The following is a 115,492-nucleotide window of genomic DNA, read 5'->3' as shown; positions in this document are numbered from 1 at the left end:
GCCGAGTTACCCTGGTTGAAACACATGCACGAGTCATATCCAGAGATAAGGTATATTCCATTAGCGGATTGCTAAATGTTAGTCTCTCAATTGTATAACCCTAGGATATCACAAAAAAAAAAAAAAAAAAAAAACATGGATGCGTGTAAATGAATGCCGAATGAGAAAGTTTGAAAATGAAAAAAATCAGGATGAGATTTCATACAAGACTTAGTTTAGACAAGAAGACATTGAAAATCAAATAGCACAAAATACAACACTAAAACTAAAGCAGTAGCAACAGGAACCCTTTCTAAATAAAACGTGGACATCACACGTCTGACTCAGTTTCATTGACGATAAGACTATGTATTTAAATGATATAAAGTTTCTATTTATGGATATAGTCATGTGAAAATTTCTTGGTACTTTTTTAAAAAAACTAAGGCTATTAAAATATTAATATCTGTGTTTCTGCTACATGTAACATGCTGAAAAATATGAGGTTAGGTAAGTAGGCCGACAAAATATTCAGTAAAAAAAGTGTTTGACTAGCTTGCATTGGAAATGAGAAAAAGTTTGGCTTTAATAATTATAGCGTATACAATTTGTATGGTAGGCACTAAACATTAGAGTAGGAGTTTTAGTGAAATCACAAGTTTTCAAGTTTTTTTTGTATTTTTTTGTTTTTACATTTTAGAAATTTTGAATTCAAAAGTCTCTCTGATATTGGAGTACCCTCTACAATGCAGTAGCATATGCTGTGCATTTTCAATTTCACCACTTTTGCAGATTTCACAAATTCCTTTTGACCCCTGAGCACTTTTAAATATCTTCCTCTTTCAATGGCAAGGTTATGAGCACTTACTCTTAAGTCACATAATGACGATCGGTCTGATTTCTTTAATGAAGTTTATATGTAACTTTTCATAGGTATTAGTGTCTTTAAATGTCGAGATAGTTCCCCAAATTTCGCTACAATAAAGGAGAATAGGGCTTCTAAAGAAACCAAAAAGTTTTTTCCAGAGGTTTACAAGGGTTATCTAATCCTATTGTTTTCTTTATTTTAAAATGTGCTTTCCATAAGCGAAGTGATGGCGACATTATCTTCAATAAAATTGAGAATGGAAATGGGAAATATGTCAAAGAGACAACAACCCGACCAAAGAGCACAAAACAGCCGAAGGCCACCTGCCATTATATCTAATATTAATACCCAAGTAACAATAGTTACTGACTGTCTCTAAGGTTTTGTCATTATAATAAAATTCGTTACTGACTGTCCATTTGAATTAAAAACCATTACTTTTGATTTCTCTGAATTTACTTGTAATTTCCAAGAGGAACAATAATTACTTAATGCATTGAGACAATTTTGCAAACACTCTTTGCTATCTGATAATAATACAATAGCATCGGCATACAACAGAGCATTTAATGGAACATCACCAACTACAACTGGATCTGCATTGATATTTCCCAAGTCTTTAAGTATATCATTTATAAAAAAAATTGAAGAGAAGAGGAATCAATACATCTCCTTGTTTAACGCCACAGTTTGATTCAAATGATGGGCTAAGACCATTCGAAAATTTAATTCTACATTTTGTATTCGAGTACATTGAAAATATTATATCAAAAATATATTTCGGTACATTACTTCGAAGTAGTTTATGAAATAAACCTATTCTCCAGATTGTATCGAAAGCTTTTCTAAGATCAACATGATCAATGAAAGCAGCAAAAATCTTTTTTTTTTTATTTTTTTGTATTTATAATTGCTGACATTATAGATTTCAAGGAAAAGATGTAATCTGCAGTTCGACCTTTTTCTTTGAAGCCAATCTGGTTATTGCTTATCAATTTGTTAACAGTAATATGAGCGAATAAGCGAGAGAGGATTGTTTTATTAAACAATTTTCCTAGGTTCGAAGTAATGGATATACCACGATAATTACCAGGGTCGCTTTTACTTCCCTTTTTATGTAAAAGTACTAAAAACTACTCATTCCAAGCTTTTGTTAAACTTCCATTATTCAAAATAAAGTTAAATAGCTTTTGTAATGGTCTTGTTAAGACCAAGGAATTGTATATCATATAATTTTCTTTGAAGTCGGCCGTGTTTCCTTTCATTTTAAACATACAATTCCTTGTTAAGACTGGTATACCATTTTTCAACATTTCATTTGAAATGAGTTCAGTAGCAGTTCTATTCCCATTTTTAAGGGACTTGCTTGCCTTTACAATCTCATTTGTTTTAATGTGTTCATGCAAGTCATCTGTCCTATTGTTTTTTTTTGAAGATCATTAAATAATGTTTCAAAAATTTTTAAGAATGTTTTCTTGAAATCGGTGTCGGTTAAAACTCTGGTCAGATTTGTTTAGTTTCTTTAAATAACTGATAAATTCATCTTGTGCCAAATGTTCAGAATTTTCTTTATTACAAGATTGAGGTATATAATACACAAGGTTTACTTATTTTTGTAAAAGATTCCAAAATGTTTTCGGGTCTTTATTAACATTTGCACTTATTTCGGAACATATTTTATTTTTGTATGATCTTTCTGCCTTTTTACAAGCTCTTCTGTACTTCGAGCGGCAGGAGTAGAAAGAAAGTTTCCTGTAAGTGTTATTGTATGGAAATTTATTAACCAGTTTTTCGTAACTTTTAACCGTGTTGCGCAAATCATTACAAGAGTCCGAGAACCGTGGCTTTCTTTAAGATTTTATTTTTTTAAGATGGGGCATTTTGTTGACTAATTTTGCTGATTTTTCTGCGCTTTCATATAAAATCGATGTAAATGATTGTACAGCTGAATCACTGCTAGTAGAGTTATTTGTAAACCAAGCTAATTTAGTTTGAGTTTCTTTACTGATGATATCCTTCACATATAAATCTATGGCTTCAGGTGATCAAATAAATTGTCCTGGAAGGGGATCCAGTTGTGTTTGGTTAAAAATATTTGTGACACTGAAAAAAGTTAACAATGTACAACTGATTGGACAACGGTTTGATGGTGATGTTAAGTCATGGATTTCAAAATAACCAACTAAGCTAAGTAAATCAAGACACAAGTGTATAATTAAAAAGGCTACATCCATTATATGTTATGCATGATTGTTTACCATGTAAATCACCAATCGTTCTTCCATTCAATATTGTAAGGCTTGTTTCTTTACAAAGATCAAGCAAACATCTACCACTAGTATTGATACGTTTGGGGTCAAGATTAATTCTTGGCATTATACTGTCTTCTACATAATAATCAACTATATATGGTTGTTTGGATTCATCAAATTTTAATGACAATTAAAATCACCTTGCACCATTATATCCCCTAATTTACAATATTTTTCAATATCCTGAGACAGAATTAATATCCGGTACATTACAACTGGAGTTTTCAGTCGATACATAAACAGCAGCCAAATGTATGTCTTTTTGTAAATTGAAGAATGTATGGTCAAGTTTAACCCAAGCTATATCAGAATGCTCATGAATTGATTTTACTCCATTATTTATAGATTTTTTTTACAAATATGTTGATACCACCAGAATGAAGTCTGGCTTTTTTGTGTTTTTTTTCTACAACTTGAAGATATAAGATTAAATTCTGGTAAACATATTTTTTTATCAGCATTAGTCCAAGTTTCTACAAAACTGACTATATGAAACTTTGAAATTGTTTCCTGAAAGTAAGGATCTTGTGATTTATCTGTGGTCAATTAGGACTTCAATATTCCACATAGCAGTCTTAAATACTATTGTTTCAGAAAAGGGAGAAGGTTTGGTACCATTAAAACGTTTAATCCCGCTGCAAATGTTTGCACCTGTCCTAAGTCAGGAATCTGATTACAGTAGCTATCGTCTGTTTATGTAGTTCATACGTGTTTCTCGTTTTTATATAAATTAGACCGTTGGTTTTTCCGTTTGAATGGTTTTACACTAGTAATTTTATGGGGCCCTTTATAGCTTGCTGTTCGGTGTGAGCCAATGCTCCGTGTTGAAGGCCGTACCTTGACCTATAATGGTTTACTTTTATTAATTGTAACTTGGATGGAGAGTTGTCTCATTGGCACTCATACCCGACATCTTCCTATATCTATTAAGTGAACGATGGAGTGATAAATGTTTTGACATGAGGAATTGACAAAGTTATTCATTTAAGGATGTTGGGTGTATAAAATGATAGAGAAATTTATTATTTTGCCTACTGGACAATACTGAGGGGCCTGATGGGGGGGGGGGGGGGGGGGTCTCATCACGATTCACGAGTTGATTTTTTTGTCAATCACGATTCACAGAAAATAAATTTCCATGATCACGTATCACGAAAATATAAAAAAAAAAATCTGTAGAAAAACGGATCACGATAGCGAAAATGCGCCGATCACGAAGAACGAAAATAACCCATCAGGCCCCTCAATACTTTTAACAAAATATTATTAGGAAAAAAGAAAAAAAATAATCCGTTTTTTTTTAAATGTAAATGTACAGGATAACTAAAGTATCTTTTTTTCTTTTAAGTAAAGATCAAATATTAAATAATGGTCATACTTATTGATAATACTTTATCAATATACTTAATATTGTTCACATAACACTTTTTTTTCAAACGGGACTAGTATGTACATATACTATATATATATAATACAATAATAAATGTGTACAAAAAGGTTAACAAAGTTAAGTACACTTGATTACAACCTAATCAACGCTAATGATATGCACAATGTAAAGTGTACATAAAAGTGTATATAAAAAAATAATACATAGTACAATATTGTCAGAAATATTCATTTGAGGCATCATCGGCAAAAATGACGTAAATATGATTTTGAGATTTTTTTATATATGAGGAAAAATATGAAAATAGTCTATTTGTTCATTAGTTCATGTTTAGTGTATTTTCATGTTCATAGTTCCATCTTGTCATAAATAGGATTTGTCTATGTTTTGCCTGAAAGGCAGTATTTTTCATATTGATAAACAATATTTTTTGTTCTTCCGACAATCTGTATCAATTCCTCTTTTCGGTAAACGGTCGAACCGGTGTATTATACTGGTTTGCATTACTTTTCCTTTCCTTTGCTCAAAATTAAAATCTGAATTTGACGGTTACAGTAAGTCTGCCTCCACAACCAGCTTATCTATTTTTTATGAGATAGAACAATAGAACGTATGTAGAACAAATTCTTCTGTTCCCATTTTGCATATAGTAGTAGTTGTCATAAATGGCCCTTTCTACTTCTTGCTAAATCTGCAAATTAGATATTTTTTGCACAAATACTCAAAGCCACACAAGTTCCCGCAAAAAAGTTAAAACATAATTTGGCCCGATAACTTTAACTATGTCCAGTACAAATTTTTAGTAGGTTAAAGAGCTCACCAGAGCTCATGTTTTCTCTGTTATGTACATATATGCCGACTTTAAATAAAATATCCTTACTTACTATATTGTAGTGCATTTGTATAGACCAATGGCAATGCCAATGAATGGAAATTTAAAAACTTACTCAGTCATATTTTAACAGCAAAGTATACTATCGTCTATTGGGACAAACAGAATGATAGTAAACTTCATCAGCTCTATGTCAGAATATGGACAATTTTTTGTTAAATGTGTATTAGCTGTCAAATTCATGTTCAAGGATTTGACTCAAATTCATGTTCAAGGATATGACTCAAGTTCATGTTCAAGGATTTGACTCAAATTCTCATATTTGATTTGAATGTAGGACAGAAAGTCACAGGACAAAAAGTCACAGGACAAAAAGTCACAATTCAGTTTTGAGATTATTTTTCTTTAAACAAGAAAACACTAATTTAAAAAAATAATTTTTTTGTTTTTTCTTGAACTATTATATACGAAGCAACTGTGTAATTAACATTTATTTAATAAATATCAATAATGATCAAATAATTGTTATGAAAACAAAATGTCAAAGTGGCTTGGTATTTAAATGGCTTCATTGTTCCAAGAAATATATCCTTTGCATGATTAAAATTTAATAAATTTTCATTTATCAAGGCTTATGAACAATTTCCTAAACTTAAAAATGAATATATGTAATAAAAAGAAAATATTTCAAGATCTTTCTCTTATATATTCAAACAATTGTCAACAAATTATTTGTGACTTTTTGTCCTGTGACTTTCTGTCCATTTACCTTTGATTTATAGCATACTAAAACTTTATATCCAAATTACAAAAAGTATAAAATAAACAGTTAACAATGCATTTACTCGATCATATGTATCAACATTTTGTATGTATTTTTGTCTAACCATCAAGATGATCTCCGAAGACTGCCGATGGTCATATAACCCGATATAAATATAAACAAATAGCGACCACGTGCAATTTGATTTTTTGTAAGTCTGTTGATTTCATATTGTACAGTGTTGTAGGTTGAAAGGTTAGATGTTTATCATCGTTTTTACCTGTATAAGAATGATTTTTTGTGGATCAAATCAGTCAACCAAATGGTTCATCCTTGTTTCACTTTCAATATTTACAATCTTTTCCTATTAATAACAGAATACGTATTACCCATCTCCAGCTAAGGGGTTAGATCAAGTGAATAATTCATCAGTAATATTTCTTAGCCTAATTTTTCAAAATTGAACCAAATTGGCTACTAAAAGCGAATTATTATTTCACTATGTGACGTTCATTAATGATTGAACCAAAAAAAATAATCATATTTTAATTTTTTTATATCTCGTAGCTAATGCCCCTTTAAGGGGCTCACTAATACATAATTTTCCAATTCGTGCTTTTCCAAGGAAAGATTGGACATCACAAAGCAAACACCATTTCAAATAAATTTTATGCTAAGGCCAGTGTTTCAGTTACCCTGTTAATCGGACTGTATTGTTTCAACATATAATTTTCTGGCTTGAGACTATTGGTATTTACCACTTCATGCAGGGATAGTTGCAGAAAGAATTTTAGGTATGGTATTAATTGAAATTTTGAACCATTGCATTGATTACAACTGAGGAGGGAAAATGTTCTAAAACCAGTATTGTTAAACTTGTCATTTTTTTCTGGTGGCAATTATTTCAATAATAAGTCTTAAAAGGTCATGAAGGTGGTAGTTACTAATATTTCAATTGACTAAAATAGCGTTCTTAATTGATAAACCCACATTAAAAAAAATGTATTCCTTTAAAAACAGGGTTCTATCAGATGAATCTTGGAATATTTTAGCCTTTTTTTAAAATGTCTTTAATAACAATAAGATACTTCTTTTGGAAAGTGTTTTTTTTCTTTGATATGAAATAATTTACCCATTGTAGATGATTGTACATGTTGATTGAAATTTGAAAGATGTGTGATATCCATTTAAAATAAAAAAAGAAAAAAACATCAAAATTTTGTTATTAAAATCTACCTTTATATAATGATATATGTGTCGGATAAATTATGAAGTTGTAAATGAAATATGTAAATGTAAGTGAAACAACTAAAAGTGAATAAATGATAAACCTACTGTGAAAAATACTTACTCTTTGAAAAAAGGGGGGGATGGGGGTGGTTATCAAATAAATGTAACTTATTTTCATTTCTGTAAATGCATGTATGTATAAAAAAACAGGTTTTAATGTCTATATACTACTATATAACCAGCATGACTGTACAAATGTTTCATCACGCCCCAAACGCTTAAGGGGAATCAATCCAATATCATGTGCTTACCACAGCGCTATCAAAAAATTCTGGGGAGAACACTGGAAATGTAAAAAAGTTTCCTCCTGAAGATCCCGTTTAAAAGTCTGTATCTGGAAAAAAATGCTACTATTGTCTGCTCACAATTTCCATGTTCATGTCCAGTGGCTTCCCTAGAAAATTTTTCATGGTAGGTCCATGGTGAATTTGCAACGCGGCGCACAACACCTCTTTTTCAGAATTAGTTACACTACATAATTTATATGTTTAAAGCCATATACCAATCTTATTGTTTAATTATAGGTACAGCAATTCATATAAGTCATGGAACTTTAAAGTATTTATCACAGATAAGAGGAATTAATGAAAGACCTTATAAACAATAATAAAAATAATCCAGTCTGCAATAGTTATTTATAAATTAATGTCATGTACACATTATTTTGTTGATATCTTCCTCTGTTTTAACTGTCCAAAGGTCACCACATATTTTTCAAAATCAAAATCTTCCTCCTTTGGTCCTTCAATTGATATATGCATTAAGCAATTCAGCATTTTTTGGCATAGTCTGTTTCTCAAAGGTGTTTAAATCTGTTTAAACATGAAAAACACCTTTCACAAGCAGCTGTTGAAACTGGAAAAACAAGACCAATTGCTGCATACTTAGACAGACAAGGATACAATGTTCCAATACTGGCAACTTTGTTCATTGTCTGCCTAAATGTAATGTCTTTACATTCTTTCACTCAGTGTTTCCCATTCTTCCAGAACTTCTATTGCACTTCCAACTGACTTGAAATGTTTGGCTAGATTCTAAGAAAAATTTTGCAGTGCAGGAATTATATGTCAAAAACTACAGTTATTAACGTATCTTACTCTATGTGTATGGTCCAGCTTTCAGTGCATTCTGGTGAAGGTTTAATTTCAACTTTAGGGCTTTGCTCATGGTGATGATTTTCATCTGTCTGACTACAATTTGATGAAGGAGTAGACTTCTCTAACCAATTTTCATAAAAAAGTTGGGCCAGTAAGGTGACGTTTCTTTGATGGTTGCTTGGACATGGTTGTTAAAATGATGATTGTTCTTCGAATTTTGCTGATAGAATGGTTTCAGCATCAACAGCAAGTTGTAATGTCATCACTGCTTCACAGAGAGTTTACAGGAAACAATAAAAAAAAAGTTTATTTGCGTTAATTACAGAAGTCCTCAATGAAGAATACCTGACATACAGACATACGGATGACACATTTGGCAATTACCTGTTTGGAAGCTAACCTGACATTTTATTTCATGACAATTAACTATTTTTTTTCAAATACATCCCTGTCCGATTTATTTATAGCGCAAAATCCTATCTTGCTGAAGTGAAAGAAATATAGCCCCACTTGTGTAAAACTTGCTTGTGATCCATTGAAATAAAAATAGAACAACACAAGTTTATTAAAAACAATATTTCCTTAAATAACTACGTATGTTTTGAAAGTTTTTCTATCAGATCTTTTAAATATTCCATAAGACACATCTTTTTCTGGGTCTGTTGGCTGTGATGTGTATTCTTTGATATAATCAATCAACCACGACTAATCTAAAAATAACTGATTGTTGTGACCAATCAAAAAATAATTCATCGATGTAAATATAGCTGATGGAATAACTGTGAAACTTTATTAAAAAAAAATGTTTTGTCCATTCTCGGTGAAATTATGTTACTTTTATTTTATAATACCAGAAACTGGACAAAATTTTAAATTTCTACTTTTTAAAGATCACAGTAAAATAACGAAGTCAAACACCCATTTTAAAGGTGAAATTTATACTGGAAAAAGTTAAACTTTTTATTTAGCACAGAAAGATATGCATTGGAGATTAATCTGACTATTTATTTATCAGCTAACTGGGAACTTCTATTATGTAGCCGAAGCCTCAATGTATAACCAACTAATCAAGAAGGTTGTATAAATCCTGGCACACGCGACGTGATGCATCCAATTCAGTCGGATGAATTTGAAACACCTGTGGAGTGTTGTCATTTGTCACTTCACTTTCAAAAATTCCAGAAAAAATACATGTATTTTACACAGTTATAATTTTCACACATAGTAGGATGCATGGCGGTCGAAATTTATGCTTGAATAGCCCAGGGAAAACACTGCATGTCCACTTGACAGGATTAGCTTCATCTTGAACATTTACAATGTGTATTTTTCTAGTGGAGCAATGCTTTATATTACATTAACACTCAGATTTTACAATAAGTCAATTTGAGTTATCTCCCATTGCCCACAATGAATGAAATTTAAACTAAATAGCTAGAGGTTCTCAAAAATTTAACTTGACCTTGCCACATAATAGCACATTTTCATATGCCTTTCAGAAGTCAGGTCACTCAGGTGTATTATCATACATGTATGTTATTTATTTTTACACATTGTCCTTCTATTTTTAAATGCCATGTTGTGAAGTTGTTTTGAAATTGAGCATTTTAATTTTCAGGGTTAAGTGATGAAGGCCTCAAAGAAGACAAAGAAAAGATCTATTCATTGGAATATTTGATGAAACTTGGTAATCACCAAAGAAGTGAGTGTCGGCAGAAATGATGTGGTAAAATACTGAATTATGGCATCATGAATCCATTTTTGTCTCACATGCAACGCAGAATGCATGACCTAGGAATAACAATCCAGTGGTGGTGGTAACGGTATGAAATATTTGTATAAAGCTTTAGTTTATAATTCAGATGGAATAATACCTAGATCATGTAGATGCTTCATACCTTGTATACAGATACCTTATGTTATGAAGTTTCTGTGTCATATGTCCACTGTCCTTGACCTCATTTTCATGGTTTAGTGACTGCTTAAAATAAATAAAGTTTTTCTCAGTGAAATACTCACTTCTGAATAAAAGGATAACTATATTTGGTACATTGGTTCCTTGTAACGTCTACATGTCCGTCAGGTAGGGTTTACAGCCCTTGGATGGTGTAAACTTTCCAAAAAAATGTGTATGGTGTAATGGTGTATGGCATGTGGTGCAATGGTAGAAGGTGTATAGTGCTATGGTGTAAGGGGAATAGTGTAATGGTGTAACGTGCGATCGGGAATGGTGTGAATGAATGGTGTATGACATTTAAAACTATGCAAAATATTGATAAGAACTTATTTTTAATTTTATACATTAATTTACAATATTGTGATCAAAATTCGTTTTTTAAAATAAATAAATAATTTTGTAGTTGCACGCTTTCTTGGAAATTAAATTGCATTATGGTGTAATGCGTAAGGTGTACATGTATGGTGCAAAGGTGTAACGTGTATGGTGTAATGGCACAGGGTGTATGGTGTAATGGTGTAATGGTGTATGGTGTTAGTGGGAAGTTTACACCATCGATCCAAGGACTGTATCAGACCTCAACCTTATTTCATGGATCAGTGATCAAGGTTAAAGTTAGTTGATCAAGTCTGTATCTCAGATACTAGAAGCATTAGGTCAACTATATTTGTTTGTATGGAATGATTTTAAGGTGTACATTTCGGACTGGCAGGTTTCATCTGACCTTGACCCCAATTTCTTGGTTCATTGGACAATGTTTAGTTTATGTGGTTTTGGTCTAGTTCTTAGATACTAAAAGCCAGAGGGCTGCTATATTTGGTGTATGGAATGATTGTAAACTTAAGGTGTCCATGTCTGTCTTGCAGGTTTCAAATGACCTTGACCTCATTTTCATGGTTCATTGGACAATGTTAAGTGTTTGTGGTTTTGTCTATTTCTTAGATATTATAAGCAATAACTTGAAAAAGTCAATTATATTTGGTGTTTGGAACGATTGTAAGGTGTACATATATGTCTGGCAGGGTTCATATGACCTTGACCTCAATTTCATTGTTCATTGAATAATGTTTATTTTTTGTGGTTTGGTCTATTTCTTAGATATTATAAGCAATAACTTGAAAAAGTTATATTAAATGTTTTTGGTGTACGGAATGATTGTAAGGTGAACATGTCTGTCTGGCAGGGTTCATATGACCTTTGCCTCATTTTCATGCTTCATTAGTCAATGTTAAGAGTTTGTGGTTGATCTGTTTCTCAGGTACATGTACTTTTAGGGATAAGACCACTGTATTTGGTGTATAGAATTATTGTAAGGTGTACATGTCTGTCTGGAATGGTTGATCTGATCTTGACCTCATTTTCATAGAACATTGATAATGTTTAGTTTATATGATACTTGTAGTAAAACCTTCAAATTTCAGACTTTCAACATGAATTCAATAATAAGTAAAACAGGTGAGACATTTCAGCGTGTGCACTCTTGTTCTTCAAAGGTCACATAATTCCAAACAAAGAAGGAGACTAGCAGTACTAAAGATTTAAAGAGCAAATTGGCAAGCTTTTAGAAAATATGTCTCCATATAATGTGGTGCCTGTATTGAAACTTTCCTGAAATATCACAATATGAATCATAAATTTTTCTAGCATATTATTAGGGCCCCGCCGAATGGCGGCCGCCCTATAGTGATCAGTCTGTCTGTCTGTCCGTCCGTCCATCCGTTCGTAACAAGTCGTGTCCGCTCTATATCTAGAGAACTGTTATGATTTCAAAGTTTATACTTGACATGTATATTAACCAACACCAGAGGGTGTGTCATAATGTATGTTCAACTTCCTAGGTCAAAGGTCAAAGTAAAAAACTTTGGTTTTAGTTGACAACCCCATGTCCTATGATAAAGATCGTGTCCGCTCTATATCTTGAGAACCGTTATGATTTCAAAATTTATACTTGATATGTATATTAACCAACACCAGAGGGTGTGTCATAATGTATGTTCAACTTCCTAGGTCAAAGGTCAAGGTCAAAAACTTTGGTTTTAGTTGACAACCCCATGTCCTATGATAAAGATCGTGACCCCTCTATATCTTGAGAACCGTTATGATTTCAAAGTTTCATTTGACAACCCCATGTCCAATGATAAAGATACAAATTTGTTACCACACATTATTCACAGCGGGGCCCACAGAGATGGCTCCCATCTCAATGATATCTAGTTACATCTCTTTTCATTTTCTACCATTATTTATGCAGATTATATACTTGCATTATTGGTTACTATATCCCCTATAAAGGAAGTTTGACAAATATACAGTATGGTACAGAATGCATAATGTCTTTGAACGCTGGTTATATTTTACATGAGATTGAAAAAAATAAACCGGTAAAAATGGAAACAAAAGTATTTTTATACGACCGCAAAAAATTTTTGCGGTCGTATATTGGTATGACGTTGGCGTCGTCGTCGTCGTCCGAAGACACATTGGTTTTCGCACTCTAACTTAAGTTTAAGTGAATGAATCTCTTTGAAATTTTACCATAAGGTTCAATACCACACAAGGAAGGTGGGGATTGATTTTGTGGGTTATGGTACCAACAGTTAAGGAATTAGGGGCCAAAAAGGGGCCAAAAATAAGCATTTTCTAGTTTCCAGACAATAACTATGGAACGGTGTATGGATCTCTCTGAAATTATACTACAAGTTTCCATACCACAAAGGGATGGTTAGGATTTGCTTTGGGGGGTTATGGCTCAAACCATTTAGGAATTAGGGGCAAAAAAGGGGGAAAAACAAGGTTGTCCTGGTTAATGGACAAATACTTTAGTACAAAACATAATTTAAAGCAGTGTAAGGGAGATAAATCAAATACATCATTGAAATTATCTCCCTTACACTGCTTTTAAATTATATATAAAGTAATGGTTAATGAACAATTAAGATAATTTAAAACAGTGTAAGGGAGGTAATCCAAATACAACGTTTTGGTTACTTCCCTTACACTGCTTTTAAATTATGTTTAAAGAAATGCATATTTATAAAGGAAGACCAGTAAAAATATCTGCAAATGTTGCATCTTTTTTTTTTACAAAAAAATCCATATGAAAGATTTGACACTATATTTTAAATTCTATTATAAAATAGATTAAGTTACAAAAGCAGATAAGCATTTGTAATCAATATTTTTACAAAAAAGAGATTATAGCTAGAGTGGGCACGGGTGGACTGCCCACGGTGGGCCGGTGGAAAAAGCAAAATCCACACGGGCTGTTGTGTAGCACTATGGTAAATTTAAATTGGTAATTATGGTTGCAAACTCCATTGGAAATTTGAATTGAGATTATGACCATATCTTGAGGGAAAGAATTTTTTTGGGGAAAAATGGGGGGGGGGGGGGGGGGGGGTAAAAAGAAATTGTGGGGGGGGTCAATTTTTTCTCATTTCAGATTTCAGAAATTAAAAAGAATTATTCCTCAAATATTATTTTTTTTTCAAATTTCAAATATTGAAAAATTTCAAGAAGTAATCTTTAATTGCACAGTATGGCGCATTAGATTTGTAAAATCTTTGACAGCATTTATTTATTTGTTATGCCGAATCTAACCGTGTATTTAGATTTTTAATTTTGGGTCCAGTTTTCAAATGGGTCTACATTAAGGTCCAAAGGGTCCAAAATTAAACTTAGTTTGATTTTAACAAAAATTGAATTCTTGGGGTTCTTTGATATGCTGAATCTAAACATGTATTTAGATTTTAGATTTTTGGCCCAGTTTTCAAGTTGGTCCAAATTGGGGTCCAAAATTAAACTTTGTTTGATTTCAACAAAAATTGAATATATGGGGTTCTTTGATATGCTGAATCTAACCATGTATTTAGATTTTTGATTTTTGGGCCCCGTTATCAACTTTGTCCACATTGAGGTGAAAAGGGTCCAAAATTAAACTTTGTTTGATTTCATCAAAAATTGAATTCTTGGGGTTCTTTGATATGCTGAATCTAACCATGTATTTAGATTTTGGATATTGGACCATAATAGGTGAATGTCCAATTTAAAATTTTTAAGTTCTTAGACCACATTCATTCTGTGTCAGAAACCTATGCTGTGTCAAATATTTAATCACAATCCAAATTCAAAGCTGTATCAAGCTTGAATGTTGTGTCCATACTTGCCCCAACTGTTCAGGGTTCGACCTCTGCGGTCGTATCAAGCTGCGCCCTGCGAAGCATTTTATTTAAATTGGTCTACATTAAGGTCCAAAGGGTCCAAAATTAAACTTAGTTTGATTTTAACAAAAATTGAATTCTTGGGGTTCTTTGATATGCTGAATCTAAACATGTGTTTAGATTTTTGATTATGGGCCCAGTTTTCAAGTTTGTCCAAGTTGGGGTCCAAAATTAAACTTTGTTTGATTTCAACAAAAATTGAATATATGGGGTTCTTTGATATGCTGAATCTAACCATGTATTTTGATTTTGGACATTGGACCATAATAGGTAAATTAAAAAAAATCAAGTTCTTAGACCACATTCTTTCTGTGTCAGAAACCTATGCTGTGTCAAATATTTAATCACAATCCAAATTCAGAGCTGTATCAAGCTTGAATGTTGTGTCCATACTTGCCCCAACTGTTCCGGGTTCGACCTCTGCGGTCGTATCAAGCTGCGCCCAGCGAAGCATTTTATTTATTATATCAGCAGTAGTTTCATACACTAACATATTGTACCTTTTATTTATTATAATGCTATCCTGTTGTAATGATCACCTGCAAAGTGGATTGGCTGATTTTATGTTCTTTGTATGTAACATGTATGTTTGTTCCTCTCCTGATTAACATTTTGGAATTACATGTATGTTGATGTGAAGGAAAAAAGATGTCATTTAAACAAGGAATTTCATTAAACCATGGAAGTACTATATATTTACAGGAACGACAATGAAAAAGAAGTACATTCATATCCCCACAAATTTTTAAAGGAAGTAAAGATACCAACTCAGTTTGTCTAGTAGGTGATAACACACTTGTGGGGTATCTAAAATGCTGCCTTCACTTGTTCAGTAATTGAAGCAAATTTTATCACATGACTGCCTATGTAAAGAAATTACTGTGGTTACATGTAGTTGTTGGTCATCTTAAACCATTTGTTGTCTGTTTTTGGCTTCATAAATGAAGTCTGACGTTAAAAAGATCTCAAAGATCAGACAATATTTGACAAAATAAGGCCTCAAAATTATCTCCATCTAGTTCAGTTTTTATCTGTGATTACTTACCTTTAGAAATGAGAACTTTTATATCTGTTAAGTCATGTAAGTCCAGAAAAGAAAAAAAATCTTTAAAATTAAAAGTTTACAGATAGCTGTGTAGTGCAGTACGGTGCTTAATACCATAAATTTCAAGGTACATGTACCGTAAACATGGTCAATATTTAATATGTTATAGTTATATCCCCTTTTCTCAGTTCTGGATGGATAGAAACACCTCTATATACAAATTTGATGTAACCCCCATCCTCAATGTTGTTTATTGTGTATAAAAATAAAGTGTAGTGGTATCAAAAGACTACTTATATATGAAACTTAAGAAAACAAAATTATCGTGTGTGCGTACAAATTAGATCTTCAACAGTAAACAAATGGAATACAAACGTAACAGTGACCAACAAATTTACTTTCCTTAAATAACTTCTGGTATACTGAATTCTGTTTTAAAACAGATACTGTGGAATATTTATCAACATGTTTTTGACTTGTGGCAATCTAAAAATATCAACATACATGTATAAAAAAATTGATTTATAACTTAACTTTAAATGGAAATTTTAAATATATAAATTAACATTAACAATTCTATAAATTACTAATTATAAATGATTGAAATGATTATAAGGGTTTCAATAACTTTTGATATTACTGTAATACATATTTAGTCTATACTTTCAGCTCTAGTCTGTCTTTACTGACAATTATTTGCTTGAGCTTGACTTCGTTAGTCATTTAAATCATGTTCATTGTCTGAAGCAGCTTCTCATGTGACTATTTGTTTAGCTGGTGTATTTGGCATAATCCTTTCAAGAGTTATGCCATTTAATTATTATAAGAATAATTTGGTTTTTTTTTACAGAGGAAAGGGTCCAGATGACAGCTAATGTACCACATGACAGCTAAAGGACCAAATGACAGCTAAAGTACCACATGACAGAATCTTTTTCAAATTAGACTTAGGTTGTAGACCATAAACTACAAGTGGAATGTGATTTTGAAGATTTGACATTTATTGATCAAGAGTTACCCAGTAGATCATTCCTCGATAGTTTATCGTTGTGGCAAAAGTGCAAAATGATGTCAATACACCGTTATTTTGTGGACTCCCAAGGCACATCCTGACAACCATCCACAGAACGTTGTTGCAAGGTAAAAATTCAGGATGTACTTTTTAGGTATTTTCTAGACAGCAGGTGATAATATAGCACTACAAAACAAAATGTCTCTGCTTAATTCACTGGAATACCTATACTTATTAATAAAATAGGGGTTATATCCTTAGTTTTCATACAAATAAGGTGTGTTGGGTATTTCTGGATGACGGTAGCTGGGTGTTGGGTATTTCTGGATGACGGTGTGTTGGGTATTTCTGGATGACGGTGTGTTGGGTATTTCTGGATGACGGTTGTGTTGGGTGTTTCTGGATGACGGTTGTGTTGGGTGTTTCTGGATGACGGTTGTGTTGGGTATTTCTGGATGACGGTGTGTTGGGTATTTCTGGATGACGGTGTGTTGGGTATTTCTGGATGATGGTAGCTGTTTTTCTTGACAGTTGTTTTGAAAATTTAAACAAAATGGACCAAAATGTTCAGGTCAAGTTTGATCTTGACAGTAGAAATTTGCTGTTACAAGAGTTATGCTGCAAGGTGGGGATTGGATGCATTAGTTAACCTGGAATTTGTTAGATATTTGATCACCTAATTCAAGTTATTTTTACGTTCTGTTAATACTCTGAATAAGACATTAGGGAGAGTGTAGAGTACTAAGTTTCTACCATACCATGTGAGTCATTTCCTGTAAATGCCATTCTCCAAAGTATATAAGATAAAGAATAATTTTTCATACCAAAAAAATAATTCCAACAATTCAAAATTTTTTTACAAAATATGCATGTAAATCTATTTTTTTAACTGATCAGTTCAGAGCTTGAAATTGGGTAGATAGGTGCATTTTGTAACTTTCTCTTTCACTAATTAGAAATTTTTTAAATATCTTTTAAATGGACACTTTAAAGTCTTTACAATTTTTTTTGGAACAAAACTGCAGGATGGCACATTTTATATTGTTTGACATGTTAGAGGCACTTAATATATATACTCTGTGCACATCTTTATATCAAAAGTGAGATGTTTCAAACTTGTGTCAATATGGGTGAATGATTCAATGTCTTCAATTGTCCCTAATCCAGCATTGAAATGGTTGTTAAAACTTGTACAACAATAAAACAAAATGTTTACACAGCCAAATCTTAAATACTCGTTTTATTTGATAAACTATAATTGGTAGTGAGTTTCCACACAATAGGCTTCTAACAAAATAAATTAAAGATTTGTTCAGCTTTTCTGATGATAATTAAATCTCATTAATCATTGTATGTTTAATTTTAAATTAGGAGAGGTATATCAGTAATCCTGTCCCCCTGGAGCAAAGATCAAGGAATATTTCACCAGGTAAGGGAAAACACATGAATAGATTATGATTATCTAATTAGGATCTGGTATTGTTCAGTTGTTTATATACTTTACAAGGAAGACAATTTTGAATTCGTTTCATATACATGTATTAAGTTTTTGAGTCAGGTAAGTTGTGTTGCTTATTTAGTGTTTGCAAACTTGATAAAAATGCTTTTAATATTAAATTTCATTTTACTACATGCATAAGTATTACAATGCTTGCATTTGATTAATATTATTTATTTGTTTGCAGTAAGATTGTCAATTAAATACTTGTGTTAACTTATAGTAAAAATTGTAGAAGTCCATGTATCTTAATATTTTAATTAAAAAAAATTATTAAATGGCAAATTAAAACTTTAAAGGAACCACAGTGGATTTTCATTTATTATTTGAATAGAATCTACCAGATAGTATTTTTTATTCATCTTGATAGAATTGATGATTTTAACACCCAGATACCTTTAGATCTTGATATGGAAGCACATGGTTTGAAGTTGTTTAGTCTCACACATTTAACTGATATGTAAGAATTACCAATTTCCAATTTCCCTTAATGTTTGTTAGATCCTTTTAAGAGATATTTAATGCAGGTGTTTAGATATAGATTGGATATTATAATCTGATGTATGTAAATATTCTTTACATAGCATTAAAAGTATTTGATAATATGAATTGAAATCCAAGTTCTTTTTTCTAACATCTGATTTAAAGTAGAAATCTGATGCTAGACCACCTCCAGAAAGAGGGTTGAATGCAAAAACAAACTTGATGTGGATTTAAAGTGGATTATGTGTGAATGTAATCTTAATTGGTATTAGTTTAGAATTAAAAGCCAATCATTTGTTGCTGCATGAACTGAGTATACTTTAAAGCCTAAAGTGACTTTTTATTTGTGTACATATCAAACATTTTGGCAGGCAGATGGAATGTCTCTGTTTTTTCTAAGGTTTTTAGCAACTGAAATGTGATGTAGGAAGCATGTTCTAGTTGATATTCCTGAAGCACTGGCTCCTTATTGTTATCTGAGCCTCTTTTTTCTAATTTAGTCAGTATAATGATGTGACCTTTACAGGACAGTTCATTTTGCCTTTCAAATGACTTGGTCTAAGTAGTTCAACTACTGTATCACTACTAACCTGTCAACACTGAGGCTGTGAGTTCGAATCTCGCATGTGGCAGGTGTGCTGATTGCAATCTTAACTAGGATTGTCAGTTTTCCTACCAAAGGTCGATGGTGCTCTCCTGCACTCCAGCTTTCTCCGCTAGAAAAAAAATGGCTGTCCCGAAATAGCCAATAGTGCTGAAAGTGTTGTTAAAACACCAATCAATCAAAGGACTTATCCATGCCTTTAAAACATCAAGAATTTTACTGATTTTTATGTTTTTTGCAGAAACTATAAAAGATAAGAGGAAACTGTAACACAATAAGATCTACAAATAAGTTAACATGACAGAAATTGTTTATCAACTCCTATAAGGAGTTATTCCACATGAATCTTAATATTTGTCTTGTTTCATTTTGGATAAATTCTATAGAAAGTAGAGAGAAAAATGCAAAATAAGATCTCTAAGTCAGTCAAAATGACCAAAATTGTCAGACTCCTTATAGGACTTTTTGCTATTTTTAAAATGTTGATTAAAACTAAGTTTTATCATTTTACCAACTATCTGGAAAACTTTAAAAAAAATAGGTAGAAACTGTAAACAATAAAAACTAACATAATTACAAGGTTCAAATGCCACTTAAAAATATTTGCAATACACTTAAGTTATTTATTACAATAAAGGTAAAAATTAATATCAAGATGACATATTTCAGTGTGTGATTCAGGCTCTTAGGAGCCTCTTGTTTAATTCCTTTAACACATTTAATGCTATAAAAGTGATTTGGAATACCATATATACTGAATCCTGCAGCTAGAGGAATACTCTCTTCAAGTCAGTGCTATCCATGTAAAGGCATTTACTACTGCACATATATATTACAGTTTGATTAAAGAGTGTTTGTAGACGGAGAAACAAATTATAAGTCTACTAATTTGGGGTCTTTCCAATAGACTATTTTCTAAAATGAAAAACAATTTAAGTTACCTCCCTTTGATTGAAAAGACATATGTATTTACAGTTCTGTAATTTAGCTTATAATTTTAATGATTGTTAAAGTTAAATGATGCACGAAAGAAAGATTTCAGCGGTAAATAAATAATATTTATAGATGAGAATAATTTCAAATAAATTAATCATCTTCAAATCATATGATTGATTGATTGATTGTGGGTGTTAAATGTCACTTTTAGCTATCTTTTCATACTTTATTTCAAAATTTTGTTGTTGCTTTTCCCCTGTATGATCCTAACAAAAATTGTCAATATTTCACAACCTGTAGCTTCAGAGCAAGTGTGTTCACCTATATTTCTTATTATATTTTTGGCATTAGCACCACATAAACTACATATTGGCAAGGTATGAAAATTGCTGTCATATTTTCTTTATGCCCTCTTCTATTTTAAGTGAGACATTCTAGCACATGCACTCCTATTTCTTTATACCCCCTTTTATCTTTAGTGAGACATTCTAGTAAATGCCCTCTTGTTTCTTTATACCCCCTTTTACCTTAAGTGAGACATTCGAGCACATGCACTCATGTTTTTTTTATACCCCTCTACTATCTTTAGTGATACTATCTAGCACATGCACTCTTGTTTCTTTATACCCCCTACTATCTTAAGTGAGACATTCTAACTCATGCACTCTTGTTTGCTATTTTATGAAAAGTTAGCATAACTAACTGTTGATTGATGCAAAAGTTTTATTTTTCTGTATTTTCTGATACAGATAATGGCTGTCAGTTGCTGAAGTTTCTTGTCAAAGATTTTGTCTTTCAAACATTGACAGCATCAGCATCACAGTTAGTTCAAAGGTTGCAGAACCATTTATTTAAATTCAATGATTTTTATGCAGATTAATTACTACAAGTACCTTTCATTTCAATGAAATTTTGTTTTAACTTGGTACTAAGTCATGGCCCCTTGATTTAAAAAAAAATCTTATCATGCTAACGTGTGTGTCTACTCATTTGATCTGTTTAACAAGAACTACTTATGTAATGATAAGCCAATTGTATTTGTAGTTTCATAAACAACACTGCATCTCTTTCAAACCTTCAGTCATAGAGTCTTTGCATTTTTGTTGAGCCTGCGACTTTTGTCGCAAAAGTGAGACATAGCAATCCTACATTCCGTCGGCATCATCGTCGTCGGCGGTGGCGACGTCCACAAATATTCACTCTGTGGTTAAAGTTCTCAAATTTTAATAACTTTCTTAAACTATCCTGCATTTCAACCAAACTTGGACAGAAGCTTGTTTATGATCATAAGATAGTATCCAGAAGTAAATTTTGTAAAAAAAAAATCTGGTTTATCCGTATTTTACTCATATATGGACTTAGTTTTTCTGCCAGTTAACATTACATTCACTCTGTGGTTAAAGTTTTTCAAATTTTAATAACTTTCTTAAACTATCCTGGATTAGTAACCACACTTGGACATAAGCTTGTTTGTGATCATAAGATAGTATTCAAAAGTAAATTTTGTTAAAAAAAAACCCTGTTTATCCGCATTTTACTTATAAATGGACTTAGTTTTTCTGCCAGTTAACATTATATTCACTCTGTGGTTAAAGCTTTCAAAATTTTAATAACTTTCTTAAACTATCCTGGATTTGTACCAAACTTGGACAGAAGCTTGTTTATGATCAAAGGCTTGTATCTAGAAGGAAATTTTGTAAAAATTTATTTCCTGTTTTTCCGTATATTACTTATAAATGGACTTATCAAAAGTGGTGATTTTCTAAATATTGTTTAACATTTCACAGTGGTATCATACTTTAACTTTGTTTAAACCTGTTTATTTACTTTTGACCTTAATTATTTATCCCTTATGAGTTTTATTAACTAATAATTGAAAATATGTATTTGCATTCAGGTGTCACAGATCAAATTTATTCATTCATTGTGTGTTAATTTACGTTTTTTGATTGAGTTAAGCCTTCCAATTGATATTTTATAGTGTGTCTTTCTATGTTGTGATGTTATACTATTGTTTCAGAAAAGGGAGAAAGTTTGGTACCATTAAAAGTTTAATCCCGCTGCAAATGTTTGCACCTGTCCTAAGTCAGGAATCTGATGTACAGTAGTTGTCGTCTGTTTATGTAGTTCATTTGGTTTCTCGTTTCTCGTTTTTATATAGATTAGACCGTTGGTTTTCCCATTTGAATGGTTTTACACTAGTAATTTTTTGGGGCCCTTTATAGCTTGCTGTTCAGTGTGAGCCAATGCTCCGTATTGAAGGCCGTACCTTGACCTATAATGGTTTACTTTTATAAATTGTTTCTTGGATGGAGAGTTGTCTCATTGGCACTCATACCACATCTTCCTATATCTAATTAGTTTTATTCCAGTTAACATTACGTACAGTCTGCAGTTAAAGTTTTTAAAACATTTATTAGATTCATAAACCTTCTTGGATTTTTACCAAACTTGAACAGAACTACTTACAATCAAAAGATAGTATCTAGAGGAAAATTTTTAATAATTTTTTCCCCATTTTTGTTGAGCCTGCGACTAACAGCAAAAGTGCGAGACACTGGGTTCCGCAGAACCCTTACAAATTTTTAATAGTTTAAAAGTTAAGTTTTCTGACTAATTTTAATGACAAAAAGAACTTGTGAAGATTTGAAATTGCTTGAATGTTTTTGACACAAACTTAGAAATTGTTTATTTAATATCTGTTTTAAAGGGTTGTAGCCTTTTGCATTCAAATGCATGTACTGTAAATTGAGAAATTCTTGTGATGTTTTTAGTATTGTGAAAATTATGGCAGAATAGGTTTCTCAAAAATAAGATGAAATTGCATTTTAATTTTGATAGTATTACTTTGTTTATAGCATTTTCGAATGTAATACTTTTATGCCCTCGCCGTAGCGAAGGGGGCATTAAGTTTTAACCTTGTCCGTCTGTACGTAAAATTGGTTTCCATTCTCTAACTTAAGTTTGCCTCAACCAAATGTTATGAAACTAATACGCAATGCTAATTACCACAAAACACAGATCAAGTTTGAATTTTGGTGGCGTCACTTTTACCATTCTAGAGTTATGCCCCTTTACAAATGGAAAAATTGCTGAATTTTTCGTTTCCGTTCTCTAACTTTAGTTTGCCTCTACCAAATGTTATGAAACTTATACACAATGCTTATAACCACAAAACACAGATGAAGTTTGAATTTTGTTGGCATCACTTTTACCGTTCTAGAGTTGTGCCCTTTACAAATCGAAAAATTCCTGAAATATTTGTTTCTGTTCTCTAACTTTAGTTTGCTTCAACCAAATGTTATGAAACTTATGCACAATGCTTATTACCACAAAACTTAGATCAAGTACAAATTTGGGTAGCTTCACTTATACAGTTCTTGAGTTATATCCCTTTATAACGTTATATGCAAGCATTGGCATCATCTTTGTCCCATGGACACATTCCCCATTTATTTGTCTATTGTTCATCAATCCAAATACGGTAATTTCTGAATTTACAGTACTTGATTATCATTGAAAGATCACAACTACAAATATTCCAATATTAAAGACTCTTTCCTCCTTCCCTATCTAAGTTGATAGTTTTTATTGGATTCAATTGTCATGTAATGTAATGTCTTCTCTGTGACCTTATTGACCCAGAAATCACAATACAGAGGAGTCGTAATCAAATAAAGTAGCTTGTGGCAGGGCTTTCTGTTTTTTGTTAAATGATTTATGGCTATACAAAGAGATTTAAGATTTATATTTATAAATATTAATAATATTTACTATAGCCATTTTTCGGCATCGCCATGAGATTCACGTATCTGGATAGCATCATTGGTCGTGATTATATAAGCAGTCGGAGACCATGTTTTCAAACATTATAAGATGGTTACTGGAATACACATCCCAGATGCCCCCTTGAGCTACCACACTTAATCTAATCAAGCCACCTGTTCATCATCAAAGGGAGGCAATTAATTCACATTGGAAACATATGCTGGAAAAAAATTAGATTAACTATTCATTTTTTGATAAATTTTATTAATTTTGACAAGGATAAAGATGAAGTGCATTTGCAAATAGAATAGAAATTCTGAAAATTTGGCAGTTTTCAAAAAATTTCTCTGCTAAGATGTTTTCCAGATATGCATGGATTCTATCATAGAAGCTAAACAAATACCTCTTTAATAAATAATTCCAAGTTCTGGATCAATATTTATGTTGAATGTGTAATGAATTGGAAGGTATATATCAAGTAACTGAAGGATAAATATTTTCGTAATCATGAAATAAAGAAAAGGCAAAAAAGCAAATTTGCATAAAAAAAAGATCAGATGAAAGGCTGAAAAAAATAAAATTGTCTTTATTAGTTTAGGAACACAAACCTTTAAAACACTGCAAGTTAATATCTTTTTTCTAAAAAAAAAATTGCTTCCTAAATGAAAAATGAATTAAATTGATCCATTTTTCATATCTCTTTTTTTTTGTTTTGTTTATACATGGGTGTGTAAAAGAGAATTTTTATTTTGTCCTATGAAGGAGAGTGGATTTAGAAATAGCCTGAATATACACATCTACTAGTGAAAGCAGACCATACAGTGTTACTTATTGTCTGTGATGTCTGATTCTTAGCAATTATAAGTTCACATGACTCAGGTTTGACAGGTTTTATATTAGTTATATATTTTATATAAGACCTTTTATTTCTTTACACTTTCTAATTTTTTATAGAGGACCTTATACATGTATATTTTTTTACACTTTCTAATTAACAATCATGTACTTTTGTGAGATGATTGATCCCTTTTGATTCAAAAAAGTTCACACTGTCACATTGTGATTAAGAGACATAAGGGTTTGCATCAACAAGACAGCGACCTTACAATACAACCAAGAGAAAATATATCTGGAGGTCAGCATTAGTCCTTCAACAACTAAGACAAGTGTTTTGTGTCAAATGTGTGATGCTATAATTTTCCATGAGCCTAGACAAGTCTTAAATAAAGTGCATCAGGGTCAACTGTTTTGTCTTGTGAATTGTTTTACCATTTTCTTCTTGGGGTTTCTTATATTTAACTTAGTATACTGTTTTGCTCGATGTTGAAGCCGTACGGTAACCTGCAATTATTAACGTGAGACATATATATGGTTTCTAATCTTTAGGAGGCAGTTTTAGCTTTGCATTTAAAGCTTTAAATTATATCATTCAGAAATAGAATACCTGGATACTTCATGTCTTGTATACAAATGGCTTTTATTCGAAAGTTTCTGACTGGAATATGTCTGATTTTTGTCCTGGACCCCTTTTTAATGGTTTAGCAACAAATGTTAAAACTGTTTAAAATTTTCATTAATTTTAAGTAATAGGACAACTTTATTTGGTGTATAGAATAGTTGCAAGGTATACATGTCGGTCAGAAAAGGTTCACCTGACCTTAGCCTCATATCATTGATCAGTGATCTATGTTAAACTTATGTCATCAAATCTGTTTCTAAGATACTATTATAGGTCAAATAAATTTGGTGTATGTAATGATTGTATGGTGTGCATGTCAGTCTGGCAAGGATAATCAGACCCTGACCTCATTTTCATGGTTCATTGATCAACCTTAAGTTTGGTGATTTGATCCATTTCTCAGATACAAATGCAGTAAGTCAACTTTATCTGGTGTATGTAATGATTGTAAGCTAAAGGTGCAATGTCTGTTCGTAGGATTCATCTGACTTTGACATCATTTTCATGGTTCATTGGTCAATCAGAGGTTTTTGTAATTAGGTAACTTTTTCACATAATGACAACTCTATTTTGTGTATGGAATGATTGTAAGGAAAAAACATGTCCATCTGGAAGGGTTCATCTGACCTTGACCTCAATTTCATGGATCATTGATAATGTTAATTTTCTGTTATACTTGTAGTAAAACATTGATATTAAAGACTTTAATCATTCAGTCATAATCAGTAAAACTAGCGAGACATTTCAGCGTGTTCAATCCTGTTCATATTAATGTCATAATTATTTTTTACTGAAAAAAACAATAAGGAAATAATTGTCAGTTCAAATAAAATCCCTTTTTTGAGTAAACTGAAATGAACTTAAGGACTTTTGAAGCAGTTTGTGTAATAACAATAATGAAATATTCGATTGCAAAAACAGAGTATGGCATATTGATTCTAAAGCTACAAAGAAATATAAGTAAAATATCACTCCAGATTAGTCAATATTATAAAACATATGCTGTTTAAACGATCTGAAAAATATATTTGCTACATCTGTGTTTAAAGTCCAATATAGTTTTATCACAAGCACGATAATGATTGTTTTTGGGGACAGCTGACGGCTAAGTTACTTATGCCATCTGTCGAACACGATCGGCAGATGGAGCACAGATTACATTAGTTGATCTAGTATAATACTGCTTGAAATTTATATTTGTATTGATTTAAGTAAGTAAAAATTTAATTTATTGATACCGGCATAAAATCTGTTTCCCCACTGCATTGTTTACGCCACGTACAATATGTAACATATTGTCTGTTTGATTTTTTTTTTTATTTCAGCATCAAAATAAATTATTAGTAAGACCATAAAACTAAATCATTTTATTTGTAATTAGTAGGAAAATTGGTGTGAGTCTGCATAGACCCTATAATACCACTATTTCTTGTAACATTGATTTTCTTTTGTTACAAAGCAATGTAAGAAATTGTAATTTTATAAGGACTACCTTTAATATACTCGGAGACTCTTATATTACTCAATTAAAGGTTATGGCATCTGTCACATTTCTATTTAGATTTTATTTGACGTCTTTGTATTTGTTATGGAGTTAAGAATATGTCAGTAAAGTAGAGGTTTATTTTTAATAATATGTCTGTAGTTTGAAAAAAATAACAGGAATGGTAAAAAAAATTGGACGGACCACACCATCAACCAACACCTGACTCATTAAAAAATAAATAAGTGATTTAAAAATTAGTCAGGTTAAGATTAAGGTAGTGAAGAGCATTAGTGTTTTCCACAAGTATTTCAGAGATTTACAATAGCACTGTTACTCCTAAATTATAGCACCATATTTATAATACATTCTATTATTCTGTTCAGATAGCACCTTGGGGAGAACACTGACTATAATATTCAGATGAAGATTAAGGCAGTAAAGGTCTTTCTAGATAACACCTTGGGGAGAACACTGACTATAATATTCAGATGAAGATTAAGGCAGTAAAGGTCTTTCTAGATAGCACCTTGGGGAGAAATCTGACTATAATATTCAGATAATGATTAAGGCAGTAAAAGTCTTTCTAGATAGCACCTTGGGGAGAACACTGTCTATAATATTCAGATAAAGATTAAGGCAGTAAAGGTCTTTATAGATAGCACCTTGGGGGAGAACACTGACTATAATATTCAGAAGAAGATTAAGGCAGTAAAGGGCTTTCTAGATAGCATCTTTAGGAGAAAACTGACTATAATATTCAGAAGAAGATTAAGGCAGTAAAGGTCTTTCTAGATAGCTACTTGGGGAGAACACTGTCTATAATATTCAGATAAAGATTAAGGCAGTAAAGGTCTTTATAGATAGCACCTTGGGGAGAAAACTGACTATAATATTCAGAAGAAGATTAAGGCAGTAAAGGGCTTTCTAGATAGCACCTTTAGGAGAAAACTGACTATAATATTCAGAAGAAGATTAAGGCAGTAAAGGTCTTTCTAGATAGCACCTTGGGGAGAAAACTGACTATAATATTCAGATAAAGATTAAGGCAGTAAAGGTCTTTCTAGATAACACCTTGGGGGAGAACACTGACTATAATATTCAGATAAAGATTAAGGCAGTAAAGGTCTTTCTAGATAGAACCTTTGGGGAGAACACTGACTATAATATTCAGATAAAGATTAAGGCAGTAAAAGTCTTTCTAGATAGCACCTTGGGGAGAAAACTGACTATAATATTCAGATAAAGATTAAGGCAGTAAAGGTCTTTCTAGATGTCACCTTGTGGAGAATACTGACTATAATATTCAGATAAAGATTAAGGCAGTAAAAGTCTTTCTAGATAGCACCTTGGGGAGAACACTGACTATAATATTCAGAAGAAGATTAAGGCAGTAAAGGTCTTTCTAGATAGCACCTTGGGGAGAAAACTGACTATAATATTCAGATAAAGATTAAGGCAGTAAAGGTCTTTCTAGATAACACCTTGGGGAGAACACTGACTATAATATTCAGATAAAGATCAAGGCAGTAAAGGTCTTTCTAGATAGTACCTTTTGGAGAACACTCACTATAATATTCAGATAAAGATTAAGGCAGTAAAGGTCTTTCTAGATAACACCTTGGGGGAGAACACTGACTATAATATTCAGATAAAGATTAAGGCAGTACAGGTCTTTCTAGATAGCACCTTGGGGAGAACACTGACTATAATATTCAGATAAAGATTAAGGCAGTAAAAGTCTTTCTAGATAGCACCTTGGGGAGAACACTGACTATAATATTCAGATAAAGATTAAGGCAGTAAAGGTCTTTCTAGATAACACCTTGGGGTGAACACTGACTATAATATTCAGATAAAGATTAAGGCAGTAAAGGTCTTTCTAGATAACACCTTGGGGAGAACACTGACTTTAATATGCAGATAAAGATTAAGGCAGTAAAGGTCTTTCTAGATAACACCTTGGGGGAGAACACTGATTATAATATTCAGATAAAGATTAAGGCAGTAAAGGTCTTTCTAGATAGCACCTTGGGGAGAACACTGACTATAATATTCAGATAAAGATTAAGGCAGTAAAGGTCTTTCTAGATAGCACCTTGGGGGAGAACACTCACTATAATATTTAGATAAGGATTAAGGCAGTAAAGGTCTTTCTAGATAGCACCTTGGGGAGAACACTGACTAGTATATTCAGATAAAGATTAAGGCAGTAAAAGTCTTTCTATATAACACCTTGGGGAGAACACTGACTATAATATTCAGATGAAGATTAAGGCAGTAAAGGTCTTTCTAGATAACACCTTGGGGAGAACATTGACTATAATATTCAGATGAAGATTAAGGAAGTAAAGGTCTTTCTAGATAACACCTTGGAGAGAACACTCACTATAATATTCAGATGGAGATTAAGGCAGTAAAGGTCTTTCTAGATAGCACCTTGGGGAGAACATTGACTATAATATTTAGATGAAGATGAAGGCAGTAAAGGTATTTCTAGATAACACCTTGGGGAGAACACTGACTATAATATTCAGATAAAGATTAAGGCAGTAAAGGTCTTTCTAGATAACACCTTGGGGAGAACACTAACTATAATATTCAGATGGAGATTAAGGCAGTAAAAGTCTTTCTAGATAGCACCTTGGGGAGAACACTAACTATAATATTCAGATGAAGATTAAGGCAGTAAAAGTCTCTTTAGATAGCACCTTGGGGAGAACACTAGATAGCACCTTGGGGAGAACACTAACTATAATATTCAGATGAAGATTAAGGCAGTAAAAGTCTTTCTAGATAGCACCTTGGGGAGAACACTGACTATAACATTCAGATAAAGATAAAGGCAGTAAAAGTCTTTCTAGATAGCACCTTGGGGAGAACACTGACTAGTATATTCAGATAAAGATTAAGGCAGTAAAAGTCTTTCTAGATGTCACCTTGGGGAGAAAACTGACTATAATATTCAGATAAAGATTAAGGCAGTAAAGGTCTTTCTAGATAGCACCTTGGGGAGAACACTTGACTATAATATTCAGATGAAGATTAAGGCAGTAAAGGTCTTTCTAGATAGCACCTTGGGGAGAACACTCACTATAAAATTCAGATGAAAATTAAGGCAGTAAAGGTCTTTTTAGATAGCACCTTGGGGAGAACACTGACTATAACATTCAGATTAAGATTAAGGGCAGTAAAGGTCTTTCTAGATAGCACCTTGGGGAGAACACTGACTATAACATTCAGATGAAGATTAAGGCAGTAAAGGTCTTTTTAGATAGCACCTTGGGGGAGAACACTGACTAGTATATTCAGATAAAGATTAAGGCAGTAAAAGTCTTTCTAGATAGCACCTTGGGGAGAACACTGACTATAATATTCAGATGAAGATTAAGGCAGTAAAGGTCTTTTTAGGTAGCACCTTGGGGAGAACACTGACTAGTATATTCAGATAAAGATTAAGGCAGTAAAAGTCTTTCTCGATAACACCTTGGGGAGAACACTGACTATAATATTCAGATAAAGATTAAGGCAGTAAAGGTCTTTCTAGATAGCACCTTGGGGAGAACACTGACTAGTATATTCAGATAAAGATTAAGGCAGTAAAAGTCTTTCTAGATAGCACCTTGGGGAGAACACTGACTATAACATTCAGATGAAGATTAAGGCAGTAAAGGTCTTTTTAGATAGCACCTTGAGGAGAACACTGACTATAACATTCAGATTAAGATTAAGACAGTAAAGGTCTTTCTAGATAGCACCTTGGGGAGAACACTGACTATAACATTCAGATGAAGATTAAGGCAGTAAAGGTCTTTTTAGATAGCACCTTGGGGAGAACACTGACTAGTATATTCAGATAAAGATTAAGGCAGTAAAAGTCTTTCTCGATAACACCTTGGAGAGAACACTGACTATAATATTCAGATGGAGATTAAGGCAGTAAAGGTCTTTCTAGATAGCACCTTGGGGAGAACATTGACTATAATATTTAGATGAAGATGAAGGCAGTAAAGGTATTTCTAGATAACACCTTGGGGAGAACACTGACTATAATATTCAGATAAAGATTAAGGCAGTAAAGGTCTTTCTAGATAACACCTTGGGGAGAACACTAACTATAATATTCAGATGGAGATTAAGGCAGTAAAAGTCTTTCTAGATAGCACCTTGGGGAGAACACTAACTATAATATTCAGATGAAGATTAAGGCAGTAAAAGTCTCTTTAGATAGCACCTTGGGGAGAACACTAGATAGCACCTTGGGGAGAACACTAACTATAATATTCAGATGAAGATTAAGGCAGTAAAAGTCTTTCTAGATAGCACCTTGGGGAGAACACTGACTATAACATTCAGATAAAGATAAAGGCAGTAAAAGTCTTTCTAGATAGCACCTTGGGGAGAACACTGACTAGTATATTCAGATAAAGATTAAGGCAGTAAAAGTCTTTCTAGATGTCACCTTGGGGAGAAAACTGACTATAATATTCAGATAAAGATTAAGGCAGTAAAGGTCTTTCTAGATAGCACCTTGGGGAGAACACTTGACTATAATATTCAGATGAAGATTAAGGCAGTAAAGGTCTTTCTAGATAGCACCTTGGGGAGAACACTCACTATAAAATTCAGATGAAAATTAAGGCAGTAAAGGTCTTTTTAGATAGCACCTTGGGGAGAACACTGACTATAACATTCAGATTAAGATTAAGGCAGTAAAGGTCTTTCTAGATAGCACCTTGGGGAGAACACTGACTATAACATTCAGATGAAGATTAAGGCAGTAAAGGTCTTTTTAGATAGCACCTTGGGGGAGAACACTGACTAGTATATTCAGATAAAGATTAAGGCAGTAAAAGTCTTTCTAGATAGCACCTTGGGGAGAACACTGACTATAATATTCAGATGAAGATTAAGGCAGTAAAGGTCTTTTTAGGTAGCACCTTGGGGAGAACACTGACTAGTATATTCAGATAAAGATTAAGGCAGTAAAAGTCTTTCTCGATAACACCTTGGGGAGAACACTGACTATAATATTCAGATAAAGATTAAGGCAGTAAAGGTCTTTCTAGATAGCACCTTGGGGAGAACACTGACTAGTATATTCAGATAAAGATTAAGGCAGTAAAAGTCTTTCTAGATAGCACCTTGGGGAGAACACTGACTATAACATTCAGATGAAGATTAAGGCAGTAAAGGTCTTTTTAGATAGCACCTTGAGGAGAACACTGACTATAACATTCAGATTAAGATTAAGGCAGTAAAGGTCTTTCTAGATAGCACCTTGGGGAGAACACTGACTATAACATTCAGATGAAGATTAAGGCAGTAAAGGTCTTTTTAGATAGCACCTTGGGGAGAACACTGACTAGTATATTCAGATAAAGATTAAGGCAGTAAAAGTCTTTCTCGATAACACCTTGGGGAGAACACTGACTATAATATTCAGATAAAGATTAAGGCAGTAAAGGTCTTTCTAGATAGCACCTTGGGGAGAACACTGACTAGTATATTCAGATAAAGATTAAGGCAGTAAAAGTCTTTCTAGATAGCACCTTGGGGAGAACACTGACTATAACATTCAGATGAAGATTAAGGCAGTAAAGGTCTTTTTAGATAGCACATTGGGGAGAACACTGACCAGTATATTCAGATAAAGATTAAGGCAGTAAAAGTCTTTCTAGATAGCACCTTGGGGAGAACACTGACTATAATATTCAGATAAAGATTAAGGCAGTAAAGGTCTTTCTAGATAGTACCTTGGGTAGAACACTGACTAGTATATTCAGATAAAGATTGAGGCAGTAAAAGTCTTTCTAGATAGCACCTTGGGGAGAACACTGAATATAACATTCAGATAAAGATTAAGGCAGTAAAGGTCTTTTTAGATAGCACCTTGGGGAGAACACTGACTAGTATATTCAGATAAAGATTAAGGCAGTAAAAGTCTTTCTAGATAGCACATTGGGGAGAATACTGACTATAATATTCAGATAAAGATTAAGGCAGTAAAGGTCTTTCTAGAGAGCACCTTGGGGGAGAAAACTGACTATAATATTCAGATGAAGATTAAGGCAGTAAAGGTCTTTCTAGATAACACCTTGGGGAGAACACTGACTATAATATTCAGATTAAGATTAAGGCAGTAAAGGTCTTTCTAGATAGCACCTTGGGGAGAACACTGACTATAATATTCAGATGAAGATTAAGGCAGTAAAAGTCTTTCTAGATAGCACCTTGGGGGGAATACTGACTATAATATTCAGATAAAGATTAAGGCAGTAAAGGTTTTTCTAGATAGCACCTTGGGGAGAACACTGACTTTGATATTCAAATTTTCTATTATTTCCAAATATTCAACAAAAGCCTGCATCTTATTTTGAATGTTCAGTTTTGTTGTAGCTGATTGGGAACAGAAGTTTTACTATCATATTTAAGTCCTTTCTTAGCAGTTTTAATGTCTACCTTATTTTTCTTTGTGGTCTTGAAAATGCAAGAAATATTTGCCATTGAACATTTATTGTTAAGCAGGCTAAACACTGTCACTACATTTGTGAAATGTGACACAAAAGATTTTTTTTTATGCTTGATTTTTTGTAAAACATTTGTGATATGATTAATGATTGTTTGAAGCTGAGCAAAAAAAACTTCATCACACTGATATCTACCAGTAATGTAAAGAGTCATCTTAGATATCCAGGCTTATAATTTGGTATGTCATATTAATGTTTTGTCCTCTTAAGACTCATAAGTAGTGCTCAAATCAAAAAAGTTGGAAGGTCAAATCAAATACAAAAATAGAAATTTTTTTCCTGAAAGAATGAGTTGAATTATTACTTATACAAGAAATTAGAATTTTTCAAACCAGGAAAGCCACTTTCATGGCATTGATCATGTTGACTAATATTATAATAATGTTAACCTTGTCTGTAGTATTGTACAATTTTATGTCAGTTTGTTCTGTTTTCATAGACTGAAGTAAAGAAAAGAAACAAAAGGAAAAGACTTGAAATTGTAAGTATTTATAAAACAGTCCTTTTATCCAACTGAGATGTCATGTCAGGCTTTCCAGACAATTACTGCTAAATCAAGAATCTTATAGCCTAATGATCTCTCAGAGCTACATTCTATCATGATAAAGAATAAAACATAGTCCCATGAAATGTGTTATTGAGTTGATTTTAACTGTTTTTACTGCACAGTTTACAATATCACCAGTCTGCATACCTGTACTTCCTGTTTATTCAGTGTTCAGGTCAGACAGGTAGTTTTATGTCCAGTCTGCATACCAGTACTTCCTGTTTATACAGTCTTCAGGTCAGATAGGTAGTTTTATGTCCAGTCTGCAAACCAGTACTTCCTGTTTATACAGTCTTCAGGTCAGACAGGTAGTTTTATGTCCAGTCTGCATACCAGTACTTCCTGTTTATTCAGTCTTTAAGTCAGATAGGTAGTTTAGGTCCATTCTGCATACCAGTACTTCCTGTTTATTCAGTCTTTAAGTCAGATAGGTAGTTTAGGTCCATTCTGCATACCAGTACTTCCTGTTTATACAGTCTTCAGGTCAGACAGGTAGTTTTATGTCCAGTCTGCATACCAGTACTTCCTGTTTATACAGTCTTCAGGTCAGACAGGTAGTTTTATGTCCAGTCTGCATACCAGTACTTCCTGTTTATACAGTCTTCAGGTCAGATAGGTAGTTTTATGTCCAGTCTGCATACCAGTACTTCCTGTTTATACAGTCTTCAGGTCAGACAGGTAGTTTTAGGTCCAGTCTGCATACTAGTACTTCCTGTTTATTCATTGTTCAGGTCAGATAGGTAGTTTTATGTCCAGTCTGCATACCAGTACTTCCTGTTTATTCAGTCTTTAGGTCAGATAGGTAGTTTAGGTCCAGTCTGCATACCAGTACTTCCTGTTTATACAGTCTTCAGGTCAGACAGGTAGTTTAGGTCCAGTCTGCATACTTCCTGTTTATTTAGTGTTCAGGTTAGACAGGTAGATTTTGGTTACTGAATAAATTTACATATATGTATGGCATAATCAGTTTACCAAGGCATTAATGTTTGTACTTTTGTTGTTTATTATGTGTTTTTGTTTGTCTTTGAATGTTAATGATTGTTAGTTATGACAGAAATTCTTTTTTATTATACCATACTTTGAACCTTTAACATCCTCAAGGAATGATTATTGATTGACTTTCCTTTTAGCTGAGATGCTTCACAGTCAAACTTGGCCTATAATATGGTGAATACTGTCCAGCAATCCAGAGTTACATTTTGTTATCTGTACAAAGTCTTTTTGAGTCATAACAATATCTTTTCCAAACTTGGACAGTGGTTTGATATTGCCAAATCAGAAGCAGAAAACCCTTTTGATTTGATGGTCAAAGGTTAAGGTCACAGCAGCTATTGATAGACTGATATATGGGCAAAATTTTGGTTTCTAGCTATCATCATTTTTGTTATTGAAGATATTTTTGTATCAAATGTCAAACCTTCACAAAACTTAGTAAAAAATGTTCCTTGGAAAGAACAAGACTGTTGATCCATAACTCCGATCAAATTTTATAGCTTTTAAATGTGTTACAGCATGAACACTATAACACCTAAACAATAAAAGCTGCACTGCTGTTTATCATAAAGTTATAAAAAAATAAAAGGTTCAAGCTCATGTAGGTTTTTTCTTTTTTCTAAGGGAAAGCATAGAGACATCCTACTATAATTTGAACTTTACATGTAATTTATTTCTAATACAACTATAAATGGAATAAATGCTTAATTAAAAGGATCAAAATAAAACCATCATTAGTAAAACCATTTGTTTCAGTTGGATTGACATTAAAGTCAGTGTATTTGCTTAGCTTAAAACATTTTGATTTAAAGTAAGTTATCTTGGCCATGGGAACCAACAACTCATGGCCTTGCAGAGAACAAAAAATACAAGTTCCTAAAATTTGGTTAGAGGGATGAGTTTATTATTGTATGATTTGCTTTGTTCTATATTTTGGGAGGTCAGTCAGGAAACATATGGCAAACCCTGACTCATAGATATATGTTTTGTTGTTGGTTTAATGTAATAAACATTGGAGATATTGACGTTAAAACGAAATGTTACATGTATTTTTGTCACACGTGTGCCAGATCAATCTGGGAATCAATGTTCGGCTTTGTTTAAAGTGACCACATATGGCTTCATTACTTCAATCAAAAGTCTGATATTAAGAGATTGATAAGAAGGGGTTGACAAAGGTAATTTTTGCAAGAAAAAAAATATACATTCTTTAATGATTTCCTTTTTATGGATGATTGATCATAATTTATTTGTTTATAAGATAAATTCAATTTTAAATTTGATATCATCACTGTACTTAGGTCTTCCAAAATAAATATTTTTGTCTCATACTTTTTCTTGTATGCTACAGGACTCACAATACACAGTTTTGGGAAAATGTCAAAGAAAGAATTATTTCATTTAAACATATTTCATATCCATATTTCATGTAATAATGTGATTATTTGGAGATACTAACATCAGAGGTTATGATGGACACTGGTTTGACAGTCAAAACCTTTTCCACCTTCAAGACATTATACTGTATCTTGAACACTTGCATACTGTAAATTCAGAAATATTTGTGTGCAGTTATTATTATGACTGTTAAACAAACAAAAAAATGCAAGATTAATCATTACGATTACAAATATACTGCAAACAAATAATGTTATCAAAATAATAAATGCTGAGGTATAGTTGGCTATAAAAGGACGACTATACGGTATATTTTATAACTATTGGCCCTTCTCATTTTCATTGAGATTATTTGGCCCACCCACCTCAGTCGTGGTCTATTGACTTTGAAACGTTTGCTTAGTTTATATGTTAAAGTTTGTGATAAGTTCAGTTTAAGGGGAACTACTACTGGTAGGTCAATGATATTTGATATGCAGCTGTATTAGTTTTGCATGTCTCTTTCATGAAGATTATATATGGCCTCACCCCTTATCCAGGTTCATTGACTCTTGCTTAGTTTACATGTTAAAGTTTGTGTTTAGGTCAGTTACATGAGTTAAAGGGAAACCACTTATGATAGGTCAATGGGATTTGGTATGAAGCTGTATTAGCATTGACATTTTTAATTTCTACAGAGGTTATTGTTCCCTGCATCTTCTGTGGTGATTCATGGACTTGGAGTGTTTTGCCATTTTAATTTCCACAGAGGTTAATGTTCCCTGCATCTTCTGTGGTGATTCATGGACTTGGAAAGTTTTGCCATTTTAATTTCCACAGAGGTTGATGTTCCCTGCATCTTCAGTGGTGATTCTTGGACTTGGAGTGTTTTGCCATTTTAATTTCCACAGAGGTTGATGTTCCCTGCATCTTCAGTGGTGATTCATGGACTTGGAGTGTTTTGCCATTTTAATTTCCACAGAGGTTAATGTTCCCTGCATCTTCAGTGGTGATTCATGGACTTGGAGTGTTTTGCCATTTTAATTTCAACAGAGGTTATTGTTCCCTGCATCTTCAGTGGTGATTCATGGACTTGGAGTGTTTTGCCATTTTAATTTCCACAGAGGTTAATGTTCCCTGCATCTTCAGTGGTGATTCATGGATTTGGAGTGTTTTGCCATTTTTAATGTCCACAGAGGTTATTGTTCCCTGCATCTTCTGTGGTGATTCATGGACTTGGAGTGTTTTGCCATTATAATTTTCACAGAGGTTGATGTTCCCTGCATCTTCAGTGGTGATTCATGGACTTGGAGTGTTTTGCCATTTTAATTTCCACAGAGGTTAATGTTCCCTGCATCTTCAGTGGTGATTCATGGACTTGGAGTGTTTTGCCATTTTAATTTCAACAGAGGTTATTGTTCCCTGCATCTTCAGTGGTGATTCATGGACTTGGAGTGTTTTGCCAATTTAATTTCCACAGAGGTTGATGTTCCCTGCATCTTCAGTGGTGATTCAAGGACTTGGAGTGTTTTGCCATTTTAATTTCCACAGAGGTTAATGTTCCCTGCATCTTCAGTGGTGATTCATGGACTTGGAGTGTTTTGCCATTTTAATTTCAACAGAGGTTATTGTTCCCTGCATCTTCTGTGGTGATTCATGGACTTGGAGTGTTTTTCCATTTTAATTTCCACAGAGGTTGATGTTCCCTGCATCTTCAGTGGTGATTCATGGACTTGGAGTGTTTTGCCATTTTAATTTCCACAGAGGTTAATGTTCCCTGCATCTTGAGTGGTGATTCATGGACTTGGAGTGTTTTGCCATTTTAATTTCCACAGAGGTTATTGTTCCCTGCATCTTCAGTGGTGATTTATGGACTTGGAGTATTTTGCCATTTTAGTTTCAAGATTTGCATTATACTTTCAAAATAACATAAACTTTGCGACACATTTCTGTGTCAGTAGTTTTTCAAAATTTTTTGCTCTTGGGGATGTTATAGTGATAATATCCTTTTAATGAATTTTTAGCGGTAGACACTTTATGGTGTTAGACACCTCAGCGAATTAACAGTTTGTCTGTGAAATAACAAGTACAAAATAGTATTTATATAACAATTCTGCAATGAACTGAGGTACTTGGTATTGAAAACCATTTAAGGAAATGTAGTGTGTTGTTAAAATGGTCTTTTGACAATTTTACTTACTAGGGACTATTAGATAATAGTTTATTGACAACTTGAACCTTTTTCCAGAATGGATGAGGTTTTGTCTTGCCGCTATCTGATGTTCTGAAATATGGCAGTGTGGTCTGAATACTATAGGTATTCTTGTTTCCACCACCAATATATAGAAATTGGTGTTAACTTACCAATCAATGACTGCTATTATCAAGCTTTCACTTTATAAATTTGCCGTGAATTCATTTATAAATTGTTGGGTACTAATTATAAATTAATGAAGGTAAAGTTAGACCATGTTTAATAGTATACATCTAGAGGCATAATACAGAGTTTGTAAATAAAAATCAAGTATCCACAAAAATACAATGTTTTCCTCAATCCAAGAACATTATTACTGATTATGAGAATAAATGAATCTACTTGAAATTTTAGGAGCTTTAGTAATTGTTCTGTTAAATTAAGTAACATTTTGAATTCACATTTATTACCACAGGGAAGTAAAATCCATGTATTTATCTTATCTATGATTATTTTAAGACCAATTTCCTTTTGATTGATTTTTGCATCTGTTCGGCTGAAGTGGACCATATAAATAATTTCAGAAATGTCACGTTACACCACTGTTCAAATATGGAGGCAGGTGATTCTGTTAATTTCACAAAAAACTAAATTAATTATGCCGAAGGAAATTGGTTCGAGCAGGTGCTCTTTGAGATCATAGCCTTAATATATCGTGTCTCCAGAGTAACTGCCAGACTTGTAAGCATCAGTGATGCCTATAATAGTACAAAAACTTATTGTGTGTTGGTTTACTTGAAAATTGAAGAAAAAATTGTATTGATTTATTTATGAAGGTAATATTAATGGAAAATACAAAAAATGATAAAAAGAAGAATAACACTTCCTTGTTAGATGGTCCTGCAGCAGGACTCCTGCTTGTTGGTTACACTTGTGTAAAAAAAAGTAATGCAATTTACAATAGGAACTCCTTTTAGCTTTAGCCCTTAAATTGCTCAATTTTAACCATGAAGTTTCGTGGAAAATCCTATTCAGGAAGGAAAGGGTTCACATGCTATAAAAAAATTATTTTTAAAAGAGTTATGCCCCTTTGAAATATTAATCATATGGAAAATTGCATTGTAAGACCTGCCATGTGTACAAATTCTTGCGAGATTTTATGAATCTTATATCGTAGGTTTATATTAGCAATGTAATGGACTAGTATAAAAAAAATGCGTATTTACTATTTTTTAGAGAGTAATGCCCCTTTGAAATATTAATTCTATGGAAAATTGCTTTGTAAGCGCTCTCATGTGTACAATTCTTGCCGGAATTTTGTGAAACTATATGAAAGGTATATATCAGCAATGTATCTGACAAGTTCGAAAATCAGTGCAGATCAAATATAAGAGTTATGCCCTTGGAAATATTAATTATATTGGAAATTTCATTGTATTTGCTCTCAATATAAAAATAAGAAGATGTGGTATGATTGTCAATGAGACAACTCTCCACAAGAAACCAGATGACACAGAAAGTAACAACTATAGGTCACTGTACGGCCTTCAACAATGAGTAAAACCCAGCTATAAAAGGCCCCGAAATGACAAATGTAAAACAATTCAAACAAGAAAACTAACAGTCTGATTTAAGTACAAAAGCCTTCATTTCTCTAACACATATATAAAAAGTTTTGAAGAACAAAAAAGTAAAAAGATTTTTGTTATTGCCCTTATATAAAATATGTGCAATGCTGGGGAAATTGGAACTCTTTTATTATTAAAAAGATTTGACTGATAAAGTCCTATTATCATGTTTATGTCATATTTTGTCTAAAACCACATCCAGGGTCTTGTGGTAGCATGCTCATCATGACAGATAGGGAGGTTATGGGGTTTGAGTCAGTTGGGTCTAACCATGTAAAGACTAAAATTGGTATATTACTTCTTCTCAACAATGCAAGAACAATATAGAAATAAGATGATGTGGTATGATTGCCAATGAGACAACTCTCCTCCAGAGACCAAACAACGTAGAAATAACTGGTCAACTTGGTTTGGGATTAAAGTGGCGGGGTAGAGCCACTTGTCTTTCTGCAAATTGTAGCCTTTTGAGCTTGCATGTAAAAACCGAACTTAAATGTTCAACAAGATACAAATTTTCTATATGCTTATATGAAGACTTTGGCAAAACAACAAAATCAAATATCCACAAAATATAATGTTTCCTCAGTACACAAAATTTGTTACCCATGAAAATGAATGAATTCGCAGTACATGGTTAATAAATATAGATAACATCGATAAGACAGGAACCTAAACATATAAATTAAACAATAATAGTATGGTTTTAAAATTGACTAGTGGCTAAGCGTTATGGTAATCTCCACACAATAGCTAAGACTTGTGGAGCAGGAAGTGTTTACCCTACCAGACTCCTGAATTGACACCTGGGTTTTATGTTGATGTTCCTCAATCTTAAGTCCTCTAATTAATGCTTTGTAGACTGTTGTTTGTTTTTCAGTCCTTTTCTTTTGGTTCTTGTGTTGTATGTCTTTCATTGACTTATGATTTTTATTGTCCTCTTTGTTTTTATTGCCCCCTTTGATTTTATTGATAAGTTTCATAACATTTGGTTGAGGCAAATTAAACCAACTTTTGGAGGTACGGACAGACGGACAGACGAATATACAGACGGACAAGGGTAAAACTTAATGCCCCCGCCATAGTGAGGGGGCCAGGGGGCATTAAGTTTTACCCTTGTCCGTCTGTATATTCGTCTGTCCATCTGTCCGTACCTCCGAAAGTTGGTTTAATTTGCCTCAACCAAATGTTATGAAACTTATACACAATGCTTATTACCACAAAACACAGATCAAGTTTGTATTTTGGTGGCGTCACTTTAACCGTTCTAGAGTTATGCCCCTTTACAAATGGAATAATTGCTGAATTTTTCTTTTCCGTTTTCAACTTAAGTTTACCTCAACCAAATGTCATGAAACTTATACACAATACTTATTACCACAAAATACAGATCAAGTTTGAATTTGGGTACATCACTTTAACTGTTCTAGAATTATGCCCCTTTATAAATAAAAAAATAGCTGAATTGTTCATTTCCGTTCTCTAACTTAAATTTGCCTCAACCAAATGTTATGAAACTTATGCACAATACTTATTACCACAAAACTCAGATCAAGTACAAATTTGGGTAGCATCACTTTTACTGTTCTTCAGTTATGTCCCTTTATAACTTTATATGATATGCAAGTGGGGGCATTATCTGTGTCCCATGGACACATTCCCCTTTATTTAAAGTTTGCCCCAAATCTAAACAAGTGGACTTAAGGAAATAGATTAGCTCTTAAAATTGTATTGCAATATCTGTTATTTTATTTTGTTGTTGAGAGTCAGTTTGCAAATATGTATCTCAATTGATGAATGATAGAGTTTATTTCAAATAATTTCACAAGGTCAGGTTCAGGCTCGACAATAAATTGTGATTAACAAGAGGGTAAACTAAATTTTGTTTTTGGCTTTGATTTTTTGGGGTAGCATCATATTAACCTTAAAAATAACATGTGAAATGCATGTATTTATTTAGGCTTACATATTTTGATTAGAAAAATCCATAATTCATATAAATGTTTACTATAGATGATGGTAATTTTAGCTTTAAATATTCCAAATATCATAAAAGAGAGATTTGACAGAGTAATCATAATGATGATGATACTAATTATGGAAAGTTACATATTCCAGATGTATTAAAAACTTTTTTGCAAAGGATGAACAGAAATTGACTCAATGTTTGACATTTGTCATACTTTGGATTAAGTCATAAAACCGTTGTTTTAATACAGAGCCCACCTGAGTACAACAGTATATGCACATGTGTGAGCCTTGTGTTTCTTGTCGTTAGCGATTCCACCCAGAATTCTATACACCTGAACCAAGCTATTCCAAATAGACAATATATATTTTAACAATCATAAATTTGGTATGGAACACCTGAGCTTAAATTTAACATCAGCACTTTATGGTAGGAAATGTATACCGTTATGAACCATTAAATATATATATATATATATATACAAACATGTCAAAATATTTATTGTCAAGTAAGGGCAGTGGGAGATAAAGTTGATCAGAATAGAACATAGGGAATTGATCTGGATAGAGCATAGGGAATTATTAAGTCTCTCAACCTTGATTATATTATATATTTCTGCCATTAGTTTAGTATTATTTGGAAACTAAAGTCTATGTATATTCATTACATATTCAGATGTCTATATTGATAAAAATGAAAAAATCTAAAGAAATGGATAAAACTATGACAGTTCATAATGAAAAGCAACATACAACATAATCAAAAATTATATAGAGAGAAGAATTGCGCCTATTAGGTCCAGTATGGTTATGTAGAGCCCCTACTCCTTCCACAATAACAGGCTATCATTACTTGGTAAGGGATACAAATATGAACAGAAAATAAAATCAAACTATCAATACTTAATTAGGGAATAAGGGCCTTGTGGTCTAAGTAGTTCATCTACTAAGTCACTAGCCTGTCAACACTAAGGTTGTGACTTGTACCCAGCATGTGATAGGTGCATTCGACTCCAATCTTAAATTGACTAGGATTGTCAGTTTTCCTGCTGATAAGTCAATAGTTCTCTCCTGACACTCCTACTACCTCCACCAATAAATAAAACAACAAGACATGATGTCATGAAAACAAAGTTTATTGAAAGACATAAAACACCAAGTCATGATGTCATGAAAACAAAGTTCATTGAAAGACATAAAACACCAAGTCATGATGTCATGAAAACAAAGTTCATTGAAAGACATAAAACACCAAGGCATGATGTCATGAAAACAAAGTTCATTGAAAGACATAAAACACCAAGTCATGATGTCATGGAAACAAAGTTCATTAATGGTCATAAAACACCAAGGCATGATGTCATGGAAACAAAGTTAATAAATGGTCATAAAACACCAAGGCATGATGTCATGGAAACCAAATTCATCAAAGGACATAAAACACCAAGGCATAATGTCATGGAAACAAAGTTCATTAAAGGACATAAAACACCAAGGCATGATGTCATGGAAACCAAGTTCATTAAAGGACATAAAACACCAAGGCATGATGTCATGGAGACCAAGTTCATTGAAAGACATAAAACACCAAGACATGATGTCAAGGAAACAAAGTTCATTAATGGTCATATTAAAAACACCAAGGCATGATTTCATGGAAACCAAGTTCATTAAAGGACATAAAACACCAAGGCATGATGTCATGGAAACAAAGTTCATTTAAGGACTTAAAACACCAAGACATGATGTCATGGAAACAAAGTTCATTAAAAGACCTTAAACACCAAGACATGATGTCATGGAAACAATGTTCATTAAAGGACATAAAACACCAAGGCATGATGTCATGGAAACAAAGTTCATTAAAGGACATATGTACAGCACCAAGGCATGATGTTGTGGTCTCCAAGTTCATTAAAGGACATAATGCCAGGATCACATATAAAAAGTAGATGTATGATTGCTAATAATGAGACAACTCTCCACAAGAGTCCAAATGACACAGAAATTAACAAATATAGGTCACCGTACAGCCTTCAACAATGAGCAAAGCCCATACCGTATAGTCAGCTATAAAAGGCCCCGAAATGACAAATGTAAAACAATTCAAACGAGAAAACTAATGGCCTAATTTATGTACAAAATAATGAATGAAAAACAAATATGTTACACAGCAACAAACGATAACCACTGACTTGGGACAAGCACATACAAAATGTGGCGGGGTTAAACTAGTTTGAAGGCGCCAACCCTCCCCCTAACCTGGGACAGTGATGTGTTCATTAATGGAATAAAACACCTTGACATGATGTCATGGAAACAAAGTTTATTAAAGGACATAAAACACCAAGACATGCTGTCATTGTCACCATGCACATTTAAAGATATGTTAAAAAAGGATAAGACATGATGTAATGGTCACCAATTTCATTAAGGACTGAAAAACCAAGACATGATGTCATTTTTTTACCAATTTCATTAAAGGACACTAGACATACTGGTAGACAAAGACTATTCCTAGTATAAAGGTTCCTGACATTAAACAAGACTGATCAGTTTGTGGCAGCTTTACACTTGTCTTTTTTATTCTCAATACTCCCCATGTTATCTTTATCAGTGGAATTAGGAAATAAAAAAAAATATACTGAAGAATGTATAGTGAATGACAGAAAAACCTTATTAAAGCAGACAACAGAAAGTTACATGTAACATAATAGTAAGTAATACTATATCAGAGAATGTTCATATTTATAGAAAACATACTACACCTACCAATGTAGGTATCATGTCTTTCTACATGACCAAAAATAAAATTTAGATTGTTTGATGTTGCTACCTACCCACCTAAGAAGCAGCCTACCCGAAACATTTTACGACACAAATCAGTTCAAATTTTTTTTTAAAGATTTTTTCCTGCTGTAACGTCGTTTTCTTGTCTAACTTATGTTGTTGGCCAAAAAAAAAATAAAATCCCTACCTACCTACCTAACCCTAAAAGGCATGAGTAGGCAACCATCAAACAAAGAATTTTTTAAGAGTGGCCCATTTTAATATTGATGACTGTTCTTATGAGTGGATTTCATTCAGCCACATTATGAACAGTGCAGGAAACCACAGTCTTGTGCAGTGTCTACAATATTTGTTTTTACATAATTTCAATACAGTAGAAGATAAAAAGAAAAGAAGATAGTAATAACTGAAAAAATTTCGTCATAAATCAATTTAATAAAAGGGCAAAAAAACACCCATGAATAAAGTCATGTTAGTTCACACTTACAATTGATCCCTTATGGGATTAACATGCAATATAATTACAGTCTGACTAAAACAGAGATCCTGTGTCCTAGTTGCTTTGTTCAGAAGGATCTGAATCCACTCTGTTCTACTTTCTGTTCTGGTAACTATTACATAAACCAATAAATTCCTGCCTTTAAATTTTTGAGGTGTGCATGACATTACAACACAACCAGGAGATCATGAAAGGTCTTTTAAACAGAAAGTAGAATGGATCTCTGTCAGATCATTGTAAGCAAAGCTTGGACAAAGGATCTGTATCTTAATCAGACTAAGAGAATTAAAACCTTGTCAATAAGTCTGTTTGATCAAAATGAATGATTTGAAGGACATTTCTTATACCTGTTTGTGTTGTAAATTAAATAAATTTATCAACATGCAGAAAGTTCAAGGAATCATAAATCAACAATAAATCTCAATATTTGTGATAAAATTTAATAAAATTGTTTACCAATTGATTATATCTGTATTCCTATTGTAAATATTTTCTTGTCAGTAAAATACTATACATGCCTTGAAATGTGAGGTGTCACTTGTAACATTTTGATATTGAGCTAACTGAGAAATTTTAATCCCATGTGAAGGACCCATCAGATATAGCCACATAGTGAAAAATATGATGAGTATGCAACTACATAAACAGCTACCCAAAGAAAAGAAAAAGACATTTAGGATAGATACTTTTCATGTTATCATAAACACAAAAATAATGCTTTTGGATTTTTTATCATAAATTATTATAAATTATGGTATTTATGAAGGTTTATTAGCATGTAATTGCAGGACTTAAGATTATCAGTTGTTGTTATGTTGTGTAAATCTAGATATAAATTGAGATGGGGTATATGTCAATTGGACAGCAAACCAACAACACAACAACCAAAAGACATAATTGTGTCTGGCATTTTATCTTTTTTTTTCTCTCTCCAATATCATCAACGCCAGCCGATATTTAATTGTGGAACTGTTATCTCTTGAACGTTATGTTTAATGTATTTTTTTAATTGGGATAGCATGAAACCTTTTTATAATTTGAGAATCACAGAAGACAACATCTTCTTTATTGAATCAGTTCTTCTAATAAAATACCAATTGAACATAGAAATTTTTCAATATCCTTTTGCAAGATGATACATATTGAAACTCTTCATAAACAAGAGCGTATGTTACGTGACATTATCAAATCAAATTTACCAATCTCATTACTAAGAATGGCAATGCTTGCAGATGTGCACATTTTAGGAGAAATTGGATAAAAATATCCATATAAGTTTATTATATGGTTTTCTACAGAATAGCAGGATTAAGACGGACCAATTCCATTTTGTTTTAATGAAATTTGGTAAAGTGCCACCTGCACCCAGCGTTATTGGAATTAGTAGAAATATTGTTAAACCATTTGTGACATTTTGAAAAACTACATTACGACAATGTATGCTTTTGTTGACAGAATAAGTTTGTCAAATGAAAGATGTGGGTTTGTTTATTATCATACAACAAACCGCTTCTGTGTAAAACATATCCACTTACTTTGCCTCCAGTTCTTTTGATATTAGTATGATAGTTTACAGAATAGGTATTTTTTGTAATGTTCTTAAAACCTAACAGATTTAATTATGTATTCATTTTGCCCCTACCATTTATAAGACAACTGCATTGTTCTTTTAATACTCATCCCCCCTTATTTCAATCTGTCTTTCTTATTTTATTTTCCATTCGTTAACTTATGTTTGTCAAGACAAGATTATTTCAAAAAATTGAAATGATAGGTCCACTGAATTATAGTCAGAATGAGGATGATTAATGTATGTTTCATTACAGTAAATTAACTTACCAGGTACTGGCAGGAGGTTAGGCCACCCTTAACACATTCTTTGTTTGATGTTGCTTACCCATGCCTTGTAGGATTTGGTAGGTAGGTAAAGATTTTCTTTTTTTCTGGCTAACAACACAAGTAACATGTTTTAGACAAGAAAGCTACATTAGAGCATGAAAAATAAACTTTTTAAAAATAAATTTGAAACAATTTGTGTCATAAAATTTTTCGGGTAAGCTGCTTTTTAGGTATAGGTAGGCAACATCAACAATTTCAATTTTATTTTTGGCCTTAATTTATTCTTACATTATATTAATTTAGCAGTAAAAACTATTTTATTTTGCTCATTTAAATAGCCAAAATTAATCATTAAAATCTCTTATCTCTGTAAATAATAACATTTTTGGAACATCTGCAAAGCAGACGGAGGAATGTTTGTATAATTGGCCAAATGATAGCACAATTGGACAAATGATCTAATTCTCTGTAATTGTCTTGGCTTGTTCTATCATGACAGTAATCGTACACACAGATGTCACTGAATTTCTACAAATCTCCAATATTTCATCATTTAAAAGCCCACATGAGATCTGATAGAAAATTATATTTGTTATATATTTGCAGTTGAAGCAGTAAATGAAAGTGAAGATAAGAAAATTTTAAAGTTTGAAAGAACTGTAAGTAAACACAGTTAAATCTCAAAAAAGTTAAGATATCCACGGACTAAAGTGACAAGACATTCTTCACTTTGTCAAAGGATATTCTTCACCATATACCCTTGTTTTCATTCTATTGAATCAGTCAGTGTATAGTAAGTCTCAGTGGAATCAGGAACAATACATAGAAATTTTTGTCCTAGCATAACAATCCACTTGTGTATTTCTTAGTTTAAATTAGAATCACACTAGAGACATCATTTATTCCATTACCTGCTATAAAGACAATCTCATTTAAGTGAAAACCTGTCTTCAGGTCACCCTTTTATATGCTGTAGCAATACCTATACGTTTTGAATCTCAGTTCAAAGGTCATATCTTTTATAAGGTCAGTTTTCTCTGGCCGAGGGTGACTTATATTCAGGTTTGACTGTAGTAAATAAATAGTAAGGAATGCTATTGATGTTGTGAGATAACATATATGGAATCAAGATGCATTAAAATTATTTAAGATTAAGTAAATTTGGGTTAATCCCATTGAATTCTGAAGGTAGATGATAAAATTCTGGATTTCACTGTAAAATATCTATTGCTATCAAGCAAAAGTCAGTGAGCTACTAAATCAAATCTCTTACTCAATATATATGAGTATTGATACTTTCACTGAAATAGAAGTTCAGATTAAATTCCATTTATCACTCCAGACAGATGAAAAACTAAGAAAAAATGAACTATATATACAAATCCTAGATGAATGTAATAAGTCCTAGCTGGTATTATATTTGAAAAAAATCTTTGACATTTCCTTTAGGGGAAAGTTATGGTTTTGTGAAAGTTCCTCACTCTTAATTTTTACCAGCCATTGTCAAAATATGTGTAATTGCAATAAAGCCTTAATTTGAGCAGGCATTTGCACAAGTTTGAAATAGGTGGAAATATGACATTATTATGATTTGCAGTATTATTTTTTCAATAAATTCCAATATTTGGATTGGTGTATAAAAGCTTAACTTGCTGTCATAGCCAATATGTCAGTTCCGTCCTGTTCTTGATATTTCTCAATAAGTATTCTCTTATGTGTCAGTTACAGACAGACAGTTCTAAAATATCTGTAAAAAGACAAATCCGTTAGGATGGATCGCCAGTACAGGTTAAATGGTTATATTTCCATATTTTGAAAACAGAAGGTTTGTTTGACAGGATTTCTTGGCACATGCATATGTTGTTTGAATTAGCAGTAGAAAATTAAGTGTCACCAGTGTATGTTAGTGACTGTCATGTCGTTTATGATTCTGACAAATTATTTGAGGTTTTCTGTCTAAAACAGTTTTTTTTGGTCATGTACTATAAACAATAATTGTATGGGGACAATACCTAAGTATGGCTTTGGCATGGGTATTTCTAATTTGATAAAAACTGTTAATTAAAAGCAAGGATCATATGAGGTCAAAAGGTAAACTATTGTCAGTGACCTTTTGACCTATAAATGGAGTGGCTAACAGTTTTTTTTACAGTATCATTTTTAAAAAGATTGACTTTCAGAATAGGAACATTGACTTTTGAAAAACATTATATTATTTTTTTTTTATTTTTTGAAGATGATCTAAGGGCTTTTGGTACAAAATGTAAAACAGAGATCTGTTCTTCAGTAAATTAGATAAATGATAGGTAACTGACAAGATTGACAATATTTGGTATGTGATTTAGGTTCAAGGAGTATATATATATATATCAGTTCATACGCCCTTGGCTGATTTTCATGTTTTAGTGGCTATTTAAGTATTTGTAGTTTTTAAATTTGAAATATTTTACAAAAGTGTGTAAACATGTAGAGACAAAAGTTTTACAAGTCTTTACCACATTTAAAAAAATTGGTAAAATATAGTGCTTCAATGAAATAATATTTGGTATGACTACTTTATCTGTATTACTATAAGTACTTATTATGGGCAGTCCTGAAAGACTAGGTTTTAATTTTCGAATTATACTTTTTATTGCCATAGTTGTGGACATTTTCAGTATGTAAGAAATAAGGTCACTATTAAAATTCTAATCTAATTTCTTTAATATACATTTGTTCCAGTTACTGTTTATTACTCTTATTGTTTAATTCTATAATAGTTTATTGTTTCCTGCTTAGTATTTATACCCCCGCTTTAAAAAAAGTGGGGGTATACTGTTTTACTTCTGTCTGTCCATCCGTCAGTCCATCCATCCGTCAGTCCGTCCTTCCGTCCCATGAATATTTTTCGTCACATCTTTCTCAGGAACTACATTACAAGGATTTCTGAAATTTGGTTTCAGGGTTTATTTAAGTCAGCTATACTGTGTGATGCGTTTTCAGATTCATCACTCCACAACTTCCTGTTTACCGAACACTTGTATCATTTTACACATGATAGCCAAGTTGAAAATTTTTGTCACATTTTTCTCAGGAACTACTTTACAAGGATTTCTGAAATTTGGTTTCAGGGTTTATATAAGTCAGCTATACCGTGTGATGCGTTTTCAGATTCATCACTCAACAACTTCCTGTTTACCGAAATATTTGGGCGGGGGTATCATCAGTGAGCAGTAGCTGGCAGTTTCACTTGTTTAATTTGGTTTGCTAATTCTTCCAACGACAACATATTTTAAAGTATGAACCACTATTAAAACGTTAAGTACTGTAGTGGGAGTATGTCTACTTCCATACTTCCGTGTGTAGGTCTCTTTACAATTCTTAAAAACAACAGGGGCGCTTTTTTGATATAGAATCTTAATCATCAACCAATATTTTTTCAAAAACATTCAAAGGGGACCATTATAAATGACGTTAAATTGGAAATTTTGAAAAAGCGTAGTTTCGTACTGGTATAATTAGGTACAAGAGTCACGGAAGTATGTTCTCACTTTGGAAGGAAATCTGATTCAAGTGTTCCTTCCTCATCATTTATCTCGGTAGTACAATTTTCCTTTTGTTTAGCTGTAATTAAGTTAATGAGATGTCACATGACAACCTTGTTTATCACATCTTCAGTAATGGTACTTTTGTTTTTATATGGGAATTTCCTCCTTTATAATTAAAAAGAGCCAACTATTTACTAAGCTTCCATACTTAATTTATAAATGTGTTTCTTCTTTCTTTGGATACTTAAGTGAAAGTGTAAGTCTTGATGACAATTTTTTTTTTAGAAATTAAAAACTTTTCTTGACTCATATAGAGGTTTATTGTGATGGTTGCTCAGTTATTTTATTCCCCAAATTAACTCTCTTGTGATGAATTATACTACTACTAATTTGATGTACTCTAATCCTTCAACCACTGTATAATTAGGAGATCAAAATATTGTATTCAAAGATTTATTGCAACTGAAGAAAACGCTGCATTAAAAAATTGCTTGCACACACAATTTCAGTCATCTATCTTGGTATTGATGCTATGAAATTTGTGGCGATATCCAATAAAAATGAACATCCTAAAAAATGTTGCATTAGAATTTATAATTCAATGTTTGTAACTTAATTGTTCTTTTAAATCTAAAGTTCAAAATCTTAACAGAAGAAGAATCCTATCAAATTTTTCAAGATTTCTTTATTTTGCTGAATTGAATATTGAATATAAATCACATATTTCAAAAAAACAGTTCAGTTTCAATTTTAGACTATTTATACAGCCTCTTTGTATAAATCACAGCCAGGTCTGGTCAGAATGGGGACATTAAATCTAATGCCTGGTGTAGAGAAAGTCCTGCTCTTCAAACGTTAATAACCCTTGCACCAACTCTTTGAGGGGTCCGTAGGAGGCCTGTTGCAAGGTTACCGATTAACCATTGACAACACTAGACTAAGTATGAACAATCAAAAATCCCATAATCTATAGATTCTTATATGGCCAATTATGATATTTTTACATGTAAGATATTGTTATCAACTGTAAAATTATATGTATTAAAATTCCATGTTACCTTTAACATTAGAAAAGTGAAGGAGCAAAATATTGCCCCGAATCATTATATCCTTAGTCTACAGTTGATACGCAGATACTACATGGAGGTATTAGGAGGAAGGTTGTAAAATCATTTACACCAAGATGTTGTTAAATGAAATTCAGGATACCCTGCATTTATCATGCTTTTCAATAACATATGGTCAAATCCCTGAAAGACCCCCTCCTAAACTATCATTCTGCATTGACAATAATCAGATACACCCATTCAGGCTATTATGCCCTCAAGGTGTATATAATACTTATTCTGTCTTCAGTAGATCTAAGCTTCCTTGTGTGAGTGCAATCATTGAATAAAACATTGATCCTGGTCTATCTATAATACACATCCTATTATTTTATTATTATAATATATTATCGTTACTAATTAGATACTACATGGTAATATAATATTAGAGATTATAATTTATTATAATTTATAATGGTTGATAGCGTATATCTATTAGAACATAATGTTAATGATTCCTTAACATTAAAAAATGTTTCTTGACCACTAGGTAAATATTCAATTTAACCTTTGTTGTCACATTGCTGTCTTATTGACAATTACCCCACACATTCTTTGATGCATATATATTAGAAAGTAGAATATATTGTTCATGCACTCAAAGTGACTTATTTTTGTGATCTTAGCATGATACATTTAAAAGCTTTTAGATATTTAAGTGAAACTAGAGTTTATTTGAAAAAGTGTAGTGCAAGCTTTATGGTTTGAAGATTATGGAAAATTTAGAGGTTATTTTAAATGTTTTTTTCAAATCTAATCAGATGCATGTATAGAAATTCTGCATACATATACCAATAATATAATGTTTCAGAAGTTTGTCGAAGAAAACCGAAACTGTGGTTTAAATTTACCTCCCTTTCTTTTCGGTGATCATGTGATCAATTATGGGTTTTTATACGCCCGTTTACGGGACGTATTATGGTATACCTCTGTCCGTCCGTCCGTCTGTCCGTCCGTCTGTCCGTCGTCAACATGTCGGACATCAACTCAAAAATGCTTTCACCAATTTGCATAAAACTTTGGTGAATTGTTTATATATATTGACGTGAGCTCCCTTTCGTTTTTTATAAAATTTAGATTTTAAGTTTCCGAGTTATGGGGTTTTATTCATTAAAAAAAGGGGGATTTTCCAGTTTTCGGACAATAAGTCAAGAATGCTTTCACCAACTTGCAAGAAATTGTGGTGAATTGTTTATATCTATTGATTTGAGCTCCCTTTTGATTTTTATAAATTTTAGATTTTACGTTTCCGAGTTACAGGGTTTTATTCATAAAAAAAGGGGGATTTTCCAGTTTTCGGACAAAAAATCAAAAATGCTTTCAGCAATTCTTATGAAACTTTGGTGAATTGTTTGTATGTATTGATGTAAGCTCCCTTTAGATTTTTATAAATTTTACATTTTACATTTCTGAGTTATGGGGTTTTATTCATTAAAAAAAGGGGTGATTTTCCAGTTTTCTGACAATAACTCAAAAATGCTGTCACCAATTCTCATGAAACTTTGGTGAATTGTTTATATCTATTGATGTAAGCTCCCTTTTTATTTTCATAAATTTCTGATATGACATTGAGAATTAATTGAACTTTATTTGTTTATAGTCTGACAACAAATATACTAAGTATTGCACAACAGCAAGAAATATTTAATTGAATATAAATTCAATTCATATAACCAATTTCAAGTTCTTTGACTACATTTATTCAGAAACCTATAATATGTCAAATATTTAATTACAATCCAAATTCATACCTGAATCAAGCTTGAATATTGTGTCCATTTTTGCCCCAACTGTTCAGGGTTGGACCTCTGCGGGCGTATCTAGCTGCGCTCAGCGAAGCAGTTTATTTATTTAGCATAGAAGTGACCAGGTCTGTCATAGTGCTGTTATAGTATATGATAACTGCTGGAAAAAAGGGTTTCTTAGTTTTAAATAGTGTAATTCTTTCCTTGTTGTAATTTTTGTCTCGCCTTGACGGAGTAAAAAAGCGAGACATTGGTATGCTGTTTCGGCGGCGTCAACAATGTATTAGTTTGTGATTAGGTCTAGTTCATGGTGAACCACTAGTGGTAGGTCAATGATATTTGGTATGCAGTTGTATTAGCATTGGCACATCTCATTACCATGGAGGTTATTTGGCCCCGCCCCCTCAGTCAAGGTCTATTGACTGAAACTTTTCATAGTTTACATGTATTAGTTTGTGATTAGGTCAATTTATGGGGAACCACTAGTGGTAGGTCAATGATATTTGGTATGCAGTTGTATAAGCATTGACATATCTCATTTCCATGGAGAGTATTTGGCGCCGCCCCCTTAGTCTGGTCTATAGACTTTGAAAATTTTGCTAAGTTAACATGTATTAGTTTGTGATTAGGTCAGTTCAAGGGGAACCATTAGTGGTAGGCCAATGTTAATTGGTGTTCAGTTGTATAAGCATTAGCACATCTCATTTCCATGAAGAATATTTGACTCTGCCCCCTCAGTCATGGTCTATTTACTTTGAAACTTTTGCTTAGTTTACATGTATTAGTTTGTGATTAGATCAGTTTAAGATGACCTGCTAATGTTAAGTCAATTATATTTGGTATGCAAATTTATTGGCATTTGCAAGTATCATTTCCATGGAGATTATGTAGCCCCACCCCTGATCATGGTTCATTGACTTTGAAACTTTTACATAGTTTACAAGTTAATGTTTGTGTTTTGGTTTGTTTAAAGGGAACGACTTATGATAAGTCAGTGGTATTTGGTATGCAGTTGTATTAGCATTGGCACATCTCATTCCATGGAGATTGTTTAGCCATGTACCTTCAGTCATGGTTCATCGACTTTGAATATTTGCATAACTTACATGTTAAAGTATTGCTATTTTAATTTCAGCATTTGCATTATCAAAATTACAAAAAGGCGAGACATATCTCTGTGATAACAGTTTATAGTATTTATTATTGAAAAAGATACTTATGATTGAATTTGATACCCTTCATCCAGACCTCCATTAGTCCCATAGCCATCAACAGTTTGAACTGAACATTGTCCAAAAAAAGGCTACCTAATTTGCCCACTTCATATGATAACAGATCAGTTATCCATTTAATTTCAATTAATATTTTACCTTACTATGAGATGATATTCCATTTACTTCTTATCCATTCAGAGCTGGGTTTATTAACTTTAGAAAGAGGATGCAATTAGTTACATGGCCAATGTGAAGTCTCATATTCCTATTTTAGATCTTAATGTAGCTAAGGACTATCATTAAGTCATCCACTATATTACAGTATTAGAGACTCCCCCCTTTTTTTTTCTTATCACTGTACTATCTTGCCCCATACCCCTCTATGTCACTCATTTGTGAGTTGTCTAACCCCCTCCCCCTTGTAACTATGTATCATTGATTACTTATTGACATTATTTTTAAGACCAGGTGTAACATGTGTTTGATATGAACAGCTGTTTTTCTCTCTGATACTTCACAGACTGAAGTCAGTACTGCAGGAATATCTATCTTGGTATCTATGTTGGCGCCATCAGTTTTCTTAACCATCTGCTACTGCTATCATCGCCACATGAGGGTGATTGGAACCATCTAATTGATATGATAACACTACATAGAAAATGTGTGTGTTTGTAAGTGGTGATTGTTCAGACCTTAAAATACCTGTAGTCGACATCTATCAATGCTATTTGTACTCCGTTAGTTTTTCTGCAATTGTTTAACCAGATGCCTTCCGTGCTGATGAAAAAACTAGCGCTAATTGACTTACGTTTAACATAAAGGTAGATTGTTAAAGACACCATACCTGAGTATTATATAAATCTCCGTTTACCTGTTGAGAAAAGCTAATTGGGAAAAGAATTTTGTAATCTGTCCTCCAGATTGATGCAATAAGCTGACATTCTTAACTTTATATTTGTCATTCAGACTGAATGTTTGATGTTTGTGTGAAGTCATAAAAACTTTTTCCTCTATAACCCAACAATTTCATTTTTTAGCATTGATGATTGTATTACTTTGATCAGATGCTGGTTTTGTGATGAACAAATGTGGTAGAAAAACATAACAATTTTTGAAGGACTTTAAAACCTTAAAACGATGATGGTTTCTGTACGGAAAATTGACAAATTGAATTATCAAGTGACTGTAGGTTATTTTATTTGACTAAGACATTTTAACTAGATATGGATGAAGAAAAGGAGAGAAAACCAATCAGCCTATACAAATTAATGAAGTTAAATCCTCAGCGATATCACAGTATTTTCTCAATGGACATTTTTCATCCAAGACGTATGTAAAAATTTCTTTCAATTTGAAGCATGTTTTTTGATATTTTATGGTCAATATGGCAAATCATTTTTTAAACATTTATTTTTTTTATTTTGTTCCAAGATATTTTTATTTTATACATTTACCTGAAAGTGTAGGAGTTCCAAACTGTTAATTACAATAATTAAGATCAAAAACATGTCTTTGTAATGGTATGTAGCCCACAGTATGAAAATATTAACTTTGTTATCAACTTTTGTAACATTCTTTAGTTAAAAAGTTTCATTGATTCATTTTTGGGGAACTTTTATCTTTAATTGTCTAAAGGTAGTGCAGTAGCTGTTGCATGCAAAATAAATGCGGTTTCATTTGGAGTGCTTTAAACTAATATCAATTAACTTGATTTATACGCTTTACCAAAACTTAGTATTTATCATTAGATCTTTAAAAATAAATGAAAAAAGAGTCACCAACAAGAATGTGCAAAATTCTTTTCATATTAGAAAAAAACAAGAATTTATGTAGAGGTAGTTTTACAGCAAAATTACAGAAAATGAAAAGAAAAACATGGTCACCATTCTCTCTTTCCTGCTACAGAGAAACATTATAAAATCTATGGTACATCTATTGTAAAATTTCATTATTGGAGTAACCTTCTATTTTGAAATAAAACTCTTAATTGTATTTATAAAATGAAAGAAATTTCTCTGTATTTATGGAAAATATTATCATAATTTAAGACATATAAATGTCTTAATATATATAAATGATTACTTAAGCACATGAATTGCATTTGTATATTAAAGTTTGGGAATTTCAGAAAAAATATATAATGACCATCTGGTCTTCAAGATGGCTGGTTTGCCTGTTTCAAGTTTATACCAAATAATGCTATCACAGATTTAAATTGAAGCTAACAAGAAGTTGCATCATTTCAGATGTTGAACTTCTTTTCTGAAAAGCATTCATTTTTAGTATATTTATATGCATTTTTTAGTTTTCTAGCAGTTGATTAAACTATTCTTATTGAATAGAAAGAGCAATAGATAGGAGTAAGTGTGCTTGCTTAAGTTTTATTTTCAAAAGTTAAAATTTCTGATTTGTCGACTTTCTATTTGTGCTTTTTTATACTGTTTTGAGACCAACTCCAAGAAATATTTACTTTCAATAATTCATTTCATTTTAGTCACATTAATACAATGAATTAAAAATTAATAAATTAATAAATAGATTTTTAAATTTGACATTATTAGTTATAAAAAATATAAATATAAATAAATATATAAGTATTAAAGTTGGACTGTGAGTCCTGAAAAACTATGTTTTGATTTTGAAATTATACTTTTTATTGCCATAGTTTTCAGAATGTAAGAAATAAGGTCACTATTACAATTTTAATCTAATTTCTTAAATATACAATTGTTTCAGTTTCATAAATTAAGTAACCAAATATTCTCTTTTTTGGCCTTCAAAAATGCTAAAGTCATCTTTATGAGAAATCATATCATACTTGGTTTGAGGCCAGTAAGAACTTCAATATGGTTTCTTTTTATATTTTAATTCAAATTGACATCAAAGAGATGAACGATTTTTTTTTCAATTGCTTAGTGGGAAGTTTGGAAGTGGTTAAAAACTAAGGCTTTTTTTTTTCAAGTTGACTTTCAAGGTGGATGAAACTAGGGGAGATATGAAAAAAAGAAGGAAAGACAAAGATTGTAATGATAGAATTCAGAGAAAACAAGAAGTACCAAAAAAATGTAATACTTAAAAGCTGCCATGTCAACTTAAAGTTAAGTTATAAATAAATACTTGAAGAAAAAACAGTAAAAAAAGAAAAAGAAAAGATATAAACCAAAAAAAAACAACTCAACATCATGGTAAGGTAAAACCATGTATTTTTTTTCTTTCTAAGAGCCAGTGTCAACTTATGGTAACTGTACCTTGTGTCTAAATGACATCTAGTATTCTAACAAAAGGTTTTCTATGTGAGCATTACATTTATACAGAACACAAAAGGGCCAATGAAACAATTATAAAGTATTCCTAGTGCCTATAAGCCTGTTTATATAGCCTTTTTAAGTAGCAGAGAAGTGGCAAAAATATGTTTTTGTAATTATCTTGAGTAATCTTTTGACAAGGCTTGATGGTTTCTGGTATATAAATTATAAAAATGCATATGTTAAACATCTACCATCCGCTGGTATCTCTGCAGTCATTTTGCACATGTTGTCTGGCGCCAGCCTGTCGCATCCAAATCTGCAAAATCAATTATTTTGACCCCAGCCAAAAGAAATACTCAAAACATATGATATTGCAATGAGGATCTAATGCTTAAAATACTATACAAGTAATGATTTTAACATCTGTTAGTTTTCTCTAATGATAAGAAGTCAGGGAAACATCAACAAGTGCACTCTATAATGTTGATAGTTGTTAATATCTATCTCTAGCTTAAATAAACTGATAGTGTGAAACATTGGTGTTGATACAGATGTAAGACAACACCTATACTATGTCAATGTTTTGACAGTTTTGTAATATACACTAACAATGAAGTAATAGTCTAGAATTTTGTCAGAAAAGTAATACTATTATGTCTGTGGATATTTTGACAGTTTTGTAATAGATATTGTCAACACTTATAAGTTATGGTTGTGGATTTTTGTCATAGTTAGTCTGATTTTTTCAGAAAGGAATGGTGTCATACTGTCACAGTTAGTCTGCCCTGGGATTTTGACAGAAACTCCGGCCTTGGATAATGTCAGTTAGAAATAGTGCCAAAAGCTGTGGAATTTTTTAATGCAATAATAAACATTGTCAATAAAATGTTGGTCTGGATTTTTTGAGCTATTGCCATCACTTGACGTCCGTTGTAAAATATTTCCAAGATCTTTTCCTCTGAACCTACTGACCCAAATTTGGGGGGAATGATCCTTATAATATTTTGTATAAAGTGTGTGTTTTTGGAAAGTTTGCTATAGCATGCTATAGCAATATACTTTCCTAAGGCATTGGCCTCAAACCGGAAGTTGGACAGACTATCTTACTATATGATGTGTGTTCTACTATTAGATAATGTAGTACTAGTGTTTGAATACTAATTCTTGGAAGATGCTTTTGAAATTTTGAGTTACTTCTATTTTGATTAGCTTACAGCTTGAATTAAAATATACTGAATGTTCACTGACAATTCAAATGAATTCAACTTTTTTTTGAAAATGGCTATCACAAACACTACTTCGCGGATCTGCGTAGCGCGGAAAATGGAATCAATACTCATCTACAGGAGACGGTAGTCCAAATAATTATGACGTCTTGAAAGGCTATTATATATTTTTGCTTTGACGCCTTACAGTCTTTCAAGACATTATAATTATTTGGACTACACAAGACAGCAGTTTCTACATTATGCTTTTATCGGTATTCCCCAGACATGCGTGAGATCCATATATGTGTGCCTCCCAACGGGAGTACAATAATCCCAGTTTCAGGGGTTTCCTCCCCTCCTCCGGTTGAAGAGAAAATATATACCGTGTTTAAAATATTTCATGAATGCACATTTTTCGATGCTATTTCTACTATGATTTTTACATATGTTTATTAAAGACGTAAAAGCCAGAGTGTATCGAAAGTATCCTGTTGTCTCATCTCGGCCCACAACACACTCGGACTATAACAAACTCGGCCTATTACATAATCGGCCTCACAAAATCGGACTATAACAAAATTCTTATATATACTTTTTGTTATTAAGTCTGCCAAACAAAGTTTGGAGACTTATTGTTTTTGCTCAGTTCTTATTATTTTTCTTCTTGGGGTCTATTTAGGGGTACTTTGAGGGGCCTACAGAACCCTATGGGATTTATGTTTTTTAATTTTCAAATGACTATAACTTGAAACACACACGGTCTTCAGTAATGATCACAGGACAATAAAACAAATCAAATAGAACATAGGTTGAGTCCCTGGGGTCACCCCACCCCCTTCTGTTTGAGAACTTGTAAACGGTTGAGATCCCCACCCCTTAACCATATATATTTATGTATTGGACAATAATACAAATTAAATATAGTGGGAGTCCTTCTGGGTCACCCCCACCCCCTCCTGTTTGAGAACTTGTAAACGGTCGAGATCCGACCCCGAAAACCATATATATTCTTGTACGGGTCAATAAAACAAATCAAATGAAATAAAAGACGATTCCCCTGTGGTCACCCCCACCCCCTTCCTGTTTGAGAACTTGTAAACGGTCGAGATCTCCAACCCTAAACCATATATAGTCTTGTATGATACAAAAAAACAAATCAAATGAAAGGGCGAGTCCCCTGAGAATTACACCCCCTCCCCCTTTTTGAGAACTTGTAAACGGTCGAGATCCCCACCCCTAAACCATATTTATTCCTGTTCATGATTTCAAGAAGATTTGAATGACATACAGGGTTAATCCCTGGCGTCACTTATGCATATCAGTTTACTGACCATACCAATTTGTACTAGACTTTGCCCAATGTCAGGCGACCATGGGAATGACTAATTATGGGAGCTTTGTTTGGGAGACTTTGTAACAGCATCCTGTTACAATTATTTCTTGTATTAAGTAATTTTTTATAAAAGTCGGAAAAAAACGTTAACCACACAATCTACACATCTACAACCTATTTGAAATATAACACATCTACCGTTGCAAACTTTCCACAAGTGCTATCCAGCACTTTGATTTATTCTGGTTAGTCAACAAACATGGCTGCCATGGCTAAAAATAGAACATAAGGGGTAAAACATAGTTGTTTGCTCGTATCTCAAAAACTTAAACAGTTAAAGCAAAACTGACAAGGCGTCTTAAACAGTTAGGGCAAAACTGACAAGGGGTAAAAATTATCAGGAGGTCAAGCAAGATCTGTAAGTGAAGAAATTTGCAGACGAATTGGACAACCCCATTTGGAGTTATTTCCCTGAAATACTCATTTTTATGAAATATTTCTCAGTTTTTGGTTGTTTAATCTTGAAAACTTTTAATAGATAAAGAGAAATTTTAAACAGCAAAAATGTTTAGCAAAGTAAGATGTACCAATAAGTCTAGAACAGAATTCTTCAATTATTCAAATTAAAAGCTACAAAGAAGTCAACATAACCGAAGTTGTCAATTGATCCCTTATAGAAGTTATTGAAGGACTTCGGAATTTTTTTGAAAATGCACTTACCCATGGGAAATTTATCTTACAATTTTACTTTTCTGTTCTTATTTATTATGGTTTGATTACATTACTGTTTAAGTCTAATAATTTCCGTTTCTTTGATGAATCGGCAGAGATAAAATATTTATGCAAACTCAATGCTTCATGACCTCCATTACTGTTTACTGATAATAACTAACTACCTCTGTAAAAGAAGGAAACAAGTGATTACTTCAGGGAACCAGTTTCTAAACTAAACTTTTGTGGGATAACCGACTTTGTCAAACAAGAATATGATGCACTGGAAAGTACCACATAAAGACGATTTACTTACCCGACGGGAAACTGGTACCCAACAATTTTGTTTAAAACTTTCCCCATGAAACGGGAAATGGGAATTCCGAAGCCTTGTATTGCCTTTGAAAGATAACTTTTACAAACCTTTTTATTTTTTTGCAGAATCCATGATAGACAAACTTCGAACAGCAAAAATGTTTAGCAAAGTAAGAGCTACAAATTGGTCTAGGATTTTTTCTGGAAATAATAAGAATTTAGCTTAAATACGGTAATGTTGAAGGCTTTTGCCAGGGATGTAAAAGACCCTTTCAGTGCAATAATGAACTAGTTTTTGATAGGGTTGAATAAACTGGTTTGTAATAAGGAGGCCACATACACCCCCATTAGAGAGTTGTTGTAAACTGCTTATTTATGGTATACAGAGAGAGCATGGTACTGTCAAAACAGAGTTCAATTGTTTCCTTGTCATTCAAAAATTAAAGCTGACCTTTTATAAGAATCGGAGTGGATTTTTATTTTACAAAATATGAATTCTTCCTGCCTAAAACAAGATATTTCTATCTATATTAGCCTATTTTTTTATGCAATAAATTAAATCTAATTCTCCAAATCTAACTCTAAATTTAGAAAGAGTAATAATACACCATGTACTGGTGTTAAAAAAAATGTTTGTGCTATATATTCATGAGGGGCCTGATGGGGGGGTCTCACCACGATTCACCAGTTGATTTTTTTGTCAATCACGATTCACAGAAAATAAATTTCCATGATCACGGATCACGAAAATATAAAAAGAGTATAAATCTGAAGAAAAACGGATCACGATAGCGAAAATGCGCCGATCACGAAGAACGAAAATAACCCATCAGGCCCCTCATTCATGAGGAGAGGGACTTTAATTATGTGTACAGATCTTTGTAATTGAACTGAAGGTTATATGACCAAAGGTTTTTGGCCTTTTTAACTTTTTTCTCTAGCGTCACTGATGAATCTTTTGTAGAGGAAACACATGTTGGCTAACAAATTTTTTAAGCCTGGTATCTATGATGAGTTTATTCGTTACAAGATTAAAAGTCAAAATTCAGTCTTTAATTACAGTAACCTTCTTACAACTACTTGGCATAAGGATGTATCTAGAGGAACTTGATAAAAGCCTCCTGCTTTAAGTTGATCACTCTGACCTCCATTTTAACTTTCATTCACTTAGGTTATGGTTTACATGTTCTTGTTTGGTTCAAAAATATGAATTGACCTGTTGTATAAAGAAGTGTAAGGATACATTGAGGAAAGTTATAGCTTCCCACAAAAATTAGGTCATTTTGACCTACATCTCATGTGTCATTGATATTGGTTGTTTCACAATTGATATCAGTAATAAAGGTCACCTACACTCATAACATTGGTATAAAGATGTATCAAGTTCAGTATGACAGTTCCCACCATATATTATAAGACATTCTGACATAGTTATTTCAAACTTAATGACTTTTGTACCTTTGAAGTGCCACTTCATTTTTCAGATATAAAGTTTAATGTATAATTGAGGAATAAAGCTGATTTAACTTTATCCAGGTTAACAGAGGAGAGGGGAGTTTTCTTTGTTCTTCACAGTCTCATTTTTATTGTCGAGCCTGGGACTTCTGTCATAGGGATAGTGATCAGGCGGCGGCGGCATTCACCGACTACTTAAAAGCTTAATATTTCAGAAGTTAGAAGACCTGGATGCTTCATACTTTGTATATAGATGCCTAATGTTATGAAGTTTACATCTGTCATATGTCCATTGTCCTTGACCTCATGTTCATGGTTTAGTAACTACTTGGAAAAAAAAGTTAAGATTTTTTATAATCATAATTTCTCTCTTATTATGAGTAAAAGGATAACTATATTTGGTATGCGCGTACCTTGCAAGGTCCTCATGCCTGTCAGACAGTTTTCACTTGACTTCAACCTCATTTCATGGATCAGTGAACAAGGTTAAGTTTTCGTGGTCAAACCTATATTTCAGATACTATAAGCAATAGGTCTACTATGTTTGGTGTATGGAATGATTGTAAGGTGTACATGTCAAACTGGCAGGTGTCATCTGACCTTGACCTTATTTTCACTGTTCAGTAATTAAAGTTAAGTTTTTGTGTTTTGATCTGTTTTTCTCATACTGTATTCAATATGTCAACTATATTTGGTGTATGGAAATATTTTACATTGTACATGTCAGTCTGGCAGGTTTTATTTGACCGTGACCTCATTTTTACAGTTCATTGCTCAATGTTAAGTTTTTAAAGGCAGTGCCTTACAGTGGCGGATCCAGAATTTTTCATAAGTGGGGGCCCATTGACTGCATAAGAGGGGGCCCGCTCCAGTCATTTCCGATATAAACAACCAATTTTTTCCCAAAAAAGGGGGGCCGGGCCCCCTGAAAAACCCTCTAAATCCGCATCTGCCTTAATGCCTTTAATGGTATCAGGCAATAGCCATTTTGTTTCTACGTGGGGGGTAAATATGTCACCATTGAAATCTAGAAAAGTGGATTCTTTCTCCTTCTATTTGTGATATTCTGTGTTTTTTATTTTAATTCATTGACATTGTGAATTGAATTGAACAGAATTGAACAGTGTTTTTTGTAAGTTTTCAAAAGTTACAAGAGTTTTATTTTGCATTATGAGCATTCAACCCATTGACATACTGATATTACTTAAAAATCTGTGTGAAAGATTTCAGGTTTATTTCGAGTGGTATTTTAATCTTTAAGCTTTTATTAGGTTGTTTCAGTCGTTGATATAACAATGAAAAGTGGATTGATCTGTGCTTAGTCAACACATGTCAATAATAACTCAGTTTTCTCGGATATCCGATCATTTTTTCTTTTTCTCATCTAAACATTTGGTAAGTTGAATATTGCCAAAATCCGCATAAACTATCAATATCAATCTGGAATTTATTGAAAACCAGAGCTATTGAAAATCGTCTGACCGTCTGACATAGCTATCAAGTCAGACCCTTTGTCAAGTTAACAATTTCGATCTAATAGGTCTGATAGTTGTTTTTTTTTAATCCGAAATGAACAGTGCCAAAGTTGTCATCCGGGAATAAGTGTAAAATTCGAGAGTCTCACTAATTAGTGAAAAGAAGCGTCAAGAAGCGACAAGAAGAAAAATGAAGCAACAAGAAGACTAATTTAGCAACAAGAAAACAAATTTTGCGTAAAAAGATCAAGATATTAATTATTTCAAATAAATAAATATAGAAACATGCATTAAAGTGTCTTTTTTTGATAAAGTCACTTCTTGACCCTGCCTGACGCTTCTTGTCGTTATTTAGTGAGACTGAAAATTTGATACACTTGTGGTTTTTATACGACCGCAAAAAATTTTTGTGGTCATACATTGGTATCAGGTAGTCCATGTCCGAAGACATTTGGTTTCCGGACAATAACTTTAGTATTAGTTAATAGAAATCTATGAAATTTAAACTTAAGGTTTATAACCACAAAAGGAAGGTTGGGATTGATTTTGGGGGTTATGGTCCCAACAGTTTAGGAATTAGGGGCTAAAAAGTGAGAAAAAACAAGGGTGTCATGGTTAGTGGACATCTACTTTAGTACAAATTACAGTGTAAGGGAGGTAATTTAAACACAACTTTGAATTACCTCCCTTACACTGCTTTTAAATTATGTTTAAAGAATTTTTGTATTGTCTTGAGGTGATTAGCTGTCAATTCATTTTTAGTAGTTACTATTTTAATAATTTTAAAAATTCTGATTAAGGTAAATTGATTTCAATCACTATCTGAAGCAATCTGACATCCTTTTAAAGTTACCAGACTTACATACATAAAAAAAAAAAAATGGTACTAAGTATAATTTTTCTCATGTTGGACATTGACAATCACAAACAATAATTGATGACCTGGCATGGTCAGTAATTTTTTTGCTCTGAGTAATTTTTTGAAAAATAATTACTTTTGTTGAAAGAGTGGACACACTCAAGATGCATTATGTAATTCAATGTTTTTGAGATAAATTTTGCACCAAGCCATCAAGATGAACTGGAATGGGTTTTTTATAACCCCGCCGTAGCGGAGGGGGCATTAAGTTTTACCCTTGTCCATCTGTACGTCCAAAATTGGTTTCCATTTTCTAACTTTAGTTTGCCTCCAACCAAATGTTATGAAACTTATACACAATGCTTATTACCACAAAACTCAGATCTAGTACAAATGCTGGTAGTGTCACTTTTACAGTTCTTGAGTTATGTCCTTTTATAACGTTACATGCAAGCGGGGGCATCATCTGTGTCCCATGGACACATTCCGCATTTATTTTTTTAAACTGTGAATAAACCACAAATAGTGAAAACTAAAATTGACCCTAAATATTCAGATGCACTTTTTTGAGTATAAATAAGAAAAATTCTGTTGCTCTGTAGCTGGTAAAATTTTTATTTAAAAGGTATTAGTGCGTTAATATACTTGTGCAATAATTTGATAATGCTATGTAACAGTACCATTTCCATGCCATAATAATTGAAAAATGTATAATTATCTTGATATTGTTAGCCTTTCCTGAAAAGTAATCCAGAAATTATTGCATGCATTTACTTTTGCCATTTTTGGAGAATTATTGCAAATTTAGGAAAAGCTACATACAGATATATGTATTTGATATCAGAATGTGAGTTCTTATTATTGAGATACTCAAGTAGTAGTCGTGTTATTCGCATTAATAAAAACCTTGTAATAATTTCTGAATTTACAGTATGTTTGATTATAATCAATCTGGATTATAAAATCACAAAACCTGTAGGTAACTGCCTTTACAGCACATTCGCGCTTTGATTGTGTTATGGTCTGATATCTTAAGCTATAAGCAATAGGTCAACTGGAATGATTGTAAGGTGTATATGTCTGTCTGGCAGTTATCATCTGACCTTGACCTCATTTTCGTGGTTCATTGGTCAATATAAAGTTTTCATGGTATGGTCTGTTTCTTGTATACTATAAGCAATAGGTCAACCATATTTGGTGTATGAAACAATTGTAAGGTGTACATGTATTTCTGGCTTGGTTTATCTGACCTTGAACTCATTTACTTTGATCATGTAAAGTTTATATCATACTTGTAGTAAAACTTTATATGTAGGACTATCAACATAAAATCAATGGTCGGTGAAGCAGTAAAGACATTTCAGTGTGTACACTCTTCTTTGTATAAGGCTTAAAAATGCCAAACATTTTTATCCTGTTTAGAGCCGAGTACAAAAAAAAGTTATTATACAACAATGAAATAATTGGTTGTTGAACCATTTTTCTCTTTATATTGCAACTCTCACAACTTTTCAAAATAAAATATTTTTAATAGGTAAAAATGAACAATTTTTGTGAAACTTTGGAAACACATTATCACTGTCACAAACAAGGCTTTACAAGGTCAGTGACTGTATATAGCCAACATTTGATACTGTCAATGCATTTTGACTAGCACAGTTTCAGTATAATTATTGTTAATCTTTCAAATGTATTAAATCTGAATCAGTAAAAGTTCATGGTCAGAATATTTTTTGTTTACATCAGTTCAGCCATCACTTCTGTCAAAACATATTTTTAAAAATAAAAAATTCTGTCATAGAATTGAGAAAAAAATATGCTTCTAAAAGTTAAATGTTCAATCTGGGATAAATAAATATAGCATGATTTTTTTATAAAAAAAAGTAAAGCTCAGATAAATTATTTGCAAAGAAAGCATGCACTCTTGTAGAGAGTTATGTCATTAGCAATCATACTACATCTTCTAATTTTTATGTTAAAAATGCTTTAAAGTTGTATGGCATTTTAAAATGTTATTAACAAAATAGCAGTTATATGTTATGTCAAGGATTTTGTCAACAATCACAACATGGTCATGTATAACTGCTAATTATTCCATGAAATGCAGATAATATTAAAACCTTTACTTGTTTGAACATCAGAAATCTCAACTTATGAAATGTGAACATCAGTAAAGTTATCAAATTCAGATAGTTTTTTTAACAGATCTGAAAATTTCTTTATTGGACTGCACAAAAATTTGCATCCATAAATAACGTTTTTCAAGTATTTACATAGCAGATTTAAAGTAGTGTATTGACTGTTGAAAGAGAAATTGATATGTTTGAACCAGTGTATTAAAAGTCATTTGAACAGGGATAAAGATTGTTACTTAGTGTGGGGTTATAATGATAGAGTGGTATTTAATAGGGCCTTTTCTGTCATAGAAATTATCTTTTTGGTTGTTACAGCCAAGTTCTTACTAATGAGTTTTGTTGTTAAAAAACTAGGAAAAAGCAACATAATTTTAACCTTTGATAATTTTTCAAACCAATAATTGTATAAATAAATAATAATAATGGAAAAACAAACAAATAAATGGAACAGATAAATAAATAAAAACTTCAACTGACATTTACTCAGACTGAAAATTTTAAAGGAAATTAAGAAATGTTATGATATCATTCCACAGACTTGTGCAATAATTAATATCCTGCTGATAATCTTTCCCATGCAGTTCCACTGCACGACATGTAGTTGCATAAATATCTTGTTTTTATAGATAATTAAACCCTCATGTCGACAAAAAACTGTTTTAATTTGGCCTCAGAGAACATTATTGTGTTTTCTTTTGAACTTTGTAAATACAACTTGATTTTCCCGTAATAACAGAAAATTATATTGAAAAGATGCAGGTATTATTACAATTGTCTTCATTAACTTCTAAGACCATGTTATACACAGACATATGTCAAACCATATGTGACAATCTGTCAACCATTGAACGCTACACCCTGTCCTCAAGCGTAACAATACCATTGGATCCTTGCTGGTTACCGAGGTGTCGATAGAGTCAAGTAAATAGACCCTATTAAAGGTATCTTGAATAAGCAGATTAACACTTGAATTGCTTGTAATTGTCGCTTGAATTGAGAAGTAATAATTTGTTGCATTGATTTGGAGGTGACAAGCTAATGATGAAATTTTGAAATATCTGACATATGGTATGAAGTTTACACAAAAGAAAGATCCATATCATCATTGAGTTAGTGCTACTGTTTGACAATTATATTTTTATTCTTATTCAATTACATGGTGTTTCTACATTCATTGGAAATCAATTTAAATGTTATTACAATTATTTTCTTAACTTTTTAATTGATATTTTTTACCAATAAAAATAAGGAAAAATACAAGCTTGTAAGAATATAAAGAGATTTGCAGCATGGCAGCGCTTTATTTTTCATTCTTTTCATGTGTGACTTATTGTCATTTTTATTTTTTTGATTTTCAAGAATTTTCCACATTATATTGATATATATACAACATACATAAATACATATATATGTGTATGAAATAGTACATGATTTTGGTAGACTGAAACAGCTGTATATATTCTAATTTTGTCTACTTTGGATTTGATTATTTATAAAATAATAATGTACAGCATGTTGCATATATATATATATAATACCATTTTATATTAAACCTACATAATATTGTATTGTTACCACTTTTTGGTAGCACATGGTTTTCAGTTTAAATGGTCACTGCTGTTGCATTATTTTATGCTGTTTTCGTCATTTTTTGGACAAGGTTATTATGATATTAAGAAACATATCTTTCTTTTGGAAACTTATAGTTGCAAATCAATTGATGAATCTAAAACATCATCGTAACCTTTGAATAAGACAATTCGCCTTTTCAGAATCTAAATGATTATGGGTATTCTCATTGTTTGTACACTATACACTAAAATGAAAATACCGTTACATCATAGGTTGAATTTCCATTGTTTAGTCTGTTTTAAACCAATCTCAACATTTTGGTGTACACTTTTGAAAATATTACCCATAATGCATCAGATTCTGAAACGGCAAATTTCACTTGTCTTTTGTTGAAGTCCATGATATTTTGTTTGTTTTTGTGTGTTGTTGGATTGCTGTCACATTGGCATATTCTTAGAATCTCTGTTATTTTTTTCTATCTAAGCATCCTGGTTACATATTACCATGACAACATATGAAAAGTTCAAATTTTGTGAATGTAGTGTTGCAGATTTAAAGGAAGAAAAAAAGTATAACATAAAACACAAAGAAAGTTCAAAAAGAGGAAGTCCATAAAATCTGACAAAATCAAAAGTGAGCAACCAACAGAGCGAATGGATACCAACTGTCTTATTCCTTAGTTGGTAGAGGCATTAACAGAAAAAAATTTTTTCTCCCTTTGAATTTTTTTTTTTTTTTTTAATATATAAATGTTGAAATGCTTAAATTCTCTAAAATTTTAAGATTTTCTTAATGTAAAATAAAACTTTGATGGTTATTTTAAGGATATGATATAATGGATAGAGGTTTTATTAGTCAAATTTCTTTTGTTACTGTTGACAAAGTCAAGCATGGCCATGCCAGCTGATCACAGACATTTTATGTAAAGATAAATTATGGAGAGAAAAGCTTATGAATTGTTCTTAATTCATTGAGTCAAACTAGCCAGATGAGGTCTAAGAAAAATTAATGCAACCTTTAAACTGATTTTGAATTTGTGTGACAATAACGTGTTTGTTGAAATATATTTTAGAATAATTTGTAGTCTTTCGTTCCTGGTATTATTTAGCTGAATTTAAAATGACTTTAATACTGGATATGCAGTGACTGTTCACAGCACTAATATATGCTATATTCCTAATTATATTTGTGCATGTGAGAATGTAATGTGTGCTCTTGAGTACATGTAAGCCCTGATTTCAGATTTTCAGATAAATGAAGTTTTTTGGCAACATGATGTACTTAAGAATATACTGAATTATTAGTTCAGTTGAAATATCTTAGTAACATTGAAAGTTTTGATTTAGAGATACAATACCTGTAAAATTAATATCAGATCTTTAATTGTTTCTGCTGTTACAAATTTTATAAACTTTTGGATTATTTGGATTTTGACATATTGTTGAAGACTGCCCTCTAGATGTCTTTTGGTTAATTAAGTAGTCAGTTGACAAATATACCTCACATCTCCTTTTATTCTTTGTATTTAGAAATTCGGAGTTAGAGATACAAAAATCACTTGAATTTAGAAGTTTGTGGGAAGGTTTCTATCCAAAAATATGACTTACATCGATTCTCTTATAAACTTTTCATTGTTCTCTTCTTTAATTTTACAAATAAACTTATTTTATAGATGCTTGAATAAATAGTAATAAAAAGCAAACAAGCGACAACACTCCATCCCCTTGTCAGAAATAGAAATCTGCAGGAATTGTAATACAGTAACCAAATATAAAAGATTAAAAGATAAACCATGACATTTCCATTATTCCACCTGATCAAACTATTACATCAGGGTAAATTGATCAATAACTTGTTATTATTACACCTGACCTAATGTATTTACACCTGTCTCAGAGATTATCATATTGATACACCTGGGGATTCATACCTGGGCAAGATCAAAGACAATTTCACCTGGTTCACTTAAAATATGTTTAAAGGTAATAAACTCTACATTAATTCAGTCTATAGAAATAATTTGTTAAGTGATAATGTGTATTATGATATACTGTAACTTATTGATGAAAAGCTGTAAAAATAATTTATTCATCCCTCATAAAATGTATTAGTTTACGGTAAAAAATTAGTAATTTAAAAAGATTATGATAATCTGAGACTACTTGTATAACTGTGTTGTTAGTAGTCTCAGCGATAATATGTACACATATATTGTTCTGTTTCTACTTTTGTTTATAAAACAAAATATCTTTGATAATGTCACAAATACTTCAGATCTTTTACAGACATAATACAGAATACAAAACAATTATAATATCCAGATCACCAGTTCTGTATTTTGAAAATTTAATTACCATTTATAGATTAAATTAAGGAGCCAAGTGAGCATGTTTGTACATTCCAAAGACCACAGAGAATAAAGTTGAATAAGGGCATTATAGGAGTGCAGAAAGGACAATACATTGCAAATAAGTTGTTCTTTTCAAGAATGTAAAAGCAATCGAAAGATAGAAAAAACAATATTTGATATCAGATATTGAAAACTAATAATTTCCGACATTTTACATTTTAACAAAGCAAAGCAAATATAATTCCTTAACCTTTCCGCTATCTCATTGACCGAGAGAACCTTTTAATATTTGTATCAAACAAAAAATAACAAAGTTTTATATGACTTTATTCCAAAATTTATTAATTACAATACCAGTATCCAGATGATACCAGACTTGTTATTAAATCAGCTAGATTTTTTTAGAGAAAAATGTAATTAATCAATGAACTAATTCTGCAGATAGGAAAACATCTGGATAGAGTCTGGCCTGATATTTGACAAAATTGGAGAAAAGCTGATTTTCTTTGGCTATCTTAACTTTGCAGTCTATGTTAGGACTTCATAAAGAGTGATAAGACACTGTAGAATTTAATTACATACCTTGGAAGAAAGCATCAGTTTGAACATGGTACCAATTGATAATGTTAAAACACGTAAGAAATTTCTTCTCTGTAAGGCATTGATAACTTTTCTTTACTGAAAACAAGAGGATCTTGATGGTAAGACAAAAATGTTTATTCAAAGTTCATTGTTTGGCAAATAAACGTCCTTCATTTAAGGTATATGTAGTGCTATTGAAATAAATATTGAAAAACATTAAATTTAGTTTACAATAGATTCTATGCCTCTACTGATTATCTTGTATGATTTACATCAAAGCAAACAAACAACAATCAATCAATCTTATATGATTTAAAACTTTTTTAAAGTAAAAATAAGTAAAAGAGGTAGAAGTAAAATTTGCAAAGGAAAAAGACTTGGAAGAAAATATTGCATCATCCTGTTATATAACTAAGGTACCTTAATTATGCAATATTTCAATTAGGAAAACAATTAAATGCAAGTGATACTAAACACACACTTTCAATTAATAATTTAAAGGTAATTAATTGTATTTATTTTCAATGGAAATTGATTTTAAAGTGGGAAATTATCATTGCAATATTTTTTTCAAATGGCAGGTTCCCAAGCTAATGATCAATTGCAAGTAGTGCAATTTTTCCAAATTAAAACACAATACAATATATTTTAAAATAGAATTATTGAACCAAAATCAATTTTGGTACAGAGTGAGATTTCTCAGTCCTGTTCCATTCCCAAGAAAAAAAAGTTTTGGTCAATTTTTTGCCTGTTCCTTCCAATAAAACAATGATTATGCCAGAGCTAATATTTGATCTAATATAGAATTCAGCATACAGTATTATTGGGCCATCTGCTGTTTGTCAAATTATTTCTCATATTTATAAATTATGGAATAAAAATGTCTTTGTAGTTTATTAAGCATGCAGACTCCAGACAATACAGACAGTTTATCGGAAACAGGTATATATAAGATTTTTTTTTTATTGACTTGACTTTTACTTATTCTGTAACACAATTTATAACTAGCCTCTTGGGTCTCTCTTTTCATTTTCTGGTTTATTTTAAAAATTTTGTCAAAAGTTATTGGATTTTAGTTTGTCAGACTTATGACTTGAAATTATGGGTTCACATGATTTAAGAACATTAAATTAAAAGCTACCGGTATCATTTTTTCACTGTGATTTTTTTTTTTTTTTTGCTGTCAAAGAATGATAAACAGATTTTCAGATTTAACCATTTATGGGTCATTGGCATTATGAAAATCACAGAAGCCCTACAAAAAATTGAAGCTGTAATAATGGTGTTCGCTTAGTTTTAATAAATCCACTAGAAACTTTTGGGTACTTTTGAAAAATAAACTTCAGAAAATCAGCTTGTTTAAGACAAATCTTTGACAAATTCACTAGACAGAAACAAAATAACATGATATCATAATGAAATATTTTTGGAATATTTGTGTAAATTGGTATTGAAAATATAAAAGAATGACAATAACAGCATTACTAAAAGAGCTAATGGAAAGCTGTTTCCTCTCACAGAGTTGTAATAATAGAGCTATTGAATATAAAATGCACACCAGTCAGCTGTATAATGGAAATATCTATATGATACTGTTCTATTTGAATAATTAATTGGTCTATTTTAGTAAGAATCATAGTATGAACTATCAAATTATACACAAAAGCTCTGTTTTATTTCATATATCTATGACGTCTATATATATATATATACACATATCTCAATGTGATTAACTCCTTTTATTCATATATACATGTATAATTTCTGAAATTTATACTTACATACATTCTTAGTAGATCTTTTGTGGTATTACCCATTTAATTCATCTGGTAGGTGAATTTCCGTCCTTTTATCAAATTATGTACAGTATCTGACCTGAAGGCCCCATTTGGAATCTTGTTTGTGCTGAGTTTCCCACAATTCCTGAATTGGTATGTACTGAGTGATCCAGGATACCTTAACTTGAACGTCTTGTGTGTTCCATGTTTCATGAACTTGAATGTATATTGTGTCCCAAGATCCCTGAACTTGTATGTGCTGAGTGTCCCACAATAACCTGAACTTGTATTTACTGTGTGTCCCAAGATCCTTGAACTTGTATGTACTGAGTGTCCCACAATAACCTGAACTTGTATGTACTGTGTGTCCCAAGATCCTTGAACTTGTATGTGCTGAGTGTCCCACAATAACCTTAACTTGAATGTACTGAGTGTCCTACAATCCCTGAACTTGTATGTACCGAGTTGTATGTGTTGAGTGTACCACAATAACCTGAACTTGTATGTATTGAGTGTCCCAAGATCCCTAAAGTTGTATGTGTTGTGTGTTCCACGATCCCTGAACTTGTATGTGCTGAGTGTCCCACAATAACCTGAACTTGTATGTATTGAGTGTCCCAAGATCCCTAAAGTTGTATGTGTTGTGTGTCCCACGAACCCTGAACTTGTATGTGCTGAGTGTCCCACAATAACCTGAACTTGTATGTACTGATTGTCCCACAATACTGTAAATTCAGAAATTATTGCGAGGTTTTTATTAATGCGAATAGTGCGACTGGGTTAGTATCGCAATAATAAGAACTCGCATTCTAATATCTGATATATGCATCTATATGCAGAATGTCCTGAAATCGCAATAATTAATCTCGCATTATTGTCCATTCTTCATAAATCGCAATAATAAATGCACGCAATAATTTCTGAATTTACAGTAACCTGAACTTGTATGTACTGAGTTTCCCAAGATTCCCTAAAGTTGTATGTTCTGTGTGTCCCACGATCCCTGAACTTGTATGTACAGAGTGTCCTACAATCACTGAACTTTTATGTATTGAGTGTTCCTCGATCTCTGAATTAGTTTTTACCAAGTGTCCCATGACCCCTGAACTTGAAAGTGCTGAGTGTCCCACGACCCCACGATCCCTGAACTTGTATGTTCAGTGTATCCCATGATCCATGAACTTATATATGCTGAGTGTTCCATGATCCCTGAATTTGTTTTTAACAAGTGTCCCACGACCCATGAACTTGAAAGTGCTGAGTGTCCCACGATCCCTGAACTTGTATGTTCAGTGTATCCCACGATCCGTGAACTTATATATGCTGAGTGTTCCATGATCCCTGAATTTGTTTTTACCAAGTGTGCCACGACCCCTGAACTTTAAAGTGCTGAGTGTCCCATGATCCCTGCACTTGTATGGTCATGGTATCCCATGATCCTTGAACTTGTATGTACTGATTGTCCCATGATCCTTGAACTTGTATGTTCTGAGTGTCCCTCCATCCATGGACCTGTACATACTGTTTGTCCAAATATCCCTAAATTCGAAAAAAGAAAATGAAGTACTGACATTATGAAAACTGGAGAACATTCTGTACTGTACTTCTTGCATGCTCCAAATTGTAAATATTTTTCCACTATCTTCAAGATTGTAAATATTTTTCCACTATCTTCAAGATTGTAAATATTTTTCATCTTTACTTAAAATTGTAATTATTTTTCATCTTTACTTAAAATTGTAATTATTTTTCATCTTTACTTAAAATTGTAAATATTTTTCATCTTTACTTAAAATTGTAATTATTTTTCATCTTTACTTAAAATTGTAAATATTTTTCATCTTTACTTAAAATTGTAAATATTTTTCCACTATTCTCAAAATCGTATACTGTAAACATGTATATTTTTTCATTTTCTATGGGGAATTCTTTTCACAATTACAAAACTTTTTACGCAGGTGTTAAATTCATTAATTGAACAATAAGTATGTATTTCATGTCAGTATTGGTTAATTGTTCAATTGTTATAATGGAGTTTGGAATTAAAATTTTATAAAATGTTTTTTAAACAAAATGAATGTTTGGAAAATCGGTAAATGTTCAATAAAAGAAAAAGAAACAGTTTTATAGTATCAATGGCTAATGAATTATTTCTATTTCTATCGAGATGTAACTTTGTGACTCAATAAATAATAGAGTTATAAGAATTATTTAGTGGCTGTGTAGTTCCATGTATGTGTATGAAAAAAATTGGCAGGACTGTTCACTTAACTTAATCTTTAAGAAAACAAAAAGAGTGGGCCCTGAAGTTTTATTGAGTTATCACTACCATATTGATAAAAAAAAAAACATGATTTGGTCCATTGATTGATCTGCTTAGAATCAGGGTTTATACTCTTTCATCTTATGGAAGAGTTCACAGAAACTTTTTCAAATTGTTGAGAAACAGTCTGTATTGGTATTTTGGTTATTGTGACCAAATAATAATTATGCTGGTACAATAACTCTTCTTTTTTTATACATTTTAGTATAAGAACTACACCAATGAGCAGGTTACCCTGATTGAGTGTATCTAATATACACCATGATATAATAGTTAATAAAATATGATAATTTCAATAATTTAGGAGGGAGTCTTTCAGCATGTTGGTTTTATTTTATGGTTAAGCATGATATGGAGTTGTGATTAACATAGAATTTCATAATAAGCAAAATTGTCAAAGTAACTATATATATATTCTAAGAAAAGTCATAAAACAGGGAAAACAGTTAATGGCAGTTTAATGAAAATATTGGTTTTGATAGATACTAAAACAAATATATGGAAGTTGGTATTAATATATATATTTTGCTAGCCAAGAAAAAAGGAATTTTTGGATTGTTAAGTCTAAGCCATTATTGTTTAAAAACTCCATTTTTTTGGTAATTGGCTTCCAATAATTTGATCACGAGCCACGTCACATGCATGTATGAAATTGGTATCACATGTTTGTATTTCATAGATATAAGAAGATGTGGTATGAGTGCCAATGAGACAACTCTCCATCCAAGTCAAAATTTATAAAAGTAAAACATTTATATTTCATGTATATATATATGGTAGTGTTAACTTTAAGACAAAGGAAAACAAATTTATGTGTGAGATATCAAAATATTGCCTCCTGGAAGATTTAATTGGAAAAGATTAAACTGTAATATATTGCTACCTTTGTGCAAAGAAAACATGTTTTGATATAAAGCAAATGACATCATATCAAATGCCACTATCTGTATAGAGTTAAAAGAAAATATTTTTGTTAATAATATTAGTGTCATGCAGGGTGTTAATTTCAATAAGGTGTATATATGATAAGTGGACAATAGAAAAAAGCTCCTTTTATATTTCACTGGACAAGTGTACCAGGTCCTATTTTACTGGACAAGTATACCAAGGTTCTAATTTACTGGACAAGTATACCAGGGTTCTAATTTACTGGACAAGTATACCAGGGTTCTAATTTACTGGACAAGTATACCAGGGTTCTAATTTACTGGACAAATAAATTACCACTGCCAGCCGTGCCAGGGTAATACTTTTACTGGACAAGTATATCAAGTCTTATTTCACTGAACCAGTGACATCTTAATATAAGGTAAGGAACTTACATATATGCAAACTCCCTGCAGGATCTGTTTGTTCATTGGAGAAAATCAAAGACTAGTGTATGAAATTTCATAGTGTATTTTGTTTTCCATATTTGCTGGATTTAACAGTGCATTCTATTCAATTTAACTTTTACTGGTATTTTTCTCTGATCATGTATACACTAAAGGTGCTGATGCCTTAGAGCAATTCAGTAATTTGTTTCTATAGTTTTTAGGAGAACATTGAAATTAATTATAGGCTTTCAGGCCATGTAATTTATTGATGAAAATGCATGAGATAATATAATTTGACAGGTGAAGATGATTCCAGTTTTATCTGTTGTTTTTATCAGAAATTGATTTATGAATGTAAAAAAAAAAGAAGATTTTACTCTGCAGCTGTGGAAACAGGTGAAGTTGTCAGTGTAATCCTACTTTATTCAGGGTCCCAGTCCAAAACAGGAAGCTTGGAAATCTGATGATGCTATTTCTCAAAAAAGTTTTTAAATGCAACTTTTTACACATTTATCAAAAATCTGTTTATCAGGTATCATTTTGTTTGTTACAACATGGCAATTTAAGCAGCAATGTACTTTTCCAAAACCACTTTTCCTGAAATAAAATGATTTTGCTTCGGTCCTGAATGTATTTTTCAAAGGAGATGTGATGTGCAGATCAATGAGAAAACACCACCCTGAGTCAAACTACTGTGGATTCAATATTATTCTTTTGGGAGACCAAATTTTGTGAATTGTGTGGGTAAAGCAGAACCACAAATTAAAATGTTCAAAGAAGGACACATTTTCTTCATTTATCTTGTATGCAGACATTGACAAAACCGCAAAATTAAATATCTATGTATATACAATTTTCCTCAATCCACAAAATTGGTACCGTGAAAAAAATGAACCCACAGTATTGTATATTATCAACTTTTAGATATTCTTTAATAAAAATGTATAATATCCCTTATGAGATCCTTATAACAAGTATAATCCCTAATTGGATCCCCTGTATGCATTGGCCAGCTGTTCAGTATCACTAGCCATATGCCTAGTTCCCATCTGGCCTAGTTGGTATTGACCACTATTAATCAATACTTCCCTGGAATCAATCAGCTATCACTCTACCACAGAGTAAATATTTTTTTATCAATGACACCTTTGGTTAACGAGTTTTGATATGGAGAAATAACCATAAGTACAAAGTTAGGGAAAGGGGTAGTAGTCAATATGATAGGGAACTAATAGTTGTAGGAATTTCTGGGAAAAAATTAAACTTGATCGCAATGTGTAGAAACTTGAAGGAAAAAAAAATAATGTTTTAAACCAGATATTTTTTAGGGAAGGATAGTTCTAAATCAGGGTTCCAACTTATACACCTTATGCATAATTTAAAACTATTCCATAAAAATAAGTACAAGTGTTCCAAGAACTTTATCAAAAAAATAAATTGAAACCTAAAACACTAAACATGAAAAAGTTAATTATTTTTCAAAATTAGTATTTCTCATTCATTCTTTCTTTAATACATTTTATGTGATATTCAAGAATTGATTGATTGATTGATTGTTGGTGTTTTAACGCCTCTTTTAAGCGCCACATTTGGGCTCTTTGTGGCGGTCAGTTTTTATTGGTGGAGGAAGCCAGAGTGCCCGGAGAAAACCACCCACCTTCGATAGGAAAACTGACAATCCTAGTCAATTAAGATTGGAGTCGATTGCACCCGCACGAGGGGGGTTCGAACTCACAACCTCAGTGTTGACTGGCTAGTGATTACAGTAGTTACTACTTAGACCACTCAGCCACCGAGGCCCCCTATTCAAGAATTGAACTTGATGCTTATTTTCAGACATAAAAAGCCATTTTGATCATTCAAATGTGTAATTTTTCTGATTTTGACCATATTAGTAAAACAAATATTGGGAAATGAGAAATACATCTTTGATTAAGAATTTGTTAATGTCAAGGACAGACTTTGCAGGCTCATTTTGAAGAAAAAAAGATTAACATTATCTTTTTTCATAAATGCACATTTATACTAAGAGGGGTCAATGGCATTAACACAAATGCATAAAATCCTAAAATAAACATTATCATATAGGAAGAAATCCTTATGCAGGTCTGGAGTCCATGCATGCGCCCCTCTTCAATGCAAACAACTATTTGATGAACAAAGCAAACAGGCTCAATAATTTCAAATGATGTCAAAAGAAATTACAATTTATTGTTTGTTTTTATGTCTATGTAAATCTGATGGACATTATATTATGCAAGGAAACAAACTTATAATATTACCTTTTTAAAATTATCACATTACTAGGATAGGAACTTGGGAGATATGGTTTAAAATAAGGTACATATGTCTTTAAAATTACATAAGACCTTTTTGATAGACCAAGGCTTAACCTCTTTTTTTAGACAGTAGCCTCACAGTAAACTTATAAGCATCAAAGAATATTAAATTGTTCAATTTGCAACATCTTGTATTGTGATTTACATTTTTTCATACAATTTGTAGTAAGAAAAATAATAAAGAAAATTATTGATAAATAAAAAGTTTGGTTCAACATATGTTGCAGGGATTGTGATTCTTAGGTTATGAAAAATTATTATAGTGCAGTTTAAAATCTCTTTACTGGGAGTAAATCAATCATTGATTGAAAACTGTACTACATGTATGAATATTTTACTGATAGTTATTTCATTAAATTATAATTATTCAGGAATTTTATTCCATCATTTTTTTCCCAAAAAATAAAAACAATGAATAATTATATATAAGGAATTGAAGTGATTAGCTCAAGTAACTTCACATTCATCAATTTGTGATTGGTTAATTAATATTAAAAAGTCAGATATAAATGTTTATGAAAAAAAAGATAAAAGCGGTTTTCCTTCTTATTCTTTGCTAAGAATCAATACCATCTGATAGAATAATTATATGTTGAACAAAATGATTGAATTGTTTACATGCAGCTTGGACACCTGTCACCAAACTTTTACCTGTGTCAGCTCTTATACTTCCCACAAACTGTCTTATCTGCTTGGCCATTACATGATGTCAATTTCACAGTTAATCATAATTATTCACAATTCATATTTATTACTTATGTTTAATTTGGATTAGGATAATCTTTGATCTTATGATGATGCTCAAAACAGTAATCGCTGGTAAGGTGTTCATGTGTAAAATTGTAAGTTAAAATTAGCTCTGTATTCAATGTCCACCAGCTGCAATGTAATGCAATCTTATTTTTGTGGAAAGAAGTATCAATTTTCATTTCATTTGTTTAAATCTCATTGTTTTAATTATGAGGGGGAAATGCTGTATAGGTTGCTTGAATGTTATGAATTGAATATTATATAAAATTTGTTTATGTTTGAAATGGACAAGATTTTGATAAATGCAAAAAAGATGGTACATTCAGTATATACCTTAAATATATATACCTGCCTCTTGAACTGACCATATTTGTAATGTTAAGTTCAAGAATTCATGATCTTTCCTAGTTCTACCCCCTACTTGTCTCCTAATCAGAATTGTCTTCCCCTGGAACTCTTTTTATTTGTCCACATATTCAATTCTGGCATTATTGACTTTGCACCCATGGTTCTCTTTAAAGACTGAGTTAAAATGTCTTATATATATTTACAAAATGAAACTATTAGTAAAACATTAAATGCTAATTGCAACTCACAACATGACTTTTATTTGAATTCAATATCTGCAATTGTTCTTAATGATAAGAGGGTCTATAACCCTTACTTTGTGCCTGGCTGTGTCTGGCTTCTCTGTTAACAGTCTGTACTTCTCATTAGAAAGAGTTAATAGCAAACTGGCGCCAGTTGTGTTTTCTTTTCAAATGGTTACACATGCTAAACTTGTCATCTACTATCTTCAGTGAGAAGTGAGAGTGGTTTTTGGCACTGGGTTATATCAAGAGAATTGTGCCATGTGTTTGCCATATGGTGGAATGTTTCTGTTTTGTAACTGTTTTACGACCTTCAAGTTAAACCCTGTCACATTACAGATCTTTGGACATCTGGTCAGTAGTTTCATTGGAGGCAGTGGTTTTTTATGTTGAGATATGTGCAGACTTTTTTTGTTATAATTTTAAGAGATTTAATGGGAGTCCAAATATTTTGTCTTAAAATGTGTTTTCCTGTTGCAGCAGTGTTTCAGTCTAGAACAAAGAATTCCTATGTTATTTTTGCTGTGAAAGTCAAACGGCTATTAATCACTCAGAAAAAGATTTGTAAATGATTTTACAAATTTCTATCTAATCAATATTCAACCATCAACATTAATTACCCTTTGAGATAACTTTGATAAAATATTGCAGTTTATCTTTGTGAAAGTTATGCAGAGTATATGACATCCTAAACCACAATGAATTAATTTGCAGCCCAAAACAGTATAGAGCTTTCTTCTTTAGGAAGAAATTTTGATTGGTTTGAAATATCCATCTCATTTATTTTTTTTAGCTGAAAGTTACAGCAAAAAATAACAGTTTGTACCAATGTTAAGCATAAATGTTCAGAAATATGATTTTAAGCTCACCTGACCTGAAAGGTCAAGTGAGCTTTTCTCATCACTTTGCGTCCGTCGTCCTTCGTCCGTAAACTTTTACAAAAATCTTCTCCTCTGAAACTACTGGGCCAAATGCACCCAAACTTAAACACAATCATCATTCAAGTATCTAGTTTAAAAAATGTGTCCGGTGACCCGGCCAACCAACCAAGATGGCCGCCATGGCTAAAAATAGAACATAGGTGTAAAATGTAGATTTTGGCTTATATCTCTGAAACCAAAGCATTTAGAGCATATCTGACATGGGGTAAAATTGTTTATCAGGTCAAGATCTATCTGCCCTGAAATTTTCAGATGAATCGGACAACCCGTTGTTGGGTTGCTGCCCCTGAATTTTGAATTTTAAGGAAATTTTGCCGTTTTTGGTTATTATCTTGAATATTATTATAGATAGAGATAAACTGTAAACAGCAATAATGTTCAGCAAAGTAAGATCTACAAATAAGTCAACTTGACCAAAATGGTCAGTTGACCCCTTAAGGAGTTATTGCCCTTTATAGTCAATTTTTAACCATTTTTCGTAAATTTTTGTAATCTTTTACAAAAATCTTCTCCTCTGAAACTACTAAGACAAATTTAACCAAACTTGTCCACAATCATCATTAGGGTATCTAGTTTAAAAAATGTGTCCGATGACCCCGCCCGCAAACCAAGATGGCCGACATGGCTAAAAAATAGTACATAGGGTAAAAAGCAGTTTTTGGCTAATATCTCTGAAACCAAAGCATTAAGAGCAAATCTGACAAGGATAAAATTGTTCATTAGGTCAAGATCTATCTGCCCTGAAATTTTCAGACCAATCAGGCAACACGTTGTTGGGTTGCTGCCCTTGAATTGGTAATTTTAAGAAAATTTTGCAGCTTTTGGTTATTATCTTGAATATTATTATAGATAGAGATAAACTGTAAACAACAATAATGTACAGCAAAGTAAGTTCTACAAATAAGTCAAAATGACCAAAATTGTCAATTGACCCCTTAAGGAGTTATTGCCCTTTATAGTCAATTTTTTACAATTTTCATAAATTTTGTAAATTTTTGTAAATTTTTGCAAAATATTTTCCACTGTAACTACTGGGCCAAGTTCATTATAGATAGAGATAATAGTAAGGAGCAAGAATGTTCAGTAAAGTAAGATCTACAAACACATCACCATCACCAAAACACAATTTTGTCATGAATCCATCTGTTTCCTTTGTTTAATATGCACATAGACCAAGGTGAGCGACACAGACTCTTTAGAGCCTCTAGTTTTGTTAGACACAAAAAGCATTGATTCAAATAATTTTAGTAATGTGAATTTTTCAAAATGATACTTAATAAACAGTTGAAATTGACTAGACCTCTTTTGCAACAAGAATCAATAAACATGAATATTACTAAATATAAATATAATGATTGAATTTGACCAAATGCTGCATGAAATATTGAATTTTTTCAGTTGACTCCTAGAGGACATGTAACATTTGGCTAATATACTGAAACCCACGTGTTATTAAATGTGTGATGACAAATAGTTTGCTTGGAAAAACCACAATCACAATATTGTCTAATAAAAATTCAGGTCAATTATGGAATAAGTTAGTTGTTCTGCATTTATCTGTTAGCAAAGTTTTTGGTATTTTGATGTTACCCTGTGTCTGATCATCTTTAAATCAGAAGCAGAATGGTTTGGACACCTTTTATTCTCCCATTGTAACTGGTCGATCTGATGAACTTTTCACAGTTGTAGGTATTATATCTGACCAGAGCTTGCAGATCAGACCACCTCTTTCCCCCATGGTAGAATCTTCACAGGCCAAGGGTTAAGATTCTGCTTCCTCCTCTCAAGAGGTGACCAGATTGTAACTCTTGGCAGTAAATTGTAGGATGGCAGATCAGTGTCGCTTGCAGATCTAACATCCTGTAGTTGTAGCTGGGGTTCTCTGTATGTTTGATTGCTTGCTTAATGTTCAATGGCATTCTTTGTTTGATTGTTTCATTCTAATCAATTAACACTGCCTGTAACCGAGTACGGCAGAAAGTGATTTTCCCCCGATTATAGTACTGATTTTCCTCGATTTTGTACTGATTTTTCATGATAAATTTTACACTATAGTTCTGTTATTCAATTTAAGTAGCTTGAACTAATCAATTGGTTAAAGATCATTTATTCTGTCTGGTCAGCAGTCATTAGTAAGTGATATCCTGAGGTGGGATTGCTTTGAAGTTACATCATGACCTTCCTTATTCTTTGTTTTGATGCTGTTGTAGCTGATTTGAGTAAAAAAAAATATGTTTTAATCTGCTTTTAGAAAACTGGGAATATAAATTAGATTTTTTTTCATGAAATTTTGTTCAAATATAATAATCTGAAAAATGCAAGTAGAAATTTGGACAAAATAAGCATTTAAATGGGAAAAAAACTAGCAATTAAACTTGAGCTTTGGTGTACAGATTGTCCCCGATCAGCTTGTGTTGATTACAGATTTTCCCTGATACCTATACAGATTGTCCCCGATTTTGAAAAAGCTAATCCTTCAAAAATAAAGCTAATATGTGGATCTTCATATACACTTAGGCATGTGTATAAATAAAAATAGTGGAATATATGAATAATTTTCCTGCAAACCTGTAATTCTACAATTTTATATATAAAATTGAATTAGAGATTTTTTTGTTCATTGATATTTCATTGGTTGGTTAAGAAACTTTAAACAGGTTTCTTCTTGCTTGGGGTTCATAACTTACTGTTTGTATATTTCTGGATTCATAGTTTGGCGAATTTGATAAATTGTCTGAAATGGTTAGAGATTGTGATGATTTGCCTTTTTTGATAATCTTTTGTGGTGTATTTGTTGATAAGTTACAAATTATAATTTTTTCATCTTGTATTTCAATAAAAGTTTTTCCTTTTCTGTCAAGAAGTTCTGGAATGAATGCATGGTATGTTAGCTTTCACCACCTTCTTCAAGTCTTCTCCAAATGACAAGTTTTTCAGATGGATGTGTCTTCTGATGGTGAGCTACTATTTCTTCAAAGATGACATTTTTAGAAAGCTATCAAAGCTATGTTGATATTTTTTTGCAAGTAACAGTTAAAAATAAAACTTAGAATGAACCTTTTTCCTTATGATACTATAAGAGAAAATCGGGGAAAATCTGTAATTAACTTCATCTTCTCTGGGACAATCTGTACACTGATAGTGGACAATCAGTACACTACATCAGAAATTGAAATCATATTTTTTTTAGTATTTTCCTAATCTCCGTAAAAAAGTACTTCCAGCTCTAAGTTTACTTAATTTGCACATTTGAATAAGTATTCTATAATTAGAGAAATAACATTTAGATATTTGAATAATATAAGAAAATCACTTCCCATGACTTCCTTGCTTCGGAAAAGTTTCTATTTTTGTCGAGCCTTCGACTTTTGTCGAAAAAGCGAGACATAGCGATCCTACATTCCGTCGGCGTCGTCGTCGTCGTTGTCGTCGGCGGCGTCCACAAATATTCACTCTGTGGTTAAAGTTTTTGAAATTTTAATAACTTTCTTAAACTATCCTGGATTTCTACCAAACTTGGACAGAAGCTTGTTTATGATCATAAGATTATATTCAAAAGTAAATTTTGTAAAAAAAAAATTCCATTTTTTCCGTATTTTACTTATAAATGGACTTAGTTTTTCTGCCAGGAAACATTACATTCACTCTGTGGTTAAAGTTTTTGAAATTTTAATAACTTTCTTAAACTATCCTGGATTTCTACCAAACTTGGAAAGAAGCTTGTTTATGATCATAAGATAGTATCCAGAAGTAAATTTTGTAAAAAAAAAATTCCATTTTTTCCGTATTTTACTTATAAATGGACTTAGTTTTTCTGCCAGTTAACATTACATTCACTCTGTGGTTAAATTTTTTTTAATTTTAACAACTTTCTTAAACTATCCTGGATTTGTACTACACTTGGACAGAAGCTTATTTATGATCATAAGATAGTATCTAGAAGAAAATTTTGATAAAAATATGTTCCATTTTTTCCGTATTTTACTTATAAATGGACTTAGTTTTTCTTCCAGTTAACTTTACATACAGTCTGCAGTTAAAGTTTTAAAAACATTTATTAGATTCAAAAACCATCCTGGATTTTTACCAAACTTGGACAGAAGCTACTTACAATCAAAAGATAGTATAGAGAGGAATATTTTTATTAATTTTTTTCCTCATTTTTGTTACGCCTGCAATTAACAGCAAAAGTAGGCGAGACACTGGGTTCCGCGGAACCCTTACGAATTTTTAGGATTGGTCATTAAAATCCATATTGCCCATGGGAGGTCAATGATAAAAATGTATGAATGAAACTGAAGGTTGCATAATTATTGACACAGATTTTCATTAATTCATATATAATTACCCTTTTGATGTTCTCTACATAGGAAAATCGGGAAAAATCAGTAAACAATCGGGGAAAATCAGTACTGTAATCGGGGGAAAATCACTTTCTGCCGTACTCGGTTACAGGCAGTGAATTAACTAACTATTGAAATAGAAGACTTGGTTTAATATTTTACGAATGCTTCACAGTATTAAATGCTCATTACCTTATAATTTTTGAAAGGGTCGTCATGGTAAATAAATGGATAACAATAAACATTTCTTAAAGATCATAGTCTTGTTTATTATTATGATGTAAAAGCCCCCACACTTGTAAAAACTGTTGAAAATTTTCATCAGTTTAGAAATATTATTTGTCATAACTGTCAAGTCATTCTTTTATTTGTTAATTATGAAGTGAACATTGTAAATAAACAATTTTCCCACTGTTGCAAAGATAAAGGTTAATTTGGCTTCAAATTGGTCCTAAAATTTAATTTAAGAATTCTTCCAATTGGCAGAATTTTACTTTTTGCATTGGCTATAATCCAATCTATTTGATGCTCCAGAATCTTCTGGTGTATCTGAGATAACCTCCTAGTTTTAGCGGGGTTCATGTTGCTCCATCTTTTTTTTTTATGTAGTGCTTTATAGACTTGTTTGTCTTTACATTGTTTTTCGTGTTTTTATGCCCCACCTAGGGGCATTATGTTTTTGGGTCTGTGCGTCTGTTCGTTCGTCCTTCCATTTGTCCTTCCGTTTGTCCATCAGTCTGTCCCGCTTCAGGTAAAAATTTTTGATCAAGGTAGTTTTTGATGAAGTTGAAGTCCAATCAACTTGAAACTTAATACACATGTTCCCTATGATATGATCTTTCTTATTTTAATGCCAAATTAGAGTTTTGACCCCAATTTCACGGTTCACTGAACATAAAAAATGATAGTACGAGTGGGGCATCCATGTACTTATGGACAGTCATTCTTGTTTATCATGATTTTGTTGGTCTCTCTTCGACTTATGAGATTTGGTTCTCCCATTGGCATCTTTCCTCTCTTTTTGTAGCCATAAATTTGATAACAATAAATTCTTCAAATAATGAAATGACAACACTAACTTTTTGGTTTCAACATAGAGGCAAACTATATTGGGGGAAGCAAATGTTAGTGTTTTTAGATACTAGTAAGATTTGCAAAGTGCACTTTTGAGCTAGAAAAGAGTCTCAGATACACCTTGGAACATTAAAGATAAGGAATATGTATGTCCCCTATCCGAAGGAGGCAACCAATACCTTTTAAAAAATATTATGCTGGCATTAATAATATTGTTACTTTCTTAAAGGCATCATCAAACGACTTTCAGTAAAGAATTCTTCTATACTTTCCCTTTACACATTCTGCTAAATGTCAACTGGCTTCATTTGCATTGACTTTGTCATCATCCACTTACTGTTTTCAATTAAGGACAACAAAGAGTCAAATTAGACAAGACAAACAATTGTATTGATTGAAAATCTTAACATTTAAAACATTGTTACCAAACAATGTAAGAACTTCAAATTGAAGGCCCGTACAGTTCTGTTCTGGTAAGTTGGTATAGTATGAATTTTCATGTGAAATTGGTTTTGAAATTAACTTTTAAAACAAAAAATTAAAGCAACTAGCTTGTTTGAAAATTTGTAAGATATAGTATTTGTTATCAAGTCCAAACTGATCTGTTTTTGTATGAGACATACATAATCGCCTGACATTGCCAAATTAAGACTGCAATGACTAAGATCTATAAGCACTTAATTATGTCTACAATGAATAAGTAATGGTGGTACTTTGCATTTTACATTGTACTCCTGTGCCTTCTCCTACACTGCCACTATTAATGCCCCATAGTATAGTAGTTTACTTGTGATTATGTCAGGGAATTTGATTTTTGCTTTGCAACAGTTTAATAGTTGAGCACCTTTTCTGACATTACTTCTGATCTTATCACATTGAAATTTTTGCATTGTTTGAAAGAAAGGATTATTCTATGATCTAATAGTTAATTTTACTTTCTTTTTTTTTTTTAAAGTAATGTAACATTGTTACCAGTAAGGTGTTTATATCTTAAAGGATTCGTTACAGTAAATTCTTGGAATCAAGCTGTCCATAAACAATAAGGAGAAACAAAAAATTTACAACTATCTATTTATATTCTATACAAGGAACTAAAATATATACAATGGCTCTTTGTCTATACAAAGCAACAACCAACAATTATATATATATATATAATACTGTAAATTCAGAAATTATTGCGTGTATTTATTATTGCGATTTTGCCATTTTAAACTAATTTTAATTTTTGCGATATTAAGAAAAATCCTGTTTAATTCATATAAAAAATTTCAAAATGGGAGTTTTAATTATTGCGATTATAAGAGATTTGATACACATATTTCAAATGGGCCAAAAAAGTAAAGAAATTAATCCAGCTATCATTAGAATATAATCTGAAATCCATAAAAATGGGGGAGTGTACTAGAAAAAATTATGATATTGTTGTCCTTACCAAACACTGATAATAATAACAGTCATCTGAAAGATTTCAATCTATATTTGATTCTGGAAAAAAGTGCTTCAAGGACACTCTGACCACCTCCACACCCTGTCCACTTAACAAAATCTCATTAATCACTATGATTCCTTTGCATGTTGACATGTTATTAAAACACAGTTCTGTCCTTTTCTGGTAATTGTTTTATCCTATGTTTTATTTATCAAGAAAACATTAAGAATATGAAATGAGAAAAATCTAAAAGCTGACATGCAAACGACTGTCCAACACATGTGATAATTAGCTAATGAATATTGAAGAAGCCTTAGAGCTTTATTGTCATGTCACCATCATTATACTGATTAATTTTAATCATATTAAGTAAATGGTCAGAAGGGTTTATCATATCTATCGGGCAGTATTGGCCGATATCTTTACTATCTATCTGTATCATTCTGGATGTTTATGGGTATATATTTATTTGATGGTATTCCTTGCTCAACTAAATTCATGCAAAGAATAACTTTATATTTCTTATCGTTTTTAATCGTTTTTAGAGTTAAATGTCTGAAAGTTTATGAGGAATTGAATATTCTAAGCTTTGTGTAGTATCCATCCTTAGAAGTTTAAATTATTCTTATAAGTGGTAAATATAGATATATATATATTGAAATTCACTGTAACGTCATTCATAATCCTGTCAGATTTCTGCAAAGAAAATGTTATATTCAGAAGCATTCTAATCTCTAATTTTACATCTAATTTATGCAACTCCAGAAATAATAGTATTTATTAATCTATGAAGAAGGTTGCATTGCAACCAAATACTGGTACATGTTGATTTTATTGTGTTGTTGGGTTGCTGTCTCTTTTGTTTATATATAGCTTTTATTTGACTTTAAGCTTTTGAAATGAAACATTAAGAACTTTAAAGTTGTGTTGGTTATCTAATATGTCTGACCTATATAGCTGTTTTAGATTTTTGTGTTGTTAGGCTTCTGTCTTATTAAAGTGTATCCCACATCTACCTTTACACATATTTAAGAATTTCAACTTGTTTTAATCATAATTTTCTATCATACTGGGCACTTTATTAGTTTCGTTTGTAGATTTGACAGGACAATATATTACAAAGGCAGGTCTATATAAAGCATGCTGCTTAAGAGTAATATTTCTGAGAAATTCTTGCTAGGTAATCTCAGTTCATTTGTCATCAAATTTCTGGCCCAAGTTCTCTAGAAAATAATCTGCCACTAATTGAATCATCACATGACTGCCACCTGACTTTGTCCCCATGGAGACTAGTTCATTGCTTTTACACCTGATTGTCTCCCTTGGGCAATAACTTCCTCCTTCCATATTAATTTTCTGTCAGTGTCCTCAGGTTGCTGTTGAAGTATGCAATTGTTTTAAAGACAAACCTGGGAATGTAGTAAATTGAAAATAAATGTAATTTATTGACAATTGCCTTTTCAGTTTCTCTTTGAAAAAAAATCAATTTTTTTTTTCAAGACAGTTCAAAGTGTGTTTTGTAGTCAGTTTCATAACAGCAGGTGATTTGTAAAATGTAAAGACTACATTGAATTACAGGGAATAATAATTTCTGTGTATTTGGAAAAGTCATTGCTTACGTAGGTGTCAATGTAAATTACTTAAAATAATTATTAACCTTTTTACAAAAAAAAATTATTTTTATTAGTATCCTCAACATTAATGTCAGAGATGCTATTTATACTGACCCCACAGTGATGTCATATTTTTTTGTTAATTTTTGGATGAAAAAGAAGAAATTGAAAAATTACATATCTGCTAAAATATCATCACGATCTTCAGATCTTTAAATCGATAAATTAAAAATCTTAACTCTTAGAAATCAACATTAATATCCAAATATCTTTTTATCCAGACAAATTTGAAAATTAATGTAAAATTCATGTGTAGAGTATGAGAGTTATGTAACAGTTTCATCACTCTGCCAGATTTGTTATGTTTTGTTTGACCCTTAACCCTGCATGGTGTAGTGTTCTGATATTGATAACATGTGGTATATCATTTCACATACCTTGCTGGAACCAGTCAGTCTGCCAGCTGTAATGTTTAACAGATGTTTTATGTAATGTGTTTAACACAGGTGGGAGTAGTAAGGATTCAGAGGGAGGGATGTAGTAGGAAATGGAGGGATGTTTTTCCAAATAGAAAGAGCAGTCATGCTTTGTGAGTGTCATCACTGGATGTGTTACTGAAATAGTTTGCTTTGTCACCTAAGGTGGTACCCAACACCTTGACTAATATTAATTTGGCTCGTTTAGTTTTCATAAAATTTTGACAAAATATTTATTTTGATCCTTTGACAAAATTATAAAAATTTCAAAAAACTTGAACCACGCACTTTATCGGAAAAATTTCATAGGATATATAGCAGTTTGACAAACACTAATTTTGATCATTGAGAAGCTTAATATTTCCTTAACAATACAACGCGATTAAAACGTTTAGCTGATTTTTACAGAGTTATCTCCCTGTAGTGTTAGGTACCACCTTAATCAGTCACAAACAAAGTGACAATAGGTAAGATTTCTTAAAAGGGACAGTGATGTACGGATATCAATTCTGAACTGCACAACTGAGGAGTATCCTAAACCCCTCCATCCCCATCCAAACCACCCACCCTTTCATCCAACCTGACCCAAAATATGGTATTTGAAATTAAAACAACATTAGGGAACTACAAAATTATATAAGGACCCTATCAGCCTCCCTTAACTAGGTACAGAATTTGGCAGAAAGTAAGAGTTCCTTAGAATTGGGTAACAGATTCTGGTTATTCAAGTTTTAGATATATGACTTTATTGCGATTGATTGTGTTAGATATAATCATAACTGACTATAAGACATTTCTATATACTTTGATGTTTTCCAGTTAGGACTAAAGACAAAAATCTTTTTTTGTAAATAACACCCATTGAAATTGGTATTGCAATTGAAAGATCCAGTTTTGAAATCTATATACAGATGTTTATATGTATATATAATATATATGCCATATGCACTGATAAATTCTGAACAAAAGTGACTAGTGAGATCTAAACTGGTCCTTACAAATTGTTGGCAGGCAAACCAGTGCTTATTTTTCAGACTGATTAAATATTTAATACCTCATTCAATAAAGTCTGTGATATCCTGCTACAAGGAGTCTTCCCTTGATTTTATTGACTCCTGTTTAAGGATTGCAGCTGTTTTTATATAATTGTTGCAAAATTGATATAATATGGAAAAGGTTAACATATGGTTTAAATGTTATAAATCATTAAATCATTTAGTTTTCAATTTGAGTCCTTAATTCCCATATGGTTTTTCTACAGGCATGTCACCTGTTCCAGTGTTATTCATGTGTCACCTGTCCACAGTATAAATATTTTACCTGCAATTTCATGCCCTAGAGACAAAATGCTGGAAAGCATCATTAAATTATTAATGTTCTAAATGAAGTCACAGATGAAATGCAGGAATAATGGAGAAGACATTAAATCTGTTATTGTTGGATTTTATTGCCTGTTTTCCTGTAATCCTGAGTAATGAGTGTATCATCTCTGTAAGACATTCATCCACAAGTCATTTCTGTATTCACTACAAACAGCTTTGATGAAAGATTAATTTTTTTCATAGTTTTATAATATTACTTCTAAAAATGGAATTATTGTTCTGGAATGATGTCTTTCAGTATTAAGTTCATTTCAAGGCAAAAAGATTTTGTATTTAGATATACTTTTAAAAGCATAGAAATATTGTTCAGGCTGGTATCACAATTGATTGATTGATTGATTGTTCCTGTGGCAAATATTAGATATTTACTGGTTTTACAGGTTTTTTTCTGCCATACCTATTTTCTACCTACATATTCGAGCGCTGGACTTTTATGGGAAAAATTTAAAACTACTAGGTGATATTTGAGCGCATACTTCATAGCCCATTTTGGCGTCGGCTAATCCAGAGTTTCCGAGGTTTCTGGATGTTTCACCTACATGAAGTCCAGTAAACAATTATTTACTGGTCTGAACAGAATTTTCCTGACAATCAATTATTCTTAATTAGTACATACAAGACAACAGAAACCAAACTGTTAAATGCAAATTCAAAAATGATCATGAAAAGTATAAACAAAACAATAGAAAATAAAAATCACTCATATTGAAATAGAAATTTTAAAACATCTCATTACACTGTTCCATGTAATACAATAAAAATGTCATAAAAAAAATTATGGACATATGGTACAATGTTAAAATCTCATTTAATGCTACTCAGAAAGTCTAATTTTACTATGATTTTAAGCTTTATATTTTGAAGCAAAATAAAATTGAGTGCATGCAGGTCAAAATCACTTTCTTCTTAATCTTAAATAAAGTCATCAGAGAATTAAAGCAAATTACAGAAATGAATAGAAATGACTACTAGGGAATATTATAAAAGCAACCATACATCCAAACAATCATTTTTTTATTTGAAAAATTTATATACAATACATTAAAAGAATGAAAATGAATTTTTCTTCCATAGTAATTTCTTACATCCAACAAAAAATGGTCAATAATATGACTATGGGGAAAAAGTCTGTTTATATTTAGAATGAACATTATGAAAGTAAAATCAAATAGGAATCAAATGACAAGCCATCAGAATAAAAAATTAAGGAAGGTAAATTAAAGTATTTGCTATAATTTTTAGATTTATTTAAGTAATTGAATCCAAATGGGAAATATCAATTAAGTATGTTTTAAGTGATCAAAACCAAAAATACCACAAGTGTGAACCAATATTAATAATTGATAGCAACTCAATTAAAAAAGGAAGATATTGGAAGACTGGTATTAATTGTGTACAATCCAGTTTGAACTGATATACAGAACATCAAAGGAAAATTAACACAAAAAGTAAATGTAAAAACAAACAGCTCAGGATTAACTGTAAATATTTCAAATTTGCTTCTAAAGATTGTTTGCAGAAGAAATAAATTAGCTAATTTAGTAAATTATTTGTGTATATACACAAATAGCTGGTTAATTAGTTTGGCTATCATTAGAAACAAGCGATTCCTTAATACCTGTTTTTCAAGATACAAATTAATTGATTGGTCGGAATTTGCTTATCAAAGAGAAGACAAAAGCTAAACCACATGACAAGGCTCCAGCATCAAAAACACAAATGATTAGAATGTAATGAAAGAAATGTGATGTGTAATAGGAAACAGATTGGAAGATTTTCTACAAATTTTCTCTGACAGTGGAAGGCGGAACTCATTAACACCTAAGCCAGACTCTGCCGTACAAAGTATCAAGCCATCTGCTCTTCATTAATGATAATTGGTCTATATTCTTGGGTTCTTGGCCAACAACTGAATTCCCACTGCATATTTAATATGTTTTTTGTTTGTTTTACTTGTGTTTTTAATTTGTGAGGCTCCAAGGCTAAGAATGAGGAAAACTTTTATGTACTTTTCTCCACTGACAAAGTAGGTCTAAATTTGGAAGGTTTGGGTGTGTACAAATAAATAAGTAACAATAATGGATGACATTAAGTTGAGGAAATTTGTAGATTGACATTTGGAAATAAAAAAGGATCTATTATATTTATTTGTATAATTAAGTTGTTTATTTTTAAAATTTAGTAAGTTACACGTGTGTACTTGTATCTTTGGCATGTATTTTTCATTTTAGGAAAAAAGTTTATAATATGAGAAAATAACAAATAAAAAATGAAGAATAATAATCAAGATTTCCAGCTGTACAACAGTAAAAAGCAAGAATGCTTAAAAAAATAGCATATACAATTGTATTAGTATTAATTAAACTATATGAATGGTTATAATCAAAGTTAAAAAAAAGATATTTTTGGTAGGTGACCATAAGTAAGCCTATCTCTCATTCCATCCTCCTTATCTTTCAACTACAATGACAAAAAATGCATAAAAAAGAAGGATTATTTTGATTTGCAGGCTAAAACAATACTTTGACCAAAGTATTTTTACAATTGGTTTGACATTTCCTAATAGCATGTACTTAATTGTTATGATAAATATTTATTTAACCACATATGTAGAAAGAATAGATATGTGACCTGATATAACCTTACATGTTCCCTCCACCTGGGCCTCTCCACTGTTTGTCATTTTTAAGAGGTTTGTTTTGATTGGTTGATGAGAAGATACATCTGACTCCCAAGAGGAAGCAATACACATGGATAACAACTTCACATTGATTTGGTAGCTCTGCCAATTTCATTCTCTTTCATTGATGGATGTAGTTTGTTTTGTGTATTGATATATTTGTATTTTTACATTGATGACACTTTGTGGTAGATCATCAAAGTTTTGACTGACAAACAGTGATTTTTTTGTGTGGATTTATTACATTAGTTTCCTAGAAATATTTATTATAAACATTGATATACTAAAGCAATGTTGATCTAATGACCAATTGTGAGTATGATTAAGTACAGTATTAACCTTATTTTTCTATCATTTGGTAAACTAGTGTTTTCCTGTTTTTTTACTAGGGAATATGGATATTAGATATTGTTTTAGTTTTGTAAATACAATTGAAATTTAAGTGAACTCAAGGATTTGTATAGTATAAGTACATTCAAATCCTTGGTTAAACTGTAATATTTCCTAATTGATGTGGCTTTTTTTGAAATTTGAAATATTGTTTGATATATTGATCTGAAAATTTTGTTTTGATATGCAACTGCATTTGTAAAAAATTGTTTAAAACAAATATTGTGATATAGAATATTACATGGTAATTGAATACGACTAATGTTTTATCAGTCCAGTTGGTTTAAGTGATGTCACAGTTTAGGGGGAGGGTTGGACACCCGCTAACATGTTTAACCCTGCCACGTTCTGTTTGTGTCTGTCCCAAGTCAGTAGCCTGATACTCACTGGTTGAAGTCCTGTGTTGCTGTATATCATATATGTTTTTCTTTTATTGTTTTGTACATTAATCAGACCATTTGTTTACTTGTTTGAATTATTTTACATTTGTTATTTTGGGGCCTTTCATAGCTTGCTATGTAGTATGGTTTTGGCCATTGTTGAAGGCTGTACAATGACTTATAGTTGCTAATTTCTATGTCTTTTGGTTTCTGGTGAAGAGTTGTCTAATGGTCAATAATACCACATCTTCTTTTTTTTTATATCCCATTTTTAAAAAGAATGCAAAATGACACAAATAATACATATGTAAAATTGAATTTATTTATTTTATGAAATATATTAAAATATATATTCAAGGTTAAAAAAAAATGCCTAATTATGTAAAAATCAAAACATTATATCATTCTTCCGGCAAACCTTGAGCAATTTCCTCTAATTGTTGACGATAGTTTAATAGTCGTATTAAATGAGTATGAATATTCTAAACTCAAAGATGATTAAAATTATGGAAGATTATTGTAATGACAAAAAAGAATTGATGAGATATGTGGGCACAATATGGTTTATATTAATCCACAAGGAAAACAAACTGATTGAAACCAGCAGTGAATACAGTCATAAAATACACAGTTGATTATCTCCATTCTGTCATTAAATCTGTCACTGATTAAAATCATGGGGGTCCACCTGTGTCCCAGCAGGGTAAACAGAAGTGATGTATGCCCTGGAGCATGTCGGTCACGCCTCCTGTCATCTGTTATAACAGACAGTAGATGCAGGTACTTGTTATGGTTGATTTATCTGTAAGAGATTTTATTACTTGTTTATTAGCTATCTGATGGTCTGCTAGTTTCAGGAAGAGGAACTGACACGCCCCCTTCTTGGCAATGCAGGTATTAATTGTTTAATGGCTGTTTCATAAAATTATTGTAATACAACTTAGAAGGATTTTAAAAAATTGTTGTCATTTTAATAACAATCATGGTTCATGAAGGTTGGGGTACGTACATTTATACATGCATTGGATATTCTTTACCAAATGTTTAGGTTATTTGCATGGTAAAAAATATGTGCACTCTCTGGCAGTTTAAAGTTGAGAAAATGGAGTAACAACTGTATTGTATAAGTTTTAAGGAATTGGAGATTAACATTTTAATGGTTTTTTTCACTATTTCATTATACATTCATCACCAAAACAGGAGGAAGACACTGTTCGTGGCTAACGAAGAGATTTTTACTGTTAGAAAAGTTTAGGGTGATACAAATCGTACTGATCCTGGTTATTATAAGTGGCAAAGTGTTTTGTGAATCACCAATGTGAATGAGGCTTTGGTTATGACAAGTGATCATGGATATATAGATTTGAATTTTATAACAAAGTGCCTTGTGACACATGTACAACAATAACGGATTTTAGGAATTAAGTTATCATTGAAATGTTTTCATTTGTGGTAGATTGTGAGAGTAGAGATTCATCCATAACTATATTAAAATTGTACTTTCTATAGGAAGTTTGAATGTAATCAAATGTATATATGAAGTAAAATGCTACTTAGTGTAAACTTATGTAATGTGTAGGAGGGTCCATAATAAAGTCAAGTAAATCCAGGTGGCATGGAAATAGTCTTAAGATATTTGTGTCAGTTTTCAACTGTTGTTAAAACTGTATTCATATTGACAAAGAAAATGGGGGGAAATGAATATACCTTGTGTATAGTTTAACAGTTACAGTGTGATAATTTATAGATTTATAACATGTTAACTGGCTATATAACCACCCATTGACTTGTAATGATAAGACAAAACACAGTACATGTGTTACAGTGAAGCATATGGCTTTTGTTGGCAACATGCTGATGTTCTTTTCCACAATACAATAAAACAATATTTTAGTGTTAATTCTGCTTGAAAATCCACATTGAAAACGCATGGGACACGGATCTGGTGCATGACAAATACTGCTTCTCTTTCAGGTTTCATTTTATATATAGACAACATTAGTATAATACTCAGGGGAGATTATCTCTCAGTCATATATTTCTATTGTTACAGATTATCTTCTATTATACAGTGTTACACTCAGGGGAGATTATCTGTTAATTGTTTCTTTCTGTTGTTACAGATTATCGTGAGAACATTATGCCAGAGTCACCTGATATTAAAACACCAACACAGCAATCACCACTGAATATGACTGGAGGTATGGGCAGTACAGTTAGAGATGTGCCACGCCCACAGTCAGGGGGAACAGCTCTGCCAGGTATACAGATCATTATATTACATTCATCTTGTCCATCTCTCTGTTCTCCCTCCCTGTTTTTGTTAATTTGTCCAACAAATATTTCCACCACACTTTTTTTCAGCTTTTGTTGAACAGAATAACTTCATATTTTGTCAGTAGCTGGACAATTATGAGTTGTAATGTGTGGGCACTTTTCATTTCTGTAAGACACCTACTTCCTGTTTGCTGACACTATGAAGTTTTCAAAATATTGAAGGAACATAAAATTTCATCACACATTTCTACACAACAATTCTCAATAGAATGACGTAATGTTTGGTCAGCAGCTCGACAGTGATGAGTTGTAACCTGTGAGCACTTTTTGGATCTGTCAAACACCTATTTATTATTTTCCAATACTGTGAATCATGAATTGGGGTATGCATAGCACATCAACTTCTGCATTCTTGTTAAATAATGGAAATCTAATGATCACTTTAATAACTGTGGCTTCATATCCAGTACATACACACACAATATTACAAAATTAAAATGACTGAAATAAGTTATAATGATTATGCACAATGCTTTAGTCCACCACAACAAAAATGAAATGGGCAAACATAAAAAATATTTGTGTTTAGTCTAACTATTTTTCATAATGAGGAAACCCTTAATACTTACATCTTATTTTTTTTTGGGGGGGAGGGGGGGGGGGATATTAGAAATTAAAAAAGAAAGTGGTAGATGTGCATTAGACAATGTATTTGTCAATTGTTATAAAAAATGTCTGCCAGTTTACAAGACAATCTAAATTGTACAAAATTTAATTTACATACTGACAACATGTACATGTAAAAAGTGTTTCACTAGATATACCATGGTGTTTCATCATTTCTAGAAGAAAAGAATCTGATTAAAAACTATATTAGAAGGCTTTGTAAGTATATACACATTTTGTGTCAACAGAAAGTCAAATGAGTGCTTTTTATATAAGTTTAAGTTGTTGATATGATTGATTTAATTTGATTTTTATGCCCCCGTCGTAGCGGAGGGGGCATAAAGTTTTACCCTTGTCCATCTGTTTGTCCAGAAATTGGTTTCCGTTCTCTAACTTTAGTTTGCCTCAACCAAATTTTATGAAACATATACACAAAGCTTATTACCACAAAACACAGATCAAGTTTGAAATTTGGTGGCGTCACTTTTACAATTCTAGAGTTATGCCCCTTCAAAATGGAAAAATTGCTGAATTTTTCATTTCAGTTTGCCTCAACCAAATGTTATGAAACTTATGCACAATGCTTATTACCACAAAATCAAGTTTTAATTTTGGTGGCATCACTTTTACCGATCTAGAGTTATGCCCCTTTACAGATGGAAAAATTGATGAATTTTTAGTTTCCGTACCTTAACTTTAGTTTGCCTCAACCAAATGTTATGAAACATATACACAATGCTTATTACTACAAAACTTGGATCAAGGGGAGGGGGGGGGGGGGAGAGGAGGAGGGTGGCTTAAAGAATTATATTATTCAGAGTAAAATGCTCACAAAACCTTTTATTTCAATATTTTCATTGTTTCTTCAACAAAAATATAAAAATATGACAAGGAGACTGAACTTTCTTTCTTTACTATTACTCATCTTCACTCAAGTATCTCGGAATTCTGTGAAAAAAAGATCTGAATTGAAAATCCAATGAAAATGGGTGGATGTAAACTGAAAATTACTATTGGGTTTTGTACATTTTGATAGACAAATATTTGTTTTGACATCAAATTTCTAGTACTGTACATAAATATAAGTAAACAGCTTGATGAAATAATTTTCAGTAAATGATACAAATTGCAACAAAAAAATATACTTTTGATAAATATTAAAAGAATGAATAGATGATATTTTAATGTCAAATCTGAATAAATAAGTAAATGAATAATTCATATGAAACAAATTGAAAATGCAGATTTAAGACTACAGATCACAGTAGTATCTGGAGAAAATCTATTAAATATGTTACCAGATATGAATGGCTTGATGTTAAATGTAATTGTTTTTGCCCAGCAGGTTCCACTGTAATTATTTAATCAATGTTTAACTATGTATAAATAGGATATGATTAGTATCAGTGGGTAATCACTTTATATAATTCATTCTTGCTGTGAAAGATAATAAGATTCTCATTAGTAAAAGTGATTGAAGATCATGATGTTACTACATTGTGTAAATAAGGCTTATTGTAATACACAAAAGTGGACAGGGTTTAAGATGGTTGTACATGTACTTGTGAGTGGGTATCCACTGTAGATATCTTGGTATGGCTGTGGTGGTAGTTTGTTACCAGAACATGTTAAAAAAAAGAAAAGACAAGTTTTTTAATGAATTTGGTTAAATATACTTAAAATGAATTTACATTTATATTATACAGAATATGTTTGCCTTCATAACAAGTTCTCATCGCAAAAATTATAATTGTGATAAGTATATTTAACCCTATAAATTCATATAAAATCTCTTCTTGAGATTTCAAAAATAACCAATTCATAAGATAATGTCAAATTTCTTTCATATTGTAGCATGGCTGAAAATTTTCCATTCTGAAAAGTTTTTTGTTCATTGGAATATAATTAGACAAGGAAAACCCTAGGAACTTTATAAAACATAAAAATTTGATGAAAAAGTAGGTCAAGTAAACAACTCTGGTAAACAACATTATTATCACATGGTTAACAACATTATTATCACATGGTTTCTGCTGCTGAATAACCTTAAGTCACCTATAGACTTTAGTACTGTTGTGGATTTCCTGTACAGCTGATACTAATTGAAAGTGGAATAATTGTTTTCCTGTAGATAAGTTGTTTACATAGTGGTTTGGTGATACTAATATCATTTATGTAGTCATCCTGTTTACATAGTGGTCAGACGATAATAACTGGTCATCCTGTTTACATAATGGTCTGGTGATAATAATATGTGGCTACCCTGTTTTCATAATAAGTAGTCGGGTGATAATAACATGTAGTCATCCTGTTTAGGTAGTGGTCAGACAGAATAATATGTGGTCATCCACAAGATTGTCACCTAGTTTATTATTGTTATTTGACCTTTTAAGTGTGGTCAGCTATTTTTTTTTTCAAAGTTATTATTGCTAATTGACCTTTATTGTGAGCATCCACAAGGTGCTAAGCTGTTTTTATTACTTATGTTATTTGACCTTCAGTGTTGTCGCCAACGAGGTGGTCAACTATTTTTAAAGTACCTAACGGTACTGTATCGCATCTGAAAGGTTATTTGAGGTGATAACTATCTTCATGAAAAAGGCCAACAGAGTGTTAAATAATTGCAATATCATTTTTTAGGGTTAATACATACATTAGTAAATTACATATGTATCTCCCTCATGCAGAAAGCAGAACTTGCACAAAGTAAAAGGATGGAGGTTTGAGTAATACCTGTGGCATATTATGTGTGATTCTGGATGTTTGAGTATTGAATAATACCTGTGGCATACTATATGTGATTCCAGATGTATGATGCCAGACAATCCAGTAAGAAGCAGTTTTTGTTTGACTGATAGTATTTGGAATATTTGAGAAATAGAAAGCTTAGGGTATCTTTAAAGAACAAAATAATATTTAATAGCTTTATAGCATAATTACTTCAGTGGTGCTTAAATTTATAACTTCTTTAATTTTGTATTCTCTTGTAGCATCAGGAAATCATTCACCAATTGGAAGTATCAACGGTGGAACTATGTCACCAAATTTACTTGTTAACTCTTCTGTTAGTCAGCAACTTCCTCCTGCATGTGGAGCACGTCAGCTCAGTAAACTGAAAAGATTCCTGACAACTTTACAACAATTTGGTTCAGACATTTCACCAGAGATTGGGGAGAGAGTTAGGACATTAGTATTAGCACTAGTTGTAAGTGAAATATTTAGAGTTCAGACAGACATTTTGGAGAGTTTTTTTGAAATCAGGACAAACCCTAGTTCAATGAGGAGAATTTTATTTTGTTTAGTTAGAAGTCTTACACAAAAGTTGCATATTGCACCATAGATAGCAAACAGGGTCAAAAGAACATCACTTCTTGCAACCACTTCAAAAGAAACGAATTTCCTATCCAGACATTCTCTGCTAAGACTTGACTACAAAGGTTAGAACAAAATGATCAAGAAAAAACATGCCTTACATATATTTATTAAAGAAAAAGAAAATACATGCAAAAACCATTTAAGTTGATTTTTAAAGAAGAATTATTGTGCTGAACTATATATTATTTAAGTAGTATAGAAAAATGAATAGGAAACCAACAACACACAGGAAGAAATTTTATTTTTTGATTTCATAAGACATCAGCTCTAACATAATTAAAATATTTATTTACATTACTATTGATGTATAATTCTGTTGTTTTTTTTGTCTTCAGAATTCCCATTTATCTATAGAGGAGTTCCATAGCAAGCTTCAAGAAGCTACAAATTTTCCATTAAGACCATTTGTGATACCGTTTTTGAAGGTAGGCCATTTAGATGATTGCATGCTCATGAAAAAGGTTCACATCTCACCTGCGTAAAAAATATTTTATCACTGTATGAAATGAATCAACATTAAGTATACATAGATAATGAATTTAACATTTTAGTAAAACAAGATTTTAGATTGATATTTGAGCTTTTTCAGAAGCTATTTTGGTGCAAGACTTCCTTAAAATAGCAATTTTTCAACATGAAGGCAAAAAAAAAACCCCAAAGATATGAGGGAGTCTTCTGCATTCAGTCAAATTCTATGATAGACTAGTAATCTGACATGACAGTTAATAACTTAATGGTATATTTCAATTATCAACATAAAAAAAATGATAGAACTCACTTAGTTATGATATGTTGTAAGGGAGACAACTATAGTATAATTGATTTCTCTCAAATATGAAATACTATAAAAGTAAAGTAGCAGTAAAGCATGTATTTTATATTGCAAATTGACTAAACTGCTGATGCAAAAGTATACAGTTCACAGTTTTATTTTTGGAAAAATCAATCACTGAGATCATCTTGATGTTAATTGATTATTTTTCAGACACCTTAGGTGTCCTTAGTTTTTAGGCATCCCTAACATAAGTTGTCTGGTATCTGTCTCTGTATTATCATCAATACTTTCAGCACTTATATGGTATAAACCAATTTTGACTTTGCAGGCAAATTTACCTTTGCTACAGAGAGAGTTACTACACTGTGCAAGAATGGCAAAGCAGACACCTCAGCAGTACTTATCCCAACATGAACAGATACTTTTTGATCACACATCTCCCCCTAATGAGCCCCAAGATTTTTCCAGTGAATTTAATGAGAATGGCAAGAGAAGATCTCCTGACAGGTTGGTTACATAATATATTATATAACGTACAGATTTTGATGAAGAATGTTATGATTTATTTCTGTGCTATCCTCATAACATAACTCTGAGGTGAGTGCTGGCCTCATTTTGACCTTATACCATAAATTGTATACCTCCTACTGACTGACATCTGCTGACTTTCCAGTATGTCATTAAAACCTGTATAGTTCATTTAAGTGTTTATGCATATTCTTGTGTGCAATAATTTTATACTTAGTGTGGTGAATTAATGACGACATTCTATAATTTACTCTCATCAAGTGATCAGCTGTTTGTTTGATAACTTCGCTTCAATGTACAACATACGAATGTTAATGACATGTTTATGACGTTAGGGAAAAAATCCATGAGGTGAAAACTTATGTCTGATAATCCATTTTAAGGTATAGAAAGTACTCTATTATCAAGCCAGTACAAGAATATTATAAAAACAGAAGAAATATTTCTCTTTTAATTGTTATTGACATAAATATTAGTAACCGCAGACTTATAAATCTCTTATACTTTCAATTTGTCATCTAAGGCATAGCAATTTACCGTACTGCTTTTTTTTTTTGTGAAAAATCAAGCACATAGTTTTTGAATTTAACTAAAAAAATGTCAAAATAGGAATTTAGTTACTTCCCTTTCAATTTAACTGTATGGTTCTCGTTATCCCTTCATCAACATGGATAATTGGATTGAAGTTTTAATTAAATTTGAACCCAAATTCCTCTTATCTATATAGTCTCTTCAACATTTTATCGTTTGGAAGTGTTCTAGATATCTGGTCGTTTCATCCTCCTCCCAGGTACTTAAATGGAACAGCTCTTAGTGAAAGTTACCAAAACATCAACCATGGATACATAATTTACAATTAACCTTGAATATATAGCAAAATTTATTTTTGCTCCTTTCAGACCAAAAGAAAACGGTATAGACTCTCATCCAGATCATCCTGTGAAAAGATTGCATAGCTCTCGGGTCAGTCCAAATGGCATACTCAATCTCAATGTAGGACCAATCAGATTAGAAGATGTAAATCTGTCACGGGAATTACGGGAGCATGAGCGACAAGAGAGAGCAAGATTGGAACATGATCCTATAGATAGAAAACATGATAGAGAACAACATTACCCTTCATATAACAGTAAGTGTAGTAGAGAATATTATTATTATCCCCATACAACTACATAAGGAGGAAAATATGGTAACAGGTTTGTTCATCTGTAGCCTTTTTGTAGATAAAGAAGGTATATAAGAAGATAATAGATGTGGTATGATTACCAATGAGACAACTATCTACTAGAGATGGTATGATAAGGAAGTAAACCATTATAGGTCACCGAACAGCCTTCAACAAATGAGAAAATCCATACTACAAAGTAATCTATAAAAGCCCACATGACAAAAAAGTTAAACAATTCAAAAAGAAACCAACAGTGTGATTTTCAGTAAACGAAAAACATATATATATTCATAGTAAATAATTAAATTAATTGAATTTTGAGTGAAATGACTTCAGTTTACAGATTTTTCAATTATACACAGGTATTTTTCTAACTTACAATAACTATTATTTCAGATTACACCAGGTCTGATTCATTTGATCCTTTAGACAGAATGGATGATGATTGGAGACATGTAGAAACTGTAAGTACTAATTAATAAATAAAGTAAACAAAAAAGGAGATTAGAAGTGACCTTGGCAGTTTTTGACACTTCAGTGTAAATTTTGATTATTGAGTGAAGAAATAAATAATCTATATATTCTATTAAGGACTGTAAGGACATAAAGATACTGCAGTAAAATTACCATAAAACAAAATATTCAGTAATTGTTATGGATGTCACAATAAACTTGTTTTTAAATTCTTCAACTTGAAACAAATCATGTACATGTTCATTTAATTTTATTTTTTTATTTTTATTTTACTTGGTTTGAAAAACTAATCTTATTACAACATAAAAAAACTGTTAAAACAACATTTTACTGATCTTTCAAAAGTTCAATTTCACCAAAACAATAAGCATATTAAACAGGAACATTAACTTGAAGTCTTATTAGTCATCTTAAGTAATTGTTATGGGAATGAGTAAATCCATTGCAGTCCAGGGGAGGTAACTCAAGACCAATCATTCAATAACATTAAAATTATTTTGTTCATTGCAGATGTTGAATTGTATAATTGGTATGGTAGACAAAACAAAAAGAGCTCTGGCAGTGTTGCAGGAGAGGAGTTTACGAGATCGGGAGGAATTGTCATTATGGATGAGGCGACAAGCTGAGGGCATGGACCAGGACCTAAAGAAAAGATCATCAGACATGATGTCACATACACTGAGACAAACTGAAGACAGGGTAGCTGATGTCAGAAGAAGAGCTGGTCAGTTTATTGTCTTATTTGTGGACACTGCATTCAGATAAATTAATGTAATACCTTTCCAAACAGAAAAACAAACAAACATATTGTTGTACAATTTCTTTTATAGTTAATTTATAGTACATGTAATTTAAAGACTGAGTCAGTATAAATATATCAAGCAAAAAGTTTCACAGACAATGTTTATCTGATAGACGGTTTTGAAAAAAAAAATTCAAACAACTGAAAAAAAAATGATATTTTAAAATGTAGACAAGGTCAAGCTATTGAGGCCCTAATATTTCACATTTAATGCCAATGTCATTTCATGCATTTATGTCACTGAACATTTTACCTGTAACACTAATATTGTTCCCTCTATAAGTTATTTAGACTAAACAAGACATTCAAGGTGCAGGATTGCAATGTCTTAATGGGCAAATTTTACTTACAATTTATTTGAGATTTTTTTTATCTCACAATATTTCTGCTAGGAATGCTTATAAAAACATTTGAACAAGCCTTTTAAAAAATGTAATACATGTATAGTAAGGGAAATTCTATACACGAATAGTTTTTATTTTAGCTTAATATAATTTCTTTTTAAGGAATATTTTTAATTGTTTTTTAATCAATTCCAGAAGAAGCAGTGAATGAAGTAAAGAGACAAGCAATGTTAGAATTACAGAAAGCTGTCAAGGCAGCAGAGATGAAAGCTAATGAGCTTGTTACAACAGAGAGAATTAAGATGGAAAGGGCAGTAACTGATGCTAGAAAGCAAGCACAGGAAGAGGTCATGACAAAGGTCAATCATCAGGAGGAATCCAGTGAGGTACTTAATAATTAAGGGGTCTAAAATTAAAAAAAGGGCAGAAAGCTTATATTATAGAACAGAAATGTCTAAAATTAGGGGAGAGATAGAAAGTTTAAATCGTAAAATAGGGACATAGACATGAAGAAGTCAAATACAAAAGTATTACTGATAAACACCAAAACACCAGGAGGAATCTATTGAGGTACTGACCAATATAGGGGCTAGAATTAGGGAATGGGTTTTAATAAAACCATCATTATAGTGAAAACGATTATAAAATGACTTCCTACACACAATAAAGTCTTTTTAAATACAGAATAAATTCTTTTAACATTTGTAAGCATTTTGTCATATTTTCATCTTTTATTTCTCATGTTTTAAAGTATGATATATACATAACCTAATGAAAAAGGCTTTAATTATTGAATATTGTTTTTCAGAGTTGTTGGAATTGTGGGAGGAAAGCCAGTGAGACATGTAGTGGATGTAATACAGCACGTTACTGTGGATCCTTCTGTCAGCACAAGGACTGGGAAAATCACCATCTTGTCTGTGGGAAATCTCGCTCATCAGCACCCACAGGCCCAGCACTCAGACCAGACTCACAGAAGTCTGCCCCCAGTAGCCCCCCTCAGGAAGCTCCAGATGTAGTAACACAACCAGAAGCTAGTCCGGTTAACTCTGTAGAACGTTTGTCTGTGTCTCCACGATCTAGTGCAGGATCGCCGTCAGAACCAAAGACAAGTGACGTGTCAAGATGAGAAAAACAAACAGCATTTATTTGCTTCTAATGTAAATGTGTTTTCTTGTTGTTATCAATGAATTTCTTGCAAAGAATTTTGTTGAAGTGTTTGTTATAAGGGTTGGATCAGTACCTGCTTGACAGTTTGAGGATGAAACAGTGCTCTATGTTTTGCAATGACTGGAATTATATTTCATTTCTGGAGTAAATTTGTTGTCATTTTGTTATCATTTGAAATACAAATGGTCTTTTAGTACCATGCTGAACATACTGAAAGAGGAAGTTAATCACAAATGATGTATTAGATTTAAACATGATTATGATTCAGAATCATTCAGGGTCATGTCTGCAAGCAAATGATTTAGGTTTTTGGTGAATCGCTATTCAACAGGTGCTTTTATGGGCGTGGATTCAAAAGGGGAAAATAAATGTAGGATCTGATTGATCAGGAGTAAGATATGGTCATCAATAGATTTTTAGAATATATCTTTTTCATCATTTTTTTCCTTGAATGAGGTTTTAGCTTGAATTGTAAACAAAGTATGTTTCAGATAATATTAAGAGTAACATAGCTTATGACTAATGACTAAATCATTAATAGCATAATATTAAGTCATATAATATGTATATATTGTGATTCTATATTTGTAAAATGCACAGCATTTTGTGTTTGTATGTTTATGTATAAAAAATTATTTGCAAATCTGTGATTACTTTATTAAGCTTTAAGTTTTTGTTTCTGAAGATGATATAGTGCTGACTCGAGTTTTTATTTTGTTTCATTGATACTTCTAGAATTCCAAGTTTCAGTATTTATGCATTGAAAGGAAATATAGTTCATCATAAATTTCAATGGGTTTTTGAACAGATATATCATGTTAAGGAGGGGTATTTGCGAAAAATACCAGTCGAGAGAATGTTAAATTTCGCGAGCCGTAAGGCGAGGGAAATTCATTCTCAAGACTAGTATTTTTCGCAAATAACCCTCAAGAACATGCTATAAATGTTAATTACACCGAATGTTAACGTACAAAACGCATTGATGATCGTGACATAAAATGCATTGATGATCGTGACATTACAAGTGTCCAGTTAGATAGAGTATTTTTTGGCAAATACCACGGCAGAGAGGGTAAGAAAGGCATATCCTTTTTGCATATACCCCGGCGCTGTTAAAAATGAACGATATTCATTTGATAAAAGTAAATTGGTGAAAAATACACTGGCTATCAACCAATCAAAACCCAGAATTCTTACATAAGGTGTAATTATAAAGCAAAAATCCTTATAAATGAAAAGTTATGGCAAAATCGTAAAATCTCAATTCTCTTTTTGTGTATTTCTGTTATGGTTATGATCAGACAGAAATTTTGACAATATTTTCTTTTTATTCCTAGGCTTATGGTGTATGATTAACATGAACACATAATTTTAAAGGGAGATAATAATGTTAATCCTTTTGTTATGATTTTAAGCTGAATATAGAGAAAGATGCGTTATAGGGCTTTCAGTTAATCATAAGCTTTCCTGGTCATTCCTGTTTATATACAAAAAAATGTCAGCCTATTTTGTGTATTTTTGAAATTATAGATTTTGGCAATTTAATATGAAAAGATATCTAGATTTCAAGCTGACTTAATGTGAGTGAAATAATGTTTAATAGTTAAATATAGAAAGTCATCTGTTGATATTTTTTTTAATGAGCACATCCGATTTTCTTAAAAATTTGAAACCTTAAAGCTAGTCACTTTAAACGTAGGAAGACCAGAGAAAACAAAAAGATTTCTATAGACTTTTCTTTATATGCTGTTACTGTATCATGTGTCATCTATTTATGGATATTTCAGGGTAATATTTGAGGTTGAAAATGTATATTTTGGCATTTATTTTGTTATCTTTATTTGTTTTTCTTTTTATGTCATACTCATTTTATCGTCCCTTTGTGCCAATTTAGTATACTCTGTTCATTCATTTCATAATCTAGGGGAGATCACTCTTATTTTTTTCCAAGTTTATTTGTTTAGGAAATATTTTTCATCTAAATCAAAGAAAAGAATTACTGTTTTTTCCTTTACTTCTATATTTCAGAAATTGAAAATGAATTGTAATGAATTATTTTAACATCTTTTCATTTCGTGCCAAGTATTTTAGATGGTTAGCCTGTTACAAGTTATCTTTAAGGACAATTATATTAGATCAGGGCAATCAGTGCAAAATGTGAATTTCAAATAGCCTATTGACAATCATTTTATGACAATAATGTAACATGAACTTTAATTTAATATATTTTAAGAAACCCACAAGGTTGACCATGCCCCAAATGTCCCATTCACTCAGGAAATGTGCCCCAAAAAAGGGGGAAATAACCAATATAAAGAATGTCTTATTGAAAATAGTCCAGTTTAAAAAAATTCCTCCAGATCACTTGTTTTAAGGGCTCATTAATGCTTTGAAGGGGAGAATTTACATACTGTGAATTTATTATTTCTATGGGTACCAATTTTTGTGGATTCAGGATAAAATGACTTGATTTCGTGGTTTTCACTAATTCTTTATACAATCCCATAGAAAATGTGTAATTCGTTGAAGGTTTAAATTATTGGTTCACTGTTACCCACGAAAATGAGTACCCTACGAATAATAATGAATTCACAATATCTCTTTACAATATATTGTAAGTTGCTTTCCAGATAAATTTAGAAACCGAAAGGAAATTAATTGATTTGATATTCAATGATTGTCCCTCAGTGATATTTTTGATATTGTAATTGAGTCCTTATAGTAAAATGTTATTTCTTTTTTTCCTTTTTTTTTGTATTTAAAAGTCCTGGATATAAAGGAAAACATTGAGATTTGACTTATATATGTATGTTATAGATGTATATGTATTTAATGTGCAATATGTCTGACTTCTGTCTCATTCTATCATCAATAAAATACTCAAAAATAAAATGTGTTGTGGTTTCTATTCGGATAAAAAACATCTGTGGACTACATGTGGACCAAGGGTCCGGAAACGGTCATATTTGCCAGTCATGTCCTAAGATGAAAGCTATATGTCCTAAATGAGTAATTGGGATTTAGGACAAATTTTATTTTTTAACAGGAATAATTTCGGTCATTTCATTGACTTAATGTTTGAAATCGTGTTTCTTGATTGCCATTTTCCACTTGTGATCACTTGTTTTTGTTTATAATCCCTTTCCTGTAATAAAACTGCCACTCCAGTAGTTTGATAATCCTGAGGGCCCTCCTGTGGTTTTAATTCACACCTGACAATTGATCACATTGATCACAAGCTCAGAATAATATCTTTAAGAAATTAAAATTCCCTGACAAGTGTATTCATTATTTAATTACTTTCAGCAAAGACAATCATCAATTCTGATTTTAAAATAAACCTTACTTTAATTGACGTAGAAAAAAGTTTTTTTTCATGAGTGACACATGTGCCTTATATATATGTAATACGCATGCATGAAATTGTCTTCAGCAAATTTGAAAATATTTAATCGTAAAATGCAAATTGATTTCATGCTAAAATAAACGAGTGCAACTATAATCTGTTATATTCAAACACTTTTAAAGGTAATAGAATAAAAAGAAGCCGATGATTTCCTGTCAATTTGATAAACAAAACGAATCCCGGAAATGAATCAGGAATTATTCGTACTTTAATATTATCGCAAACCTTCAGGTTTTAATTTTGTCAAATCGAAAGAAACGTAAGCAATGTCTGAGAAATTAACTATTTTGAGTCATTAAAATCATTTCAATTTAATATGTTGCCTTCCCTAAACTGTTCTTGAAGGTTTTTAGAAAAATGGTAAGATTTACTTAGTAAATGCGATGAAACATCAATACAAGTTCGTTGATGCTGTGAATCTAATTTGACATCGACAATTTGAAAGGAGCACCAACTTTTCAATCATCTCAAAATAACCAAAATTGTGTGAAAAAATTTCCGGATCCTTGATGTGGACATTGGTATAATGGTTTAAGTTATCATAAGCTATTCTGAATTGAGCATGACAAGTTATTTTATCATTGAATGTTTAATGAAATCTTGTACAAATGTCAATTAGATAGCAACAAAACAATATATATCTGGAGATGATACACAGTAGAAAATATATGATGACCTCTTTATGTTGCTGGTTTTATGTGTCTTTCATTTCCCCAAGATTTCCTTTCATTAGCCATCACCTCCATGTTCAATTTGTGAACAATATTTTTCTCAAAAACCATGTGGCTATCCATAAGGTGTTTAACTTCAATATTATGTCAGATTTTCTTGTTGACTATCCAAGATGGCAACTGTTTCCTGGAAGTACAATAAAGGGAACAAACAGGCCAAATTTGAGTTTATACTTTATTTGTGATACTTATTTACCTAATTATTGGTTTATAGTTTTGTAGTTAGTACATCTGTTGTTACAGACTACTTGTTTGTTTCCTTATTAGTCCCCTACCGACGAAGTCGAAGGGGACTTTAGGTTTGCACTCTTACAGGGCAAGTTTCATTTTCACGATTTTGGCTTTTCTCCTTGTTCAGTTACGGTAAAGCTCTTTGCCTAGAATTAAATTTTTGATGAAATACTTATTAATTATTAGATTTCTGTTCAAAGGGAATTAACTCATTTTTATACGACCGCAAAAATTAAAAATTTTTTGGTCGTATATTGGTATGACGTCGTCGTCGTCTCTGGCGTCGTCCGGCGTCGTCCAAAGACACATTGGTTTTCGCACTCTAACTTTAGTTTAAGTGAATGGATCTCCATGAAATTTTACCATAAGGTTCAATACCACGAAAGGAAGGTTGGGATTGATTTTGGGGGTTATGGTACCAACAGTTAAGGAATTAGGGGCCAAAAAGGGGCCAAAAATAAGCATTTTTGTAACTTCCAGACAATAACTTGTGTGTAAGTGTATGGATTTCTCTGACATTGTACCACAAGGTTCCTTATCACAAAGGGAAGGCTGTAATTGATTTTGGGGGTAATTGCCTCAAAATTTTAGGAATTAGGGGCCAAAAAAGGGGCAAAAAACAAGCATTTTTCTAGTTTCATGACAATAACTTGTGTGTAAGTGTTTGGATATTTCTGAAATTGTACTACAAGGTTCCATATCACAAAGGGAAAGCTGGAATTGAGTTTGGGGGTAATTGCCCGAAACGTTTAGGAATTGGGGGCCAAAAAGGGGCCAAAAATAAGCATTTTTCTAGTTTCCAGACAATAACTTGTGTTCAAGTGTATGGATCTCTCTGAAATTGTACTGCAAGGTACCATACCACAAAGGGAAGGCTGGGATTTAGTTTGGGGGTGATGAATCATAAGGGGGTTCAAAAAATTTGGGGGGGGGATTTTTTTTTTTCTTTTTCTTTTTTTCCTTTTTTTTTTTCTTTTAAAATTTTCCATTTTAAGTTGGTTATTTCTGATTAATATTTAAAAGCAAATAATAATGATATGGTAGGAGATACACACCAAACAGGATGTGTAAATTATTATATAATAAGTATTGTGCAATAGCAAGAAATTTTCAATTGCACAGTATTGCACAATAGCAAGAAATCTTCAATTGCACAGTATTGCGCAATAACAAGAAATCTTCAATTGCACAGTATTGCGCAATAGCAAGAAATATCCAATAGCACAATATTGCGCAATAGCAAGAAATTGTCAATTGTACAGTATTGCGCAATAGCAAGAAATATTCAATTGCACAGTATTGTGCAAAAGAAGATACTTCGTATAAATTGCTTATTTCTTGATCAATTTCAATGGGGTTTTATTCTTGAATTCTTGGGGTTCTTTAATATGCTGAATCTAATCGTGTATTAAGTTTTTGGATTTTGGGCCCTGTTTTTAAATTGGTCCACATTGAGGTCCAAAGGGTCCAAAATTTAACTTTTTTGATTTAATCAAAAATTTAATTATTGGGGTTCTTTGATATGCCGAATCTAACTGTGTATTTAGATTCTTAATTTTTGGTTCCGTTTTCAAATTGGTCTACATTAAGGTCCAAAGGGTCCAAAATTAAACTTAGTTTGATTTTAACAAAAATTTAATTTTTAGGGTTCTTTGATATGCTGAATCTAAACATGTATTTAGATTTTTGATTATGGGCCCAGTTTTCAAGTTGGTCCAAATCGGGGTCCAAAATTAAACTTTGTTTGATTTCAACAAAAATTGAATATATGGGGTTCTTTGATATGCTGAATCTAACCATGTATTTAGATTTTTGATTTTTGGTCCCCGTTATCAACTTTGTCCACATTGAGGTCATAAGGGTCCAAAATTAAACTTTGTTTGATTTCATCAAAAATTGAATTCTTGGGGTTCTTTGATATGCTGAATCTAACCATGTATTTAGATTTTGGATATTGGACCATAATAGGTGAATGTCCAATTTAAAATTTTTAAGTTCTTAGACCACATTCATTCTGTGTCAGAAACCTATGCTGTGTCAAATATTTAATCACAATCCAAATTCAGAGCTGTATCAAGCTTGAATATTGTGTCCATACTTGCCCCAACTGTTCAGGGTTCGACCTCTGCGGTCGTATCAAGCTGCGCCCTGCGGAGCATTTTATTTAACTTTCCCTAGAATTAAATTTATGATGAAATACTTATTAATTACTAGATTTCTGTTCAAAGGGAAATAACTCATTTTTTTACTCACAGAATGCTTGTTAGTATTTGAATTGTTGTGCACTTTGTTAGTTCAGGGCCTTTTAAAGCTAATCATAGGGTGTGGGATTTTCATTGTCAGCCATACAGTGACCATCCACATCATTTGGTCTCTGATGGATAGCTGTCTCATTTGCAATCACACCATATCTCCTTTGACACAAAAGCAAGACATTTAGGTTCAGTCTTTTTAGACATCACAATAACTTTGTCAAACCATCATAGAATTTTCATAACTTGGACAGAAGCTTTTGTGATTAAAAGACCAGATCAAAAAATTGAAAATAAGTTGTTTTCGTTCTTTGTATTTTACTGATAAAATTATTTAGTTTTTGGAAGCAACATTACACTTTTACACTGATAGTAGCAATTACGGGCAAGACACAGGGTTCTATGGAGCCCTTTATGAACATTAAGTCCAGTTCAAAATGTTAACATACTTTTTACATAATTTTGGCTCTTGAACTTCAGAATTTCATGAAAATAAGTTGCTCCTCTATCGTCAGTCCTCGGATTAATTATACTCCACATTGCAAACTTGCAAGGTTTGGGGTAATATAGCTTTTAACCCATCAGTCATTTTGGTTCCAATTGCTAACTCAAATTCTTTATGTCTTATTGCAACCATACTTCGAAATATGGTAACGTATCCCATTACAATTGATTTTGAGGTCACTTGGCCTAAGGACACAAGGTCATAGTTCCTGAGAATAGACAGAAAGTTATGCAGAAAAATGGTTTCAAGATTCTTAATCAAATAATTTTTACTGGATTGCAACCTTAATTGTATATTTTGTCACTAATAATAAGAAGACCCCTATTAAAGTTTGAGGTCATACATCTTAGGTCAAGGTTATGGTTGTTTATAATAGCCCAAAATTTGTACTGGAATTTGGATTCTGAATTCTAAATCAGATACATTTGACTTCAAATTTGATTGTAACCTGACTTTGATATGTGGCTATATGTAACGAGAGAACGATTCTGATTGATTTTGAAGACACTACATTCCAGGTCAAGGTCGGAGTTACTAAAATACATTCTTGACATATTAACTGTCGGATATCATTACAGAAAAGAATCTTACCTTTCACTAAAAAGAAAAAGATTACCAGAAGGTTATCATAAGCTCTTCCCCTTAATATGGCAGTGGTATTGGAGCTTGCTCACTAAAGATTCTTCAATTATGTAAGGAATTAATCGGATAGTAAATTACGCTTTATAAAGAAATTACTTTTGTCCCTTATAGTCATGAAACATAACTTCGAGTTAACGTCAAACATG

At 31.9% G+C, this 115,492-nt stretch overlaps 1 protein-coding gene and 3 long non-coding RNA genes across 29 annotated transcripts; 3 read left to right on the top strand and 1 right to left on the bottom strand.

Moving 5' to 3' along the window:
- Positions 1-15,409: 15,409 nt before the first annotated feature.
- Positions 15,410-18,194, top strand: LOC127702073 (uncharacterized). Its single transcript, XR_007982277.1, has 3 exons — positions 15,410-15,488; positions 16,604-16,893; positions 18,137-18,194. It is a non-coding gene; the product is annotated as an uncharacterized LOC127702073 (long non-coding RNA).
- An 8,962-nt stretch (positions 18,195-27,156) lies between these two features.
- On the bottom strand, positions 27,157-31,584 carry LOC127702952 (uncharacterized). 14 transcript variants are annotated; one of them, XR_007982593.1, is made up of 4 exons: positions 29,708-30,071; positions 28,209-29,639; positions 28,003-28,070; positions 27,157-27,457 (listed from the first exon to the last, which is right to left on the bottom strand). It is a non-coding gene; the product is annotated as an uncharacterized LOC127702952 (long non-coding RNA). The 14 variants fall into 14 exon arrangements; XR_007982594.1 differs by lacking the exon at positions 27,157-27,457 and adding an exon at positions 27,905-27,934; XR_007982588.1 differs by lacking the exon at positions 27,157-27,457 and adding an exon at positions 31,231-31,584 and having other exon boundaries at positions 28,011-28,070; positions 29,708-29,799.
- Positions 28,038-32,406, top strand: LOC127702951 (uncharacterized). 6 transcript variants are annotated; one of them, XR_007982584.1, is made up of 6 exons: positions 28,038-28,122; positions 28,396-29,554; positions 30,193-30,397; positions 30,942-31,077; positions 31,715-31,782; positions 32,260-32,406. It is a non-coding gene; the product is annotated as an uncharacterized LOC127702951 (long non-coding RNA). The 6 variants fall into 6 exon arrangements; XR_007982583.1 differs by having other exon boundaries at positions 31,579-31,782; XR_007982585.1 differs by lacking the exon at positions 31,715-31,782.
- Positions 32,407-33,931: 1,525 nt separating this feature from the next.
- On the top strand, positions 33,932-110,471 carry LOC127702949 (protein CBFA2T1-like). Of its 8 annotated transcripts, XM_052207271.1 has the most exons (12): positions 33,932-34,007; positions 47,965-48,017; positions 73,086-73,135; positions 98,124-98,261; positions 101,934-102,148; positions 102,654-102,743; positions 103,422-103,600; positions 104,521-104,750; positions 105,186-105,253; positions 105,774-105,987; positions 106,605-106,795; positions 107,218-110,471. In XM_052207271.1, the coding sequence occupies exons 3-12, from the start codon at positions 73,096-73,098 to the stop codon at positions 107,536-107,538; spliced, it is 1,686 nt and encodes a 561-aa protein (XP_052063231.1). In that variant the 5' UTR covers positions 33,932-34,007; positions 47,965-48,017; positions 73,086-73,095; the 3' UTR covers positions 107,539-110,471. The 8 variants fall into 8 exon arrangements, with proteins under 8 accessions (XP_052063231.1, XP_052063236.1, XP_052063232.1 ...); XM_052207276.1 differs by lacking the exon at positions 73,086-73,135 and having other exon boundaries at positions 33,951-34,007; XM_052207272.1 differs by lacking the exon at positions 47,965-48,017 and having other exon boundaries at positions 33,962-34,007.
- Positions 110,472-115,492: the final 5,021 nt, after the last annotated feature.

This window comes from Mytilus californianus, unplaced genomic scaffold, assembly GCF_021869535.1.
Source record: "Mytilus californianus isolate M0D057914Y unplaced genomic scaffold, xbMytCali1.0.p SCAF_5, whole genome shotgun sequence".
Taxonomy (NCBI): Eukaryota; Metazoa; Mollusca; class Bivalvia; order Mytilida; family Mytilidae; genus Mytilus; species Mytilus californianus.
This window is presented reverse-complemented; position numbering and strand designations above follow the sequence as displayed.

Excerpts from the sequence above, each read along its gene's own strand:
- LOC127702949 (XM_052207270.1), top strand. The coding sequence starts at position 56,174 with ATGGATGAAGAAAAGGAGAGAAAACCAATCAGCCTATACAAATTAATG. Across the intron at positions 102,744-103,421 it reads TTGTGATACCGTTTTTGAAG|GCAAATTTACCTTTGCTACA; the intron begins GTAGGCCATTTA and ends TTGACTTTGCAG. Across the intron at positions 104,751-105,185 it reads ACATTACCCTTCATATAACA|ATTACACCAGGTCTGATTCA; the intron begins GTAAGTGTAGTA and ends CTATTATTTCAG.